The sequence below is a fragment of the Astatotilapia calliptera genome, chromosome 15 (assembly GCF_964374335.1).
Source record: "Astatotilapia calliptera chromosome 15, fAstCal68.1, whole genome shotgun sequence".
Taxonomy (NCBI): Eukaryota; Metazoa; Chordata; class Actinopteri; order Cichliformes; family Cichlidae; genus Astatotilapia; species Astatotilapia calliptera.
In genome coordinates, this window is record NC_137436.1 from 34579701 (window position 1) to 34680963 (window position 101263).

General features: G+C 40.2%; 3 protein-coding genes and 1 long non-coding RNA gene across 6 annotated transcripts; 1 reads left to right on the top strand and 3 right to left on the bottom strand.

Moving 5' to 3' along the window:
* Window positions 1-27445: 27445 nt before the first annotated feature.
* On the bottom strand, window positions 27446-37521 carry arrdc2 (arrestin domain containing 2). 3 transcript variants are annotated; one of them, XM_026142290.2, is made up of 8 exons: window positions 37390-37521; window positions 36314-36568; window positions 30375-30592; window positions 30174-30276; window positions 29836-30092; window positions 29584-29746; window positions 29089-29249; window positions 27446-28818 (listed from the first exon to the last, which is right to left on the bottom strand). In XM_026142290.2, exons 2-8 carry the CDS (start codon window positions 36564-36566, stop codon window positions 28765-28767), a joined length of 1209 nt encoding a protein of 402 aa, XP_025998075.1. In that variant the 5' UTR covers window positions 36567-36568; window positions 37390-37521; the 3' UTR covers window positions 27446-28764. The 3 variants fall into 3 exon arrangements, with proteins under 3 accessions (XP_025998075.1, XP_025998073.1, XP_025998074.1); XM_026142288.2 differs by lacking the exons at window positions 36314-36568; window positions 37390-37521 and adding an exon at window positions 31937-32375; XM_026142289.2 differs by lacking the exons at window positions 36314-36568; window positions 37390-37521 and adding an exon at window positions 31946-32374.
* A 729-nt stretch (window positions 37522-38250) lies between these two features.
* LOC145420645 (uncharacterized) lies at window positions 38251-40640 on the bottom strand. The gene is made up of 3 exons (XR_013901961.1): window positions 39909-40640; window positions 39560-39645; window positions 38251-39360 (listed from the first exon to the last, which is right to left on the bottom strand). It is a non-coding gene; the product is annotated as an uncharacterized LOC145420645 (long non-coding RNA).
* Window positions 40641-43528: 2888 nt separating this feature from the next.
* uba52 (ubiquitin A-52 residue ribosomal protein fusion product 1) lies at window positions 43529-46140 on the top strand. The gene is made up of 5 exons (XM_026193885.2): window positions 43529-43754; window positions 44183-44294; window positions 44681-44767; window positions 45075-45177; window positions 45499-46140. The coding sequence occupies exons 2-5, from the start codon at window positions 44192-44194 to the stop codon at window positions 45590-45592; spliced, it is 387 nt and encodes a 128-aa protein (XP_026049670.1). The 5' UTR covers window positions 43529-43754; window positions 44183-44191; the 3' UTR covers window positions 45593-46140.
* Window positions 46141-49408: 3268 nt separating this feature from the next.
* Window positions 49409-99220, bottom strand: LOC113037142 (homer protein homolog 3). The gene is made up of 11 exons (XM_026193883.2): window positions 99080-99220; window positions 95149-95194; window positions 71648-71804; window positions 69318-69449; window positions 68744-68851; window positions 62709-62717; window positions 59899-60035; window positions 57248-57404; window positions 53014-53124; window positions 52003-52083; window positions 49409-50696 (listed from the first exon to the last, which is right to left on the bottom strand). The coding sequence occupies exons 2-11, from the start codon at window positions 95169-95171 to the stop codon at window positions 50511-50513; spliced, it is 1101 nt and encodes a 366-aa protein (XP_026049668.1). The 5' UTR covers window positions 95172-95194; window positions 99080-99220; the 3' UTR covers window positions 49409-50510.
* Between the last annotated feature and the right edge of the window lie 2043 nt (window positions 99221-101263).

Consider the following 101263-nt stretch of genomic DNA (forward strand, 5'->3'; position numbering starts at 1 on the left):
CCCCCCTCACCCATGAGCCACCTCCCCACCTCAAATCCATCCGCTAACCTCGCAACCTCGCTGTGGTGCTCGGCCAGTGAGAAGCAGCGCAAACCGGCATGAGCCAGAGCTGAGAGCTCTGTCGCCCCCGCGCCCCACCCCCTGCCTTCCTTGAACTTCTTCCTCCCATATGTGCACTCACACAAGATTACTGTCCTTATGAGGACTTGACGTTGTCTGTTTTTCACCCTCGACATAACATCGCTCTCTGAACACAGATGGAGTACATTTGCTAAAAGAACACTTTTGTTTCACTGCCAATGCTTTGAATGGACCGACTTCATTCCTGTCTTAAATGTGTCTGACACTTAACCTGATATAAACAAAAATTTAAAAAGCATTTACCCCCCACCCCCGCACACCTAACCTAAACATTGTAATTACACTCCTAAGTATGAGTCTGAACTTAATATTAGGAAACAATATTCTAGTAAAAATGTCTCGGTCTTACAATCAAGAAGAGAAAAACAGTCACATTTTGCGCATACACTGCAAAACACACTTCCTCTTCTGTCCCCCCAAAAACTCTGACTGTTTTCAGCTGCATATGTTGAAATGGCAGAAATTACAATTAACTCTTAGTGACCGCTGTTACGACTGGCTGAAAGTGAAGCTTATCACACATGGTTTTCCTGTATAGATGCCAAAAAACCTTACACCCATAAAGTTGCATATTTCTTTTTTCCTGTTACTGAACCACAGTTGCAGTATGGTTGGTCGGTGCTGCGTGTGCCATCTGTGCAAGGCTGGTGAATACAATGGGATCAGTTCACTGGAGTAAAAATTATTTCATGCCATGAGAATTTGTTACTGTGTGAGAAAAACACCCTTTTAGCCAGAGTGGTCCAAGCTCGCAAAGGCTGGGAGATATTTTTGTGAGCCAACTTCCAATAAAAGTTTTTATTTTCTTGACCCATTTTCTTGAGCTTTAAAGGTAAATGTGACAAATACTCCTGCACTAATGCAGCACAAAAAATATAAAAAAAATAACATATATTGTGTAGGTCTCCCTCCTTTGACTTACTGTATACAAAAGCAAGAAGGGATGTAACCACTGTGACATCACCCATTGATTTGAGGGCCATTTAAAAGCCACAAGTTTTACTTTCGTCTTTCTTTTTAGGCCGGATGTGAGCATGCTTGTGTTAAATGTGACGATTACCTTGATTTTGTGAAAACAGTGAAAACAAACATTCACAAACTCAGAGATTGTGAACTGTTTAACATATAAACAGTGGTAAGAAAGTTATTTTTTTAAATAATCCCCTCATTTATTCTAGCTCGATTTGAACTAGATGTGTATTTGTACAAAAAAGAAAAAAGCTGAGGTAACTAATGGAATTTTTTGCCATTAACAAATAGTAACCCTTTTTGACCAACATTACCAGAGCAGTTATTAAGAAACTCAACATGACCCAGTCACTTGAGCAAGTTTCCACCATAAACTAATTCTGTTGTGACTTTTTTCTTTTTTAGTTGGTCTAGGTAGTCTCACCCCGAGTGCTTTGCTTGTTGTGCCCGCAAGTGTATTACCCCAATAATCTAATTTATAGCAGGGCTGCTTTTTTGTCATTTACCTAAGACACAGCCTTTGCACCACCTCCGCATTCTTCCGGCGCGTTAAATCCAGTCATATCAGACCGATATTTGACAATAGAGATGACAAACGGTCACCAAATATACAGACAGCAAATAGTTTCTTGACAGGGAACAGCCAAATACAAGGTAGCAGAGAAAGCACAGAGCAGAAGTCAGCAGTTTTTATGCATTCTGCTGTGCTGTAGCAGGGAAGAGGAGAGGTTCCTGTCAAACACATGAGGTGATCTGTCACATGCTGAGCAGGAAACAACGTCTCTCTGCTCACCATACACCACATGTATCATGGTAAGTTTGGGTCTTCAGTGTCTGGGGTATACGTGCAGATGATTTTATCTGCATGACACCTGCGTGACACACAGACAGCAAGCTGGTGGAAAAAAAGACTTTCAAGTCGAGCTCAGTTCAAGAGGTTACATATCCATACGATGCTGTTTAGCCGGCACTAGCTTCTGTTAAAGTAGCTCAAATATTTATTTTACTCAGTAAAGCTGTGAAAGGTACTTGGCTCAACAATTTTCTAAAAATGTAGAGATTTTTTGACTCTGCAATACTTATATAGGGCTAAATAAACTGTAAGTAGATAGACAAGAGATAGATAGATACCCACTGAGATAGATAGAGAGGCAAATCTAAACGCAAAGCCTTTCTGGAATATTATCTGGAAGCAAGGAAACAAAAAACAACAAAAAAAGAAATCATACTTTTACAGTTTTCAGTATTTATATATATATATATATATATATATATATATATATATATATATATATATATATATATATATATATATATATATATATATATATATATATATATATATATATATATATATATATATATATATATATATATATATATATATATATATTCAGATAAATACAGGCTGCAGATTTAGCCCACTTAAATGTGACCTCTCCTCCAGTGACATAGCAGCGTGTATGTCCAGGGACGTAAACAAACTGTGCCCCCTCACCTGGATTCCCTCTTGCTACCAAATATATTTTATGACAGAGATGGTTCCTTGTCTGAGACAGAGGTTGTAAACTTCTCTCCTTTCCGGGTGGATGCTGTGTGTTTTCTTAGTGTTTATGTCTTTGTGTTTACCAAATACATGCAGGCTGGTTATTCGGGTCCCTCCTGTTATTGTCTTTGACCTAGTGATGGGTTCAAATGCTCCCTGAGACACTCCACTGAGTCCTTTATATAATGAGATTTCTTTGTGAACTATGAAGTGGTATGAAGCACAAATTTGGTTTTAGTTTTTATGGTGAAAAATACAAAGAGATTTTCCTATAGTGTCGTGTCCACACTGATCCAAAGAATCTTATTAGTGAGTGTGGTGAGAAGACAAGTTAAACATACATTGCTGTGAAAAAGTATTTGCCCCTTTCCTTTCTTGTTTTTTATTTAATTGATTTGTCACATATTGACACATGACACATTTTCAATTCAATTTTATTTATACAGCGCCAAATCACAACAATAGTCGCCTCCAGGCGCTTTATATTGTAAGGTAGACAATATACATATAGAGAAAAACCCAACAATCAAATGACTCCCTATGAGCAAGCACTTTGGTGACAGGTGGGAAGGAAAAACTCCCTTTTAACAGGAAGAAATCTCCGGCAGAACCAGGCTCAGGGAGGGGCGGCCATCTGCCACAACCGGCTGGGAAGAGAGAAGGACGACAGGATATTTCAGATCATTAAACAAATGTTAGTATTAGATAAATATGGTAAATGGCCTGTATTTGTATAGTGCTTTACTTAGTCCCTAGGGACCCCAAAGCGCTTTACACTACATTCAGTCATCCACCCATTCACACACACATTCACACACACATTCACACACTGGTGATGGCAAGTTAGCCATCACCAGTGTGTGAATGGCTAACGTGATGTAAAACACCAGTGTTTTACATCACTGTGGAGAAATTTGGGCCACTATTCTCTGAGGAATTGTTTTAATTCTGCCACACTGGATGATTTTTCGACCACAACTGGGCTGTTTAAGGTCATGTCAAAGACTTTGACTAGACCACTCCAAAAACCTTATTTGTTTTACTTTTATTTTTTCCATTCCAAGGTGGAGATGTTGATGTGCTTGAGCTCCAGGACACAAACTGGTCTCACATTCTTCTCCAGGATTTTCTGGTGGAGAGCAGAATTCATGGCTCCATTAATTGTATCAGGTTGTCCAGGTCCGGAGGCAGCAAAGCAGCCAAACACCAACACACTATCACCACCATGTTTGGCTGTTAGCATGATGTAGCAGGACTGAGACCTTGATTCTGACTGAGGAAGGTGAGGCCAGGTGTTCTGGGTTCTTTTTCTAACCTGATGAGTCTGCAGACAAGTTATTTAAGTGATTTCTTAATTGTTTTGTTTTAGATGGATGTTTTAGTTTTGATTTCAACCTTCTGAATGGTTCCCCAGGGAAATCATGTTTGGCAGGAATTCATTAAAATGTTGAAATGGCAGAGATCCAGTATTTTATTGGCTGAACTTTGGATCATTAATCACAAGCATTAATTATTTATAAAATATTTGTTATATATATATATATTGGTTATTAGATATTAGTGTGTTTTATTAACAGCTAAAATACACACAAAGCTTTTTTGAGAATGTATACGGTGTGGTCACATATGCCATAAGGGTGTGTTTGTTATAAGTAGGCTAACTTTGTATTCGTGGTTGAAACAGGTCCCCCACCTCTGTGTGTTCTGTCTCATCAGGCCATTTAAACTTGTTTGCGGTGTGCCGTTTAAAGGGCCATGTGATGTCACCACAGATAAGGCGCTGTAGTGTCGGGGAAATTCTAGCACTCTCCTGATTGGCTGAGCAGCAACTTGTTTTTTTTAATAAATGCGCTTGACGACAGTGTAGCCAATGAGAGGAGAGTGGCTGAGAACCTGATGTTCCAGCTGTCTGTGTCCTTACACACACACACAAGCTGTTTGTGTTTCACTTCCCCTTTGTTGCTGGTCTGATGCTGAAAGTTATGTTTGCTTCGTGAACTTAAAAGTAAAAGCATGAAATCGTTTACTTGAAACTGCTGCTTTCCCAGATACATTTCTGCGCCTTTAAAGGGCACTAGATTTATACAGGAAGTCATTGAAATGAAATGAATCTACATGCTGACATAATAACAAACAATAACATGTACGTGCACAGAAGGCCTCTAATGTAAAGTGTTTTTGCTTTTTTTGTTGCTAATGTCGAATGAGGTTTTCAGAAAAATAAGTTCAGAACTCTTTTTGCAAATGTTGCATCCAGCAGCAAAGAGGCCAAAGGTCAGCGCTGTTTTTGTTGCTCACTGCTGCAAGCGTCACTAGAAGGAATTTCTGATTCATTGCTTCATGTCTTAAGCAGTTAAGATTTGCTAACCTCTGCAAAGTCAACACAGCCATTAGTTTTCTTTTGGACTTAACTGTGCATGTGGATAGCATTATAGATGTGCATCGTGTCCAACGGGAGAGCATTGTCACTGCATTCACATTTAAACAAACAACTTTCCATGTGCAAAGTCTAAACAGAAGTGATGGTTAGAATGTAAACAAGCAAAACAACACACACACACACACACACACACACACACACACACACACACACACACACACACACACACACACACACACACGCCCGCCCAAGTACATATATACATACAAGTCAGGGAAAGCAAATACATGCAGGAAGGCATCCCACGCCAAAAGAGAACACTCGCACCCACGTGCCTTGTCACATGGTTCGACACACACATCCTCCACATGTTATTACAATTAAATGTCTACAGCCTCACCGCAGCTGGAGCTGCACACAGGAAGCTGAATGCATGTTTGCGCGTGCAGGCGTGCGTGAATGCATGCATGCATTCATGTGAGTGTGCGGAGTGCACGCTTAATATTTGCAAAACAGTTGCCTGCTGTTTGTTGTTGCCGTGCTGATGCAAATTGTTAATTTGACATGTAATTCGTATGCTCGTGCACATCTTCTGCTGAAGTAGATTTCTGTGCTTTTATGTCGGTGCACACTTCTGCGCACATCTGCTTTGCTTATATTGGGAAGTTTGCAAATAATAAAAAAAAGAACAGAGACAGAAATTTGTCCATGACGGCTCAAATGTTTGCATAAGAGTGCGATCGCAGCAAGATCAGAGTTCAACGTGACTCCTCCTCTCCTCCGGAGTGTGAACAAACTGTACTGCACTGTACTTTCAGATCTGATCACAAAGCAGTTGTATTTGTATGTACTGTGCAGCGTTGTGTGTGTGTGTGCTGGAGTGTGTATCTTCCAGATTGGGGAAAGGAAATTATTGCTGAGAACAAATATTTATGGTCATACACATTGAAAGGGAAATAAATGACTGCTTCTTGTTTTTTTAATGCACATTTTATCCATTATTCTTTCACTAATCAGGAAAATATCGTACAGGGATTCATATTTTTTAATATATTTTCTATGCCATGATAAGGTTCTTTAATCATGAATGCCAGTCCTGGTGTTAGCTAGTCGGTAGTGCGGTCTGCAAAATGCTAAGATGCTATCAAATGTCACATGAATCAAAATTCAAAATACAAATTAAAGCATTCGATCTCGTAATATGATCATGACCAGTGATGTACCTGGATTGGTTTTGTCTCCTCATACATTTGCACTTTTTGGCTTTTTTTTTATTCTAAACTTTGTTATCCTTTATCACATGCTTCATCCTTGTGCATCAGGTGTATCGCTGTTCATCAGAGTGTCGAAGTGACACAGCCTTTTGTTTACAGGATGTTGACTTAACTAATCCATCTCCCTAAAGTTTAGCTGCTGGGTACACTCTGTGTCACAAAGTCTGCCTTCATTCCTCCATCCATCGAGGCCATCCTGCCTTACTTTTCAGTTGCTAGTTTTCCTGAGTTAGGATCAGATATGACACAATAGGCCTTCTGTGTCCCAGGCATTCTCACGCTTCACTGGTTTCAGGAACAGGTAGCCCTTGTCGTCCCTCAGCTAAACTCATATCATCACCTACCAAGTTGGACTACTATCACAAAACAAGATGCAGGCCAACAAAAACATCTAACCCGGTCCTTTATTCTCATTGGTTTTCCTCCATCATCTAGGCCTTTATCTTAATTTCTGCTTCTCTTTTCGTGCTTTTGTGTCTTCCACCACTATTATCTCAACATGTATTTGCCTTTGTAGTCAATTGCAATGTTGCGTCACCAAAAACGTCTTTAAAGTGTTAAAACACACACATTTTACAAACAGATCAAATGTTTAAACTAATAAATGTATCAGTTAAAAGGAAGAAATGGAACCAAATGTTTTTTTTTTTAAATTTTTTTTACAACAGTCTGTAAACATCTGAGGAAACCTGTATGTTCTTTTTTATATTTTTCATTTTTATGATGCTTCAACTGTTTGCAGAAGCTGAAAGGTCTGAGCAGGTCAGTTCTGTCCATTTTAAATTAGCTTTGACCCAGAAGAGATGACAGTGTTTTTGCATCATGTTTAATTATTCCTTCTTGTCGCACGATGGAGCTTTAACCTGTATTTTTGGATGGTATGGTGAACTATGTTCATGGACAATGAATGTGTTCATGAGTGGATTGTAGCCTCCAGATTCTCTGAACATTTTAATGATATTATGTAGTGTAGATGATGAGATGTTTAATGTCTTTGCAATTTTACTCTGAGAAGCATTATTCTGAACATTTTCCACAGTTTGTAGTAAGTTCATCTTAAATGCTCTTTTTTCTAAATGTTTTTATGTTCTATTGTGATTAAAATATGGCTTTATGAGATTTCATTCTGTTTTTATTTATATTTCTCACAACACTACTTTTTCCAAATGGGGTTGTACATAATCCACAGTAGCTAATTTCAAGTGTTTCCAGTGTTTCAGTGTCATTCTAATGCTCGAAACACTCACTTGGACTTTTGATGGTCATCTTCTCAGTGTTGTGTGTTTATGTGACCTGGACGAGGGATTAAAACAGCTGAGCGACCTTCAGACGCTCCAGCTGGGTTTTTGGCAGCAGTAGAAGAGAGGAACAAAGAGGAGAAGGAGGAGATAATGGGGTCTCCCATGGGGTTCTGGTGGGTGGATGTCAGGGGTACATCAGGGGTGGAATTTGCTTTCCCAGTTCTGTTTCCACAAAACATTCCCCACTGAGTTTCTCCTTTCCAGAGGGAAAGATCCAGATTGCCAAGCTCACAGTTGTGCTGTGGTGTTATTTTACAGGGTTTTTTTTAAGTATAGCTAATACACCTATGCAGTCAGCTGATGCAACTTGACAGTAATAACTGTTGTCTGGCTGAAGTTAAAGGGGAACTCCATTTAACAGCAGTTATGTAGTTGCCAAGCTGCTTCCTGAATTATCGGGAAAATCCTTCGTGCTCTGTATCTCTAACACTGGTTTCACACTGCTGTCAGACTTTTCCTTCCTTATCTGCCTGGCACCCTGTGATGTTCGTTATTCCTTTAAAAAGACACTGATGCTTTTGCATGTTGGGAAGTTTAAACTGAAAAAGAAACCAAACTCTGAGCAACCTAAAACTATTCTATGCACGCAGTATTAATTCTTATCAACAATACGGGGAAAGCCTGGGACTAAATGATAACAGGTAATAATGCATTACTGGTAAGGCGCATGCAAACGGGAGGCAGAAATAGCCTAACCTTCTGTTTAAGTGTCATGTTGAAGGTGTTATCGTTTAGGGACATTCAAAATGAAACTAACTGCTAGTAAGGGAAACAGTGTTCGAACAGAGAGCATGGCACCAGGTGCCAAGTGTCCCTTTATTAACACATAAGAAACACCTGTTCAAAAGCTCTTTAAAGCAAATATCTAATCGGCCAATCACATGGCAGGTGCAGTTAGGCATGTAGACATGGTCAGGACTGAGTGCTGAGGTTCAAACTGAGCATCAGAATGGGGATGAAAGGTGATTCAAGAGACTTTGAACATGGCATGTTTCATAGATGGGTTGGTCTGATTATTTCAGAAACTGCTGATCTAGTGAGATTCTCACTCACACAACTCTTTGTATGGTTTACAGAGAATCGTCGAAAATTTCTCAACAGGAGAATGATCGCACAGCAGAAACTCAAATAACCACTTTTTACAACCAGCGTGTGCAGAAGAGCATCTCTGAATGTACGTCATTTAAAACATTGAAGCAGACTGGCTACAGCAGCAGAAGACCACACTGGGTGGCGCTTCAGTCAGCTAACAGAGTGACCTCTGCACTCTGTCATTTTACATCAAATTATTAATCAAGAAAATGCCTCAATAATATAAGTTACATTTACGGTGTGGTGGGAAAAGCAAGTCTTCGTTAACACTATTTAAAAAGGTTCACAACTAACGAAGGCGGGATAAATGTTTTTATCCTTTACAAAGTAAGAACTGTAATCGTAAGAAAGCAACAAAACAGGGTCACTGGGTTCAAATTAACTCAGCTAAGAAGAATGTGTTGTCGACTGTTTGACGGGAAGCTGACAGACTGTCTGACCGGTTTGAAAGAAGAAAACATTGACGATTAGAGACAGAGATGTACTGAAATACAGCCGTGACAGCCTCCCTCTTCGCACGTTCAGTCCTCCCCTATGAACCTGCGATCCACCTCATGTTTTTGTGAAAGACGACTCCCTGCTCACCAACACCTGGGCTTTAAAAGCAGGCGCACTGCCAATAGAAGGAGAAAAACAAACCAGACAGGTTTCAGCTTTCCCTTCGGTGAAAAACAAACGGTGAGAGAAGCGAGTGGGAAGAAGGAACCGAGAAAGAGAGAGAGAGGTGAGGTTGTTTGGCCTCTGTTTCATCCTTCCAAGCTCACCATATGAGAGCTATTTTACTGCCCTTTGACAAGGGACCAGCAGGATTTCCCCTGAAGTAGCAGTTTACTGTAAGCTTGTGGGTGTGGGGGGTGGAGATAGGTCTGTTTGTTAGGGTAGACCGCTCCAAGTTCTGTGAAAAAGTATTAGTCCAATTGGGTGGGAGGTTGTGTACTAGTAGCAAAGAGGTCACAATTCCACAAAATCTCATCTATACTCCAAAAGTCTTCTGTGGCAGTCAACGAAATAATGAGTTCAACAGATGCTAGGTGGAAAAAACTAGGCTCTAAAAGCCATAACATTTCATTTTGTGTTTGTTTTTTAAAGATCTAATTATTTCAAGCAATTACAGCAAAATAATCAAACAAATAAATGAAAAATGGAGAGAATTTTTGTTCTGGGTATTTTTTTTCTCTTGTTTTTCTTCTTCTTTGCTGCTTTTTTTGTTTTGGTCTTCATAAAAATGCAGCTGCTTCTTTTGGTGCATTAACTGGACAGGGTTTTAAAAGAGAAACAGACAACAACAAAATGAATACATCCTCTGTGCCATCACACGGTCTGAAATTTCTCCATTGGTTTCTTAGAAAACCGGTCTGTGCGTGTCTGTGCAAACCTCTGGCACTGCATCCTCTCCAGGGCATGAGCGGAATAAAAACACTGCGATCCTCCAATCGTGACATCACTCTCAGCTCAGAGTGTCCAAAGGCATAAATCGAGAAAAGATGTGGAAATGAAGGCAGGTTATTCTTAAACGCAACAGTCTGTGCTTCTAATTTCAACTTTATAGCTGGGCTACAGTAAAACTCAGGGGTCAGCTTATCCAGCGCAGTAGTTGTTGTGCTATATTTCAGTCTGATTGGCAGAAAAGTAATGCTAGTCCTGCTAAAACCAAACAGAAACAGCTGCGTTTAAAGCTCAGCATTTCATTTATGAGACAAACTATCTGTATTAAATATGACCAATGAGGAAGATTTCAAAGTCTCTCCAGCTACATGCCTACGAAGCAGTTCTTAGTCACAGAGAGAGACTGTAAATCTTCATTTCACCACTACAGTGGTATCAGATACTGATTTACATCACTGGGTTAAAGTCTAATCATCTGTTAACTGCACTCCTGTTGCAACTCAGTCTCTCAGTGCAATGTTAAGTGGCTTAAGAAATCCATTTATCAGTTTTTCCAGTTTGATTAGTAGAAGTGCAGACACACATAAATGTTTATAGTCATATTGTCTATTTTATCTCTGCACCTTGGAACAGTTCATCAGCTAACAACCTGAAATTCAAATGACAATATTAAATAGCCAGCTTACTTACAGCGTGTGGGTGCAAGTGTTAGAGTGGGCAGGAACTAAAAACAGCCCCAAACTGTGTTTGATTTGTAAGGCCAGCTTGACAATAGCAAACCTTATCTGAGAGTTACAGCGATAAAGTGGGTAAACACATCTTGACTGACATGCTTAGACTTCTATTTGGAGTAAATGCATGCCTGCGTTTTTATAATTCAATTCCATCTCATTTACACGGCAGCTACAGTGAACTCAAGGCTCTTTATATTGTAAGGTAAAGACCCTACAGTACTATGAGCAAGCACTTGGTAATAGTGGGAAAGAAAATCTCCCCTTTAACAGGAAGGAACTCTGGCAGAATCAGGCTCAGGAAGGAGCAGCCATCTGCGGTGATCGGTTCAGGGTGAGGAGAGGGAGACGGGACAGCAGCAGTGAAAGGGCTGAATCAGAAGGAGCACTTTGATTACAAGCAGTAAAATTAAAGTGTCTGTCATGTTTATGTAATTTTTTTATAATGACTGTCTTGATGATTGCTGGTTTTAGGTTTTTTTTTTAATATATATATTTCACACAATAGTTACAAGAATTTGTGAAGGTGAAGGAACGGGGGTCAACACTGATAACTGTCCAGTGGTGAAGTTGGCTCCACGTGATAGTTCTCAGATGCTGAACCTGATTTCTCCTTAATGGAAAATAAATAGTTACACAGCTCTTCTAACCTTCTCATGCTCTACTCTTATTTGTGCTTTTCAATCCCACATTACTAATGTAAACAGACACACAGTAACATGTTGCAAATTGTTCGTGCAAAGACTGGAAGAATGGTATGAATAACATCATCTGGGATTCATTTTAAGTTTGTTTTTTTCGTGGGAAGCGCTCACTAAATCTTTGTGTTGGTATGAGAAATACAACATCATTCTTGTCATCAGTCTCCTCCGTCCTGCCAGTGTTTTGATGAATTGAGCAGAACCTCATGTTTGGTTTCACATCTGGACTGAGGTGTTGTAAATGTGAGATAAACATACCAGCAGGTTGAGCTGTACATATGTGATGCCTTTCAGTGACTGAAGTCATCCACGTCACAGATTTTTACACGTCATTTTTATTATTTTTAACGAACATTATCAATTACAAACATGTTAACACTCGGTTTGGCTTTCTCTCTATTTGGTGAGGGTTAGGCACACAGTATGAAAGATGGACACAGTTACTATGTTGACTTCTGAAGTTCCATTTTGAAACTCGGAGATGAGTGTTTGTGTTGTCATGGTAGCAAAAAAAATCATGTATGATTAGGGGCTAGTCTGCTCATTGGCTAACGACTTGTGATTGATAAGTTGTTAGCCAATGAGCATGCAGTCTCAAATATTAATCTGCCGCAAAAAATCTACCATGTTGAAACATAGGATGAAATAGATTTAAGTCAGGGGTTAAGTCAGAATCCATTTTCCCATAGACTTCTATAGAAGCAGATGCCTTCTTGCAATCTGGTGGCCATCAGATCCTGTTCAGATAATGTTTAAAGCACATCCACACTGGCTTCTTTCCAACCTAGAAGCTACAGCCATGCTTTATACTGTTTGTGGTTAGGCATTAAAAGTGAATAGCTTAGAAAAATATCATGATTTAGGTTAAAATATACACGAGTGGCCACATTTTTCAAAAAGTGTTAAAAAATGTCACTACTTTTGCTACAGAAAAAATGTGGTTATAATGTTGCATATATTTTCTAGTGAAGTGCATTGTTTAGAAATAAGTGTTCGCTGACATGAAAAATCTCAAGTCAGGTCATGACTGGTCCATGACGTGCCACGAGACGATACGCGACACTGACCCACTATTATCTCATCAACGAGATGTGGTAAGTTCAATATTCATTTACCTCTCTTTTTGGTCTCTTCTACGGAGTGACAAAAGTATTCCAACTTTTTAATGAATTCATGACATATTTAATAAATTATTTAATTATGTATTTGGTTGACTCATTTTGGCACTCATGACCCTCCGTATTCCACCAGCTCTGGCTTGGTTTATCTGGCTTTCTTTGCTTTAAAATGTAAAATAAGCCAGAGACAGTCCACAACAATCAAAGCATTGCTTCATGATGTTCAGAAATGCTCAAAAAGCCTATACTGCTGGGTTTAAGGTATTGTTTGACATCCTCTCAGTTTCTGGGTGTGCATTTCTCAAGTAGCACTTAACACAGCTAAGGCTGAAGGGAGTGTCTTGGTTTCGAGTGTATTTGTTCATAAGCCAAAGCATAAATCAAATTAAATCAAGTTCAACTCTGATATGGTAGTGCAATCAAAAAAAATCAAAATTATGATTTATCGTCACCCACTCACTTTTCACTGAAATCCAAACCTCAATTAAAAGTCTCTTTAAGTATTTCTCTGACCTTGAGGAAGTATTAACAGTGCGATATGAAAAGAAATGAAAGACAACTGGTGATAAGATCATTCTGTCAACGCTGCTTTATAACAAACAAGTTAAAAGAGACGAGGTAAAGTTGCTAAAGCATGGCTTTACTTCCTCTTCAGATGCTGTGGTTTTGGAACAAAATGTACAGCTTTCATCCTCCTAAACTCTTATGTACTGTAGGTGAGAGTGAAAGTCAGCTCGCAGCTCTGTGTTCTGTTCACTAAACCACTAAAAATAGCTCTTGTGGTTTGGAAATGATAAGACACACAGGACATATTTGACTTCAGGCATTAAAAGTAGTAGAGAGCCCTTTTAAATTGTCTGCTTTCTTTATCTGTCTGTGTGTCATCTGTTTAAATGTTGCACATCATTCAACTTTATAGCTTTCCACAGCTGAGATTATAACCTGCACGCCTCAAACAAGGCGGAAAGCACCTGAGATAGCGTAAAAAATCTAAAATCCAAGGTCAGTGAAAATAGCTTAATGGATTCTGTGTCCTGTACAGCATAGTTATATAACTAGTGAAACACATGCAGCTAAATTAAGCTTCCACCAAAAAGGTACAAAGGGCAGAACACCGTGACAATAAAATGCTATGTGGCTTTTAAATAATGTGCACACGTGTGTGATCTTTGTAGCCATAAAAACCTGACATGTTTAAACAGCATTACAACTATAGTGGCACACACAGATGTGTCGTAACTGAAAACACTTTCTCCATCCAGCAGCACTTCTATCAGGTCACGTTGTCTGCTCCTTTGACCTCCATGAGCTTCAGTGTCACATGACTAAGTTTCTAATGAACAGGATGCAGGAATGGGTTTGCATCCAGTGGGTTTATCTCTTACTAGAAGAATCAAGTTTTTTGTTATACTTTTACATGTTTCTTTCATAACCTCTGTCTTCTAGATACTTGCACAGTACTTGCATTTCATGCCTAACCCCTCTGCAGATTGGTTCCAGTGGTAATGGTTTGCACATTTTTGTGCTGCATGAGTGTTTAAGGAAGAGGGTGAGTTTGCTGATGGGCGTACAAAACCAGACATAGACACACTGTTTGTGGTTTGATTACAGCAGCAAAAGCACTAAAGTAAACGTTAGAGAAAGTTTATAGTTACTTATAACTGTTTATGTGCTTAAATATTTGACCAATGGTTTTTCTCTAACCTCAGCCTCGAGCTAAACATAACCATCCATCCATTTATTTATCTGCTTGTCCAGTTAAGGGTCGTAGGGTGCCTGGAGTCAACCCAGCTGTCATAGCGGATACACCCTGGACAGGTCACCAGTCTATCGCTAACATAGAGACAGAAAGGCATTCACACTCACACCTAAAACCAGTTTAGAATCTCCTCTTAATCGCACAAGGTCAGGTTAAACATGACAATAAAAATGCTAATCACATTTTGTTGCTCCAAGCCACTAGATCAAATTAATGGCATTGTGTTATCGGTCAACACTTGTGGAAGCAAAAGAAGCACTTATGTGTACGTGGCTTTTTTTACTTTGTAACTTGAAAATTTACACTCACTTAGATTTATTTTTATCATACAGATGAATTGAACTTCCTTGCATTAAATGTGTGCCTTTAAAGTCTGAGTCAGATTTAAAATGCTACGCAGTGAGCAAAAGTCACCTTTATGCTACATTTCATGAATCCGTCTTCAAACAAGAGCTGAGCTCAAATAAGAAATTTTTTGTTGATATGTGAAACACATAGGCCTACTGTGTAAACCTCATGGCGTGTCTGCACACTGAACTTACACAGCTTCTTTGCAGTGACTTGGCTAGTAGGTTATTTATATGGTGGCTCAGAACAGAGCATAAATCAGCTTTTTTCCCGAAATATTCCAAATTACAGATTTTTACAGATACTAAAATGTGTTAATAGACCTCTCTGCATTGAATCACACTTGTTATTAATCTCTGGCTCTCTTCCACAGCATGTCTTTTAACGTGTCTTCCTTCTATCACCCTTACCAGTCGCAGCAGATGGCCCCGCCCCTCCCTGAGCCTGGTTCTGCTGGTGGTTTCTTCCTGTTAAAAGGGAGTTTTTCCTTCCCACTGTCACTAAAGTGCTTGTTCATAGGGAGTCATATGATTGTTGGCTGTTTCTCTGTATGTATTATTGTAGGGTCTATCTTACAATAAAAAGCCCTTTGAGGAGACTTTTGATGTGATTTGGCGCTGTATAAATAAAATAGAATTGAATTGAACTGAAATATCTTCAATATCTGTAAAAGTGTAAAAGCCACTTCATTAATTACACTCTGCTAGTACTTGGTTAGACCAGCTTTTGTCTTCACATCTGCTTTAATTCTAATAGATTTAACACAATGCTCAAGGATTGTGGTTCATATTGACATGACAGCATCGCACAGTTGCTGCAGATTTGTCACCTAAACATCCATGACGTGACTCTGCTGTCCCACCACATCCCAGAAGGGCTCTACTGGACTGAGATCTAAAGGCCATGGAGTCTATTTGAGTATAATGAACTCACTGTTATGTTCAAGAAAACTGTCTGAGATTATTTGAGCTTTGTGACGTGATGCATTATTCTGCTGGAAGCAGCCATCAGAAGAAGATTGCTCTGTGTGAGTGCACTAAAGGGATTGACGTGGTCAGTAATAATATTCAGGTCTAGGCTGTGGGGTTTAAATAAAGTCTAAAGTGTGCCAAAAAATATCCCACACATCAAGACCACAGACATGAACTGTTGAGGTGAACTGATACAAGGCAGGTAGGATCCACATTTTCATGGTGTTTATGCCAAATACTGACCCTACCCTCCAAATGAACAGTGATGGGAAACGCAGCATCAAAAAGAGCAGATTCGGACCAAAACCTGAGCTATAAATGTTTCTCAAGGACTCAACGGAGCGCTGGTTATTTACTTTCCCTGTAAAGATTTTTAAAACAAGTCAGAATTTAAACCGTCAACTTTCGTCACAGTTCCTGGAAATATGTTTTCTTGTGGGAAAGGAAATATTAAAGAGGCACTGGGGAGGGATGTGTATCATCATTTGGGATTCATCTGTAGTGTCAAAACCAAAGATCAGTTTAGCATGTTTACAAATATTTTTGACCATTTCTTAAGATGGAGACTCACGTGTATCTACGTGTGTGTGTTAATCACAAAATACATTTCCCTTCAGTCTTATTTATGCAGCATTAAACCACATTGCATGTTATTCTCAAGGCACTTTACATAAGCAGAAACTCCCAACAGTCCAATATATAATAACACAGAAAGGAAAATACTTTAACAGACAGAACCAGACAGGATGGGTGGCCATCAGTTAAAACAGCTGAGCTGAGACTAGAAGGCATAATTACAGCTTACATAAGGAAAATGTAGACATTCCTCAACTGTCTCCACCATAATCCTCATGGACCATCTCAAATAATAAATCAAAATCTAATCTAATGTATTTAATTTACTTGAAGTTGAATTGTTTGTTGTATCACTTATTTATCACGTTTCCAGTTAAACTTTCCCTGATTTTCATGATTTATAAGATCATCATTTTGGCAGCTGCTGTATACACCATGTAGTGTACGGATAATGTGTCCTCTTGGGCTGTAATATGTAAATATTTTTGTAGTCTGCAATTAATGATGCGAAAATGTAGCCAGTAGGCGACCTGTCATGGGTCTGTGTCTGTGGCCCTGTGCTAGCTGGGACAGGCTCCACCCACACCTCAACGACCCTGAACTGGAAGAAATTGGATGGATGGAAAAATATTCTTAAATCTCCAAACTTGACATGAGTCCATGTTTGTCTCATCATCTTTATCTTATTGAAAGTGACAACAGCTCTGTTTATCTGACGGCTCTTCCCTCTTGATTAGCCTTTGTTTACTTACCCATAAAGCCTGACGTCAGAACCCAGGATAGCCCTTCCTCTCGAGGGACAGCCACACTGATGAACTGTGAGAAGCTGACACGATTAAAAACATACTATAATATCATTTCTGTGTTTGTTTTTCTGGATTTTTATAACATAAATAACATTATAAACTGTAATTAAGACGAACAAAACTTAGGCCTGTGGGACACAAAAGCAAAGGGGGAGATCTGAGAGGCAGCCAAAGAAGTACTTGTGTGCATGTTCACAGCGAAAAAATATTTATGGCAAAACAGAGAAAGATGACTAGGCCTCAGTTGTCTAGGTAATACATTATTTTTGCAGTATATAAGCAATAAACAAATGTTTATTACAGTATAATCTAGGTGTAGCTGAACATTTTTATTAACAGCTACTTCTCTTATTTATTTATAGTTCACATTATTGCTGCTTTTCATTCTTTTGCAGATGTAATGCTGAAGCTACATTTGCCTTGTGTTCACACACAGCAGATGTTTAAGCTCTCTTTCCTCTTTCCATGAGCCAGAGAGGCATAAAAGTGCACCAGCAAAGCACTGAAAGCATGGATAATGTGCATTCTGGGGTCAGACACCAGCTTTAATTGTTACCCTTTTATTTTTCCCAGGGAAGTGGGCTGAAGCTATACAAACTCACACAGAGGGCGGATAGTGCCGAACATTAACTGAACACAATTGATGGAAACAGTAAAGATTCAGAATTGCTGCCTAGTTCCCTAAATGTACCACACCGAGCCTACAGAAAAATGACTAACACTATTTACTAAACAAGAAAAAATAGTTTAAAAAAATTGGCCATGAAACGTGTTTGTGATGCAAAATGTTTTCTAATTTGATGCTATTTATGTCTCAAACAGCATCAAATGTGGCTTTTATGCACACATTTATCACAGCTATACTCTCACCCATCAGGATGTTACCCTGATACTTAAATGCCTTTGCTCATATATTATTTTTAACATTACATTTTCTAGCTTGCTTATATAATTGGGAATGAGTAAACAGAAGTGACTCTGCATCAATAATCTCACTGACCTAATGACCTAAAGCAAATAATGTGGCCAATAAACAATGAAGCAGTTCTGTTTCTACACACTCACTCAAAATTGTTTCTAATGTTTTGCTTTTCTCCCCATCAGCTCTTGTTGACCACAGAAAGGTCAGCTTAACATCGACCCCTAAAGTGTCAACCAACCACAGCCTGCCTCCTTCCCCTGCAGGGAGTTACACCTCCTCTCAGCAGATCAAATCTCTCCAAACAAGGAATCTCTCCAAACAAGGAATCTCTCCTGGCGCTCCAACAATAAGTCCGAGACAGGGCAAACCAAATTACTCCCACAATAACATTTACTTCTCAGGCATTTGAAACCTTTATCCAGCTATTGGCTCCGTGCAGCAGTACACGTTCTACTGCAAAGCATCACAACAGGAAACGAGAAGTAATGAGGTCAAGAGTTAGAAAGATAGTGACCTGGTAAAACTAATGACAAAAGACAAAGCATTGTGGTAATTAGTGAACGGACAGCAGAGGAGAAAAACAAAAGAAAACATAATCAACAAAACTAATCTTTTAAACCTCCCTTAAAAGTTACTTGTAAACTGTGGAACTCATTTTTACTGCCTCAAAAACAGTTGAATTATTTACTAATCATATTTTAGAAAAGTATTTTCATTAAATGTATTTGAAATTTGAAAGAGCCAATCATGCCATGAAGTATTGACAATCAAGGCAATCCATCCATTCTCTTCTGCTTTTCCTTTTCATGAGGGGGGGCTTGAGCCTATCCCAGCTGTCGTAGGCACTCAGGAAGGATACACCGGGACAGTCTGTTGCAGGGCTAACACATAAAGGCAGACAACCACTCACACCCATAATGAGCTGCCAGTTACCCTAATAACCCCACTAAGTGCATGTCTTTGAAATTTGGGAGTACCCAGAAACCCACATGCAAACTCCACACAGAAAGACCCTGGGCCAACATTGGAATTGAACTCAGGACCTATTTGCTGTGAGGCAGCAGTGCTAACCTCCATGCTGCCGAAGCAAAGTGAACGCATTGAGTGATACTATATGAGGCTGATTTAAACAGCTGCAGCTGTTGGACGTTAAAATATTTTAATTACTTTGAGTAGCAATACAATTTTTACATACTGCTCATTGTCTAAATTTATCACTGATTGATAGAGATAATAAAGAGAAAACAGAGGAAAACCCCAACAGTGACTCCCTATGAGCAAGTGGTTTGGCGAAGGTGAGAAGGAAAATCTCCCTTTTAACAGGAAGAAACCTCCAGCAGAACCAGGCCATCTGCCACGACCGGTTGGGGGTAAGTAGTTGAAGACAGGACAAAGACATGCTTTGGATGAAAGTTAAAAAGACTTCTTATTCCTAATCTTGTGGCAGCTGAACTTAATCCTTGTTTTAGAGAAGAGGGATGATTACCTGCCATATTTACCTTAGCTTGAAAGTATTCAAATGATTGATGCCAAGATACTTCTGATCTCTTCTTGGAGAATAGTCCTGACCCTACAGAGCTGTCCAAACAACAGCCTCAGGGCCACCTTCATCAAATAAACCACTTGCATTTTATTTGCATGTTATCTGCTGTCCTGACTACGGGGGCTGGGGAAACCGGTTTTATATCCACATTAACTTGAATGCACATAAAGTTATGTCCTACATTGCTTCCACCAGTGCACACGAGAGGTTGTTTTATGGCTTCGCTTAAGTGTCGACAGCTGTTTAGTTTTCAGTTTTTGTTTTTGCATGCATGGCTTTCATATTTTCTGTTTGCAGCATCCTGTTTTACTGCATGGATAGCTTTCACGCCTTTCCTCAACCTTCCTTTTGGTGTCGTCATCGATCTATACATCTGGAAATGCATCCTATATGTGATCAGCTCAACAGAAACTTTAAGTACTTACTATATTCATACTAGAAGAAATAATATGCACCCAGGAAGTGTGTATTGTGGTTCCATCTCTGAATAGAAACTTGAACTGTGAAGAAGTACATCACTTTTGTTTTTAGGACCTTAAATCCACTTGAACCCTTTAACAAATGTTCTTGTTTTTGTGCCGTGTTCAACAGCAGACACGGGCTAAAGTCACATGGGGTCTGATTTCAGTTCATAATCTTTTATTCACATGACCGAGCTGACAGTTATGTTAAAAACAACCTCTTCCCTCTGGTGTAAACTAGTTTAAATGCTTTGTTCAGTGTCTCAGCTGCACGGTATCAGAAGATTTGATTTACTTTGATAGAATTAAACTATTCAGTTGTGTTTATGTATAATCCTTCATATCAAATTGTCCAGGAAGAAAAACCCTCAACTGGATTCAGCCTTAAATATTTCAAATAAATGCTGTGTACGTTTGAACCCTGTAACAGCAGAGAAGTGACTGCAGTTGAAAACCTGTGTTTACCACAAGTCTCCTCCTCCTTCTATACATTTCAAAAACATCCAGGATATCTGACACTAAGCTCCGCCACACCTCCTTTTTCTTGGTGTTTTGCACTTGTGGGACATAATGTTCTTTTGGCCCTGAAAAGCAAGACGATTGGGCAACACTTTAAAGTCAAACTCACAAGTAACCAGCTCACAGTGACCGTTGTTTTCCTACTCTGCAGCTCTGAAGAGCTACATCATGTGCTAATCTTTTGCTCATTCCTGAGCTCTGCTTTCATGTTCGTTACATTATAGGGACCTGGCAGACAACCAACTCTACCAGCCAAACAACCGAGCCACGTGCACTGTAGTACAGGACGGGACAGGATGGGGGGAAACATGCATACGTCTGTGTGTAAGTGTATAACATGCAGGGAATGGATTCAGGAACAGCCTGAGCCGATTGCTTTGAAGTGGTCCAAAATATGACACACACACACACACAAAAATGAGCTTTGATTTTATCACCTATTTACCTAAAATTCTAAATTTCAATTCATGTTCGATGAAAATGTAAATACAGTGGACTAAAAAGGCACCATCACAAAGCCTAAAACAGAGCAGCTGTTACAACACGCTTCCTCACAATAATAATAATAATGATGTACTATTATTTATTTAGGACCCTTGTTGCATTTTATTCATTTATCATGCATTATCTTTTTTTAATATAAAGATATATTTACACATTACTGTGTGAATGTGTAAATATAATCCTGGGGTGAAATGAGTCTCAGTCTTTTGAGAACAGAAAGCTAAATAAAAACATATTTATGTGGTTCCAGTGATAAGTGGAGAAACTAATGTAGTGCTGCCACAGGTGCTGATCGTCATCCTCAGATCATCACCTTTTCCTCTACATTTGATAAGAATCCAGCTGTGGCTTGTGGTGATGGCACTTGCAGGTACTGCAGATTGATTTAATTATTTGTTAAAATTCATCACGTCAGGCATTTTGGACTCTGTGTGCAGCCTCCATTGTCCAGGCAGAGATTCCCCAACAAAGAGCATCACAGAGTACCAAAACAAAGGGAGATAGATCATAAGCACTACAAAGCAACAAATAGATTTCATGGAACTCTGGGTTACAGCTGGAGGCGGGGTGAGCAGAAACAAAGCTGTCCTTATTGCTCAATGTCTGGGGATGTTGTTTGTTCCTACTCTGTATTTTTCCCCTTCTAGAATATTTTGGGGAGCCGCTTGGCATGCAGCCTCTGCTGTCTGCTCTCTGACCCCTCTGAAGTTACATTGATTTCCGTGAAGTCAGGGGAGCTGCAAGGTGATCTTCTCCTCTGCTCACGGTCAACAAAGTGCTGATCTGAACCAGCCCTGACGTCCTGATGTCAAATCGCCTGGATCCAAATCATCCACATCATGGCATTCATTGCACGCAGTTCAGTTAGCACAGGACAGAACTGGTATGGTAGTCAAGAATGGTAAATGGACTGGCACTTAAAGCACACAAACACCTTTTTCTTTGCTCTTTCCATGTAAGTGCTTTCTATGTAACCTTTACACACATTCATACTTTGATTAATGCACTGGAGAGCAACTTGGGGTCAGTATCTTGCACAAGGAAAAGCCAACAAAAAGTTTAAAACCCTGGAGCTTCTGTGCGTGAGGCAGCATAGAAACCCAACCATATCAAGTATAATTTTAATGAGGTTTCATTGTTGTAAAAAGGCATCTGTCTAGCAAGCGGGATGATAGTTTAACTAATGAACTCGGTTGAACTTGGTTGGACTTTGATTTTGTTCTGTATCATTGTATCAGTTGGACAGACATAAATTCAGATGGCAAAATGATCACCCAGACTTTGTGCTGTAGTCACTGTTTACAGATACATTTGACTATCCCTCTTGAACTTGCTATAGTGCATAATTACACTCCTGTGAAGCATGAGATTACTGTTAATAATCTCAGTGGCACCTAAAAAGCTGTAGCCTAATTTTCTAGCCAGAGTTGGCCTATTGTACTATTGTAGATCACAGATTTGGTCTTTTCAGTGTTATAGCTGATAGAAACCAAGGCAACATGATGTCTTCCTATTTAATCTTTCCTCCTGAAAAAAAACAAACCTCTGTGATACTTCAGCCAACATTATCGCAAGACTTTTTCCAGACTTTAGCTGGTTCGTTTCCTCTTTGGTGTTATGTCGGCAGAGCTGTAGACTCTTTTGGTGTTGTTGTTTTTAGTAAGGAGATTTTTGCTCTTAGCCTTGCGAGAGCAAACTCAAATCTTTCTAAATAGCAAAACGCTAAAGACAAAACACACTTTATTACTTTGCCCTGAACAAACCTCAACACTCAAACACCCAGCAACTTCCCTGTAGTCAGCAAAAAGCCAAGCCTGAGGATGTCCTCTAAAACAACCTGATGATGTGTCCTCCCCCTTGAAATGCCCGGGCGCTGGAGGAAAAACAGCTCTAGCTTGTTTTGGTTTGTCTGCCACCGTTTCATCTGGAGTTGCTGTGATCTCTTTGGAATGTGAAGTGGGCCAATGCTGATTTTAAACGTAGCAGAAACAAACCAGGATGACTGACTTCCTCCCAGCAACCTTGAAGAAGAACCTCGTTCTCAGCTCAAATGTTTTCCAACAGGATACTTTTTGTTTTCCTTGTTTATCTGCAGAAGAGACATGTGACAGTGAGTCTAAATGTGTCCAGATAAGGCTCACTGATGTCAGCATGAGATCTCAGACAGGTTGGATACAAGAAGGCCCGAAAGAGGAAGTTTGTTATGGAGAGTCCTTGGTCTGTTGACTGTTTGCCAACCAGTGTCTCAAAATGACTCAAAATTATAAACTTAAAAAGAAGTATATAAAAGAAAAGCACAGATAAAAACTGCACAGCTCAGCTAAGTAATTATGTTTTTTCTTCAATTTCTTTAGTTAGGTATTTATTGCTAAATGTCGCAGTTGTTCCATCTGGCACATGCCCTGGGAGCTGCTATATTTTCAGGATTATTATCTGAACGAGGCCTTGTCTTTGTAGCTGTGAATTTAAGAAGTATTTAAAGCCTAGAATCAGTCAGTGAGTGAGTTCGCTGTTTGACTCATCCACTATGGATGAATGGTAACATGTTAAATGTTAGCTGGACTGAAAAGAATGAGCAAAAACTCTTAAAATGTGATGACAGCTGTGTTTAGAAGGTCAGGAGCTCAATGTGTAACGGTTTACCCCCAAAACACTTGCTTCACTTTAATAATCCCCAATGTGTTGAAGGGAAGTTCATCAGCAGCAGAAATTTGAGACGACTTGTCCTAAAAAGAGGAACCGTTTGACATCTTTGACATCATTGTGTCAGTTTAACTTCTTCATTCACGCAAAAATCCCATTTTCTTTGTGACTCATTGTTACCATTCATTGTGTCATATCAGCACATCTGGCTTTTAAACAAAGATGTTTTTTTTCTATTATTGATAGATTTTTAACTCAGTCCGAAACTGAATATGTAGTTATTAAGTGTAAACCTTATCAGCTAAAACGTCCTCTACAATTAAAATAAATATAGTTTGCATCCTGCATGCTTATTGGCCAGCGTAGGTGAGGTGAGTTAATATGTGCTTATGGATTGGTGAGTTTGCTGAGGCAGGGAGTGTTTCTGATGAGTCAACTGCTCGTGTGTGTCTGGAAGTAGGATCTGCAAAGGCATTCAGCAGCCGCTCAACAGTGTCTGGACAACAACTGTGACAGTTCACAGCGACTTAGACACAGAAAATATATACTCATGTAGTAACTAGATGACATAATGACATTTTGGAAATAAAAGCACATTTTAACTGATAAATTGACACATTTATAATTTACATACTTGTATATTAAACATGTTGTTCACTGGATAATACTTTAAAAGAATGTGAAATGGCTGTTTTTTACATACTGAGTAAATCCCTTTGGTCCTTGTTGTGATGTAAATCTTAATGCTATGGCATACAGCAGTGTTTTAGTGCTTCTATATATCACACACAACGAAAAGACTACTTGGTTTACTCCGTTTTTAAGTGGAGGAACTTGTTGTCCCTGCACACAGTCCTGTTCTTGTGGCTAAATTATATTCCAGAAACTTTTGACCAGAAAATATGTTTTCCAGGGAAGAGGCACCTCGGCGTTCCCAAAGTGGCACTGCTGTTTTTACACTCGTGTGATGTTATGCGTGTAAAACAACAAGCTTACATGACATCCTGACAGACGTTTTGGCTCCGTGGAGTTAATTGAAAGTCCAGCACAAACTAAAGCAATCGTTTTCCTCAGGCAAGTCACATAAACACACTCGTGGGTTTGTTTGTTTACCACTCGCAGCATGTGTTCCAGAACATTACTGCCTAGAAATCCAAAATGTAATTAGTGATCAGGAATGTGATGCTGACAACCTGTCCCGACTATGGACAACATCTTTGTTTCCATATGGAGCGTTGTCATTATATTAACCTGTTTAGGGCTTAACAAAGACGTCAGAGGGAACGATCACTTAGTGGTCAAAGGCCTATTTTGTTATTCAGCTTTTTTCCTCCAACTTTGAAAGTGGGAGGAATAAAGGGTATGCACAGATCTCTTGGAATGCTTTGCTGACCAAATTATCCTTCAGAAATTCCTGGATTTACTTGTTAATGACGCACTCAAAGCACGACAGCGGGCACGTGGTTAGGGTTAACGTTTACATCATCTTTCTGCATCTGTCATTCTCTTTGTCCTTTACTTTAGAAGAAATAGCCAAGTTTTTTCTTAATGTTTGCCATTGGTTGTTTTCTGCATCCCTAAGAAGATTTACGATTTTAAGTAAAATTCTCTCCAGAGTTTTGCAGGTAGACTCTTTAATTCAGTCAGCTCAGCAATGTACAAAAAGATCTGCAGGGCATGTTTTGGGGGGGTTTTGGCCTTTTGAGTCCCATTAAACTGGGGCCACACAACAGCCAGGGGCATGACTTCTAACCTGCATGGAGGCATGCAGGTTAACATATGTGACTCCACAGTGAGTGCTTCCTTCCGAACCTTTTTGAAGACATGACAGGTAACTCAGAACACATTCAAAGTCACGGAATAAGTAAAATTGTACTTGCACATAATACAAATAACATAATATCTGAACTATGATCAGCACACGCTGAACCAGATGAGCTGGTTTGATACAGCAGGTGCTGAAAATACTTTTAGTGACTCATCGAGACAAATGAGAACATTGACTCGCCTGAAACGATTTCAGGAAAACAGCGGACGGCACTTCTGTTTTCTGTGTGGAAGAGTTTGTTTAAAAAAACACGCGGGATCACCAAGAGGTCACTGCAGAACATCAGGAAGACATCTGCATGTCACATGCTTCAAATCATTTCAACCTCAAATACAAAAGGTCATTCTAACTTTTAATTTAAACTGTGTTTCTCTTCTGTTCTGCTTTACATTCTCCATGGATTCATATTTTAAAAGCCATTCCTGAATAAGTCCATCGAAATTAAGGTGAAAACATGGCTGAACTTATCTGTTTACAAGAATGAGATTTAAGTTTCCTCATGCTGGAAAAGGTTAAACAGTTAAATTCACAACATTTCGGAAACACCCTGTTTATATTCAGTCGTGTGTATTACAAGACTTCTGCTAGTAACTTCTTTCATTTACAGCTAGAAGATGTATGCGGCCAGTGCATCTTCTTTTCATCTTTCTTCTTTTTTTCCCAGCACAAAGTAAACTTGGTCTCTGGATTAACTCTAGGCCTTCAAACATGTGTGGTGACGTATTGGGAGAGCTGAAATACATGTTATGCTTACAGCCTCAACTCTTATTTAAGTGAGTGAAATATAATTAAAGACAGGTGTCCAAGCAAAACATATCTGTGTACACAAGCTCGCTCAAACAGAACAAGCATTGTCTGTGCACACAACTATATTAATATTGCTGCTGTCACGAATCCTGCCTGTCTGGACTTTGAGCATGTGGTGCAAACATGAGAGGGGTATTTTTGTTTAAACTACTGCTTTATCTTCTGCTTTTTCATTAGGATTAGTGCTGAACGTAATCTTTGCATCCACTTGTAAGGTTGGTCTGATGTTTTGGTAAACTCGCGATTAGAAAATGGTTTTACTTTAATTCTACTCATTTGAAAAGTGTGAAGCTTTTCAGCCGCACTACTATCCTGCATCCACACCCATCTGACGTCCCTCTGTCCTTAATTGCTGTTTGCAGAAGAAACCCTTGAGAATTTCCTCTGATTTGGCTTTTAGCCATGATTATAGCTATGCTCGTTCGCTCCAATGTGTTACATGTTTATGTGGTGGAAAAAACAAACCAAAAAAAATAAAGCAAGAACTAATTATTTGTAAACAAATTACAAAGTGAAATCCGCAGTGTGGTGTGACTCCATTTTTATTTTGTGGAGCTCCAAAGGCACCGAGAAAAGTTCGATTGCATAAGTGCGCAATAGAATAAATGTCACTGGCTGAACTTCAGTCTGTAATTATCAATTTGAATCACTGAGCCTAGCTTGTTTCTCCACTGAACCCTGCCCTTGGCAGTAATATAGCTTTGACTCATGGTGTTGGAGATGCTTTTCCAATTCACTGGCACGCAACATTGCTAAACAGAGACTCTCTATTATTTTCTTTAAAAGAAGAAGAAAGAAGAAAAAAAGCGGGCGTCCTAGCACACGTACCAGTCAAGGCAGTCGTAGCGCCTAAGCTGTGGAATAATTTACCCCTACACATCAGACAGGCTCACACTGTCAATCCTTTTTAAATCTTATCTTAAAACGCATTTTTATTTATTGGCTTTTAATACAGCATGAGAGTTATTTGTTAATTCATATTTGGTGTTTGCTTTTAATACTCTAAGTTGTTTTATTATGTATGTTGTATTCTTGTACAGCACTTTGGTCAACGCTCCTGTTGTAATTAAATGTGCTATATAAATAATTAAACTATTAAGGAAACACTGAAGACAAACATCTGTTCAAAAATTGTTTATTAGAAAAAACAATTACAAAAATTTGGGCAATACTGTGAATCAACAATTGCACTTGTATAAAAAAATAATACATTCGTCGACTTCAGCCATTGTCACACAGCTGAACCTGAAGACTTCTGAAACTCCTTTTTTTTTGGAAGTTGAGGAGAAACATAATCCTTGAGAAGGTTTTTTTTTTTTGGAATGTTCTTTGTCCCTATGTTTCAGTGGCATCTCCACCTAAAGGCTTGACCCACAGCACCGAGGCATCTGGCTCCCACCGAAAGATTCAGTCCACACAGCTCGGAGGTCTCCACTCCTCCTGTCCTTTTGTTTAGCAGCTGGGAGAGCTAATCTACGAGCCTTGTGCAGTTTTATAAGCAAACTGGAACCCCCTATTTTATTACCACTGCATTATAACACCATAGCCATCTAACACTTCAGTGCCTTGAGCCTTGTGTTAACACAACAAGGCTCTTGGAATACATCTACATACATGCTGACTGCTTCTTTTTTGTTCTAAGTTCTTGCAGGATACATTCAGCTCTATCCAGCTCTGTCCGAGAGTACAGCTCCCTGAAACTCTCATGCAAACTTCAACTGCAGATAATTAAGGCACACATATTTTTTTCCCTTTTACATATTGTTACCTGCATGCATAAAATACGTCTACATCTTCTTTTCTGACTTTTCTGCTCCACCGTCACACCTACAGATACAGTATGCGTTCGAGTAACAGAAATCACCGTAGGCACACAATGCATAGTGATGTGTGTTTTAAAAATCTCAGGCATAGGGAAAGTTGGAAACTGAGGGAAATAATTGCACTTCTCTCTTTACGCCACTCAAAGATGACAGTCGGCCATCTTATCAAGAGCGCCTTTTTCAGACATCTGAATGCCAGGTTCAGTTCCAACTTTCCGCCTGGTGAATATCAAGTGATCTCAACCCTTCCCAAAATGTCCCAAATTCCTTGAAAACACAAAAAAATATATAGATATCTTCACGTTAGGGAATCGTTGATTGGGAGGTATTTGTAGCTCACCACGCAGGGAACCAAAAGTCACTTGGGAAGAACAGGAACCAAAGCAGAGAAGTTGCTTTCCTTTCAGCCAGAACAGGAAAGCATCCACTTTACTGGACTGGAAACAAAGTGGCACCTCCTTCACTAACATCCAGTTCCTGTGAGCTCCGTCTCCTGGTGCTCCAGTCAATCTGTTAGCAAGTGCTATTAATCAGAGAGACATAATCCGGGAGAAGACAAATCTCTTGATTTGTTTCGTTAATGAGGCTGCTTGAAGCTCAGGCAGGGCTCTTGGTTCAACATGTCATGCAGCGAGGTCTCATGTTGATGGGCTGAGGGTTGGGGTCAATCTGCAGGAAAGAAAAGAAAATCAAAATGCATCAGATGAAGGTTGGGCAAGCAGATAATCCAGTCTTTGAATAAAACACTCTTCAATTATGCTCAACCTACACTCTGCTTACACCCACAGATTTGTTTCCATTTAGCTATTGTTACACAACACAGCTGAGATCTCAAGGTTTTGGTAAGCAGGGAATAAAAGGCCTTTATATGTAAGCTTTTATATGTGCCACTCAATCGCAGTAAACAACAGGAGTCGCTTCCAGCCAATGGTGACTCACCTCGCTGTACATTGGCGGAGGTCTGAAGCGAAACTCTTGGACAAAAGCCATTAGGGGTCGCTCCAGGATCCCGCTCAGGTCTTCAGCCTGTTGTGAGGCCACGGCGTTGTGGCGCTGCTCGGCCTCCTCCTCGGTTACCACAGAGCTGTAATCCGGAGGAGCTGCAGGGAAAAAACACAGGCAGGATGAGTCCACTCGCGTGACACGACGGAACAGCACAGGTCCAAACATCGAGCTGCTGACTCATGACTTCATTTTGAAAGGCCACGTAACATTAAGCGCCTTTGGCAGTAACAAACACTGATCTGATCCAACATGAGTTTCTGTGGAACCAAAACCTTTGTTTGTACATCTGACTCATGCAGTATTTTGGCTTTCTTGTCAAAGAAAAAAGTGGCATGCTCTAAAAATAATACTGGCAAAAAGAAAGAAAAACTTGTTTGCCATATGGGGAGTTTTTCCTTTTCTTCCCATAAAGCAGTACGGGACACTTACGCTCTGGCTGCTCGGGGATGGCCATGTGCAGCCACTCCAGGTTGACGCTGTACTGGCTGCTGACGCTGGATGTTCGGCTGCCGAAGGGATGGAGGGGTATGGTGCCTATGACCAGAGGCAGCTCGAGACACAGCTTGGATGTTCCGGGTACATCAACACAAACCTGACGGGAGGAAAGAGAGTTTATAATGCTACCTGGACTGAGTGAGGACTCAGAACTGCAGCAGCGCCAATGTTAGGCCGGCAGCTTACCTTCAGCATGTACTCCACTTTGATGATGCGGCACTGCAGGATGGACGGACCTACAGGTGGGATTTTGATGGCGCGGCCGTGCCAGGTTTCCCGACGTTTGGCACCGACGATGTCACCGCAAAGCGTGGCCACGACGGAGCGCTTCTGCTTCATGGTGCCGCGGGCGATGAACGTCTGCGTCTGAATGATAAAAGCTTTGGGGACAACAGATCTGGAGGTAGAGTTGTCGAACTCGGCAAAGACCGGTATCACCTCGCCTGTGGAGAGAGAAAAAGCACGCTTAGAAAGATGAGACACTACAAAAGTTTGAGCACATGGGAAAAGCAGAATGTGTGTACCTGGTGTGTAGCCTTTGCGGTCAATCTTTGCAGTTACCGACACCTGCCCAAAGCTGCGGTACCACGCCCGCGCCATTTTATCCTTCGTACCCGCCTGTGGTGCCTGGAGATTATAAAAACCAGTGAGCAAATTCCATAAAACCCTCAAAATGCATAAATAAATAGATCCCAGCGATTAAAGGTGAAGTCTGAGGCACTTACCAGTAAGGCTGGTGTGTTAATGTCGATGGGCTCGATGACTGTAAATTCCTTCTTGATTTTCCTGACTGTGGCCCACGGCCTGTGTAGCTTAACTTTGACCCAGTAACGGATGCTGCCATGTTTTCCCTCGAAGGAGGTGACCAGAGTTTCTTCTGGCAGCTGGAAGCTGAATGGAAACTCGTGTTTGCCAGCAGGTAGGACTGTCACTTCACCGTTATCTGAAAGAAAGAGGGGGAAAAAATTCTAAGTCAGTCACCTGTTCTTTCATTTTTTTGTTAATTTCCCAAAACAATTTCTATAACAGAGGCGCAGAGACTCGCTCTGTGGTAGGAGGAAATTTTACAGCGCAGACGATCATGTAGCGCAGACTTTGTTTTATTTGATGATTTAATGGTATGTATAATGTATACTTCATATAACCTGCATCAGCTTTGCTTGACTGTGGAAATAAACCTCAACTTGACAGTAGAATGCGCTCTGATTACCTGAAAGCTTATTTATTTGGCAGCAAATACCCACTTTTAAAATTATGCATCACAACAGACACAAAAGTATTCTACATGAATAACGCTTGTTTCATAGGAACAGTCCCGTAAGCCTGTGTTTCTCTGCAATCACATGGTTGCTTTGCTTGCTCAGAGGGGCGGTTCCTTCTCTATTGTGCTGACTGAGAACATGTTTTCCTCGAGCGATATCACACAGCTCGTCTCAACTCTCCTGGGTTCTCTTCACTCTTGCAGCACAAATCCGGGGACTGGTGTTTTGGTTTTGGTGAACCTTTGTTAGATGAATACTCCGATTTCATTTAAACAACACCAACAACATGTCAACTTCACGGGTCAAGTAGGCTGCAACAAGAAAGCCTTTCTCGTGCCCATCAGCAAAATCCCCCAAAGCAAATTCAGCTGATATGTGCTGCATGATGTGTTTTCTCATTGCTGGCTGCAGGTTTTCACACAACATGCAGCCGAGCATAGAGGCTAAACTCGGCAGGAAAACAACAGAAAAATCGACAAAGCCCTTGGCTGCCCATTTCCTGCCTGTACTTTAAACCAAAAACAGCTCTGTGTCCAAATGAATGAAGCCAGAAACCTGAGGCAAAGTCAGCATGCAGAAAAGAAGGAAAAACAAGTCTGGATTTGCTTTCAATTTGGAAAAGCCAGTCTTCTTTTATTTTTCCCCACAGACGTTTTGGGGGTGAGGAAGCAGCTGCTGCTCTATGTTCTTTATGTACATGCTCACGTATTCTTCTTCAAGGAAGTAAAAGAAATGAACCTGAATGGTTTTCTTTTTCATTGCCAGCGTTTACACGAGTTGCTGTTCTAGTTTACAAGTTTATAAATCATTCGTAACCAATGCAAAGTCTCCGATCTAAGGTTAACTACAGAAGTGGGGGCAGTTAGACTTTAACTCATCCCAGTCACCATCTACGCAAACATCCTGAAACACACTATTTTAAGTCTGCAGACAATCTGTCCCCACACAGATAAGCTGTTTTCACAGTTGTCTAGACCGCTCGATCACAGAGAGGACACTTTGGCTGCTTGAGTTGACAGACTTACTGGACTGACCTGCCTGCAGCAGCACCTCTCTGCGGTTCAGGTACTCCACTTCGTCGCCGTAGTTCTGGGTGTACGCGGTGCTGGAGCCCGCCGATCGGGACTCGGTCCAGTGCACTTTTGCAAAACCCTCAGCGTGAAGCTTCAGGGAGTCTACCCGACTCTCCCCGGACAGCTCCAGCACCACCCGCCCGGACACAACATCCCCACTGCTGTACACAGGAGGACAGTCCACCTCCGGAGAGTCAAAGACTATGTCAAACTTTTTCAGCTTGTCGAAAATCATTTTTTGCAGGTTTTGCGACTCCTCTCTGTTCTCAAACGAAAAGAAGTGAGAGATTCCTTTATTGTTCCTTCGCAGTGTGTTTAAAGGGTGCTGAGAGTGGCTCTCCAGGTTGCTGCCGCCTACTCTCGTGTGCTCGAAAGCTCGATATGATGTTCACTTTCGGACGGCAGCCTTTTTGCAGGCTGAGAAAGTGGGCGGAGTCTACGGATCGTTATGTAAGGCCTCAGGAGAGGGTTGAAGGCTGGGCGATGCTGCCTTCAGGAACTCCTCCTCGGCGCTGACCCTTCAGACTGCTGCTGTTGTTGTAAATAAGACATAGTCGAGACAGCTTCTTTACTCCGTCAACGTAAACAAGAAAACCTATCAGGTTTCAAAAAAGTGGACAGAACTTGAACTTCCCAGGATTCAAACAGCACATCTGGTAAACAGCAGGCTAAACCCACTTCAAATGCAAAAGAGAAACAAGTGGTGCGTCCGTGTTTTAGGGGGTTGTTGTTGGTCTAATTTGACCTCTTTTCTTTTTCTGCGTGTTTACAAGTTGACCTCCTGCTCCAGGAGGACGCAACAGGTATGAAACCACAGGGATACGTGCTCACAGCAGGGCCTACGAAATGATGTCACAATTAACATGAGACTGTAATCATGATGAAAATGAAACTGAAAACAACAGCCGCTCATCTGGCCTGCTTATCAAATAAAAAGTCCCGGCATTACTTTCCATTTTGTCGGGCTGTTAAGGTGCAGCAATTCTCCCACACACACACACACACACACACACACACACACACACACACACACACACACACACACACACACACACACACACACACACACACACACACACACAAAAACGTCCACATTTCCAAACTAAGCCTGAAGGAAGCATAACAAACACGCAGGCTGGGTGTGGAGGCGGTAGAGGGGAAAACGGGGCCTGGGGATGATTGATGGTTACAGGTTCTTAGAAGAAAACAGGCTTACTGGGTATGCCTCGGTCTGGGAGAGACCCTGGGAGGCTCAGGGTAGTTTCAGTCGGTACCGAAGCTGTTTACTCCACTTCTCCCCTGTCTCTTTTAACATACTATTGCAATTCAGTACAAACACAAGCAGCAGTTATTAAAGAAAATAAAGAAAAGTCATAGATGAAACGCAAAGAAAAGCTCTGCGACAGTTTAATTATGTCATCAATAGAGACTTCTTTAAATTTAACATTCGGCTCCAAAAATGTCCGAACAGAGTGATCTGTGCGCAGAAGTGGGGGTTTTAATCCGCCACTTTTGCAGGTTCTCTTCATTCAGGTCTGCTCTGTGAAAAACAAACTTGTTTACGTCTTTGTTCCCGGGACGAAGAGTCAGCTCTCTACTGCCACTTACCGATCAGCTCAAGCCCAAATTTAACTTGTAGCAAACAAGTTGCATGCAAGGAGTTCCGATTTGGAGTAAAAGCAAAGCCAGCACGCCATCTGCTGGTAAGCAGGAGCAAAGCCGGCTGTAAAGTGCTCCATGCTTTAATGCAGAAGGCCATGTGGCTTTCTGCACATGCCTGATAGATCACCCCCACTGTGCAGATGACTCTGTATGATTACTCTCGGAGGGGGACCAAAGGGGCTCCTCTGTGTGTGGAGCTGCTCACTAAACAAATATACGAACTAAATTACGACACAGCATATATCAGTTCTATAAAGTTCTGCGTTAATTCACAGACAACTGGAGAATAATGAGCCTTAAAGAACACTGCAAAAAGAATGGGGAACAGCAGCAGCTGACAGCACGGTAAAGAGGGCGGCGCCAAGGAGAGCCGTGGCTTGGTTTCCTTGTTGCCATAGTGACGTAGGCTGCATTTTTTAAAAACAGCCCCCCTCCACCCCACTCGTTCCCCCCTCTTCCTTCCTTTCTTTCTCCTGTCTTCTACCTCCTCCTCTTTTTTTTCTGCTTAGACCACATACAACATCCCACAGCTTTAATTAAATGTATATTTACTCCTGTTCTAAACTCACCAGGTATAAATAAATAAATAAATGTATAAAATCTAAAAAAGGAAATAGGATTTTGTTCTTGGGAAGATGTAGGACACATATCAGAAGGTTAAGGCTGTGCAAAAATAATTAGCGCTGCTATTTCCTGGAGAGGTCCTGCAAATGTCATTTACAGGACAAACCTCCCAGCATCTGTGCCAGTGTAACATTATTCTGTACAAACCACACCAGTGCAAAATATACACCTCGTGCAATAAAGTTTTCAAAAACAAAATAAAACTGCATTTGTGTGACAACATTTATGAGACTTTTTTTTCTTTTCTGTGGCTATTAGCAAAGCTAAAGCTGTACCACCAGGTCCATCTTTCATACACAGGTTCTATGGCTCTACACCTTATTCACACTAAACAGTTTTTTTAGGCTTCACTGCTACAATGATCGTTAGGACCAAAAACTATGTGATTTCACATAGTTTTGTGAGGATTTGACAGTTATATTGCTTTAGACACTTCATTTTATGTGTAAGTATGGTGGGATTTAGAAGTTCAACATGACGAAATAACCACAGATAACTCTCCTGTTTGGCTAATTGTAAATAAATCAATAATAAAATAAAAAGTGTTCTTCCAAAATTGATGAATGAGATGAGGAAAACTACAATGAGTTCAATTGGAAACCTGTTCTTTTAGTGACATATATGACTGAGGTGCCTCCATAGTGTAGTGGTAACAACAAATCTCTTTTGCATTGTGTAAGGAAAGGCAGGGGCAGGGATAGCTCAGTAGGTAAAGTGGTCGCCCCATGATCGGAAGGTCGGCGGTTCGAATCCACTTAACGGCTACCCTGAGGTACCCCTGAGCAAGGTACCGTCCCTACACACTGCTCCCCGGGCGCCTGCTTAGTGGGCTGCCCACTGCTTCACTGAGTGAATGGGTCAAATGCAGAGAAAAACAAGTAATTTCCCCATGGGGATCAATAAAGTATCCATTATTATCAGGTCTAAAGTAGACAGTGATATATATTAATTTGGATTAAATGTAGGCTGTAGAATTAATATGAATGTAAAAAGCATGCTAAGTGCACCTTTAACCGCAGAGCAGAAGGCACAACTGTTGCAGCAGATAATGATGCACTGTCTGGAATTGCAATTTCAATTAAACTGCACTGCAGCCGCTGGAATCTAAAACTACTGGCATCTACTTATCTGCCCAAAATATGGAGTCAAACACAGCATCCTATGAAACATTAACCACTGTGTTTATTTACATAGCTACGATGGCCTGTGCTCTCTGCTTCTCGATGCTGTCCGTGCTCAGAGAATTCAACACGTTACAGTACCACGTCCAGTACAACGTCATACCCAGTGAACCAACTGCATATGTTTGGACTTTACACTAATGGGTTTGTGTTTAATGTCAAAGATTATGCTATCTGGCAGATATATCTGGTCGCTCACGCAGGTTTCCGCGCAACACATTTGGCCCAGGTGGCTCCAGTTTGCAAACTGCATCGACTACAAGACGCAGTGTTGACCAGCTGGCACACAAACAACAGATCAGCAGTTTAACACCACATTATTCGGCGCAGAGAGAACACTTTTCATCCACCAGGTGCAACATACACTGAAATACAGTTGTTACGTTTATATTTAGCAACAGAGCCGCAAACTGCAGAAACTTTATTGACAATAAGACTACACAGCTACATTATGGGACAGAAGAAGTAGAAAAAGAGTATGAGAATGGCATCAGGTTCAACACAAATAATACAAGTGTCTTTAAAAGTGCTGTCCTGCCCTTTCCAGCAGTCGCAATTAATAGTTTGTGTGTTCACCACTACTGTCACTGCATCGAGTGCATCAAAAATTAACTCATTTGCTCACTCAGTTGTTTATTTTGTTAAATATAAAGAAGAATGGCAAAAAATCTACTTCTCACTTGCAACTTTTGCATTATGTGTGAGCCTAATAGTGTGTTTGTGTCTCAACAGAACCTTGAAAAAAAAGACTGTGGAAATTCACCTGGGGATATTTTACAGTCAGAGTGAACATTAACCACTGTACAAACAGAATACTAATTACTCCATGTCAGTAATATTATCTGCAATCTTTAATACTAACCTCTGATCAGATGCTGTCTCTTCCTAAAATAGGTGACTTTAGAGGTGTAGTCATTATAGACGGAGTTCATGCCACGGTTTTCCAGCCAGTGTGCTGTGGCTACTCCTCGTCCCAGCACCTTCATGGAGTGTACTCTGGTGGCCCTGCGCAGCTCCAGGACCACCTGGCCAGACACCACCTCCCCTCCAATGAACGCCGCATCAGCCGGACCATCCAGCTCTAGGGTGAAGGACTTTATGGAGCTCAGTGCCATTTCTACATGCGAGGACAGAAGAACAGCACATAATGTGCACACACTGTTCACCAAGGTTGAATAGGTTGCCACAGTAATGATGCAAAAGTGTGCAAAACTGTTTTTTGGGTGCTGTAAAAAATATAGGTCTACTGCAAATAGAAACAGTCAGGCAGAGTATATATACTGTAGCGTGTCAGCTGGAGACATGAATGCTTCTAAAGCTTCTGTAAACACTAGGGAACCATGACACAATGAAATTATGCATGATGTCCTACCTGCCATGTTTAAAGGCTGAATTTAAACGTGTACAATGCATTAAATAAAACTCGAATCGAACATACAGTACTGCAGTTTTTCTTTCAGAGTTATTTGTAGGGTGGGGTTTGGGTGGTCTTAATTAGGGTGTCGGCCAAGATAGCAACTATTATGCGGGCTGTTTCGGTTTACAAACATACTTCATAATAATAAAACGCTCCAGTGTTTCTGCTCTTTAAACACAAATCAGGCCTAATGGTTACTTGGATGGTTTTAGTTACCTGTTTGGCCACGATGCATTTAAATTCAGTCAGCAATATTACAAAAACATTTCCCTATATACACCAAAGCCACATCTGCTTTGTCGTGCTATAATACTGTAGTAACAACCAACACATGTTTTCTGTTTATCGTAATGCATTTGGATCAAGACAAGTTCAGCCTAATATTGTTTCCATTATGCGGCTGCTACGTTTCAAATTTATAAGCGTCCAGAAGAGCAGGTTAGAGTTAAGAACAGGAACTACGTCTTATTAAAACAGCTGCGACCGCTGAAGTGACGTTTAAAAGGCTCCTACTAACTCACCGACGGAAGATAAGAGACGTAGAGGTCCTCGCGAGGGTCGACGTGCTCAACTGCGCGTTCGCTCTGACTCAGTGAATGTTAAATGGGAGCCCGGGCTTTATGAACGGGGGCAGGTTTCAACGCCCAGATACAAGACAGCTCCGTGCTGTACTCCAATGAAGAAGAGTATGCTCGCACATGCCCGCCCACTTTGCCGCTGAGGAGGAGGAGGAGGAGGAAGCACCGCGTGGAGTGTGCTCGCTGTACATCAGTTAACAAGGTGATTTTTCCCCGCTGTATTTACACAGTTTGTAGCATACTTCACCCGTGTTTATGTCTGTATATAAACAAGGTTTAGGTTAAGGATAGAGAAGGGTTGACTGCAGGCTTTTATTTTGAAGGCCGTGTGTATTTTTCATTTGAACTATCAACGCTTAGTTCTCTTATTAGTTTTTCTATTTGCATTATAAATACCAAAAAGTGTGTATTAAACTTGAAATGTAAAAGCCTCTCTGTGACAGTTGTGAGGCAGACGTGCCTGGACGCATGTCAGGCGTTTAAAAAGGAGGAGAACAAGGGCAATGAAAAGTGTTTTCTTGTTTGCATCTCAGTCATGCATGACTGAGATGCACATGTGCCCCAGCTGAAAGATCTGCTCACATGTTGGTCTAAACTTGATTAAGTTGTGATATGATCATATTACTCACTCGGTTTTTTTGTGTTTGTAGAGTTTCGTCAATTAATGATAAAAATGTGATTATTAATAAATCAAATCAAATGTAAAAAATAAAAACATCCTTTTCAGCATTTTCTGTCTAATGTTGTATCAGCGCAATATGCTGTATATTCATTATTTTCATGTATTGGGCTTACATATCTACAGCAGTTCAGATAAATCAGTGAAATCATAGTTGTCCTTTATAAGCACTCGTTAATATTAAACTTCTATGTCTTGAAAGCTTAATTATTAATCATTTCCATTTACTTTAAGTGCTGATATTTTCTAATCTGGTCATTCTGGAGTTTAATCTGATATTGCTCTGTCTCCCTGGCTGGCCTGCTAACTTTCCAGCCCGTAACTGGACTGTTGCCTTTAAGGTTGATGAACTCTATAGCGTCAGTTTGTTTACCCCTACTTGCTTCCATTGCAGGCTTCTTATTATTACTATTATTACTATTTTATCATCAGGGCCTGCTTCTCTGTGTCAAGGCTGTGTATTGCTACAACATGGATTGTTTTTATGGAGTTTTGTGGTCAGTCATGCTTGAAGGAGGGGATGAGAATATTTCTCCAAAACACACGGTAACCTTCTTCTTGGCAGTCAGCGTTGACAGTGTAAACAGGGTGGAAGCAGGACAGTCGGGTTCGAGGCCGCTTTAACTCTGCAAGATATTGCAGATGAGGCTAAAGGTTTATGTTTAAGCCATCTAACTGCTAAAGCCGCACTTGTACACTGACTCAACATTTCACACAGTGCTAGCCTGGGTAAACATTTATTTATTATGATCAGGCCAGCAAGTTCATGGGAATTCTTCTGCAGTTCTCTGAAAAACAAAAAACAAAAAAACACCTGAACTTAACAGATTTGTAATTTTTAAAGAACTCGAGGATCATGGCAAAAGATTAACACGAGGATACATTTGAACAACAGTACATGTTTGTTTTTTTGTAGAAGCTTGCAGAAAACGTAGTACCTGTGTTTGACCTTTTTAATCATTCACACTGCTACATGAAAACAGTTACGTGAAATTTTAAAACATGGATTTATTCATTTTTAGAAGCCTTTAAAGAAAAAACAATAACAATATCAGTAATAATCACATATTCTCTTTAACACTCTTTGTTAACAAAAAATGCTATTCTCAGTCACATGACGCCTAATGAGAGACGTGACTGCAGCCTGTGTGATGCAGGTTCAAGGGTTTGATTGCGTAGTCCTCACTGCTGGTGGTTCTGAAATGCTGCTGGACCAGTGGAAACCTGATGTTGCTCTATTTAAACAACAAAGATCAATAAACAGAATAATCAATATTATTTAATGATTCACAGGATAAGACAAAAATGGAAGGAAATAGAATGTATATAATTAGTGCAGTAGTCTTGCCACTAATATTATTTTTACTAATTTGGGAGCAGATATCACAATCCTGGCTCCTTCACACAATAAAGGGGAGAAATTAATTTTTGCACCGTGTTGATTGACCGATGCAGAGTTTTCCTGTTCGTCTTTAAAAGAAGGTAGTCGTACTTGGTGGTGCTGAGGCCCAACCCTTGTTCTGTCAGACACAATGAAAATGTTTAATATATTCACATATCTCTTTGAGCAAGAAAGAAAAAGAAAAGAAAAAGAAAAAATAGTAGTAGCATCAGATATAACACAGGAGGATCATTACATCAAGCTTAACATAGCAAAATACATCATCATCAAATGTAAGTCCAGGCTCTATGAGGCAAGTTAACCTGAAGTGAAAAACAACCATTCTTTATCTGTTAGTGAATGTTTAAAATACAAAACTAAGCAGGAGGTGTGCTATCTTACATCAGAGAAGGAGATTTTGTTGGTGGGGACTGACATCCTCTCATCCATCCCTTGTGTAGAGAACTAACATTTTGTGCTTTTGAATCCTAACAACTGGAGCTTCTGGGAAATAAACAAAACAGACGAATCCAGGCAGATAAATGAAGACAGAATAATATAATAGCCTTGCATTTTTATCCTAATATCGTATCATAATACTTTTGATTTTAAAAGAAACTTTTAGTCGCACAGTCAACCTACAGATCATTCAGGTGAAAACCTGCATCAAACTGTAATCCATGACCTCACTCTAATTTTATTTTTTTTAGACTTTTTACTAAGACAGAAAGATTGGAAACATAATATACAAAAAAAAAACTCAAAAAGATAATCTGGTTTTAAACTTGTAGTCAAATATTAACATTTAAACACTGAGTATAGCAGATGAATGCAGACCATCATCAAGTAAAAGTGTTCCTGCTGAGTCATGTCTCCTCAAATTAGACAAAGAGTTCGTGTAACAATGAGCATAGCCTTTGGATGCCAGCCTCTTTCTTGGTATCCAAGGGCCATGAACTTTTGCTTAGCTTGATTTAATAATTCCGGTGTTGTGAATTATTAGTTACCAAGAATGAATACTAGGGAAAAAAAGCCTGTGTGGGCATGGAAGAATATTCTAACCCAGGTTGTGGTAACAAAAGTCCTCCCTAGCTGTGGAGGACCAGGAGTCGGTTGAAGCAGTGTTGTGCTTGCTCTTTCACCACAGGCTGCCTGTATCAAAAACATAGATAATTCATTTATTATTTGTGTAGTGGGGAGTCCAGAAACTAGTAATAATTTTCGTATTTTGCATCATTTTAAAATTACCTTTGAATCAACTGGATGTAAATGTTACTGTACATCTTAAATCTCAAGCAGGACTACTGCATCAAAAAAGAGCTATAAAGAGAGGCACCAGGCACTATGGCATTAATTGCTTCTACTATTTGACATCTTTGTGTATACAGCCGATCATGTGGAAGGGGTTTTCCAGTGAAGCAGAAAGGTTGCAGACCTGCAGACACCGGGCTGACTGAATGATGTAGCGTGGGTCGTCTGTCTTTCCACAATCTTGACACGATCAAACCCAAAGGCACTGAAGAGGTGTGCTGGAGGGAAACAAAACAACAGCCACCGTTATGATTTGTGTGCTGATAACACCCATGTCCTGGAAAACTTCATGAAAAGGTCAATACTCTTTTCACTTCTGCACATCTACTTTAAGTTGACACTCAAGGTCAGACTATGCACACAGCTGACAATAGACCTGAGAAAATGGGTTCCCTGGAGCAGATGAGGATTTACAGGGAAGACACTAAATTCAGTTATTAATCATGACCTGCAGTTATGGCATTGGGTGCAAATGTATGAGAAACCTGTGGGTAATACATTTATTGCATGTAGTTGAAAAGCTGTAGTCAGTGTTAGGTTATTTTACCTTTATATTATTTTATTGTTAATTTATTGCTAATTTTATTGTTAATTAATTACGACTTTTATGTGACCTAAATCAGGTATAAGGTTGAAAAGTTCAGTTGTGAGAATTTTGAGAATTTCAATTTTTTCATGGAAATTTCTATCAGAGTAAATATTTGTCCTACTAGAACAGTTAATATCAAGCAGTTCAGATTATCATCCCTGCCACGTCGTTATCAGAATATAAAGCTATCATTGCGATGTCTCATGACGTAAGAGATGCTGCACCCACTTTATTACCCGTTTCACTGATTGAGCAGCCCTGCTCCAAGTTCCCTGAAAGGTGTTGTTGTACTCGGAGACAAAGCTGTGATCACACACGTCCCCTTTATTTGTGGGACTCTGTCTTCTACAGAGAAATTAATGATTTTGTTAAACATTACATTCTCCTGGATTCATAGATGAGTGCTCACAATCACAAGAGGTCCCATACGTGTTATTTGTTACAAGGTGATGACATTGAAAGGACGGCATTTTGAAAAGGTTTACCTTCTTCTTGAGTGTAAACACCCAGATCTGATTAATATTCATGTCAGTCAAATGTCACTTTAGCAAGGAGTCCATTATCTAATGTGGATTTTTCAATTTTACCAGAAAATCCAAAACAATTAATCTGATTCTATTTTAATTGTGTATATTTTACTAAGCTAGATGTTTAACTGTAGCTTTAACAAAAGGAGAGCCAGAGTGTGGAATGAAGCTCACTCGGATGGTGCTTTCCAGAAGCTTTTCCACATGCTGGATCCTAATGGTGGCGAATGTTGGTCGGATGGGTCTCTGAGGGAGTTGTAAGGAATGAGCCTGGAAATTCTGGGCATGCGTGGTGAGGTATTCAGCTATCCGAGAGTCTGTTTCCATCTTGAAGTTAGTTTTATGCATGGCACGTGGGATCAGGAGAATCTGTGGCAATGAGTGATGCTGGTAGGACACCGCTGTCTCTGTGAAGTACTCAGTGTACCCCAAGTCCTTGGCATGCCCCTGGGCTGGGACAGGGTGATGACATGGCTCTACCTTAAATTAAAATGCTGGAAGTCCTCTTGGAAACAGGTTGAGTATGCATCTGGAACGTTTCTGTACAAAAATGGGATGTTGGTCGATGGGAGCAGCTCTTTCCCCATTCGACGGGCTGAAATCAGTGTTTTCTCCAACAAGACAGTCATACTTAATACCACAACTGTCCTACTTGAGTTACTGTAAATTGCTTGTTTAGCATAAATATGATTCTGAAGCAGGTAAAGAAAATGCTGCAATGCTTCACCAGAGAAACGTCTGTGCTGTGGAACATGGTAATGTTGATACTGCTGCTTGCTGCTCCTGCAGAGAGAAAAATAAATACTGTGGTGTCCTGTTACCTGTCGAAGACAGTGAGTGGAGTGGACACAAAATTATTCAGCAGGAAGATGTATTTCCATAATAAGGATATGTAAAATGTCTGTGTTATTTTAGGTATGAGAATTTTCCAAAACAGAAAAATGCCTTGCTGAGGACACAGTAGACTCCTCTTTGCCTTTTCAAGGTGGCGTTAATTCTATAAAGTCTTGTCTATTGGTACCATAATACATAATCATAGATAATAAAAATGCATTTGGCACTTAACTCATTTTAAAAATATGGGCATAAGCTTAACGGTCTATGTTTTGAAATGATTAAAATATAAAACAAAATAATCCGTCTTTGTCACAAAATAAGCTAAAAAGTTTATTTTTCACAGCTGTAGATTACCTAAAATGTCCTTTTGCAATACAGCATGATCATTTCAACATTACAGTGGAACATAGGCTTTAGGGAGCATTTTAAATAACGAGAGCTCAATTAAAATACAGAATATATTTAAAAAGCTTTGATAAGACACAAAATTCAAGTTAGATATGGAAATGCATACATTTGAAAAAGCAGCCTCTTTTTGTTTCATTCATACGGGTTGTCGGTGATCGCAGTCACTTCCAGTTCTTCAACAGCAGGTGTCCGTCAAAGTTCATTTTTGACCACTCTGAATCTTCACAGGCTCATATAATTCACAATGAGAGTCGGCACTCTGTCAATCGTTTTATTCGCTTATTTTATGCCGGTATTATTTAATTAACTGATTTGTATGAAGTGTCAGAGCGAATTACACTGCTCGCTCCAGTTGTCTGTTTATAAGCCTCCGTGGTGTACAGATCTGATTATTACAGCTAAATGAAAGGGGAAATATCTAAGATGTTTTCATAATGAAAAAATAAAGTTTTAAAAATGTAAACACTTTGACTTCAAATCACATTTTATTCTCAAAGAGACAGCAAATTAGGAAGTGACGTATTTCAGCGTCAGCCTCTTCCGCTCTCTTTTCGTTGAGGCTCAGCTAGCGGCCGGGTGGGTAGAACGTTTTGTTCAGCAATATTTAACGTTTTTAAGATTATAATAAATGTTTGAAGTTGAGTAAAACAATATCGCTTTCATCCTTTAATGACAGCATGTATGTTTGATGTAGTCTTACATTAGTTTCAACGAATAAAATTGACATAATTGTGATTAAATTCCGCGCTGACGATAAGCATGTGGCAAGGCCTGCAACGAGCCTCTTCTGCTAGCGCTTGCTAATGTAATGCTAACTTACCAAAAGCGCCGACAGTCGGCAAAATGATGAAAAGACTTTATTTATTAGGATAAAAGTTCCGAAATCTTTTATGATCTAGCTTTTTTATTCATCTCGCAGGCGATTCGGTTTTTACTGTGATCAGTCAGCGAGCTAAGTAGCTACACGGCTAAAAGTAAAGCTAACGTCATTTTTCTGTGAACAGCCTGCAAACATGCAGATCTTCGTGAAGACGTTGACGGGGAAGACCATCACCCTTGAGGTGGAGCCCAGTGACACTATTGAAAATGTCAAGGCAAAGATCCAGGACAAGGAAGGTGAGCGAACTCGTCTAAAGTGACGTTTGTGACTTGAAAAATATTTGGCTGCTCAAGATGTAATTGGTCTACACCTTAAAAAGGGACAATTCGAGTGTGCCAGACTCTACATTTTAATAAATGAAACTGCGAATTGGTAGATATTTAGTGTCCAGAACTCTAGTGGCTGTGGTTTTGAATTAGAAACGTGGGTTCTTTGCCTTTAAGACTGTTATGGTTTAGGGTACAAGTTGAAATAGGTTTGCACTCAAAATCACACATTAGAACACAAAGGTGACATAGATGGACTTGTTTGGAGCAACCTGTGAAGTGATTTAGCTTTAGATTCTGTTGTAGTTAATGTTCATGTTAAAGTGCAGATTGGTTGACTAGTGTTGTGTTTACAGGAATTCCCCCTGATCAGCAGCGTCTGATCTTTGCTGGCAAACAGCTGGAGGATGGCCGCACACTGTCCGACTACAACATCCAAAAAGGTAACGGCTGTGTTGTTTCTGAAATTGGCAGTAGCACACAGTAGACAAGCTGCCTATTATATAAGCGTTATGAGAAAGTACTCATTAAATTTGTTTTATATCACAAATGCACTTTGCTGCAGTTGCCAGTAGTTTGTATATAACACCATTTTGGATATGTAGCTATGGTATGGTGTCATTATTTCTGTGTTAAATGATTTTTGATTGACTTTTAAATAACCAAGGTGTGCATCAGTTTTCCTGGTAGAGTAGGCTTTCTGTTTAAATATAAATTTGACATTAACATGATGTATTTACTGTTCACCAGAGTCTACTCTCCATCTGGTTCTGCGTCTGCGTGGTGGCATCATTGAGCCCTCACTCAGGCAACTGGCCCAGAAATACAACTGCGACAAGATGATCTGCCGCAAGTAAGTCCAGTCCTAAGTATTAAATTTGATTATCCTCAGGCCTGCTCTTATTTCTGTTGATATACATTTTAAATATATAATTCAGTGTTGGTAGAGGACCTTATAAACTACATTTGGAGGTCTTTGTATATATTTGAATTGAGAAATAATCAGGTAGATAGAATTACTTTGGTTTGGTTGCACAGTGCTTTAGTGTCACCTGAAATGGCAGTTGGGAACAGCTGACCTTAGTTTTTGGCTGAAGTGGGTTTTCTCAGGATCTTTTTCATTTCTAAACCCTGAATGTTTTTAAATTGGTACGCTGACCTTTTTGTTTTGCAGGTGCTATGCCCGTCTGCACCCCCGTGCTGTCAACTGCCGCAAGAAGAAGTGCGGACACACCAACAACCTTCGTCCCAAGAAGAAGCTGAAGTAAACATTTACAACTAAATTGGCACTTTGTGCTATTTTGTGTTAAAATAAATGTAGAAAAAAAACTGCTGCTTGTCTGATTTGTGTTATTTAATGAACATGTAAAGGTGTGTGTTTGTTAAATTCACTTGAAAAGTGACCATAAGGCTGTGCTGGCTAAATTAACAGCCAGGAAAAAGTAACCAGATTAACTGCAGTAAGGTGAAGCTGGTGTAATTGACTATTGGGATTTAACAAGAGCTTCCAATTAAGTCCTGGGATACTCATGAAACCTGCTTCTTGGATCTGGTTTAGGATTAAACTTAAGATCTGTTCCAAAACTAGATGATGATAATTTTGTGTAGTTTACAACAAAAGGTGTCAATTGACATCAATGTTGGGCAACAAAATACGCAGCTGGTGTAGTGATTTAGAAGTTAGTGTGCAGGTTTTATCTGGCTGATGATTAAATACAAGCTTTCTCACTGATTACTGTTCTAACCCAAGCAACATGAAGGGAATAGTGAACTTGAACTATTTCATAAATAAAAAAAGTGGAAATGTGAGGATTAACACCAGGTTTTTGGGGGGTTTTCATCACACAAGAACCACAGCAGTGACTTTGCATGACAGTTTTAATGTTTAAAACATTTATATACAAATCCCATACAAGCACCTGCTCTCCTCAGATTCAGTTTTCGTACCTTGTACTTCACAACACTTCAATGAGACTAACCTGAACTAAACTATTCTGAGGTATTTAGTCATACTGAAAGGTTAAATGTGTCAGAAAGCAATGAATGATGGGTAAAAGCTGACATGAGATGAAGATCAGTGTCACTCATAAATTGGCTGTTTGTCGATTCCAGTTGTGGCTTCTGTTGGACATCTTTGGTACTGCGATCTCTCAGAGCGGGCAACAGACGGTTTTTTAAAAAGTCCTTATTCCACCGTATTTTCTGAGGGATCCACACTCAAGTTCAAAAATATATCCTTCAAACATCTGGTGATCTGCATTTCACAAAATGTATCGTGAGACTTTACAATAAGGGGTATCAAAGTGTATTATTAACTCTTCAGGACAGGCATATTTGAACAGAACCATAAAGTGCAGTAGTAAAACGTGGTTTATCATTGCAGCCACAGATGATGATGATAATAAAACACCAAATCTCTAAAAGGAGACAGAAGTGCAATTTAACTCAACAGGTCCTGAAATATGAGTTGGATTACTCCTTTCATGTTATGTAGCTACACAATAATACTGCACATTAGTCTGTTTTAAGACCACTGATTATATTTTGTATCATAATCACGTGTTGTGAAATGCTTAATTATCCTTATTCTAAAAGGAAAAAGTATTTAATCTCGCAGCACACAAGAACTACGCCTGTGTTAACACAGTATCATTGTGCAGCACTCAAACAGGAATAAGGCCGTTTGAAGTGTTTCTGATGTCATTCATGTGGAGCTTATTGAGAGGAGCTGCTAGCCTGTTTTCTTCATGCTTACTAAAGGCTGGTAGCAAATTCGCATAATCTGGTGGAGCGATGACAAAAAATGCGTGTATCAACTATTAACAGGCAATTAAGCTAGAATTTTTTTTATTGCTAATTTGTTAATTGTTGCATGTAGCAGCTGATGTTAGAAACCCCCAGACCTTTTGTAACTTGTCAAAGTGATGAAATATCAATCTTTATACCAAGTGTTAATGTGATAATAGCAATATAATGCAGAAATGTGTCATTATTAACATATTTAGTACATTCAGAATTAGAACTGCTGCAGCAATTCTTTTGATTATCTGCACTAAAACTTAAGAGAATCCTAAATCAGTATATCATACACACTGGCAGCTGAACATGCTATAACACTAACAAGGAAAGTAAGAGGGGGTAATAACGGGATGCTATTACATTATATTGTAGTTTATTACATTAACACATTTCACAATTTGACATGTTACGATTCTGGCAGTCACTGCATCACCAGCTGCAAAGACCTGCACCTTATTTGTACCTAGACTATTACTGTCATACGAAGGAATCAATAACTCATTACAGGGCAAGAAGCAAAGATCGATAGATATTGTGCATCAGAAATTCTCATACAGCACTGACAGACAAGTCAATTAAGTACCAATTTACTAAAACTTATGCAGTTGTGCTTTTAACTGGAGCGGTCCGAGGTTACACGCACACATCCTCGCATGTTTCACCATTTATGTGAGGACACTCGTGCTTAGCAAAGCCTTAAGGGACATTTCACCTCAAAATAAGATACATCAATAGTTTTATTTATCCATCTAAATCTATTTGACCTCAGCTGTAGACATATCTACTTTCTCATCTTACTATAATACACAGATTTTATTATCATATGCAAAATTTGTTTCCTCCAGCTCCTCCTACACGACCAGTACTTGAGCACCTAAAGTTGGCACACAGGTACATCCTAGGAAGGTTCTTATCCATATCACATGACAGCCACCTAGTAATGGATTAAAACAACCTGTTTTTGTTTGTTTTTAGCATTTAACACCTTATAAAAGCATCAAATCTTATTATTTCATAACAATAGCATCTGATTTATATCCAAAAAGTTTCAGTTGTTTATGATATAGTATAGATTGCCTGGCAATCAACTAGCGACAGGCTTTTAAACTGACCTGATTTTAGACTTTACACACCTGTAACACAGCAAACAATCCTACAGCACAGGCATGTGCTAGTTAATATAACGGAACTAAAAGGCAGTTTTACCTTGTGAGCAGATTGATGTAAGATTTATATTCTTTCTACTTAACCAAGCCTATCAGCTGTATCACTGGATCTACCTGTAATGAGAAGTTTCTACTCATAACAGTGTGACAGCATGTAAACGTTAACAGCAGCCTCCTCAGCTCTGTTGTAAACTTGACTAGCTGCAATCTTCGTTTGGTTGGTGAGTGCAGTTGGGCAGAAAGAAACTAACTCCTACACAAACCTGCTCACACCAAAGTACCAGGGTCAAACGTTCTGCTATTTCTTTGATTTCAAATGCATTGTTTGTGTTTGTGGTCATTATGTTCAAGAGAATGCATAGATGCTTCTAATCGTCACCCTCACCAGAGCAAAAACATGTACATTTTGGGGGTAACTGTCCCTTTAAAGTACCCTTTAAAGTTGTTGGGGTCGTTCCAAATGTCCTCACATCAATGGTTTTGAACCAGTATTAGTAAACACACACACACAGCTTCACATTTCTTGGCAGGTATGGGGCTTCTGCAGAGCTCATGCAGGGCTCTTGTAGTGATCTACTCTGCAGCTCCACCGAGCCTCTCTCTAGGGTTATTACTATTATGGTAACTGATAGTGTTAAGCAACAAGGAAAAAGTACATTAAGCAGAATTGTTATATAACTTTGTGAACACGGACAAATGTAAACAAAATAAAACTTGGCACACACGTTGTGAAGTGCGATCTCAGTGTCCGGGTGGGAAAACGGCACGTGTACAGACCAGAGCTGCTGATATTACTCTCCATAACAAACTCAGTTCCTGCAGCTTGAATTTTGCAACATTTGTGGCCGTTTTCTCCATCCTAACTGCGAGTAACTCATCGATGAACATAAATAATAGAGTAAGTGGTGAGAAAGAGCAGTCCTTATAAAACATGAACAAAAACAGTTGTACGCTGGCGATGGAGGAGACAGAATGGGAGCAGGTTGTTGCATCTCTGAGTTTGTAGATGTTCGGGCTGGTGTCAGACCAGTCTAGGCTGATGATGGTGAACTGGAGCAGAGTTTATTCAGGGCCTTTGCTTCCAGAAGCTCTTACACAGCTCACACTTTTACCGGGTGCATCTCCACAGTATCAGCAGAGGATCGTCACTTTTTAAAAGCAGACATGACAAATACGTACATTTAAGAACTGAAAAAAGCGAAAACGCTTCTGCCAAAACTGCACTGAAATAAGCATTTATGGAAAGCCACTTTGTTTCTATGACCCAAATATGGAGGTTTATGAAAAGTTGTTTATGTTTAATGTAGCTATAAAATATAAAAGCAGATTATATTTGATTTCACAGCTCTCCCAAGGTTGATGAAACCCTTGCTCTTACAGCGCTGCAGTTTCATGGTTCGAGGGTTTCAGACTTCCTACTTTCCCTGTCAGGTAAAAATCTTCCTTCAATATCGGCCTTTGCAAAATTCTACGGTAATCAACTCAGGGTGTTATGTACCATTAGGATGAAATGCTTCACCTCTCTTCTTTACTACTGAAAATCACAAGGTCAGACTTTGACAAAATCCACTTTCGGACATGCACTTCTTTCCATTTACCGCACGGCATTTGAATGCATCGGTTTACATCCAAATGAACACTGCAGTAACTTTTCTATGTTGCGACTGCAATCCTACTAGGGTGGACCGAGTAACATTTACAGATCACTTTAGCATAGCAGAGGGAAAAAGAGGACAGGGCTCGCCAAGACGCGAGGTAATCTGAGGAATGCAATGTGGAGGGCGATGCAGGAGGCTCAGTACAAGATCTCTTTTTACTCAGTAATGTTTCAGCATTGGCAGAGTGTGTTTAAGTCACTAAAACTCTCCAATGCTCCATGTATTGCAAAGATTGCATCACTTTGTGGGTGCGTCTGAGGGAAGCTATAATGTAAATCTGACTCATGTCTGAATGAGGAGATAAAAAAGTCTGAAAAGTGCTCATTTTTATGGCACCAGCAACAGGACTTTTATATGAATGGTGTGAATGGCAAACAGCACAGGTGGTTTGCTCTGCACATAGCACCTTTAAGAGGTTTCCAATGCTGGACTGATGGTGAAAAACAAAGAAAGTTCAACTATAGTGTGTTTGCCTCCATGTTGCTCTGATCCCGTCTCTGCTGTTAGATCAGTTAAACTGGAGGGAACGAGACTGTGGAGATGCACCCCAGCTCCTGCTGTGGCTACTTGCTGACCAGTTTTGCCAGACTCTCTCTCAGGTTGTTCAGGTCACCGATTTTGATGTCCAGAACGTCAATGATCCGTCGTACCTCGACCTCCGCGTGCGCCTGCTCCTCCCGGTTGGAGGCCAGGGTTTTTTCTGAGCTTTGAACGCGATCCTCCAGCTCCACATTTCGTCTCTCCAGATCCTGCAGAAGCACGGTTATTAATTCAGGTTTTCATTTTTCTCTTTTCATTTAACCCAGTAATTGCTACCAAAAGTGCATCTTTGCCCACATTCTTATCCACAAAATGCCATAAATGTTAGTTTCTCCAGAATATGTTGACAAGATCGACAAGTTATGTTTTGGGAAAAACCAGATCACAATTAACCGAGTAGAAAAAGTACAGGCCTTTATGCCTTTATATTGTGTTTCTATACATTTAAACTTCAGAAAATATGCTGTAAAACAGATGTATTCCAGGGAGATACTGCGGCTGCCGACTGCTATAAAATTTGCTAAAAAAACTCCTCTCGGAGCAATTCAGTTTAAACTGTTTATAATCCAAATTCAAATCTGCAGTTTCCTGTTTTATGGGGTAATTCTGTATGCGAAAAAGCAGAGATGAGTACTTTATGGAATAAATCCAAGGACAGCAAAGGTCAAATATGAATACAGATAATTCACAACTGACAGAATGATAGAGGACCTAATAAAAGCTATGCAATATGCATCAAGTCTCATCTCAAGCATTAAGAAGGAAATTCAATCCAATTTATTTTCTCCTTGAAGCCCTCAATTCACCTTTGTAGATTCTTTGCCACACTTACTCTTGTCTGAACTGTACGGTCTCTTTTATAGCTGTCCCTGATTATTCATATGCCCTGGTTTGGGTAACAGCAAAAAGGACATTTATATGTAACAGATCATGAAAACTGCCAACTAAAAATAAACCCTTTTTAGGACTAGAGTGCTTTAGGTCAGTGTCATGCACTAACCTCTAAAGGTTATGCATAAGTATTTTAACAGTTTGTTAAAGAAAAAAAATCCCTTTTATGTCTGGTTGTTGTGGAAAATCACAACCGGTCAGCTAGCGGCGCCAATGACACACATCAGTCAGCCTGGTGAGCATTTTCATTGCTTATCAGGTTGACGGATGTCACACTTGCAATCTAATATAGGGATCCATTATATTAACTATACACTAATCTGCTGATGACTTTCTAGAACGAGCGGTTACTTATTAGCCAACATGCCATCAGAAAACTGACAAATATAAAAGCATATTCTACCAACCTAAAAAGTGACATCATCAAATGTAATCTTTTGTACAGCAAAGAGTAAACAAGTCCTAAAATGTTCATTTTACTACAGCGTGAGGAAGAAAATCAGCAACTTCAGAACTGATAGTCGTTGAGCTATAAAAATGTGTGACATTTTCCACAAATGTATTATTTGTGCAGCACGACAAAGTTGTCCAATTTGATGAGTCAGTCACAAAACTGCAGCTTACCTTGAGTCTCTGCATGGCCTCCTCCCTCTCCCTTTCTAGCTCGCCAACATCTGTTTTCTTGCTCTGTAGATTGTGAATTTCCTGAAAACACAGTAACTCCAAATAATTACAACACCATCTTTCCGATTCATGTACCTCAATGTCCCGAGGACAAGCAGCGTTCCTCATTAATTTTATAAAGGGGGTCAGTGATAAGATTTGGGACGCCTTCATCTTCTTGGGAAGGAGGGAGGGAAACATGCCACTGTGACCTTGCATGAATCCGGCTGCCAAAAGTGGACTGTGTTTAAACGACGGGACAGATGTGGTTATGTTAATGAAGCTGGCAGAGAGCAGCGGGCTGCTTTCAAAGGAGCATTTTGCTTTTATTTATCCTGAGGAAACGTTTCTTGGCTCAGCGTGTCCTGCGTGCATTAGCGGACATTGACTTTACCCACAGAAACATGCACCGTTTGACAAGATGATGTGTGTTTTAGAAAAGTTACAGATGCCATCAGAAATCTGTCATTCAGTACGGAGGAGGCGGTTCGGAACATCTACATCTCGAGTCTCGGCGTTGCTCGGTCGTGTTCCGTAAGACTGTGACATTTTATCAAAGCACTCTTCAGCGTGATCAAAGCGACAGACACGACAGAGCCTCAAAGCTGAATCCAGATCTTAGCAGACAACAAATGAAAAAAGCCAGTGAACACATTCTTCTGTCGTTGTCTGCACGAACTCTGCAGCATTTTATCAAGTAGTTACCTTTTACACAAGTACAAGAAAATATTTCATTTAACGCGTTCAAGATGATTTAGAGAACAGATATTCAAAATGACACTTACTCTTTCAGAGTTTTTATGGCGTAATTGAATATCAGAAGAAGATTCAGGCTCACACATCCAAAAGACTGCTGGCAGTACATAATGTATGCTCTTGTAAATTAAGCTAGTGGTATACACCGAGCTTCCCTTTAAGGTGGCAAATAGATTTGGACAGTGTGCATTGCTGAGAGGAAATTTGGTGTCTTGCCTGGTCTTTGGCTCGCAGCAGGGCTTCCAACTCCTCCAGTGACCGGCTCAGCTCCTCTTTACCAGGCTGTCCAGCAGAAGGACGCCCCAGCTGGGCTTCAAGCTCGGCCACCTGGAACACACACAAACACACAATGAATAACATTAAAAACAACATTATAAGATAAGAAAAGCAAGACTACCATCTAAATCCACCTTCTAAAGGCTTCCATCCAAGGTGAGTTTTGAGAGATATCACAAATCTTAAAAAGACGGGGGCCTTTTAAATGTTGGAAGAGAAATCCAGAAATAGGGAGCGGCGACTGTCACTCCATGTTTAGCTTCACTAATCGAAAGAGAAGCATGGACGGGAACATGGGATCACAGATTCAGGCTTTTAATGTAACTCAGGCAGAACTAGTGCGATGCGAAATATTATACTGTAAACAGTAATCGAGCATGTATCAAACTGTGCAAAAAGAAGTCTCATTTGTAACCAGCATAGTTTTGAATCTGACTGATGAAAATCGACAGCAAACCAGAAGTATGGAAGCCAGGCAATTTCAATCTCATTTCCTGAGACGGTCTGATTTAGTTTTAGCTAAATCTAATTTAGTCTTGAAGCTAATCAGTCCAGTTTTCATGTTATTATGTTTTCACATAATCTTTCTCGTACACAGATATGACAAACAAGAATCAGCCTTACAAAAAGACCAAAGAATCCAAAGTATAATCCTAACGTGTGATATAATTTTCACAATGCACAGAATTAATTCGTGCTATTAATGGAAACCAACATGACCACGGTCTATGCACAAACACTTTACTGTCCATCTATGTGCAGACAAACAGCAAGTGAAGTGATTTTCACAGCTAATAAAAGTCCATTTAGTGAAGAATTATCATGCACCACACTGCTGTGCAATTTACAAATGAATCAAGGACATTTTCTTTATTCATTGCCTCTCTCCTGACTCTGCTCCCCACCACACACACACACACACACACACACACACACACACACACACACACACACACACACGCACACGCACACGCACACACACACTTAAAATGCTTCTGTGGAAAAAAGCTTTGCTGCCAATGGGCACAGCACTGAAGCCTCTCGCCTTGGAGACTTTTTTTTTAGCTGTTCGAGGGGGTTTGACCTTTTGAAAGATATTTTCCCAATCTGACCCACTTCCATGTGTTTAGCATATTAATGAAAAAGTCAAAGACCGTCAAGATTTGACAGACGGTTTGACGAAACAAGGACAAACTGTGCAGCATTTGAAGTCTGAACACGATGAGATTCAGCCGTCTTTTAGGCCTTTGTAGTTTAACAGACAGACCGAGGCACAAACAGTGACAGGGCTAGAGGTCACGATAACATATTTAATTTTGCTCCCCATTTGATTAAAGGAATAGCATTTGATAACGAGACACTTGAGCAATAACGAAAGGTTACCGTTTTACTCGAGATCACTTGACCATTTTAATCACTTTGCATTGTATTAAATTAAACGAGTGCGTGCCAATGGGGACTAAAACATGTGACTAGACTGCAGCTTCTATTTGATAATTCCTTAAAATGAAATGCATCACACAAAATTCTTCCAGTGAAACAATCAGCTCAGTAATTTTATTTAACATTTTGTGCAACCATGCAAGAAAATCTCTGGTTCCAGTTGTTTAAATGTGATTATTTACTCTTTACTGTTCTATGACAATAAATGTATCTGGGGTTTGACTGTTGATGGGAAATAAGAAGTGGGAAGATGTCCCCCATGTAGTTGAGATTTTTGATAAATTATGGCTTCAGTGTGAAAGTTCCTAAATAATACCAGTTTGTGCTTTAGAGTCCCATTTACGATGCATAATAGAGCAGAGCTCAAACAAATCTGAGAAAAAGAAATAGCCGTGGGATTCAAGCAAGCCCTTGATCTTCTACTTTCGGTTTATTTTAATGCCGGTGCTGCAGAAATGGACGACTTTTCATTTTCTCTCCTTTAAGCGTGTCCTCTGCATTTTAACAGGTAATTTCAAAGTGGCATTTTAAAGATGCCAAGGTACGCTACTCCAGCCAAGCCGAGCTTAACAAAAACCAATGCAGGCTGGGGATGGGGGATGGGGGCTTTGGTTTAACCTGGTCTGTGAGTGACAGCCATTGTCCCCAGAGGCAGTAGCTCCATCTCTCTGAACTCCACACAAATAGTGTAGCATGAGAAAAAGCCTGTAAGAACTGTGGTATCTGTAATATTCCCACTAAAGTTGAACTGTTTTAAATAACCGAGACGCATCTGCTTACAACAGCAATAGAGCGCTGACATAAACTTGTCAGTGTAGTTAATTTGATTAATTGTTAAATATTTATATGGTATGTGCCAATGAAACTCAAACTAGATTGGCAGAAGAACAAAATACACTAAAATGGAAAAATATGCTATAAAAAAGAACCATTCAAATATCCTTAAATGCATACAAATTGCTGTCAGCCTCTCTGTGGTGGACAAACACAAACATGGCTGAAGCTGCTCAGAGTGGGACGAGGGAGGAGAGAGCCAGCCATCCTCTCTCCTTCTACTCCTGCAGTGATTTATCTTCTTCCACTAACTGGGGCACAGAGGGGGGAGGAGGTGGGCAGTATAGGGTGTCCTACCCTCACCCCCCTCCAGGAAAAAAAAGGAAAAAAACAAACAAAACCCTGCCACCCTGTTACCAAACCCTGGAGGCCTGCTCTACTTCCAGCCACCTGGTTGACTTTGCTACAGTGTGTGTGTGTGTGTGTGTGTGTGTGTGTGTGTGTGTGTGTGTGTGTGTGTGTGTGTGTGTGTGTGTGTGTGTGTGTGTGTGTGTTTTTGGGGGGAGGTGTGTAACTTTCACCTGCACTCAGAAATAGATGAATTGAAGATAATAAAAAAAACGCAATCTGAAAAGAGGCAGTACTGTAAAGGTTATAGAGCAGACTGGGTTGCAGCAGCAGCATTTAATTCTGTTGCAATAAAGTTGTGTCGTTAAGCTCGACCAAGGGCAGAATTTCCTCTCCCTAAATTAAATATGAAATGTCTGCATTCTGGCCCTGCGACTATCACGGGAGCCCGTCAACAGAAAATATCCCAGGGAGGGGGGGCTGGATGAAAAATGCATCTGCAGTTTGGAGCAGGCCTTGTAGGGATTTTAATGTGATACTGACACATTTGTATAAATGAGTAAAACAAAGTTTTATAGAAGAAACTCGATAGATGCATTTGTGCTAGTTTAGGTTAACATCATACCCATAAATATAATTTCTAAACAGTTATCAACAACAACAACAATGCACAATGGGCTGCATATTCAGTTTACAAGTCCCCCATAGTGCTTACTGTAAATCACACAGTGTAGCATACAGCGCAGGAGCATAAAACAGGACACTTACTGTGTTTAAGTTTTTTGGACATTGGCTTTTCAGTCCAGCCTAAAAAAACAAGTCCGCTGTGGTCTTATTGGAAGGTGAAGAAGCTGTTCTTAAGGAAGGAAAATTGGGAGAAATGCTAAGATGTGCCAAAATACACAAGAAATGAACTGAAAAAAATCAGTGGCAACAGGAGTGACGAATCCAAATGTGAGAGCTTTGGTTCAAATCATCATTAATATGTACAGAAGAGGTCAGGGGAGAGCTACAAAGAGCCCAAACACACTGCTAGTGTAGTTATAAAGCCTCCCCAGAGCCGGGATCTCAACAGTATTGACGCTGTGTTGAATATGCGTGGGATCATGTTGACAGGAAACAGAGCAAGAGGCAGCCAACATCCAAAGAAGAGCTTTGAATGTCCTTCGAGAAGCCTGGAGAATTAGTCCTGAAGACTACAGAAATGATAAGACTTCCTTAAGAAGTGCAAACTCATTAACGTTGTGATTTACTCATTTACTATATTTCCATGTATGTTTGGACATATTTCCATGAACTGCTGCATTTACTTCCCATTTTCCTAGAGAAATATAAACAAACGAGGAGTGGCTTAAGACTTTGATATGGCACTGTACTTTCTTTTAGATCAATAAGTCTCATTGGTCGTCTCATTATCGTGTTTCATAAAGTGACTTCAAATAAAATTCTGTATTAACAAGTCAATCAGGCCCCTATCGTTTTTCCCAAGACTGTGAAAGCATCTTCAGTGTCATCTTCAAAGTATAATGTGAATTTCTTCAAACACTGACTGAAAAAGACTCAACTTAAGCCTACTGTAATTACTCCTCTGTGCACTACATAAGGTCACCTGGTCTCGGAGGCGATCGGTCTCTTCCTGGTATTCAGCCAGCTGCTTCTTCCACTGTTCCACGCTGCTGTTAGCTTCCTGCAGTGCTGCCACCAGCTTGGCATTGCTGTCTTGAAGAGTGAAGAGTTCAGCTTCCAAGTTGATCTCACACATAGACCTGAGGACAAGTTCGCCACACACAGACTTCGTTAATTCTCCTGAAGAACTGGTACTCTGATTCTCTTTGTTCACCTGAACCAAATCAATCGAATGAACCAATCACAACTGTTAAATGATGCTACTTTAAACAGATAATGTTTGACACTGTTGGAACGAAACCTTGGAAAGGAGAAAGCAGAAGATACAGAGGTAATAGAGTGAAACATTTCTATTATCCTGCAGTAGCTGTGTGAGGAAGTCTATTGACATTTAATGAATTTAAGGAGACAGACGAGTTCTGCAAATTATGAACGTTATGATGACTTTATATCTTTTTTGGATAAGTGCTACTACAGTGAGCTTTTTTTTATTATGCCTTTAAAAAGCTTCAGCAAATATTTTTTAGGAATTAAAGTGGACCAAGAAATGCAAAAATAATTATTATGGCATGATAATTTTTCTTGGGTTTTTTAGAATCATTTTGTTCCAAATCTGCAACAGAGCAGAGCAACACTCACCTTCATCAGTGGGAAATTGTACCACAGGGTACTAAAAAACCCAAAACAACAGCGGTAATTTGTTCTGCTTTATTAAGTTGTGGGAAAGATTCAGTGTGCCGGTAAAGGTCATAATTCAGTGGGGATATTTAATAAAGCAGAGAGCTTCCTCTTTAGGAAGCAGAGTCTCCACCATAACGACTAAAACTGGCAACCATAATACCCCTCACCATAGCAACGGGAGAGAAGGGCCTGCATTGGCCTAAAACAATCATAAAATAAAACTGTTGGAATAATGGGCTGTAAAGCAGCTGAGAAGTGCTTCACTGGTCCCAGATGGAAGGTTGAGGGATCAATAATGACCGCTGTGATGATGATGATGATTACGAGCTGCAAAATTTAGCACCTTTCAGGCCTGGGTGGTTTTAAGTCATGGACACACATACAGATTAAAAAGAGCACAAACGTTATGGTTAGGCCTCAGGTGATGGTGTTTAATCTGCCTGCTACAGAAGAGGCACAGATATGCACACATACCACACTGCAGACCAGGGGAGAGTCCACCTGTAAAGAGCTCAGACCGACTCACTGCTGCTTTTCTAGGTAATTAGCTACAATGTTTGAGCTTATGTGTAAGGAGGGTTCATTTTCAGTCCTTGGCCATTCGCTCTTTTCAAAAAATAAATACATAAATAAAAACTGTATTTCTTGATTTTTAGTTCCTAGAATAAATCAAAACGAAATATTCCAGATGTGTGGTACCCACACGCAGAACTATATATATATATATCATCACTTGCTACTGTGCTAGCACTCAGTCTCATGTTTCATTTTAAAATTATGTGTTCTTATTGTAAACACTTTGAGGCATCTGTGATTTTGGATTACATAAATAAAAAATAAATAAAAATCACATATTTGCTTGACCTGCTTGACCCATTTAACTTCTGATTGGCTAAACACACCTGATTCCAGCCACTCAGGAGTAAAGCGAGGAAAGCTGGCCATAGCGGTGCTCGTTTCCCATGATGCAGCTCGATGCCACAGTGCAGAAATCACCTGAACGTTAAGTGAAATATGAACTAAAAAGGCACAATTCATTCCGGTTTCCACTGCATGTTCACTAATGATGTTAATCTGAAAAGAGAGCATACAGATGCAGAGTGAGCGCCACTTCTGCCTCCAGGATGACTAACGGTTTTCCTCATCTGTGGAATACATCCACGATACCATCACTACGCACCAAAGAAGTCATGCGTTCAGTTTCTTTGAATGCAAAAAGCAGAGAAGTGTGACGCCTTAACAATGGCGTGCACTCTATAAAGGCTTTGCAATTTAATGGCTCGTAAGTCCGCCTCAGACAGGATACAGGGGACTTTTTACTCAGTGCTTTGAGTTCTTACATATGCTCGTGCAGCCAAGCTGGGGGTTAGACACTGCATTGTACGAGTGGGTACGTGAAACAAAAGATGGAGGATCCAAGTGATGAGCTTAATCAAAAGATAATCCAGTACTTCAATACGATCAAAATCTGGCAACATGCATATGAATACATTTAGGAGGAGAAACCTGATGTCACTGGTGAATAACAGGGAGTTTTCTTATAGTTAAAGCATTACTTTATCCATTCTTAGTACAGTATGTAAAAGGAGGGAGTGACAGATTTGTTTAAGATACTTTTGGATTTCCAGTGAAGAAAACAGTTGTACTGTGACTAAGCGATACAGAAAAGTTTTCTTGAGGTAGCAAGCTAAAGAGAATGCTTTCTAAAAGTTTCAGTACTCCCACATGCACATCTGACAGGAATAGCCCATGGCTGTTTGAAACCTATAAAATAATCTAGAACAGTTTATTGCTTTATTTTTATATAAAAACATAGCAATATGATATATTTTTGCTATGTCAGAAAAGACTGAAACATTTTCATTTTATGGCTTTCTTTCTGTCTGTATATGCATCTGTTGAGGGAGTTTTAAGCATTTCGGTGACTCGAGCAGAAACACAATCTGTCATTACCCTTCAGACAACATCTTCTTGACCCTTTCTTTCTCTGCTGTCAGCTCCACTTCAGCACTCTTGCTGCGAAACAGCTTTTCCTCCCCGGGCCCGTTGACTGTCAGCAGCGGCGGTGAATGGCGGTCCTCCGACAGCTCCTAAAACAGACAGCGCACGGACCAACGGGGATAACAATACAAACAGGATCTGAACACTGAAGAGATGACATGATGTCAAACCATCAGTTTCGTGTAGTACAAGAAAAAAGGCTAGATAAACCAGGACCTTTCATGGAAGCGTTATTGGAAAAAGGGGATTCTTCCTTGTTTGCGATTACGCCGTAAATCCTCAGGAGCTGCGCTGCAGTTTTCATATCAGACAACAAGAGTGCTCAAGCAGAAAGTGCACGATTAAGTGGCAAGAGCACTTCAACAGGGTACATTTCCAGTATTCTGCATTGTTATATTGAGTGTGTGGTAGAAATGACAGTGAATGCTTTGATAGACCAGCATGGCCAAATGCAGGCCAATAATTCTACATTTCTGTTGCTCTTTCTTCAAAGCATAGGTTTAAACTGGTGGCCCCTCCGTTAACATCCCTATACCCAAACCTGTCATCGGGACACAACAGACCAAACACAGTAGCAACAACACAGGACAGAGCTCAACATACCGGTGCTTGATATGTCCCATCTGGGCTTCTGTAAACAGGCTCTACACAAAGCGAGCAGCCATGTGTGGAGCCCAGCTGCTTTTATACAGCATCACAGATCTGATTGGACTCTGATTCAACAAGAAGTGACTAAGATACAGCTGCTCCTTCCAAGGGCTCATCTTTCCGTGTGTGTACAGAAAAAGTATGTGCATCGTGTCACCGTGTGTGCATTGGTTGAGAAATGACACATACCGCACATCTGGTAAGAGGCGAACTGGTAGCACAGGTTACATACTGGAGGGATTCAACGTTCATTTTGGAAGCTGGTTTAGGGTTTAGGGAAAATTAACTGTTAATTTCAGACTAGCTTGTGTCATAATAAAAGTAAATAACAGACATAAAAATCAACTTCAAACACCAACAGCTGTTCAACAGCTGTCTTCCACATCACATGATCCTCCTCAGCAGATGTCATGGAATATTTCATGTTCAGACTTTTATTCTGTCAAACATATAAGATTTATCACCTTAAATATGAAAGCCAAGCCTAATTTTTAGTCACTGCCTTTTTTGAATAAATATTCACTCGATGAACCAAAAATAATCATCCACACAGTCTCTTTGTCTTTGAATCAAGTGTTTTCAGCCCCATTGCCAAAGGCGTATAAAATCAAGCAAAAAACAAACATTTATGAAAGAACAGGTCATTTTAAAGAGTTTCCTAAATGCTAGAAGTTCCTCAATCAACCTTAAGTGTTATTATTGAAGAATGGACTGTAAACCCAGTAACTGACCTCCAAACCTCCTTTGATGTTAGCAAGGGACTAAATTTAAGATGGAATTATTAATAGGAGGCTACAGAAATATACCAAGACATCAATGTAAACTATTTGTTTTTTTCTGAAAACTAAATAACAGATGAATTATTGAAATAACAAGAGCCTTCATAAAATTAACCCACCGCTTCTTTACACATTATCTGAGCACAAATATTTGAGATATTTGTTAAGCTGAACACCATACCCATATTTTAGCCCAAGTATTTAGCTTAATCAAACTGAGCAACATAAAAAGAGACCTAAAATCTGACATTATACTTGGCTCGTCTAACCAATCTGCTTTGATATTTACATTCCCTGCTGCCCAGAAAACGGTTCATGCTTCCTGTCACACATTTTTGGGAACCACTCTGGTTAATCTGAGGCTGTGGGCTAAAAGGCAGCTCCACTTGCTTTTTAAAAGCATGCAGATGAATTAGCTCAGGCACATTTCTATACCACCCGTCGCCCTCTTTCTTTCTTCTTCTTCATGGAAACCCAAACCTGAATTCGTCAATGGCCCAGTCTCTCACTGGAGTATCGTAACCCTGCACTTACTGTAGAAAGAGCTTGTATTATTAATTTGAGTGAGCCTGACTCTGTTCCCCTGAGGACAACGGTTTATTATCTACAGCTCAGCAGCTCCGAGTCTATGCTTATGGATGGATATGGAAATAAAACACACAGCTGACTCAATGTGGATGAGCTCTGTGTCCAAAGGAAGGAATGAGAGAGGAGGAAAATCAAAGCTAAAACAACTCCAGTCCGGACCCCCAAAGCCAACGAATCGACTATGTGTATTGCTGAATAATTCATAGCACAGATCATGTTTAAGTCATAAATGGGATTGCACATTTACAGCAGGTTCCCCCTTTTTTAAAATTTGGTGTGTTGTTTGCTAACAGACTGAGTGGAAACAAAACAGAGACGCTAAGAACACGGACTAATTAGCCAGAGTTCAAACAACTTCCAGTTTTTAAAGGATGTATTTGTGCATTTGTTTTCAGGAGATGTTGGGGAGAAAAAAGAAATCAATGAAATGTTTCCCCTGATGATGGGGGAGGCGTGATGAATTCAGTTTTCTGTAATACTTAAATTAAAAGAAAAAATACAGAGTCGATTACACTCTTTGTTGTTGTTGTTGTTGTAGCCATACTTAAAGATCGTTTTCCCTTTCGCGGCAAACGCTCGGTTTGTTCTGAAACTTTAATTTGCTCTCAAGTCGACTTTGATCAGACTCCAGATAAATTATTGAGCGCGAGTGTCCGTGCAACACCAAGTCTACGAGCAGCAGTTCCATCGACAAAACAGTCATCTTTGCTGTGTTTGTTGTAGGTTGGTGCTTGTGTTTTCACGCACCTGTGAAAGCTGAGATGGATGAGCGTGCGTCCCACGATGCATCAGCAAAAGAGAAAGAAGAGGAGAGAGAAAAAATGTTATTATATGATAAAAAAAAACCCTCTTAAAGTGAAGGCAAAGGCAGTTATCAGAGGCATGGCGAGGGATCTTTTTTTTTGCTTGTGGATTTCCTCTGCGTGTCACAGTGAAACAATTTCTTCGACATTTACAAGTGACTTTGGTCTCCTTTTAACAAAAACAGCCTTCACAGTAGTAGGAAACTGGTGCTACCCAGCAAGAGAACTTGTAAGTGCAGCTCGCAGATGCGGAGGGAAAGTTGAAGGTTACAGGCAAGCGGCCGAGGGACGAGACAAGAATTAATCTGCACATCACAGTAAATGATGCTTTCAAGGGCTTTCAAATCTGGCTTAAGCACAGTTATTTTAACTAAGCATATACTGTTTTCCAGACATTGCATGCCACTTGTTTGTGTGGAGTTACACAAGGTTATTGGCAGAAGCACTGACTCCAGCTGAAGGACGAACACACGGACAAACTGTACCAACAGATTAAGAGGCGCTCAGAAGTCCCGCCCACACAGACTGACGGACAGTCCATGGAAACAACAGCAAGGCGAGCTTAGCAACAAAGAAACATTAAGAGTAAATATAAAAGAAGAATAAACGCAGCACATATTTTTCCACTGTCATCATAAAAGAGAACATTCAGTTTGTGATGCCCAGCTCAGCAGGCACTCATACAATATAATGCACGTGCGTGTTGTTTTTTTAAACACATAAACAGCAACTTATAAACTTTTCAGGGTCCTGAGAGAATCCCGGCTTGATAATCGGTGGAATCCCAGAAACTGTAAATATTAAATTGCTTTCCTGAGAGCTTTCCTCATGACGGCTCCGCACCACTGTTTGTCTTAAGTACATCTACACTGTTTACTTATTTATCCCAGCCTCAGTCCATTTGCTTCCTTAGCTCTATAATGCCTCTCTTTCTCTCTCAGTTGTACTCCCCACTTGACTTATTCATGTCTCTATGCATCTGAAGGTACCTGCACGGGTTTCCCTTGAAGCACCTGTCCTTACCCACTGAACGACACACAGTAATGCATTCACTTTTCAGCTGCTTTTAATGTCAAGACAGGGGTTTAAAATATTGATAGCTGGCATTTCTGACTCGACATGCATAGAGTGAAGGAGACGAAGAGGAAAAGAAACAAATGTTTGCAGGCCATCAGAGGATGGTAACAGCTTCTGTAGCCTGCTGTGATCACGCTGAGAGAAACACGAATACATATGGACTGTTTCTGACATACATTTACTGTGCAGTCGTGTTTCAACTCATTTCAAACTGGATATTATTGTAATAATAAAAGAAAATCCTTCTAGAAGCTAATTAATGCCAATAAAATACAGGAGTTTATCTGGGTTGGGGTTTTATTCTCACTGAGTATTAAAACCCTTAAATACAATGAAATATTCTTCCTAATTATTTCTCAGTTCCTTAAAACTATTATCCCAGTTACAGCTCTGTCTGTTTATCATTGTTCATTTATTTTATCTCGCCGGCTTCGCCGTCTCCTCTTCCATCTCATCTTTAAGCTCTGCAAATAAGCCAGAAAGCTGGAGCTTCGCTGCATGCAGATCCCCTGCTGCTATCCACACACACACGTAGAATATGTGCTCGGTAGAGCCTGAGGCTGCAAAGATACAGCTCTGCAATACCACAGGGCTTTTACTGACCAACTGTAGGTGATACAAGACCTATTGATGCACTGGCAGGAAAACAAAACAAGACAAAATAACGCAGCTTCTCTGCAGAACTGCACGCGGGGAAGTTAGGAAGACGTTTGTCGGTTTATTGTGCCTTTGCTCAAGTATTTTTGTATTTTTAATTTAAGAGCAATAAGTTTCTCAACAAACGCTTGCATAACGCTTTAAACTCCGCTCTGCACAACCGAGCGAGTTGCTGTCAGGCAGAATGTGCCCATGTGTTTGTAGAGAACTTTAAACAGTACTCACACATTGGCAACTGTTTACAAAAGCTTAACAGCCTTAATGGAGCTCTTGACTGGCATTACTGCCACACTGGAGCTGCCATCAATACTTGGCAGCGGCTCAAACCTGCCTCGTCCTCGTGTGCTCGCAGCCTATAACAACGTCGATTGGGTATTATTTCCACATTATACCGCCGCAGACAGTCAGCAGTATGCGCTGCGGTGAGCCAGAAGAGAGACGACGTGATAATAGCCACAGCGCCTCTGCGTTTACGGCCTGCCACAAAATCAATGACTGCTGTCTTATTGAGAAATCAGTCCAGCTTGTTCGCCTGCCTCTGACCTTGCAGTTCTAACCGGGTGACATTTCTCTGTGTGTGTCTGTGGTTGGCTTATTGAGACATATTCATGTGCTGAGAGAAGTCTTTTTCTTTTTCAAAATCAACCAGCCAACAAAACAGGTCTCTTGTTGCCATGGCGACTGCAAGTAACACATCTGCTCGTTATTATGTTACTAACCCTGACCTCTGACCTCCCAGTGATGCAGGCCTTTCACATTACACCAACTGACTGAGAGCTTAAAATCATATCTCTATGCCCAGTGTCCTTACTGCAAATGAAAATGTGTTTTATTTACTTCTTTTCTGGATTTTTCGAATTTGGGAACACTTTGGGAACGCATTTCAAAATTAATCAGGAAATCATATGTATAAAGATATGTTCATGGTTTTAAAGATCAAACTTTAAGCTTTCAAAATAGCAAATAGGGACACCGTAGCAACAGTAATTGTAAATTTTTGGTGTTTTCTGTGATACGTTAAGTTAGTTTGAAATAGCCATGCTTTAGCTGGATTGAGAGAAACTGTGGTGGCGTTCACAGATGCAGACAACACTTGGGAACAAGGTCCAAATTTTGCAAAGCATCATATGTGTCTGAACTTATCAATTCCTCTGCTAACGCCTGCATGTGCTGACAGTGCACACTGACTGCAAAGCAACAACGTCAAACATGTGTTAGAACTAGTGTTGCCATAAAAAAGGAGATGACAACAGAAGTAGTTATAAGCTCTGTAACATGATCATTTCAAATGGCGAAAGTCCAGCAACATGCCGAAACATCTTTCTACATAACATAGGATTCACTCCCAGGACTGTTGTATTTCATGCTCTATGTTTGTGCACCACAAGTGTTACTGCTACTGTTTCCCAGCTGAGCAGATCATCTGTACAGATGCTGAACACGGGTTTATTAGACTTAAATTAATGACAAAAAATATATTACCTCAATTTTTAGACGTTGACTGAGAGACTGATGACACATGTAGCACTAGGAAGTATTCTGTTTGGGATTTTAGATAATATAGCAAGTGTGCTGACACTGGAGTTGTTCATCGAGATGTCCCTTAATGAAGGAAATGTGGAAATTACTTTAATCAAAGTCAAATTTATTTTAATTGCACTCACCTACTGAATATTCCCTCTGATAAATACCCATAGTCTCATCAATTACAAACAGACTATGGGTATTTGCTGCGATTTATTTTGCAGCAAATCAGGACCAAGCATAAATATACTATGAACATATTTAGGCAATGTATTTCCTCAGATGTGAATGTACACTCACTGGCCACTTTATTAGGTATGGCTCAACTGCTTATTAGCCTAACTATCTAATCAGCCAATTACATGTTGCAAAGGCAGGTAGATATGGTCAAGACAACCTGTTGAAGTTCAAACAGAGAATCAGAGGATGAATGATTTTGGTGACTTTGAAGATTGCGTGGCTGTTGGTGCTACACAGCCTGGTCTGAATATTTCAGAAACTGTTGATCTACTGGGAATTTTCCCACTCAGCCATCTGTGGGGTTTACAGAGGATAGTCTGAAAAGGGAAAACAACCAGTGAGAAGCAGATCTCTGGGTGAAAATGCCTTTCTGTTGCTGTCAGAGGTCAGAGGAGAATGGTCCAAATTTGGCCTAAAAAGCACCTAACCGTGAATCCATCCCGTCTTGTATCAATGTTTCAGGAGGCTGGTGGTGGGAATATTTTCCTGGCACACTTTGGACTCCTAGGTTCCAACTCAGCATCGTTTAAATGCCACAGTCTTGACCAAAATCTCTGAGGAATGTTTCCACCGCCTTGCCGAATCTATCCAAGAAAGAATGAAGGCAAAAATGGTAAATGGCCTGTATTTGTATAGCGCTTTACTCAGTCCCTATGGACCCCAAAGCACTTTACACTACATTCAGTCATCCACCCATTCACACACACATTCACGGGGCTCGAACCGGCAACCTTCCGATTACAAGACAAACTGCCAACTCTTGAGCCACGATTGCCCAACACAACAGTAGCGAGGTGTACCTGATAAAGTGGACGGGGAAGTGGCGTAAGACTGTGGCACTCCAAACATTTCTATCAAAAACTGTGACTATAACCTCCTAAAGAGCAGATTGGGTCTGCAGCAGAACTTATCACCGTAATCTTGGCAGATTTGTGACAGTGGAGATTTTAACCTCAGCAAACATCACAAACCCGTTCACCTGGTTTCAGAACAGACCCTTCACATCAGCTTGTGTGCAGGTCTATTAGGTACCAGCACACAAATTTAACAAAGGTTTACCATTAACTGTCACATACTTTGATAAAATCCAGCTCTTTCCAGGAATTAATGCTCTGCTTTGCTGTATCCAGGAGTGTTTTCTCTCAGCCTCGACACACTATCAGCTCTTATCTGAGAGTCTCAGTGGTGAGGTTGTGGTTGGCAGCGTGACTCTGCAATCTCCCGTAGCTGCCGAGTGGCTCTTTGTTAAGACTTACGCTCAGTGCACACCCACAAAAGCATAAACAAGCACTTTACTCCGTTTTGAATCTGCATTGCTACAACATCCAAAGCCGCTCTCAACTTGGCAGAAATAAGCAATGTACAAAGGCTGGCAGAGCAACTCTGAGACTTCCAAATGTTTGCAAGAGATACTGTTTCCTCCATTTGAAAAAGAAAACAGCAACTAATAAATCACAACTTCTATAAATACCACTCTGTGCCTTAGGCTTTAGCACACAATGTCACAATGCAGCAGCTTTTGTGAGATGACGGACATAAAATTTCCACCACTGACAAACTTTCACTTCTCCACCTGAGCCCCTGACTTATCGAGTTCACCAAGAAACTGCCTACTGTGGCAGGACAAAAGCTGCCCATTGTCCTGTCAGCAGCAGCCAGATTCTCTTCAATTATAGATGATTGAGCTCCCACCTCCATCCACCCTTCTTTATCCTCCGTACTTCGGATCTGTCATTCTTCTTCCTTTCTTTGAGTCCCAGCCATTACTGCCCCTCTGAACACCTTCAGCGCTCGCATTTCTTTTTGCCTCCATTTTTCATGCATGAAATCTTTTAATGGAGTTAGCCGGCGAGAGAATAATGGAGCAGCCAGATGGGGATCATATAATCCCTCGTGATTCTGTATATGTTTAAAATAGAAACAAAGGCATAGAGTTTGTCGGGATATTAGCGTTCTGCTGTCATATTGGGGCAAAGGCCACGGAGACCATCAAGTCTGTTTAAAAGACACACAGTAAGTCTACTACTTGAACCTGCTGTCCATGGTTTAATGTTCTCTCAGAGATTCTTATAGATGTGTGTTTAATGGTTTAAAATTGCTACCAACAGCTCTTAAATATGATGAAGAAAACAAATTATATCACATTTTCCTCATTTTATTGTAATGATTTATTAGTTGAAGTAAAACCACGCACACTATTGTTACATAGTGAGATCTCCACACCAGCAAGTAGAAAACCTTTTAAGCAGCGATTTGTGTTTTGTTTGGCAAGACTGCGTGCATCCCTCCCTCGTCGTATAGCTGAACGCTGATATGTCTTTGATGGTAATTCTCAGATCTGTTATGATTTTTAGCTGCTTTCACTTTGATTCTTGTGAGATACGGAGTTTTGATTTTCTCCCTCTAGGATGCTCCAATCAACCAGAGTAAGAGGATAACCTGTCTTTTTTAGAGATTTAAGCAAGTGCAGCATCGCTTTACCTGTGGAGCTGCGATGTTGAGTGCAGGGTTGGCCAGCTCAAACCTCTCCTGGGATTTCTCTCTGGCTAGACGGGCTGCCTCCTTCACCTCCTTAAACTGCTCAGCAAACTGCAGATTGAGGAAGAGAAAAGACAGAAATTACACTCGGTTTGAAAACGTCACAAAGTTTCCTCCTGGAGAATATCTAGAGTGTCCGATCAATTTATGTTCTGGCACTAAAGTTTCTCTGATCTCGCAATAAATTATCTACAGTGCTAAATCTAGTAAATTAAACTCCCTTTAATTCATTTCAGGTAAACAGAGAAATCTTGAAGATGAATGAACGTCACCAAAGGAAACACTGCGGTAAAATGAAAATGCACACGTGTGTTGTGGATGCATTTTAAATATAATCTGAAAGATGTTCAAAACCAAAGAGAAAACGCTGCCCTTGATCATCACAGGAGTGACCTCTACTGCTTCACAGTCCTCTTTCTTAAATCTCCTCTTTGTTTGCGACATCTAATAAATTAGCGACGCTCTGAAGTGTGTGTGTGTGTGTGTGTGTGTGTGTGTGTGTGTGTGTTGTGCTCACCTGCTGCAGCTGCTGCTCTGTGGAGAAGCCTAGACCGTAAACTGTGTTGGCCCGGCTGTCTGCCCACTGGCCAAACTTTTGGGAGGTTTTGGTGAAAGTCATGTTGGGGGTGACGGTGCTGTTGATGATGGCCTGGTGCCACAGAGAGTAAAAACAATAAATCACATGAATAAAGCGCAGAAAGATCCCTGAAGGAAAAGTGGGCTATTTTTTGTGATAAATGAAGCAATGCTGCCAGAAATGTAGGACATAAATAAGAAAGAGGCACAAAAAAGATGTTAAATATGTTGTATTTGATATGTAGACTGGAGCACATGCAGACTACATCTATAAAGCATACAGAGGACTTACAGATAAACATAAATCTGAGATATGAAGTATTTGGGTTTTTCTAATAAACCAATCAAGGTCAGGGGGGATGATCTTCACCATCATAATTAACTAGTGAGATGTTTGGCACTCGTCAAGTTATTTCAAAAGTCTGTTTTCCAAGATCCCTTTCGGGGATAAATGATGATATACAAATCAAACAGAAGAAGGACATTAATAATTACTGCCAACAAAAAAACGATTTTTCATTTGTACAAACTGAGCGAAAAGAGAGCATCTATTCACTGTAGCTCATCACAGCAAACTGGGCAGTGTGTGAGCAACAATCACAGCATCACCAAACGAATCATGTGACTATAATCCCTGACATTAAAAATAAATTTGTGTCACATACAGTTGCAATCAGAGACAAAAACAACCTATAACCAGGCCACGGAAAGCGAGCTACGTGAAAAAGCTCGTTCTGTTGTGTCTCTTCTGTAATATTCTCGAGTGAGCAGTCTGATGAGGTGAATTTGTTGCCAAATGATTTCTTTATTCTCTTCTCCAAAAGCCTCCAGTCTCAGGGTGGCAAATTGGCACAACTGGCTGAAAAACAACAAAGTGCAGCGTTTTCTCTGAATTTCTTTCACTAACAAGATATCCTGTTAGGGACTCCCAGGTGCTTCAGCGCTGCTGTGGAGGCTGCGTTACCAATGTGGGTGCGTTAGAGATTTTCTGCTGACGATGGGTGTGTTTGAGTAATGCAATCCCACCCAAAACAGCCACAAAGCAAACAGATCTTCTTCCAGTGCTTCAAAGAATCTCATTTGCTAAATAAAATGCAGGAGAGGAGAATATAATACTCCACAAACAGTGTCTCTACATCAGTGCTATACTAGTACCAGATGAGGAAACTGCAATTAAGATAAAAGTAAAGTAAAATTATATTTATACAGCACCTTTGAAGAGAAGTATCACAAAGTGCTTCACAACAAAAGTGGTGAGTTTTAGCTGCTTTTTATAAGAGCTGGTCTGAGGGCCACTGTTGCAAAATGTGTAGGAAAACATACAGTATGTGAGGGGAGGTGTGATAGAGACAACCCTAAAAATGCTAATTCACACAGTCCCACACGTCAGGCTTCCTGTATTTAATAGAAATGTTTTCAATAAATGCAGAAACAAATGTTCATAAAATTCATGGATGCTAAAAGAATTGAGAAAGTTTGTTTGGAAAGTGGTTTGCTTTCATCGTAAAAACCTGAGGACGATTCATTGTCTAATGTGCCTCAACTCCAGAGTTTGTGGTAACACGTGAATGACTCAAAAGTGACCCGATGAGGAATTATAAAAGCAAGCAGCAATTTCAGAGGATTAAAAATAAAATATGGCAAAAAACTGCAGTTCCTCTAATGGCCAAAAATACATCAACTGCATAGATTCCTGTAAAATATCCAAATTACATTGGCGTGTATGTAAAAATAGTCTATATAAGGACTTTCTCCTTTCTAACTACTGGCGGTCCTCTTTCACCAGTTGTGCCTTATTAAACTATTAGTTGCCAAGCTATGCTTTACCTCTGTGTTTGTGGTATTGTTGCCTTTTGAAGTTTTTTTAATGCATAAAATACAGCACATTTAAAAAGTCTGTGTTGAAATTTTATTTTTTAGTCTTATTAGATTTAGCAAAGCAGGTACCGGAGCATCCGTAGAGTCTATGGATGCAGCTAAAGGCTAGCAGCTGAAAAGTCCGCAAAGCACTGCATGATATGACAGCAGCTACCTCCATTGTTTACATACAGTCTATAATAAAACCCATTCATGCATTTGTGTTTGACACCACTCGGCCCGTACAGGATTCTTACAGCCCCCGTGCAGCTTTGCCTTATGCAGTAGAGCTGTGGTCAAATCTGTCCTGGCATTCCTAAAACTATTCCAGATCTGTGTTTCAGTGATGTGAACAGGCACAGATCTGAATACATGTGTACTCTCTGACTGGATTTAAGAGTCTTGGGCTCCTACCTTAGTTCCACCCACACTGATGATCCGGTACACATTCCGGGTGGCATCATAAAAGAAGGACACAGTGACGGCATGTTTGCTGGCCGGCAGCCAGTTGCGTTTGGTGGCCGGGTCGATCTGGAAGACATGAGCTCTGGCACTGAAGATGGGCTGCTCTCTTTAAAGGAAAAGACAGGAAAAAATTAACTTATGACTGTTTGGTGTCACGTTCATTAAAAAGCACAGTGGCACGTACACTTACGATTAAAGGGACTCCGTAAACAACTTGAGCATGTTCAAACGACATTTCTACATATCACATTAAAACATTTTTTTTTTTTTTTTTACAAAAATGACAAGTTTAATAAGGTCATGATTATATTTGATGTCTGAATTATGAAGAAAACAATCTATGAAGCTGTCAACACATCTGTTCATAACTGGAGAATTTAAGAATTATTTATTGTCCAAATCTGCCTGCAATCTCTAGCTTCTTCATGTTTGAAGTGTTATCTGTAAGCCACATGCTTTGTTGCTTAAGGCCAGCAGGAGTTTATATTTACCAACATGTTGACAGAAATAAATTTGCAGTTATCTACATTTTCTTAAAATATATTTATACAGTAAGAGAAATGGCATGAGAGGAAGAAGAATACAAAATGTTATTTATTTTATGAGCAATACAGCATTTAGCATATGGACCATCAAATTAAATGAAAAATGTTTCGGCACTTATGCATATTTGCTCGAGTGCGCCTAATTTGTTTATGTATAGTGCAATCAATCATTTTGTAACAACACGTCACTTCTACCGGGAGGTAAATGTATCACCTTCAGCCTGAACTCTTTACTTGTCACTCAGCTCTATCACAGACAGAGAGGCTTGCCTGAGGTCAGCCGTTACATGCCTGATTTCTCAGGAGACTTAAATCTGTCTGCATGTGACGCTCTCGGCTGAGCCAGTTTTCACAGAGGAGAAACTCTTTAGGGGCTCTGAATATAAAGAGGAGTGATCTTTGGAGCATCACAGAGCAATGTTGGACCATCACTTTAAGTGGAACACAGGGTCTGTGTGTAGTAAGATACATATTTATATTTTTCACTCAAACTAGCTGTGGCTGTATTTGCACAGTTTCTGAGATATCCACATGGATATCTGACCTGACAGTTTTGACACTTCAGTCTTCCTGTCACTAATTTCATTCGCAGTTAAACTTGCTCTACATTTTATTTATTTATTTTTTTGGTTTGTTTTCTTTTGTTTTTACTTTTTAGGATAATAACACAGGAAGAAAACAATATAAACAAAGCACAGAAACCTTGTGAAATACTCACTCGAAGCATTTTATTTACATCATAGGTATCAACAGCAGGAGTCAGCAGTAACACCCATAACCCTCAAAACTCTCTTAAATGAACTGAAGTGAACGGATCAGGATCTCACTCAAGTAATATCAAATGTTTCTATCAAATTACCAGGATGCAACCTTATAGAATATAATTCTACCTTTTTCACTCAATTTTAATGAGCAGCTGGCTTGAAATTCTAACAGAGGCGGTGCTTTTGAGTCTTCCTGAAACTTGGGTGAAGCTAATTTTGGTTGGAGCAGGTTCTTTTTAGCTGGCAGTCGCTGTATAGATTAATGTTGGATGGAATAATTACAGACAAAATAAGGCAATTCTGTTAATAAGTGTTTGTTTTTTGCTTTTTCTGGAAAGACAACTGTAGTCTGAGTTCTTTTCTGATCTTTTTGAGCCATAGAGAAAATTGCAAATTGTACAACAGTTTTTAGCTCACTAATCTAAGACTATTCCACCTGTATCCACCAAAAACAGTGACTCAGTATCATTATTCTTTGATGTAAAACTGTCAGGATGCAAATCATCAACTAAAATACTCCAATCTCTAAATGTGCTTGTGTTTCTCACAGACCTTCAGGTCATTCATGCCTTCCTGGTGTAATGAGGCTATTGATGCAAATGAAGCTGAAGATTTGCTATGTACTAGCGGTGCAATTAGCGTCCCGGCCTCTTTGAAGGCAATGACATAGACTCGCTGTGGGCTGGACAATAAGCGACTACACAGGATCTTTGGAGAATTCACGCAACACTACACAGCTAATAGAGTTTGCACAAAGTCAGTGTAGCCAATGAGCCATTCTCATGGAAAGTCAATTATATAGCAACAATAATGAGGATAATGTGCAACGTGAGTAGGCTTTGGTCCTTCTCCAAGCAGGAGAAACACGCATGTATATAGGTCAGCAATGACTATATGAAGAATTGTTCCTGCAGGATTTGCTTGGCATTACTCAACATTTGCATACAAACAATAGTTCTTAGTGTTTCAGCACAAATGCTGAAGTACAAGAGACAATAGACAATAGCAGCACCAGCAAGCGAGCAGATTTCTGTCCTTCAGGTCCAGGATGGCTGCAGCAACAGATATAAGGACTATCACTGACTTCTGATAGAAATGATAGTACCCAAAAGTGGATTCAATCAAAAAACAAGTAAGGAAATATCACATTAGTCCATGTACACACTGGATTTACTGGTTTCATTCCTATTCTAATAATATTCTGACAAGTCGCTTATACTTTTTTCACTGAGGCTAAAGAAACACTAACATTTTTTATCCATAAATGTTCCATCATAATGTCCCCAAAGACAGAAAAATGTGAGGCACTGATTTTACACAAGCATTCAGAGAGCAGGAACTCCTTTAATAAAAACCTTTAGACCTCAGAGTTCAGTGCGAACTGCTTTGCTCACATTTTTGTGAGGGCCAAAAAAAAAAAAGAAGTGATTTGACTTTGCAGATTTGACATTGATTATTTTCTTTTTCCAACCATTCTGTTTTTTGTTTGGTGACTTGCTTGTTGTATAACCCAAATTCGGCAAAGCTTTAATTACTAGACAGATGGCCTCACATTCGTTTCTAGAGAAATGTGAGGCCAATTAAAGAGGCGTTGATGGTTGACTCGGTGACTGCACGGTGCCCAGGTCCTCTGGCTGCAAGTCTAAATCATCACCCCTCCACTACCATGTTTGGCAGCTGGTTTGGCTTTTCTGGTATCCTGTTTGTGGCACCGATTACTTAAAATCATGAAATAAAAAGCTGTGCAGTAATAGTTTTCCACTCTGCTACTATATTTGTTACTTAGTAAGTCACTTCAGAGCACTGATAACATTAGACATGGCTACACAAAGAGGAACATTCAGTCTCAACCCTTAATACTGCAACATTTAAGCTGCACTAGTAACAGTTAGTCACACTTCTACAGTTTTTTGTTTTATCAGTTTTTAATATCGTTTCTCCCTGGCAGTCCGTCACATTTGATCCGATTTCTGACGTTGAAGCTACAAAAAATAAATAAATAACCAAACAGCTTTTTTTGCAGCCATCTCTAAAACATGGTGGACGCTCCATCATAGTTTGAGGCTTTTCAGTCAGTGGCATTGAGGATCTAGTCAAATTGATGGAATGGTGAATTTAGAAAAGTACCTTTAGATTTTGAACCACCGTGAAATTTAATTTGTTATGCACCTAATTCCACACAGCTTTATTTTTCAATGATCCCAAACACACTGCCACTGTAGTAAAAGAAGAAAAACACACAGTGGAACACTATCAGTCAGAGACGGGCCTCCCCAGAGCTCAGACCTCAACATCTGAAGTAGTGCGGAATCATTTTGACAGAGAAGGTAACAAAAGTCTAAAAGTCAGTCAACATCCAAAGAAGAGCTTCGAAGGTCCTTCAAGAAGCCCGGAGAGCGATTCCTGGAGACTACTTTAAGATACGACATGAAAGTTTGCCCAACACAGTTCTGACTCGGTTGAAGAATGAAGATGGTCACAAGAAATATTGGCTTTCAAGCTCATTAGAATTAAATTACTTGTTTTAGACAACAATCGCTTTACACTCCGTTGTTTTACTTGGTTTTCACTGTCATTCACAATAAGTTGATAAGTTGAGACAAACATTTACAAATGTATTATTATCTGTGTCGTTACCACAGACCATTGCCCATTTCTGTAGGGAGAAATTCAGCGCTGTTCCTTCTTGTACATATCGTGATTTTTAATACAGTATCATTCATTCATGCCCTTTCCCCCTTCTTGCTGGAGTCAGTGCTTGCCCAAACAAATTACAAGCTCATGTAATGCTTTTATTTTGACATTTAACAGGTCATGAAAACAGATAGTAATTCATTTTACACCAAGCATTTTCCTACTGAAAATGGATAGGTGTGAAATCTATTTTCAATCAAGCAAGACTTTTGTTTTGTGTATACTGCACTGCCCTACTTCAGCATGAAAACTGTGAAAACTACGTAGGTTTGACGAGAATTAGCAGAGAAACCGATCAAACGATGAATTGATTCTAGCACACTGAAGTTCCGGCTCTTCTTTCATATGCAATCCACTCCTAATTACGATTTTCCATGTGATACTTGAAGGCAGCAGAAGTTTGGACAAATCTTTAAACTTTAATGCAATGCAGAGAATAATATCACACACGCTTAAACTCCATATCTGATGGTCTTGGAGGTGGAGATTTCAAAATAATTGCTTTCATTCCATTGTTACTTCATCACTGTCAGTTTAAATTTATCTGGGATGTGATTTTCCTCCTAACGGAGGTAATGAACCGTTATCGGAGATGTCTGAGCAGTAATTTGAAACTGAGCACAAATGGCTGCAAAGTGAAAACAGCTGCAATGACTATTCTTCATATAGTCATTGCTGCTTTACCAGGTGTAACAAGTAAGTTTAACATCCAGGTGCGCCTCATGGTTCGAAAAATACGGTAACTAAAGTGGCAGAATTTCCCTGGTTAAGAAAAACAAATTCATAAGAGCACTATTGAGGAGGTAGGTGCATCATTGTCAAGGTCTACAGTCCGAGCAGGCGGCAGAGGAGCCTTCATGAATGGAAATACAAAACGTTTACAACAACATGCATAGGCATTCATTGTCAAACACGGTGGAGGTAGCATTATGGCATGGGCATGTAGGGCTGCCAGTGGGAAAAGTCCTTAGTGTTTATTGAGGGCTGCTGACAGAAGTAGCAGGATTAATTCTGGAGTGTACATGGCCGTACTCTCTGCTCACATTGAGTCAGCTGCTGTCAACTGCTCATCACAGTGCAAATGGATAATGGGATATTCTTCAATGTGCACATCAGTCACCTGAATGCACCCCAAAAGAGCAGCTTTTTAGTTATTAAAATACAAAACTCAAAGCAGAGAGACCCACAACTGAAGGCAGCTGCGGTGAAAGCTCCAGCAAAGCAACTCAGGGGAGGAAACAGTATTTGATGATGTCCATGAGTGCTAGCCTGCAAAAGGATTTTAATCTGAGTATTAAAATTAATCCTTATATTTAAAATGATATTAGTTTGTCCAATCATGCAGGACTGTTTTGTTTTGTTTCTAAAACCACTTCAATTGCAGTTGAAAGTCTGCACTTTAATCACATCTGGATTGTTTGATTTGAAATCCAGTGTGGTGGTGTAGAAGCAAAACTACAAAAAAAAGAAAGAAAAAAAATCTTTATAGACCTAAATGTCTCTTCATGAACTTTTTGCAGCTCATTGTCAGACCTTTTGTTAATGATATCTAATAACTTCATAAAAATGTCACATTTTTGCCAATATGGCATTTTTATTCATTTTTAAAGACGTGTTGGGTATGGTTAGCATCAAAAGGTGAAATTATTTATATCACAAGACTAAATGGATAAATATTTTTAGTTCATTTGGTTAGTTTTGTTTGATTACACTAACTAAACAAACCAAAGTACTGTCCACTTCACTCTTTACGTGAACATTACAGCTTTCATCGGCCACTAACAGCTCTGCACAGCTAAGTAGGATAGATAACCCAAACACATTGCCTAGCATATCATTAAATAATGCAAGTTACCAAAGCTATTTCTCAGAAGCTATTGCTCATCCATTATTTACACACACATGCCAAATAAAATCTTAGTAGTACAGTAGGATCTGCAGATTCTTTGTTTTTTTTCCCCTTCATGAATGATATATATTCAGTTCACCAGTGGGTACATGCCTCATAGACTAAAACCCACTAGTTTATGTCCACATCGTGTGGTAATGACAGTGTGCACACATTACATTAAGCAGACGTGCATTATAGTGGATTTAGTTAAACTGTAAAATTCTCAGTGGAATAAGATGGTGTGCAAAACAACTACGTGCGATTTGTGGATAACATTTGTGTTTAGTGTTTTGTGAAAAGTTTTACGTGTGCATCGTAAAATGCATTCACAGAGTGTAAAATACAGCAGAAGGCTGAATGCTAAAGACTATTTTCAGAGCAGAGTCAGTAATGTAGGATTTCTTTTCTTGCTGTTGACTTACGATTTTATTTTATAGTCTTATTTTTTTTTGTATTATTTTGTCCGTATCCTTCTATCCACTTCTAATAGTCACAAACAAAAATCGTACAAAGGGTTTGTCTTTTGATTTGTTTTTGCATTTTAGTGCCATATGAAAATTTCACTGTACAATAAAAACATGATCTGACATGAAAATCTGCACTCATCACAAAGTGCTTCAGATTCAGCAGATTTGAATAGCTTCTGATGACTGCTTTAGAATCTTTTATTGAAGTATACATTTATTTAGACAGTATTTAGACATTGGATCAGCATGCTTCTCGAATTAAAGCAACAGAGGGAACAATAATTACATACATGAATTTATTTGTGCTTAAATATATTTTTAAGCATCTATATTTCACAGCCCAACTCTAATTCACACAAAGAACAAAACTATATTATATTGTATGAAATATGATGAACAGTGTGCCATCCATCCATCATTCATCCACTCACACTCATTCACGCCTATGGCCAGTGTTGAATTGCCAGTTAATCTGTTAAACTGTGGGAAGCTCATTTTTTGATGTATGTAACACACATAAATTTGAGGTCTTACATACTTAATTTTCTTATTTATTTACTTTTTGGCATTCTATTGCCGGCATAAATAGAGATGCATACAGGAAATGAAGGTTATTTCATAAGCATCCCTCTGAACCAAACGTACTGGCCCCCCAGTACCATTTTTGGTGATATCAAATTTAATAGCAGGAAATTAAGTGGGCATATATTCTTTTCTTTCTCTCTTTTTGCCATATTTCAAATAACCTTTATTTGACAACAGCATGATAATACAGCAAACACCATTTTTTTGGTTTGTCACACCAATATTTTTAGTGGCCCCCATATGGCCACCCCATGAATAAATTCTGGAGGCACCCCTGGAACCAAACCTTGAAATGCAGCCCCACATTTGAACCAGAATCTGATCTAGGTCAAGGCAACGCTACTGCAGACCTTCATACATTACCCCAAACACAATTTTTCATCCAAGGACATTGCCACTTCAAAAATGACTTGCCCCATGACCATTTTTTCCTCTGCTAAACTGGGGTGAAGCCTCAAGCCCTAGGAGAGCTTTTTATGTTTTCAGTTTCCTTTGTTTGTCAGCACGATTACTCGGCTGAATTTTAGAAAATGCAGTGAAGTAGAGCTTAAGCACAGAGAGTGCCCATTATATTCCACCGTGGAGCCAGAAATGTCTTTAAAATTGCAGTCCTTTTCTTCTTGCCTTCATGGGTCTTAAAATATTGCACAATTCCTGATTGTTCCTCAGCACTAAAGGAGTGCATGAGGACTCTTGTGTTTACTCTGGCAGGCAGCAGCAGAACATTTAATACGCTTTGCCTGCGGTTGAGACATTTTAGCCAGAGAAGCTGCAAGGCAACTGCTCTTATTTCAAGGGCATGGCAATTTTACAGCTCGATAGCCTTGTGTAAATGTTTTACATAGTGATGTCATTGATGAAGTCATTGAAGAATAGTGGTCAACTTAAAATAAAGGTTTCATGTGTTTCAGAATCTGTTTTCCCTGCAGGAGAATCAATACATCTTGCTGTGGACTTTGGAGTTTGTAAGGACATGAAAAACCCTCGAAAGTATAATTTGGGCTTAAGATGCTTTACAGACATAAAGACTGACTAAACAGTGGTTTTGATATTTAACAAAAGGTGTAATGCACCTGGAAGACTGACAATAAATATAACATAAGCATCAGCAAGAAAAGAGGATGTTAAAATTAGAGATGGACCGATCCGATATTACGTATCGGTATCGGTCCAATACTGACCTAAATTACTGGATCGGATATCGGAGAAAAATAAAAAATGTAATCCGATCCATTAAATATCATGAAAGCACCTCACAAAACTTGCAACACGCCGTAACTCACCTCAGAACGTTAGCACGTCGGAGCAGTGGCTGTGGCATGCGGGACCTGTCGTGGTCTGGATAGCATGTGGAGCTTCGCTAGCAACCTGGCATTTCATCTCCGACAAAGTTATCCCCGAGAGAAGTAAAGCAAGTGTGTAAGTCCATCTCTGAATGTTTGTAAAGCATTCCTGCGTTAAGCTTAACAAGCGACTGCCTCTCGCTCTCCGGCTGCTACTTCAATCGTGAAACTGATCAGCTGATCGGCTTTTCTGTCGCGAGTCCGTCTCTCTTGTTTGTTTTTGGTCCACTTTGCACCAGAAAGAGCAAACCAGCGGCTGAACAACAGCAGCACGTTTAAGCTTGATAAGCTGTTGTTAGAATTTATTTAATATTACTTTCTACACCAGGATCTTTTTCTACGTAGCTGACGTAACTGTGCAGGGGCGGATCTAGCAAAGTTTAGCCAAGGGGGCCGATAGGGCATGAACAGGGAAAAGGGGGCACAAAGACATACTTTTCTTTCTTATTCTCATTTAAAATGTCTAGCTTTTAATAAATAATTATCTGACACCCAAAGTTTTAATTTGATGTAAAATGAATAGAAGTCAATTACTGTATATAGTGACTATTAAGTCTAATATATATACCCTAGTAAGCTATAGTACTTTTTACTTTGGGAAGGTACCATCTGTGCAGTCTGCAATTTTGTTGAAGAAAGATGTTGAATCTATTTAATATTTCTTGAAAAATAATTGATTTCTGTGCATTTTTTTTTCACACTGCATCAAATTAAGGTTGATTACGTCGATTAAGCATCATGGGGTGGCGCGTGAGGGGTGGTTCCCTATTTTTTATTTATTTATTTTTGTTGTTGCTGGGAGTTGGAACCCTATTAGTTAGGTTGCTTAATATTTACGCTAAGTACTCTTTAAAATACCAGAATAGGGAGGATGGTGTAGGTCTAAGTTTATTAGATTGATCAGTATTGCTGAACTATGAAATATTTTTTTTGTATACAGGTATAACAGAATAGCTTTAGTGTAGTTGTTGTTTTAAACTTGAGTATGAACTTGCAGACTTGCAAAATGCAGCAAGATATTTTAAAAAACAGTTTTGTTGATTAAAAAACACTATATCGGATTCATATCGGTATCGGCAGATATCCAAATTTATGATATCGGTATCGGTATCGGACATAAAAAAGTGGTATCGTGCCATCTCTAGTTAAAATAGGCCCAATCAGCATGTGTTTACTTGACTTTCACAAAAGTTGTCCACGTCTAATGATTCATGTAAACTGTGCAGAGTACAAGTCGGTACAGCACATGCAGACATGCAGACATGTGTTTTGTGAGGGTGTGAGGCTCTTTACTGCACTACATTAGTTCAGACGAGGCTTCCCTGACTGCCAAGCTGCCGTGCGGTGTTTTTGCTCATTCACCTCAGGAGGAATTTAATCCTGTTTTAATCTGCTCATATCATCAAACTTCAACGTGACGCATTCTGTCTGAGCTGATTAGCTTGACAGGCTTTTCACGGAGCGGAGTCAAGGCGGGCCAAATGAACGACGCGACATTAATTTGTGTGTGATCTGCTGTGACGGCTGTGAGCTGACAAGCAGTCACTCATCATTTCTCATTAAGATGAAAATATGATAGAAGGGAAATCCCAACAGAAGCTGCTTTGCTTTGATGTTAATTCTTATTTATTTTGGCTTATTGGTTTATTGCATTTAACATCCCGAGTATCCATTATGGAGCCAGATAATTCGTTTTTATTGAGTCTAATTAAGTACTTTCATGGTGCTGTTAATTTTCTTGATCCATATCTGATGTTTTGAGCAGGATTTTATCTTTTGACGGTGAGAATATAAATATTATTGTCTGCCATAAACATTAGATTAGAGTCGCCCAACTGAAAGCTGTTGGCAGATTGTTTCATATAATAAAGATGAGGAGATGGTTGCTCCTTGAGATACGTAAAATGTAAATGACAAGATAATGCAGAGATGAGATTAACATAATGCCAAATGTTGAAACTGAGATATTTATATATGCTTCTGTAAAAACAAACAAACTTCTTCTGTAGTTTTCCATATCTCAGCTGTTTCTTGACAGCCGCCCTTCCACTGAGCCCACTTCTGATGATGGATCAACTGAATGATTAGGTCTTTGCTACACTTCCTATTTCTTATGAATATTTCAGCTACTTTTCCACTGAAGTTTTGTTTTTTAGGCCTTCCACTTGTCCAGTTTCCTCAATTTTTTAAAAAAAGCAGCCAATGTTTAAAGAAAAGACCTCAAGAAAGCCGACTGCTACTCAAGAGCACTTCAAAAAATTACCAGCAGGTCATGGAAGCAAAATGTAAAGAAATGATGGGTAGCTTAAGATTCTTGTATTGCACTGTAGGTAAGGAAGCTTTGTTAACAAGTAGTGTCAGTTCAAAATGTAAAATATTTAACTATGAAATATTCCACTATATTGGATATAAATAAATGTGATCTAGCCGTGATGTGACATTTTAAACTGCACTGTTAATGTCAAAGATTGTTCTTTAGTATGGATTTTTCCCATCAGCAAGTCTAAATAGTTCAGCAAAGTTTGCATAAAGTCAACCAGAGGTCCTTCGTGCACTTGGTAAACTTAGTGTATATCATGCTAGAAACATTGAAATACTTTCATCCTGATATCTTCTTTGTGCATAAACTTATAACTGTGGACTTTAGCTTAGACTTTTTAAAAAGAATTTCTTATTCAGTCTTGATCTGCCACACACACACACACACACACACACACACACACACACACACACACACACACACACACACACACACACACACACACACACACACACACACTATGGCTTTGCTGTGTGAGCTTCACCCCAAGTCATCACTTTCTAATCCTCTCTCGCTGCTTTCTCCATCTCTCTTCTTAACCTCAGTACCCATTCTGTACCCTGATCTGTTAAACAGGAGCTGCACCCTCCTGTTTGGCCCTGCAGTCAAACATGACCAGTTGCCCATTGAGAAAATACTCCTCTAACTGGCAATAATGAAGCCTTTAAGCTGTAGGGGCTGTAAATAGCCTGAGGGAAGTGGAAAGCTGATGAAGTCACTGCCAGAAATCGTATTGGTTGTGCTTAAAAGCCAGTGTTCAAATCTGAAAAGGAAAAGAGGAGAAAGCTTGCAGGAGGTCCAGTAGAGGCGGAGAAGAACAGGAGGTTAAGAAAGGGTCAAAAAAGGAGCATTTACACATTGTGTAGAACAAACACTCCTTGCTGTAAACAGCTGAAAAACGAACTACATTAACACAGAAGCATGGACCATCATGCAAACAGTTTACAAGCGAGAGTCTGTGATGGCAGCGACTGTGAGATCTGTAGAAGCCCTGTTAATGCCGAACGTTTCTCAAAGAAGAAAAATTATGTTTTAGTAACATTTACCCCAGCCAAGGTGGCAAAGTTTTAAGAAAGGAGAATATAATTTATGACTATGGGAAGCTTTTAAAGACATATTCACTCCTAAGAGGAAGAGAAAGTTTGTTATGAATACTAACGACCGCTGTGAGTAGCCGTTTCCCTCTTGTGCTAACTCAGCAAGAAAAAAAAAGACAGAAGTACAGTTTCATTCATTGCACCACACAGAGTGCTGTATCAATCATTCATGGAAAATTATTACTTACATCCAAATTATGTAAGTAATAATCCAAATTATTATGTAAATGATATTTTTCTCTGTTTTTCCTAAATAGTCGATTCAAATGACAGTCAGCATAATTTTCGAGTCATCAACCAATAGAGCATAATTCAAATGTTACTGAACAAAACTCCCAATGAAAACAGTATGTTTTTCAAAAATAAAAAACTTAAAAAGTACTGTTCCAATTTATTACGCACACAGAGTTTCAAAAGATTTTATAGGTTGTAGAGAATTGAAAATGGTCATTTGTTGAATTTGCAGCATTAGTACAGGGTGGGCCATTTATATGGATACACCGTAATAACATGGGAATGGTTGGTGATATTAAAGTCCTGTTTGTGGCACATTAGTATATGTGAGGGGGCAAACTCCTCAAGATGGGTGGTGACCATGGTGGCCATTTAGAAGTCGGCCATCTTGGATACAACTTTTGTTTTTCCAATAGGAAGAGGGCCATGTGACACATCAAACTTATTGGTAATGTCACAAGAAAAACAATGGTCTGCTTGGTTTCAATGTAACTTTATTCTTTCATGAGTTATTTACAAGTTTCTCTTTGTTCACAGCCATTGACATGTCGAAGAAGTTAACACGTGAGGAGCGGATTGAAATCGTGTTGATATCTGGTGAACGCAGTAACCGGGTCATTGCAGCAGATTTCAATGCAAGACACCCAACGAGACCACCCATCTCCCATGCTACAGTTAGCAAACTGCTTGCCAAGTTTCGTGAAACTGGTTCAGTGTTGGATTTGCCAAAATGTGGACGCAAGAAAACTGTTACTAATGAAGAAACATCAGTGGCTGTCCTAGCTTCATTCAGCAAGAGCCCACAGCGTAGCACTCGCCGCATGTCACTGGAGAGTGGACTTAGTCGAACATCCCTTCGGCGGATATTAGCTACTCACAAATGGCACCCTTACAAACTCCAGCTACTGCAGCATCTCAACGAGGATAACCCAGATCGGCGCACAGAATTTGCAGAATGGGCAAAACAAAAATTGGAACAGGACCCTCAGTTCACGCAGAAGATTGTGTTCAGTGATGAGGAAAACTTTTATGTGAATGATGAAGTTAACAAACAAAACCACCGCTATTGGTCTGACACTAACCCACATTGGATGGATCACTCCAAGACTGTTGGAACAACAAAAGTGATGGTTTGGTGTAGTATATGGGGTACAACGATAGTGGGTCCATTCTTCATCAATGGAAACCTCAAGGCCACTGGATATTTGAAATTGCTACATGATGATGTGTTTCCCTCTCTATGCACTGAAGCTGGCACGTTCCCTGAGTTTTTCCAGCAAGATGGTGCACCACCACATTATGGGTGCCAGGTCCGAGCATTCCTAGATGAACAGTTTCCTGGAATGTGGATTGGTCGTCGTGGACCAGTTGAATGGCCCCCAAGGCCTCCCGATCTGACCCCCTTAGACTTTTATCTTTGGGGTCATCTGAAGGCAATTGTCTATGGTGTGAAGATACGAGATGTGCAGCACCTGAAACTACGGATACTGGATGCCTGTGCTGGCATTTCTCCTGCGGTGTTGCTATCAGTGTGTGAACAGTGGGAGAAGAGGGTTGCATTGACAATTCAACACAATGGGCAGCACATTGAACACATTTTATACGTGGTCAGAAACTTGTAAATAACTCATGAAAGAATAAAGTTACGTTGAAACCAAGCACACCATTGTTTTTCTTGTGACATTACCAATAAGTTTGATGTGTCACATGGCCCTCTTCCTATTGAAAAAACAAAAGTTGTATCCAAGATGGCCAACTTCCAAATGGCCACCATGGTCACCACCCATCTTGAGGAGTTTGCCCCCTCACATATACTAATGTGCCACAAACAGGACTTTAATATCACCAACCATTCCCATTTTATTACGGTGTATCCATATAAATGGCCCACCCTGTAGATCAATTTCACTGAAATCAAAAGCTATTTCAATCAAAAACATCTTAACAGTTCAAGTTACATATTAACATAGGAGCCCTTATTTGATAGCAGTTTTACAATTCTTGCATCCATGGAACTTGTAAGCTTTTGGAAAGTTTCTACTTGAATGTCTTTGCAGGATGTCAGAATAGCCTCCCAGAGCTGTTGTTTGGATGTGAACTGCCTCCCACCCTCATAGTTTTTTGCTTGAGGATGCTCCAAAGGTTCCCAATAGGATTTAAGTCAGGGAAGAATGGGGACCACACCATGAGTTCCTCTTCTTTTATGCCGATAGCAACCAATGATGTAGAGGTGTTCCTTGTAGCATGAGATGATGCATTGTCTTGCATGAAGATGGTTGTGTTGCAGAAGGCACAGTTCTCTTTCTACCATGGAAGAAAGTGGTTGGTCAGAAACTACACATACTTTGCAGAGGTCATTTTCACACCTTCAGGGACCCTAAAGGGGCCGACCAGCTTTCTCCCCATGATTCCGGCTCAAAACATGACTCCACCACCTCCTTGCTGACGACGCAGCCTTGTTGGGACATGGTGGCCGTCCACCAACTATCCACCACTGCATCCATCTGGACCATCCAGGGTTGCACTGCACTCATCATTGACCAAGACTGTTTGAAAATTAGCCTTCATGTCGTTCTGGGCCCACTGCAGCCGTTTCTTCTTGTGAGCATTGGTTAGGGGTGGCCGAATAGAAGGTTTATGCACAACTGCAAGTCTCTGGAGGATCCTACACCTTGTTGTTCGCAGGGCTCCAGAGGCACCAGCAGCTTCAAATATTTGTTTGCTGCTTTGTTTGCTGATGTATTTGTCTGGCAGAAACCTTCATCATTGTGCCTTTATCTGCACAAACCCATGTGTGCTCTGACTCAGCCACAAATTAACATTATGGTTATCACGCTTAAATTTTCGTGAAATATTTAAGGTTTTCATTACGTGTCCAAGGCATTAAACTATTTCACGCTTTTCAGCAGGAGAGATACTTTTTCCTTCCTATATTGCTTGAAAATGGTGGTCTGCTTAATAATGTGGAACATCCTTCTTTAGTAGTTTTTCCCTTTAATCGGGCTCGCCTGGCAAATATTGATCATAGGTGTCTGAGATTGATTTCAGTGATACAAAGAGTCCTGAGACACAATTCCATCCATGGGTTTAATTGAAAAACAACTTATTTAATCTTTATGAAATTTAAACACAATTTGCATAATAATTTGGAATGCGGTTGTTAATGGAAAATTGTATTTAGTAGTCAGTATAATCTTTTAGTGATATAAGTTTGCATATGGTAGAATACTGCATGTAGTTATTTGTATTAGGAAATATTCAACCATGTATACTTAGAGGCATATAATTAATTGTGTGTGATCTCTAGCAGGCTGCAGGCTTGGCGTGCACCTCAGGAATGCACCCCCACGTCCTGGGAGAACGAGAGAGCTTGTACCTGGTTTTATTGTTTTATGGTAGGATTAACGTAGTTACGTCTGTTTTAGTCTAAGTGCTTTAACTGCTTGACTTCCTCACCAATGTTATCTAGGGTGAGGGAGGTCTACCCTCTTCCTGACCAAGGATGTGCCTTTTATGACCCTTTGATCAGCAGGACACACACGCGCGCACACACACACACGCGCGCGCACACACACACTGAAGTATAAATAAAGACCGGGGCAGTTTCTAAGCGCGAGTCTCAGTCTGGAGGCTGCCCTTGCTAGCAAGAAGTTCTGTGTGTTTCTCTTCTCTGAGTCTTTGCTGAAGAAGTGTTTTAGAACATTTTCCCTAACAGCGGTGTACACTCATTGGCCACTTCAATGGGTACACATTCATGGTGTTGAACCTCATTTTGCTTTGAAGATTGCCTGCATTTTTTGTAATATAGATTATATTCCTCAAAGGTTTTACCCCATGTTGACATGACAGCATCACAGAGTCGAAGGTTTGTTGGCTGCACATTCATGATATGAATCTATCCACGCAATCCCAAAGGCACTCTATTGGATTGAGATCTGGAAGCAGCCATCAGAAGATGGATACAGCGTGGTCAGAAAACGATGAACATGGTCAGCAATGATACTCTGGTAGGCTGTGATGGCTAAATGATGCCACACCAAAACATCACCAGCCTGAACCACTGAAGCAAGGCAGGATGGATCCATAATTTCATGTTATTTACACCAAACTCTGACTCTATTATCTGCCACAGTAGAAAACTCAAACTAAACTCAAGTTTTTCTAGTCTTATGTTATCCAGTCTTTTTTTAAGTGTTTTTGATGAGCCCATGTGCACTGTAGCCTCAGTTTCCTGTCCTTAGCTGACGTGGTCTTCTGCTGCTGCAGAGGTTTGATACATTTTGTTACAGTGGTTACAGTTACATTCCTAACACTCCTTTGATATTTCTACCCTTTTTCAGACCATCCTCTAAAATCTGGTGTGGGAAAATCCCAGCACATCTGAAATACTCAGACATGCCTGTCTGGAAAAAACAAATATGTCACATTCAAAGTCACTTAAATCATCATCCTTTTGTTTGGTTTGAACTTCAGCAGGTCTATGTGCATTTATGCACAGAGTTGCTACCATGTGACTGGCTGGATAGACAGTTGAATTAATGAGCCATTCAACATGTGTACCTAACAGTGTCCTGTGAGAGTAGTTTTCCTATAATCAGAATATAAATGAACCCAGTTTTATAGTCAAGTCTACTTTACCTATCCGGTTGTTAAGTGATGACGTGACGAATCCTACTTCCGGGCCTAAAGTAGTCTGCGTTTAATATGGCTTTTGTGTTGTTAACATGTTTAATGTTTTGTATTTTCTTCTATTTAATCTCAAAAAGCTCCTAAAACAGTCAGTGATCACTGTTGACCTCCCTCGGCTTTTATTACCGCTAATTATTTATTTAAGCTCAGTTTTTAAAACCTTAGGATGTAACTACAGCCCAGCCCATGCAGCAGTATATGAATGACTAACCTCGTATTGTGGATGGATTATCTCAGTTGTTCTCCTGGCTGAAGTTTGGTCCTTTTACAGCATCCTGCCATGCGATTACATTTGTTCCTGACCACCGAGAACACTCACGTTAACTTTTATCGAGTGGAAAAAAAGTTAGCTTGTTTATATTATGCTAACATAGCTGTGTCGCTAGCGGTCATGTAGCACATCATTATATACCAGCTAGCCAAACTTCAGTAACCCTACAAACGTCACTGCTGTTTAGTTTTCTGTCTTCATTTATGTTGGAAGTGATAACAGAGCTGTACGTTTTAATTTGTTTCCAAAGCCCCGGAGTCAGGACATGCTATATTGTATTTAGATAGAAGCTAGCGAGCTAACTTCTAACTCCGTTAAATGTCATAAATTCCGTTTTCATGGATGCCTGGATGTTAAACTCAATTGTTACACCTGGTAGGCAAGGCAAGGCAAGTTTATTTGTATAGCACAATTCAACAACAAGGTGATTCAAAGTGCTTTACAGAGACATTAGAAACAAAAACAAATAAGAGCAGAACGCTGATCATTTTATTAAAGATGAAAGACTTTAGACAGTTTTTCAACTCTCAGTAATGCCATAGTGCTCGTTTGATATATGGACCTGCAGCAGAGTTTAGGCCCAGACACGGCTAGTGACGTCAGACTGAACAACCGGATTCTAAAAAAACCCTGTGTTTGTCAGAGTTCGTCTACAGATCAGTCAGCTAGATGACAGCTTCACCTTCTCCAGTCTGATGTATTAGAGCACCATGTGCCCAACATCAAGTCAGTTTCATTTATAAAGCCCAGTACTGAAAAAAAAAATCCCAAATGTGCTCAAGTGGCTTTACAGATTTTAGAGCATGGACCTTCGATTTGTGGAAATGTACCCTGATTCATGTGGGAGAGAAAATATTTCAAAAGACTGAAAAAAAAAAAACTGTGTGTGAATTTTAAAAAATGCTGTCAGCTTTGCTACAGCAGGAGATGTGATTGCAAAGACTGCAGATGGTCTAAGGCCATGTCCACATGAATACATTTTCATTTTAAAATAGAATCTTGATGCAAACGACCTCTTTCCAGAAGAGTGTTTCACATTCATACCATTCATGTCCGTCTGCCTGAAAATGCACCATTCAAGTAGACCGAGTGTACCTCCTGTGCATTTAGGCAGGATTGTCATGAAAGAATGCAGAATTTCCCTGCACAATTATCACAACACAAGGTCACCGACACCTGCATTTGATTTTAAATTCAATACTGCTAGCCAAGCCAGAGATGTCTTTTTTTCCTTCCACAAAAAAGTTATGGGGTAGAAGCATGGTGCATAAAGGAAGGATAAGTAGTGACTGATCAGACACGATCCAGAAGTATCTTAAAGTTTCAGTTTCAGGCTGTGCAGAAAATGAAAATGGGTCAGCAGTGTTTCCAAATGCTTCTGCTTTAGGGGTCCTAAAACAGCAGAGAGGTGGGGGATGCTAGTGGCTGCTGATGAGTGAGGTTTTGACCCACAAACATGGATTTGTCCTAATTTCTGCATCCATCTGAAAAGGGTTAAATTCACTCTAAACGAGCACATCAACTGAGCATCACTGTTCACCATCTGTGAATTAAGACAACAAACAACAGGCAGCCTGCTGTGGCTTTGCACCCTCTGGGAGCATCGGGATTACCAAAACAGGAAAATGTTTTTGCTTCTCTTTGTTCTTCTGACAGTACTTCTCCTTTAAAGGGTCTGCTTCCTCCGACCTCTGAGAGCCAGTAGCCCCGCGTCCACCTTTCCTGAGCCAGCGAAAGTGCCTGGCATGTCGGGCAACATGACACGCTACAACTACATACCAAAATAGCACAGCTAAGTGAAACACCAGCTCATATTGTAGCTGCAAAACAAGTCCCCATATCTGTCCAAATTTCCAACTCTGGCACAAAGTAAGGAAAGCTTTGGAGGTTTATGGTTGTCACTTTAGATTTTCTTTGATTAGAAGAAGTTGAACAACTCATCAAGCAGCTCCACGGTTCACTGATTTCACTTTAACTGGAAAAACGCCCTAACGTGAACTCCAGCTCTGCTAAACAGCAGCACTGCACTTATGTGAAGGTCAGCTCCTCTTGCAGGAGGCTGACTGTTGTCACGATTTGTGTAGGTGACACAAAGCCAGAGTGTTTTCTGTATTCAGGGCATGAAAGACAGGTAGAAACACAAAGAAAGAGCTGATTTTTTCCCCCCATCGTTTCACTTTTATGTACTTTCAAGACAGCAAAATGAGGTAAGATGAATAGAAGTGAGTCAAGATGACTGGTTATTAATTCAATTATGCATGTCTCAAGAACAGCAATTAAGAGGTTATTCTCCCCACAGAGCAGCTGGTTTTGTCCTTGACCAGAGCGAGGACACAGATAATCCACTTTACTATCATTATACTGAGGGTAAACTGAACATGTTCAAAGTGTAGACACCCTGTACGATGCACATGGAGGCTGCTCTGTGACGTTACAAAACATTTCAACAGTAAATGAGCTTATATTGGTCTGAAATATCTTAATCCTTTCCTATGACTCCACAGTAATTAATCATCATTAATCATAATCATACTCTGCCACATGCTGTGCTGTATAACCATGAATTCAGACAACAACAAACTCCAATCCTCTAATGCGCATTTATGTAAAAGCTTCAATTTTTAGATGAGAAACTGATAGCCAGGAGCTTAGCTTCTCATAACGACAGGAAGCAAGACAACAGCTCGTTTCAGTTGCCTACAGGAAACAGCTTTGATGCACTTATTTCCACAGACTGTATATATACGATGGATGTAGCATGGAGGGTGTCTCGAAAGTGAAGCAAATTCAGAAATACCTTAAATCTGCATTCTCACTAAGCTTTCTCATTGGCTAATTTCAAGTCTTCACAGGTTCATTTCCTCTGGTCCACACAGAGAAAACTAAGAAAACTGTGGTCAAACCACAAATGTGTCACATTCAGTCCACTTATTGGCCAGATATGGAAATAGAAATAGCTCTGGTAGCTGATGGAAGTCATCTTAAAGAAACTGCTTTGTAGTTCTCTTGGACCCAGACCAAAACCATCTCTTCCAAAGGGGTCTTGGTGTGAATGTTTTGGTGTGCACCGAATTGTGATTAGGATCTTCACAACTGCTTTTCCAAAATTAAAATAGGCAATAAAACGTTGGTGTGTTTTAGCTGGGCTCAGGCTGAGGCTCCCTTATGATTGACAAATCACTATTGTATGACCATGAAGTTACCTCGGTTTCTCAATCCTTTACTCATTCAGTGTTTGAACAAAAAAAAAAAAAAAAAAAAAACTCCTTCTTATGCGGAATTTTGAGAAATTAACTGGCCACTCCTTCTCCAAAGAGTCTACTGTTTAGTTTTTCCAGCCAGTGGCTGTTTTCTTGGAAGCCTGTTTTTCACTTGGCACATCTAGCATCACAAATGTCATTGCAGTGAATAAAAGGATGCACATTCCTAATCCAGCTAGTTAGCTAGCATTGACCTAGTGGGGCAAAAAAGTATTTAGTCAGCCACCGATTGCGCAAGTTCCCCCACTTAAAATGATGACAGAGGTCAGTAATTTGCACCAGAGGTACACTTCAACTGTGAGAGACAGAATGTGAAAAAAAAATCCATGAATCCACATGGTAGGATTTGTAAAGAATTTATTCGTAAATCAGGGTGGAAAATAAGTATTTGGTCAATAACAAAAATACAACTCAATACTTTGTAACATAACCTTTGTTGGCAATAACAGAGGTCAAACGTTTACTATAGGTCTTTACCAGGTTTGCACACACAGTAGCTGGTATTTTGGCCCATTCCTCCATGCAGATCTTCTCGAGAGCAGTGATGTTTTGGGGCTGTCGCCGAGCAACACGGACTTTCAACTCCCGCCACTGATTTTCTATGGGGTTGAGGTCTGGAGACTGGCTAGGCCACTCCAGGACTTTCAAATGCTTCTTACGGAGCCACTCCTTTGTTGCCCGGGCGGTGTGTTTTGGATCATTGTCATGTTGGAAGACCCAGCCTCGTTTCATCTTCAAAGTTCTCACTGATGGAAGGAGGTTTTGGCTCAAAATCTCACGATACATGGCCCCATTCATTCTGTCCTTAACACGGATCAGTCGTCCTGTCCCCTTGGCAGAAAAACAGCCCCATAGCATGATGTTTCCACCCCCATGCTTCACAGTAGGTATGGTGTTCTTGGGATGCAACTCAGTATTCTTCTTCCTCCAAACACGACGAGTTGAGTTTATACCAAAAAGTTCTACTTTGGTTTCATCTGACCACATGACATTCTCCCAATCCTCTGCTGTATCATCCATGTGCTCTCTGGCAAACTTCAGACGGGCCTGGACATGCACTGGCTTCAGCAGCGGAACACGTCTGGCACTGCGGGATTTGATTCCCTGCCGTTGTAGTGTGTTACTGATGGTGACCTTTGTTACTTTGGTCCCAGCTCTCTGCAGGTCATTCACCAGGTCCCCCCGTGTGGTTCTGGGATCTTTGCTCACCGTTCTCATGATCATTTTGACCCCACGGGATGAGATCTTGCGTGGAGCCCCAGATCGAGGGAGATTATCAGTGGTCTTGTATGTCTTCCATTTTCTGATGATTGCTCCCACAGTTGATTTTTTCACACCAAGCTGCTTGCCTATTGTAGATTCACTCTTCCCAGTCTGGTGCAGGTCTACAATACTTTTCCTGGTGTCCTTCGAAAGCTCTTTGGTCTTGGCCATGGCGGAGTTTGGAGTCTGACTGTTTGAGGCTGTGGACAGGTGTCTTTTATACAGATGATGAGTTCAAACAGGTGCCATTCATACAGGTAACGAGTGGGGGACAGAAAAGCTTCTTACAGAAGACGTTACAGGTCTGTGAGAGCCAGAGATTTTCCTTGTTTGAGGTGACCAAATACTTATTTTCCACCCTAATTTACGAATAAATTCTTTACAAATCCTACCATGTGAATTCATGGATGTTTTTTTCACATTCTGTCTCTCACAGTTGAAGTGTACCTCTGGTGCAAATTACTGACCTCTGTCATCATTTTAAGTGGGGGAACTTGCACAATCGGTGGCTGACTAAATACTTTTTTGCCCCACTGTAGCTAGCTGATCAGCTCCATCCTCATCAAACTATATATTCATGTACGCTGGCTATATCCATCTTACATTAATTACAGCAGTTATCGCCACCTTAAACAACAAATGTAGATGGCTCCACATTTCTGTATAAAAGGATAAAGAAGCATGATACATGTATTGAAATTGTCTTCATGAGCTAGCTAAATCCAGACCTGCTGCATCTAACTGCTTTTTCAATTTCACAAAATACTAAAACAATAAAATCCCACAAGCTAAAAAAAAAAAATCAGAGTTTGCTTTACTCAACTAACAGTTAAAAAGAAAAAAATGATGAAGCTGACACCAGCACCTCATTATTTTTATGATTTAAACATACAACTGATTGTCAAGGCCTAGAAGAGAAGAGAGGACTCAACTTTTGTTTCTTTTAAGAGTCCATTATTTGTCAGTGAAGCTTTCATGTGCCTGAGGCCTTTTATACTGACTGTGTTCACTGAGTGGGCAGAGTTGTGTTCAGCCAACCAACAACAGGTTTCTGTGAATGAGGAATGCTGAAAAATATTTCAGTAAAAACAAATTTCCCACACGAGGGACTAATAAAGGTTATCTTATCTTATCTTAAATGTGAAACTCCATGTTTTAAGCTACAAGCGCTAAATTGCTCAAAGAAAGTGTTTCACACAACCCCCCCCCCCCTCCCACCCAAAAAACAGAGCAAAAAAAACAATGAGTTTAACTTGAGTCAAGAATATCCACAGTATATTTTTACATCACAACATTTTTTTAACATTTGTAGTTATTTTAAACACCGAGGCTTAACATGCAAAACATGCCAAGAGCTCGTACAACACGATGCACTTGCAAGACAATCCAGCAGCGCATGGAACAGCTGAGCCGCGACAAAGTGTGTGACAGGACGACAGCGTGATAAAAGGGACACCAGGTGATGACAGCGAGGGCAGCACAACATGCTGACAACATTTGCACATCACGACAAGCATGAAACCTCCACTCTGCGAATCACATCTTACAGCTTGTTACAGTTTCCACAGATACCGAGCAGAGGATTAACACGATGGGGAGGATGAGATGAGGGTGGATTTTGTTCAAAGGCAAATAAATATTTAATGAAGCAGGGATGGGAGAATTGATCCCCAATGTATTAATACCTGATGTCTTATTTTGGAGAATCAAAAAAAAAAAACCTAACTGTAAAAATTCACAATTTCATGATGTAATGGTGACATTTCCATTAATAGCTGCCCTACTTTAAATTTTACAAGCGTCCCTATATTCATACTGAGCTACTTTTTACACTTTTTTTTTTAAACCAAATAATATTAATAGATACCAAACTTATACCCTTTGAATACCCCAGGCGTTTGTAATTAAGCAGCTTCTGCTGAGTGAAAGGTACACACAGTGACCTAAAGCTCAGCATTAATTGGTAGGAGGTATCACCCATCCCTATCAGACAGAGCAACAACACAGAGACAGCGGTGTGTTTGTACCTCTCTCGGTGTAGCGGGTACATTTTACAGCTGGCAGACCACTCCTCTGCAGCAGAACAAGAAGGAGATAGTTCAAGTTATAAGGTGAAGCATAAAACCTGCTGATCTTACCAGCCACTGCTTCAGGGGGTCCACATCAAGAGGTTGGGACATTGTGTAAAATGTCAGTGAAAGCAGAATACCGTGATCCGCAGATCTCATAAACCCATGTTTTATTCACAACAGACATTTTACTATTTCAGGAAAAATATTAGCTCATTTTGAATTTGATGGCAGCGACACGTCAATAAGTTGGGACAGGGCCATGTTTACCACTGTGTAGCATGCCCTCTTCTTTTAACAACAGTCTGTAAATGTCTAGGAACTGAGGAGGAATGTTGTCCCATTCTTGTCTGATACAGGACTTCTCAAAGTGTCTTCTTTCTTGTATTTTTGGTTTCAAGATGCTCTAATTGTTCTCAGTTGGTGAAATTTGGTCTCTACTGCAGGCAGCTCAGACTTCTACTATAAAGCAATGCTGTAATAGATGCAGTGTGTCGTTTAGTATTGTCTTAATGAAATATGCAAGGCCTTCCTTGAGAAAGACATGTGGATGGGAGCATTATATTGCATGTACACTTTTCAGCATTATTTGATGCCTTTCCAGATGCACATGCTGCCAATTCCGTAGGCACTGATGTAGTGATGAGTGCTGATAACAAGCCGGATAGTCCTTCTCCTCTTAAATCCAGAACAGTGTCCATGTTTTCCCAGAAGAATTTAAAATTTTGATTTGTCTGACCACAGAACATTTTCCCAGTTTTCCTCTATCCATTTTTAGTGAGCTTTGCCCAGAGAAAATGGCAGCATTTCTGGATTATGTTGACATATGCCTCTTCTTTGCATCATAGACCTTTAACTTGCATTTGTGCATGCAGACAGTGATTTCTGGAAGTGTTGCTGAACCCATGCAGCGATTTCCATGAAAGAATCGTATCTGTTTTTAATGCAATGCTGTATGAGGGACAGAAGATCATAGGCGCCCTGTATTGATTTTCAGCCTAGTCCCTTGTGCACAGCGATTTCTCCAGACACTGAATATTTTTGAATTATATTATGTACTGTAAATGAGGAGACATTTAAAAGTCTTCATATTTTTTCATTAAATGCAGACCTGTTGCCAAATGTCATTATGGCAAAATGTTGTTTCCTTTCAGTAACACTTACTTTTTCAGCATTTTGTTGCCCCGATCCAACGTTTATGAGATGTTTTGCTGCCAATAAATTCAAAATGAGCTAACATTTTCCATGGAAGAGTAAAAGTGTTACAATTATTTGGAACTGGGGAGGTTGTTGTACTTATCAACAGTACCAAGAGAACATGATCATATCCTGCACAAAACACTTCAAGGATCATAAATAAGATAACCTTTATTAGTCCCACACGTGGGAAATTTGTTTGTGGTAAAAACAAAGAATTTCATTTAGGTTAGACCTGCTTAAAAACACACATGAAAAAGACTTACACTTAAGACCACAGCTCCATTTAAAAATAGTACTTATACATAGTTCTTGTGTCATTAACACACAATAAACCCATTCATTAGGCTCCTCCAAATGCTGCCCGAAAATGCAGATTTTCTGAACCATTTTTAATGTATTGCTGTTGCCGAGCATTGATGTTGAATTAATAGAAACTGGTCATAAACTTCACCCTGTCTAAATCTGCAGCCTGTTACCTCAAGCTAGAAGGTGTTCATTATATCAAGACTGCATCTCCATCCATTTCCAGGCTACCCATGTCAGAGGATAAGAACAAGAACTCCAAGACAAGCAGCACGGCTTGAAAGCACCTGTGTGAAAATTCATTTGGTTTATGGACCTGAAGCGACTCTTAATCAAGACTCTGCTCCATCTGTCAAGTGTGCAGAAGAGCTGCAGGCCGTCTCTGGATATTATGAGTTCTGCAGACTCCTGTTTGAGAGTACACGGTGGCCCAGTGACTAAATCTAGCTTTTTTTCTCCTTTTTTGCCATTTGGCCCAGGTGACTGAATCCTGCTGCCTCTCTGCTGCTCAGAGGGATGAAGCAGAGTTGATGCCTGGCTTAAGCTCTGACAGTGAAAATGCATCAAACACAGGCCATCGGAGCAGATGTTTGCTTGTTTGTTACTGTCAGAGGACCATTTCCCCGCTGGCATCAACAGAGTGGATACAGTCTACTTTAAGCTTTTAGCGTTGACACTGTGGCACAATGCCACGCTGACTGGGGTTGGGTATTTAGTTCCTAATCTGACTTTTATTGACAGTAACACATTCCAGTGCACCCTCTCCATCTCACACATGGAAAACACGACAGCAAAAGAAACATTTGTGGTTTCAAAGCCCTGAAACCACAAATATTTCCATGACTTTGAAACCTCGAACCTTCAAACCTAAGAATTGAATGCGTGGGTGCTTTACAGCAGTTTGCAATCACTTTGTAAAAGTACTCCAATCACTGCACTAACACAAGTGAAATATTACAATTCATACTGGAATTTCAGGTATGTATAGCTACTTGTTGTTGGCCAGTTTACTTTATTTATTTTTTTAATGGTAATTGTAAACAAAAAAAGAAAAGGTGCCGCTCAGGTGCGTCCTCGGACTATGCCCCGCCACATAAATGTTAACCTGACCAACTCAATTTTGGCCCTGGATCCAACCAAATAAATAAAAGAAAATATTAAGCTCAATGAAAAACTGTTCAAATCTGAGTTTCCTGGATGACAGTTGTCTTACAGTGCAGATTTCTAGTCTTTTCCATTATCACATATTTTCCATCCATCTTCTTCTGACTATCTGGATCCGGGGTCACAGGGCAGCACTTTTAGCAGATATGCCCAAAAGTCCCTCTCCTCTCTCCAGACACCTCTTCAAGCTCGACCCTGAGGCATTTCCAAGCCAAATATTTTGCTGGCAAGAAAATAAATGTTCTTGAAATGTATTTTAGATCACATTTTAGCTGTATAGGAGCACACGTTTTAGGAAACGGGGTCTAATCTGAGCAGTAAACGGGTAAATATCGGCACTGTTGCATTACTGTGCACTGAGAACGATTACATTAAGTAGTTTAGACTGCAAATAAATAGAATGTAAAACCACAATAATGCAATAATGCAGTGAAATCGGATCCTCCTGCGGGTGCCAGCTTATCGTGGCGCATCAGTGAAATCACATTAAAGATAAAAGATGATGCTCTCGTGCTTTGCATTCATTTAAGGAGCATCTTAAAGCGCCATATAAGTCTCCCAGAGGTTGGAAGCTAACAGCTTGGACTCTGGTAGTGGGAAGAGGGTTCAGGTGTATCTGAAGCCTAGCTGGAGACCTGCACGTATAATTGAACACACGCAAACACACTGACAGAGTTAATGAGATTGAGCGCAGCATGACACCAACAGCATCCCAATAAAAGCCACCCAGGATCCCCTGCAACAGAATCAGCCTGCAGACTCGCTCTTCAGTGAGGAGGAACAGAATAGAGGAAGTCTCAGCAGTTGGAGCATTTAAATGACCTCCGTGTGCGTCATCATAAAAAATTACCATTACTTTTAAACAAACCGCCAGCGTGACAGCCAGACGGTTACATGTAATGCGATTATCTTCGTTGGCACAGCGGTCAAAAAAATAAGAGTTTTGATCAAAATAAGTTGGGATCTACGTTTCAAATTAAAGACTCCTTTCTCGCTCAGCAGCTACCGGGATGTAAACAAAGAAAACAGCAGACTGTCACGTGTGAACTAACGGTAGAATTGCTCCAAAAGCTTGTACAAGATGCCGTCCAACGGAATCAAAAACCCACGTCGTCAGAAACGAAACTACTTCGTCACAAAGTTCACATTCAGCTTTTCTTTTTTTCTTTTTTTAAATCAACACTTGAAGAGAAAAGATTTCAGACACAAAACCACAACTTACCCCATGCTCCGAGGATTTAGATGTTATTTTGGAGGTTAAATCCACTCCTAATTTCCCTCTCGCCAAAAAGATTTTTCCTTTCCTAAAACCCTGGACGTAAGTTACATTTCTGAAAAAAAAAAAAAGACAAATCACTTCCGACTCCAGATTCCTCCAGTTTCCCCTCCAACAGTACTCCTCTCCGCTCAAGTCAGTTGCACTCCAGCCCGCCTGCCCTTCTTTGTCCGCGGGGTTTCCACAGCCAAGAACACCGCGAAACTGTCGTATCCGTGCGTAATTACGCACCGCGAACGTTTGGCTCTGCTTTGCGGCTCGGACAGACGGACGAATGTCGATGAAAAGTCGGGCAGCACAGTGCTCTTGGCTCAAACCTCCTCCAGGACTTGTGTGCTGCGCTCCCCTCCTACCACTGTGCCAGATCACACTGGGATTCCATTCAACTATTTCTGTGGGACCGCGGGGTCTCCACAGTGCCATCTAACGGGCTCCGTGGAAATGACTCCTCATTATTCCGACTGTTCATTTATATGCCAGAATAAGAACTATGTCAAAATGACATAGTTATAGCCTTAAATCCCCCGCCCCGATAGCTATTTACGACAAAAGCTTAAGCAAACAATCAGTCATGATGCGCACTGCTGCACTTGATGTGTTAATCTCATGTCAAACCAGATTATGGTGAGTATGGAGATGTTTATAAAGAGCTATATGGTAATCCCAATTATTTCAAATCAGTATAGAAATGTACAAATATATGCCAGATTAGATTAGAGCTTTTTTGTTTTGTTTTTTAAACTCAGATGCAGGCATTAAGCCTCTGAAAACTGAGAGCAATTGCTGTAGTTTTTATAGCCATATTGGATCTCCTGAGACTAAGTCTATTCACGCCCTCCTTTGTTGTATTTTTCCATTTCATAATTTGCCAAATGCTTTCAGTGCATCGCCGATCTGGGATATAGACAGGTCGGTTAAGTGCTACACAGTCGGTTTCTTTTTGGAAAAGCAAAACTTGTTTGCACCATTTTGCTTTCTTGTTAAAGTTCTATATTTCCCCCTAAAAGTGCTGGAAATATTTCTGTGTGCTTAGAAAGAGTCTCCACTGATTTATCTGCATGAATATAGGCTGAACATGGGAGACTGGAGCCTCAAGTGTGGTGGAAGAGCAATGGGAGCGCTAATCATGTTGCTCAGTGGGCTGTTACAGCGATGCAGCTGACTGCGCCCCTGTGCTGCAGGGAGGCAGCAGGGAACATCGGATCCTCGCCTTTGCATTCAAGCAATTTTCCTTTTAATTTAGAGAGACACTTTTCACTCGGTCCAAGGCAGTTTGCAGCACAGCTGGACGGTCTGGACAGGATGGAGCTAAACCTTCAGGCCTTTGCCTTTAACACACAGGGCATTAATCACCTCTGGCAGCCCGGTTTACAGACACAGATGGGTTTTTCTTGGTGAAGCTTCTTCTGCCTCTCTAGTCAAGCAGTAACTGAATTAACTCACACTGTCCTTCGCAAGCCCACAGTGGCAGGTGAAGAAAATACTCGCATGATCATCTGCAAGACATTAACAAATAAATCTATGCAGAGAATCAAATCTTGGATTTTGAAAGGAGATTCTGGAGTTTTCCATGTGAGACTGCTGCAGTTCTGCGCAGCGCAGAAGCACAGAGAGCCAGGAAAAAGTCAAGGTTTAAGTTCAAGGTTTATGCCCAAGCAGATCAGGATACGTGGCTGACTGCAAAGCCTCTAAAACCCACACGGACCACCTTCTGATAATAAAAAAACATTTTCTGACTGATGTGAAATTTAACAAGTTCTGACCAGAGAAAGTGTATTTTTATGATGCCTGTGAAAGATTCCCTTCATCTTGCTGGTCATTAATCACACGTGACAATACACCATGAAGCGATCAGTCTGACACAATCTGCCACATAGAGAAAATAACAGGTTTTTATCGATCTGAAACTTTGTCTCACTTCATCATTGTGACGTGAATGGCGAGAACTTTACGACAGGTGATCTCTCAGAACCCTGAAGGCTTGTGTTTCACAATAAAAACCAAATCTTAGAAATCCAGGTAAATATATATATTACTGTAAAGATTGGGGATTTACAGATAGGCACATTTTATTCAATATTTCCTTTAAATGTGCGCTGCAAAGACAAAGTAGAGACAGCCCAGCTCTAC

What these genes read in the sequence shown, in the direction of transcription:
- arrdc2 (XM_026142288.2), bottom strand. Translation starts at nt 32,219, where the DNA reads ATGATTTTCGACAAGCTGAAAAAGTTTGACATAGTCTTTGACTCTCCG. An exon ending in AAGTGGAGTACATGCTGAAG is followed by an intron (nt 29,747 to 29,835) that starts GTAAGCTGCCGG and finishes TCCTCCCGTCAG; the next exon opens with GTTTGTGTTGATGTACCCGG. An exon ending in CATCCCCGAGCAGCCAGAGC is followed by an intron (nt 29,250 to 29,583) that starts GTAAGTGTCCCG and finishes TTTTCCCTGCAG; the next exon opens with CTCCTCCGGATTACAGCTCT.
- uba52 (XM_026193885.2), top strand. Translation starts at nt 44,192, where the DNA reads ATGCAGATCTTCGTGAAGACGTTGACGGGGAAGACCATCACCCTTGAG. An exon ending in AAAGATCCAGGACAAGGAAG is followed by an intron (nt 44,295 to 44,680) that starts GTGAGCGAACTC and finishes TTGTGTTTACAG; the next exon opens with GAATTCCCCCTGATCAGCAG. An exon ending in GACAAGATGATCTGCCGCAA is followed by an intron (nt 45,178 to 45,498) that starts GTAAGTCCAGTC and finishes TTTGTTTTGCAG; the next exon opens with GTGCTATGCCCGTCTGCACC.
- LOC113037142 (XM_026193883.2), bottom strand. Translation starts at nt 95,171, where the DNA reads ATGTACCCGCTACACCGAGAGAG. An exon ending in AAGAAGATGTTGTCTGAAGG is followed by an intron (nt 57,405 to 59,898) that starts GTAATGACAGAT and finishes ACTTGTCCTCAG; the next exon opens with GTCTATGTGTGAGATCAACT. An exon ending in TGCTGCGAGCCAAAGACCAG is followed by an intron (nt 52,084 to 53,013) that starts GCAAGACACCAA and finishes CTGTGTTTTCAG; the next exon opens with GAAATTCACAATCTACAGAG.